Here is a 137,441-nt window from a genome sequence, read left to right as displayed (position 1 = left end):
GCAGGTAGTTTACACTATAGCTAATACACCTGGTGCATACAGCATATTCTAGCTAACACACTTGGCCAATAGCATTCGCTTCAGCTAACAAACCTGGCCAGCGCAAACTTGCGTTTAGCTAACGCACCTGCAAAGTATAATACACATTAGCTCACACAGCCGGCGCGTACCGCATGCATTAGCTAGCACAAGCGGTGTGTACCGCATGCATTAGCTAGCACGACCCGGTGCGTACCGCATGCTCCAGACCACGCACTGCAATGCAGCGCAGTGTTGTTAACGGAACTCTGGCTGGGCCTCCATAATAATTGGGAATGCTATAAGCCTGAGCCTTGGCTTTGCGCCCTATCTTGTGCTCGCGTGTTTTTTGTGTGCAATTTAGTGCAATTAGTTAACGTGTTGCCAATTGCAGACGATTGGAATATATAATATATACGAATGGCGGCGCTCTGTATGTACCGCCCTGACGATGAAATTAATGTGAACAATAGGAATGGGTTTAATTATATATAAGAAACAGATCTATATATAAGTATATTACAAGTTTTATATGTATAGAGAGAGTATATAAGTATGCGATGCATCTCAATTTTGACTGGAGCAGGTGGAGTTAGCAGAGGGCCATGTCGCGTCGTCTCCGCTCCGCTTTGTACGGCGAAGCTATGTCCGACATTTCGGTGCACGCGCCGGGAGCATTCTTCGGTAACCGAACGGAGCTGCCCCGATGTTCAGTTCATTGCGTAGAATCGTCCGTGCGGCTTGGGCCGTGTGACGTGGTCCACACACGTGGCGACCGGAGGTGGCGGGGGCAGCGTGGACGCGAGGGGGTTGGCTCGCAATCGACACTCGCCCCCAACCCCGCCGCCCTCCGGCCGTCATCGTCCAATCGCTCGCGCCGCCGCCAGAAAGCCGAACGTGCCGGCAGTTCGTCGTTCTATTCCTCATCACTCCGTCATCAAGCACGTATGGACAAGCGCACGGCCAGAGTATTTTTTTGCGGAATTTTCCAGTCCCCAGGATTTTACGCCTTGATCAGAAGTTTAATGACGTCGAATTTGTAACGCACATAGTCTCCGTTGACTCTATCTCTCTCTATCTCGAGAGAGAGAGCGATAGAGAGAGAGAGAGAGCGATAGAGAGCGATAGAGAGACTTGACTTTTAAACCACTTTTATTGTTGCCAGCAGCAATAGCACGGTAGCTGATTTCAGTACAAAAACACATGGAAATACAGCTTGAAGTGTGCACGTTACAACAAAAACACGACTCGCGGAACATGCGCTGCACTCGCCAAGCACGACACAAACAGCACATCGTCGCGCATGCCATGCTGAGGTGATGCGTAGAGTCCTCTCTCCTCCCATTACTTCGAAAAGGCCGTTGCAGGAAATGTTTGAGGTCGTAGTGCGTGTGTGCACACTCTGCTCCACTCGAAGCTCCGCCACGTGTCCAAAAGGCTCTGGTAATAACTTGGCAGCCACGTGTAGTCGACCAGGCCCAAGTCTAACAGGAAGAGCTCCTTTCCCCTACCCCAGGCACCCCCCTGCATCTCTCAGCAGGGTGAGGGCCGGCGACTTCCAGGGTAGTTCCTCCCTTTAGTACAGCAGCCGCCTCACGGCCAAAAGCCTGCAACTCATCATCCTGGCGGCGACGTCCACCAGGACCTGGCTACCCTCACCCACCGGCCTCAGCCAGTGCTTGCTGTGCCAGACTAAGTGCGTGAGTGAGCAGTTCATTCTGGTGAGTAACCAGGCCGGAGGCTGGAGGGCTTTGGCCTTGTGGCACAGCAAATATGCTGGCAAGTTATTAGCGACGAGCACTCTGCCCCTAAAGGATATCTGCGGAGTGAGGCACGCTCATGCCAGCATTTTAGCCTCGATCACGTCGGCCAGCTCGGTCCAATTGTTCTAAGCGACGTGTGGTTTCCCCAGGTAGACCCCCAGGTACTTGATTCCGTCAGCCTGCCAACTGATTCCTCCTGGGAGGAGAACAACGCACGTGGCAACGCGACCCCAAACATAGAGCCTCACGCTTGGCCCAGTTGACCCTGGCAGAGGAGGCCTTCTCGTACACTACCACCGGCAAACATAGCGCGGAGACGTCCTGTGCATCATTAACCACGATGCATATGTTGTCCCCGCGTACATCGAGAGCCCGACGACTGCATTCTCAGATCCTGGGGCCTTGAGGCCAGACACATTTAGTCTCAGGTGGCATAGGAGTGGCTCAATAGACACGGTGTACAGCAGCCCTGAAAGAGGGCATCCCTGTCTGACCCCCCTCGTCACAGGAAAAGGGGCGCCGAGCCGCTGGTTGATTTTCATGAGACTGGATGTGCCCATGTACAGGAGCCTAACGTGCGAGATGAAAGCCCGGCTGAAGCCTAATGACGTTGGCAGCTTACCCAGGTACCCATGGCTCACTCGATCGAAGGCCTTCTGATCCAAGAACAGGAGGCCTGAGTCCACGTAGTGCATTTCTGCGAGGGAGATTATATATCCAACCGTACTGATGTTATCATATATGCACCGACCAAGGATACAATATGACTACTCTGGCCAGCACCTTGGAGAACATGTTGTAATCGGCGCACAAGAGAGGCACAAGTCGCCAGGTTTCATTGAAGCGCAGGTCCCCCTTCTTGGGCAGCAGGGTGACCACCGCTCTCCTGCAGCTCAGTGGGAGTTCACCCTTCTGCAGGCTCTCTGTCATCAACTCCATTGGGCAGCGGCCGAGCCTATCCCAAAAGGCTGCATGAAGCTCAACTGGCAGGCCGTCAATCCCTGGTGCTTTACCGGCTGCGAGCCCGTGGAGCTCCTGCAGGGTGATGGGGCTGTCGAGACGCTCCCGTTCAGAGTCGCCTAAGGTCGGGCCCCTATCTAGTAGCTCCTGGACAGCCTTGTCTTGTATGGTTTTGCCGATAAAAGCTTGCGAATATAAATCCCTGGCGATCTTAGCGATTTGCCTCTCAAATGTGGCTCTTTGTCCATCTGGGGTTTGTGAGCTTAACATATTGTGAGTGTTTGCCAGGTTTTTTTGTAAGCGAAAGAAACATTTAGAGGGAGAGTCCATCTGCAATAAGTGCTGCATCTTGTTGCTCACGAATGACCGATGCGCCTGCTGGTTTGTGATGGACCTGAAAAGCCGCTGCTTCTCCAGCAGCATCTCACCCTCGTGTATGCTCTGGAGTGAGCTCAGCTCTGCCTCAAGCACCAAAAGGTCGTTCTGTAGTTGCTGTACGACCTCCTTCCTAGCGGTGGAGTTCTGGCTTGTGAACTGTCGACCGAGAGCGCTGACCTGTGCCTTGGTGTTGTCTCACCATTACTGCCGGGAACTGAAGCTGCTTAGGCAGGCAGCCATTGGCCCCAAAAGGCCTTAAAGGTTTCCTTAAAATCCTTGTCTTTAAGCCGCTGCACGTTGAGTCTCCGGTAGGCGCTGTGCTGGGAATTCGCAGGAGCACGGAGACCAAGTGGTAATCTGAAAACCCTCGAGCAAGTTAACCCCGCTGGCGTTTACATCCAGTCGATCGGACCTCGCGAAGCTTATCCTGCCTTGAGAGCAGTAGCGGCACCAGGAGTACTGCCACTGGGCTGAATTTTGTAGTCACCACACGTCGAGCAGATCCAGTTTCAGTACCGGGTCTACGAGCGGCCGTGCAGATTGCAGTGAGTCTCCGTGGTTTTGCAGTCGAGAGCCGGGTCCAAAGTGCAGTTGAAGTCTCCCCTCACGACCGTGTGCCCATCGTCCGCGTCGTCTGTCGCCAGTGCGTCCAACAGCACGCAGAAGAAGAGCTTCTTCCCGGAGGCCCTGCTTGGCATGTACACGGTAAAACACCTCAGCCTGGAGTTATTGAGGGCAAAATCAACAGAAATCAAGTGGCCTTTTACAATCTCTTTTAAGACCACGCCGTCTGGTACAAACCGCGAACCGAACACAATCGCCACTCAAGCGAGGTTGTCCTCAGCATGGCTGAAGAAGGCCCGGCCGCCTAGAAGAGGCTGGCATTGGGCCTCCAGAGTGGTGTCAAGCTGCAGATCTGACCCCACCTCTTGTCGCTGCGAGCACTGTTGCAGTTCATACTGGCTACCTTAATAGCTGTGAAGCCATGATATATGTTGTTGTGTTGTGATGGTGACAGTAGCTGCGGGGAATTACTTCTGAGCAGAAGTCATTTTCCTCCTCGCCTTGCGCATGAACGTGGAAGTTGAACTCAAACCTTTCGCGATTGCGACAAATTTGTTGAACGGCAATGAGGAAGGCCGTCAGGTCAGGGAAGAAGGCCTCAACCTTGACCTTACGCTGCCTGAAGGTGTACTTTAGGATGTCCCCAGGCGCATATTCACCCTCGCCCTTGACTTGTGAGTAGCTCCTGTCACTCACGCTGTCCTCTCCGTCAGTCTCGGACACCTCGTCGTCTGCTCGCACGTTGGCCTGTGGCTCGGTGAACTCCTCCTGCCACAGGAAACGGCAGGGCCTCATCGGAAACGCGGTGGCTCTCCTCTGGCGACTGAGGCTCTGTGGCTTCGTCTTCGGGTGAGGTGAACCGGCCATCGTCGCCCTCCAGCAGCGTGGCACTATCAGGCGGCCGAGGCAGCATCTGGTGGTAATGGTGGTGGTGGCGGTGGGAGGAGGTGATGATGACGGTGGTTTCTGTCAGTCGCCTCACGACCCCCATGTGATTGTTGCGTTTCACGAATGCCACTGCCTTCCCTGCACTGTCCTTAAACTCGCTCGGCTGCTTCGCCATCTTGGCCGTGGTTTGTTCTGGCACCAACCGCGTCCCTCGGACGTTTGACGGTCGGCGAAAAAGAGCCGTGCTCCTCGGCTGACCGTGCGTAGACCTCGGGATTTGGGAACTCCTAGAGATTGATAGAGATAGAGAGTAGATTCACAGGCAAGCGGGAGCGCACCCAGAACCGGCAGCAACTGTTGCCTAAGCTCTGCTGTCCTACAGTGGCACGTTTGTCCAACCGCATTTACGGAACATTATTAGGAAATGAACACAATTAATTCACGAAGCAACGGCACTGGGTAGTAGTAGTAGTAATAATGTGACAAACAAATAACATTTTGCATTCACGTCGTGCGCGTAACGCGATGCGATGCGCGGTCATCTTTTATTAGCCCAGGGGGACCTCCCCCCTCCTCCCCGCTATAATGGGGCAACCTGCCCCCTCCCTCCCTGGAAGTTCGATGAAGCATCCCAAGAGTTTTTGAGCAAAGTTTGGGGGGGGGCCTACCATTGTCACCCCCCCAACCCCAGCCAATGACAGTGGCGGTCCCAGAGGGCCTCAGCTGCTCCGGACAGCTGTTACCGAACCTCTCCATTGCTGCCCCTCCCCCCCCCGCCCCAGTGACTGCCGCCACCCCCCAGTGTCAACGGGCAGCAGTGGGGAGTGAGTGGAGACCGGGGGAATGCACGCCAGCCAGCCAGTCAGCCAGGCAGCCGCCAGCCATCCAGGGAGCCAGCCAGCCAGGCAGCCAGCCAGTCAGCCAGGCAACCAGCCAGGCAGCCAGCCAGCCAGGGAGCCAGCCAGGCAGCCAGGGAGCCAGCCAGCCAGACGCGCTTGGTCGTGCCAACCTCCCGGTGGTGTGGAGTGAAGATCTTCCTGCACCGTGTCCGTACTGACTAGTGGGGGCCAAGGTGCGTGCGTGCGTGCTTAAACACGTTTGGCTTATGTCCTGCTGAGCAGGAAGAGCGATCCATTAACAATTTCCCTGTTCCGATGACGTACGTGTAAGTCGCCAGTTTTTCTACCGAATCTGTTCCGATGAGGTACATGTGTACACGCACACGTGTGTGTGTGTACACGTGTACACGTCATCAGGCGCGGCGTTGACGCGGTGCCTCGAGCATGGCTTCTACACGAGGGCCGACCGCCGCCGCCAGCCAGCGCTGTTGTGGCGATGCGCAGCAAGACCCGGACGTCTCCGGCTAGTGTCGTTCCGGGCCGGCCCGTAGCTTCGGCGACGTCACCAGCGCCTTTGGCCAGGAACGCGACGTGGAACGATGAGACGTCCCCCCCACCTCCCCCCACCTCCCCCCATTCCACGGGCCGACCGTGTGAATCCCCAAGTCTAAGACCGTCAGATAAAAAGATGACGATGACCGGCGGCCAAAATAACTGTGGCACGTTTAGTTTTCTAAGCGAGGCTGATGAGGACACTGAATGTCGAAGGCTGTCCAGGGTTTCGCTCATATTTAACCGATGCTGCTGACTTTTTGACGCACTTTCCCGAAGGCCCTTGCGGCTGATGTAATGTGTAAAGTAAAAAAATGACTTTACATTTTTCTATGTGGGGAGGGCGGCCGAGGGAAGTACGGAGGCGTATTGTCCACTTGGGTCACGTTTGTTACCGTGGCCGCGTGCACGAGGGCGTGCGGTGGTTGCCGTGCGTCTGGGAGAGAGTCGCCTACCGGCGGCTGCCGCGTTTCGCACCAAAGATCAAACGTCGCCCCGCAGATTCCTCCTCTTCTCCATTCTGCACCGCGGTGGCTCCTTCTCCCCACGTCGTCCTCCGTGGCCGAGCCCCCGCATCGTCACGACGGCCAGCGCTCCCACCCCCCAGCATTGCCATGACGACAAGTGCCCCCCCCCGTGTTTCCACGACGGCGAGCGGTCCTCCCCGCTTTCGTCTCAGCCCCCACGTTGCAGGTGTCTTGTCTCGGCGAGTGTGGGAAGAGTAGGCCAAACGTCCCCCCTCCCTGGAGCTCCCTATATGGGGTTGGGATATGGTCGGGGGATGTTTCGCTCACTCGCTCCCCATCTGCCTACAACGCCCACTCGCTCGCCCACATCTACCCACCCACTCGCCCACTCGCCCGCTCGACCCCATCTGCCTACCCACTCGTCCACTCACTTGCCCCCATCTACCCACCCACTCGCTCGCTCGCCCTCATCTACCTACCTACAACGCCCACTCACTCGCCCCCATCTACCTACAACGCCCACTCACTCGCCCCCCATCTACCCGCCCACTCGCTCGCCCCCATCTGCCTACCCACTCGCCCACTCGCCCCCATTTACCCACCCACTTGCCCACTCGCTTACTCACTCGCTGGCTCGCCCCCATCTACCTACCCACTCACCCACTCGCTCGCCCCCATCTACCCACCCACTTGCCCACTCGCTCGCCCCCATCTGCCTACAAACTCGCTCGCCCATTCACTCACTGGAAACCACCACTCCTGTCACCCGCTCGCTGTGAACGGTCGCCAAACTTGGTCATTAAAGCCATCACGTCACTTCCCCATGTGTTTGCCACTGCCAGTCATGTGGTGAAGTCTAGCTTTGTTTAATAACACGTGGTGGTGGTTGGTGGTGGTGGTAGGCATTTGCGACCAATATTATCCACGATAGTTTTTTTTGGGTTAGATGACAGCATGTTCACTCTCCGTCTCTTTAAGACCGAAACAGCAAGGGAAGATTTCTCCACAAGTCTGGCTGTCGCCTGACGATGTTGGTTGTGGTTGTTGTAATCACCGGCGAGACGTCACCGGCTCCTCGAATTGTGTAACTGTCGCTGTGGGTGTCACTCTCCCCAACGCGCAACAACCGGCTAAGTGCTGGACCAGTCACGAGTTGGGCACGGGTCTGTTTACGTGACAAACCCTTCGCTGGTTGGCTGTGTCGGGTGGTGGCGGGTTTAACGACGACACAACATTTATATTCACGCAATCTAACCCAACAAAAAGTTGTACTTCTATTATGGAACTCTATCTTTGTTCAATTTTAGCCGAAACTTGGCTCTGCATTCTCGTACGGCACGTTGTCACAACCACAACAAAACTAAAGAGCTGAAATAACTGCGGTGAATGATAACGACAATGGGGAGTCGTTCCCTCTTTGGCATGGATGGTAGTGGAGCTGAGTGGACTTGCCGACGACGGGTACCAGCGGTGGAGGAGGCTCGTGAAGGACGCTGCTAGGCAGTTGGAGGCAGTCGCCCTCCAACAACGGAGGGCAGAGGAGCGACGCTCACAACAACGAATGGAGCGTTGGGTGGCTAAAACACAGCAAGTTGGCACAGTAGGGGGCACAGGTGGTGCATCGGCCACTCATCTCAGTCAGTCAACCCATGACACCTGCTGGGTCTGTCCCGTGACCTGCCAGCGGGCGTTCGACACTTCACATGGCCTTAAAGTGCACGTTGCCTGGCACAAGCGCTGTGGCGATGTCACTGCCACTTAGTGGCGAATGGCGGTTGTTGTTGGTGGTGGTAAACAGTCAAGGGAGGAAGGTGAGAGCCCTCCATAGAAAGGTAACAGCCCTGGAATCAGAATATTTATATCTACTGGAGGAATCTGATGAGCCATAAAGCGAATAATGTTGCGGTGGTGCTGAGCTTTCCGAAGTTTCCCCGAGTGGAGAGAGGGAGCGAGGGAGCGAGGAGCGAGCGTGCCACGCACTCCCCGGCGCATCGCCGGCCGGCCGGACCTCCGTTTGTGCGCCCAGGGTTTCAGGTGCAGGCGCCCGGATCCGGGGCAGGGAGGAGTGGGGGGGGGGGGTAATCGGTGACTCGATAATCGGTAACTTACCGATTACAAGCTCCGTTGCTCGACCGATCAGATAAAAGTCTCGCCTCTGATTGCCGCGCGTGCCGCTGGATGGGTGGCGGAGGGGAGGGGTTTTTTTTTCAAGATTTGGAGGCAGCTGGCTTTTGAATGAGCCCCCCCCCCGCCCAGCAGTTACCCACCGTAAAAACAAAAACATCAACGTGGTCATTATAACCGTTACATCGACCGACTTCATTGAATAAAAACTATAAAATAATTTATTTTGCCAGGTGAGGCCCCACTGAGCTGTACAGCTTTTTTCAGAAGCGACCTGGCCATCGCGAATGATAGATCAACGAAAGTGAGCTCATCATCGTCATCATCATCATCATCCTCGTCGTCATCGTCGCGTGGAAATTTATAGCAACGGCCAAACACTGTTAAACGCGCGTGACATTCATTTTAAATGTGGAGGGGAAAGAAAACGGAGGACCCGGAGAAAAATGCACTCGACCACGGGGAGAGAGACACACAAATACAGAGGGTCGGGATCGAACCCGCGAACTTGCTACATACCGGGCGAGGTAGTTAACATCTCCGAGCCACCGCGGCGGCCAGCATCGACCGATGGCTCCGGTTGACTCTTCGTGGTCGTCGCGAGCTCGGGGTTCGGAGGACGTCGTTTCAGAAATGACTTTGGGCGATCGCAAACATCTCCATCCCTTTCTCGGTCGTCGTCTGTGCCAGCCTTACGGGAAGGGGGCAGCTCGTTGTGCTTGGGTCTAAGTTGTCGTCGTCGTCATTGCTTTGAATCAGGATCTGCCGGTACTTTTCCAAGAGTTACATTTATTTTAAACACTTTTGATTGCCTCCGATTTTGCTTGAATGAATGAATGAAATAATAATAATCATCATCACGCTTTACCCGATTGTGTTTACGAGCGATCGATATTGTGCAAACGACGAAAAAAACTAATGTCACACGTTACTGTTCAGTTCTATTTAAATCTACCAATAAAAGCAATACCTGATGTACATATCCACCGTGCGTCCGCAAGTCGCCGAGGTCGTCCGCGCGTCTTTGAAACGGCGCACCGCCGGCCGCCACAAGCCACGGAACACCCCGACAGTGAGAGGGGCAGGGAAGGAAGCTGCGCGTGGCCTCGCGTGGCCTCGCGTGGCCTCGCGCGGCCTCGCGCGGCCTCGCGCGGACGACGACTCTTCTGCCAGTCCAACCGGACGGCACCGCACCGTCGGGAACGCGTCCGACCACGTCGTGTTTACGGAAGCACAGCGAGGGGTTCATTGTGGGACCTCCCTTGTCAGTATCGAAATGTAACAATAGGTTTTACGCCTTCTGGCAATAAAACAGTTGTGTTCAGATGTTAAAACACCAAACCGAAGCCTTTTGCAATGAATCATGTCTGCATTAACGACACCGGTACTGGTGGCGAACATGCACGCTTTTTGTTGGGTGTTTTAACATCTTAACACAACTGTTTTATTGCCAGAAAGGGTAAAACCGATTCCTATGACCAAGGGTTTGTTGAGCGTGAGTAACGATTTTGTTCTATTTTCATTTGACCAGGTAAGGCCCACTGAGCTACGTAGCTCTTGTTCAGAAGCCGCCTGCTTATCACAAACGATAGCTCTACGAAGTGGCTTATCATCACGTGGACATTTATAGCAGCCACATACTCTAAATACGCCTTTATAAATGTGGAGGTGAAAAAGCGGAGGGCCTGGAGAAAAATCCACACGACCACGGGGAGAGAGTGGAAACTCCAAATATACAGCAGGCATCAGGGTCGAACCCACGACCTCCTGCATACCAGACGAGGGAGTTAACATCTCGCCACTGCGGCGTAACTCGTGGATGGATGCTCACTGTGGGTGGATCATGGCGCCACGATAGTTAGATGTTAACTACCTCGCCTGTTATACAGATCATCGGTTTCATCTCGACCCCTACGCCTGCTGCTGTATATTTGGAATTTGCGGTGCATCTCTCCCTGTGGTTGCGTGGATTTTTTTCTCCGTGTCCTTTGGTTTTTCCCTCCAATTTTAGAATCAACATCACACGTTTAGAGTATTTGGGCTGCTGCTATTCTTGCCCGCGTGATGATGATATGGGCCAGGTCGCTATTCTTGCCCGCGTGATGATGATATGGGCCAGGTCGCTTCTCAAAAAGAGCTACGTAGCTCAGTGATGGGCCTTACCTGGTAAAATGAAATAAAAGTTTAGTTTAGGTGCGTTCGACCACGGAGGCTCCATTGTGTGCGGGAAAGAGAATGGTGCAGTGAAAATTAGAATATTTATTAATACTGGAGGCATCTGATGAGCGAAAAATGTATTTTTCACAGATGTCCAGCAATAGAAACCCATCGTTGTATTGCACTTCATTGCTCCCACCTACGCTGCCCGCCTTTGCCAACCGGCACTGACCAAACAAACCTCCACGACCCGCACAGCACTGTGAGGCCCTCATCCAGCAGATAGACAAATGTAGCTGCACGGTGCTACTTCTACTGCATCACCAGTTGGCAACTGAGCGGAAAAGGTGCGGCATCAAAATTTGACGGTAAACACCTTTAAATGCCAGCAAAAGCCACCAATCGAGTCGTGACGAAGCCAACACGGTGGCGTGTATCATGTCGACAGCAGCTCGGTTTTTGCAACTCCACTACTCTACGGGACGTCTGGAAAAAACATTACCAAGCTGCAGAGTGCGAACACAATTGAGCACTGCAAGATCCGACCGTGCTGCATTGGCTTCCAGTTGTCGAATGAATACTTTGCAAGGTTGCGCTCATTACACACACAAAGCGCTTGTCACAAATGAACCACAATACCATTGCCGATCTCGTCAAGGAGCGTAAACCATCATCACGCAAACTCCGGTCATCATCCTCAGAGCAGCAGCGGCTTTTGGATAATCATCGAAAAAAGATGGTGGTCACCGCATCATCGCGCGGCACTTTCAGATGCGCTCTTGTGGCCGTCTGGAACGTTCTTCCTTCCGATATTCGGAATCCACTGGAGCTATGCACTCTAATCAACTAGCTTGACAAACTCATTTCTACGAGAACTTCTTTTGTTGTGTTTAGTTTGTTGTCCTTCCCCCCCCCGCACCTCCGATGATGAGCACGGTTGGCTACGCACACGGTGCCAAAGAAGTTCAATGTAGACGCGTACAAAACAACGGCCAGCGGACAATGGGAACGCGCGGGAAGAGAAACGTGTGATTTATTTTTTTATTTGTAAATCTGCGTGCGGTACACGGCTGAGATCTCGCACAAACACACACACGGCGGTGACGGTGGCACGCGGGCACCCAGCAGCAACATAACGAGCAACACAACGCGGTGGGGGGGACGTTCCTTTGGTTTTGATAAATGGCGACAACTGTCGTAGCGAGCGAGTGAGCGGGTCACGGTTTGCGGGGTCGCAATCGCCGATCGAGCGAAACGGTGTCACGTGAAGCGTTTAAATAGCTCGATTTTAAGGCAGCCGGAGCTGCAGGTCAGGGGGAATTGTGCCAGAAGTGGCAACCACCGTCAAATCGCAAGGTCATCGCCCCACAGTCCGAGTGGATTTTACAGAGAGGGGTTTGCTGCCGGGGGCCCTCTTCCCGCCTCCTCGTCCTCTCGGTAACCTCGCCGCCCCCCCCCCCCTCTCTCTCCGCGTCACGGCTCGTGAGGCTTGGCGAGCATCTTCATTCCAAGCCGGCCGACCATCATCAAGCTTCACGGAGCACAACGGCAACAAACACCACCACGACAACAACAATGAGAACACCGCAGCAGCAACAACAACAACACAACAGTGTGTCATGTGACACACGCACAGAGGGTGCCACGCCCACCCCACCCACCACTACCCTTGCCCCCCCATGACCACCACGCTGCAGGCATTGGAGCAAGTCTGCAGCCAACCAACCGACGGTGAGCATTGCCCCATCGCCAACTTGCACAAACAAAAGATCCCCCCCGGATAGCCATAGCCCCAACAAACCGTTGGGGCAATTGCTGTCAGCGAGCACTTGTGAAGAACGACGCAGTGCGCACGGCGTGTGTGGCCAGCACACACGCCCCGCATCAGCTATTCATTTAAGCCTAATTCGACCTACGGGAGGGCCCAGGATAATCATCACCGATGTTGGCCGTGAGCGGGAATCGAAACAGGAATCGCTGGGTTCGTAGTGCAGCTTAGCGCCAAACGCTGCACCACCGCGGGCTACAATATTTCACGCACGTGTGTACGTGCGTGCGTGCGTGCGTGTGTGCGTGTGTGTAAGTGCATGTGTGAGTGTGTGAGGTGGACTCAAAGACTCGGCCTCAAACGAGTACCTGGTGCGGTGTGTAAACATCGTTCCTGGGGAGACGCAGGCGGCCGGGCGTGGTGCTGGCCACCCACCGCCTCGTGTGCCTTCACAGGTGCACTCTGACAGCACTTGCTCCCAACAAGCGACATGGGGGATCTTGGTGTGCAGGCAGTATATGGGGAGCGGTGGCACAGCGGTTATAGCGCTGTGCTACACTACGGGGTACGATTTGCACTCATGGCCACCGCCAATGACGATACAATCTGAACCGGTCCCGGGCCTCCCCTAGGTCGACTCAGCCTCAAATGACTACCTGGAGCAGTGGTATCAAACCAGGCACGCCCGCAACACGAGGGTCAACGTCGGGCGCCACCGCACAGCACGCAGCGACGTTACGCAAGACCCCACGACGCCCCCACACGCCGCACGAGATGTGCGGCAACGCGCCGCGTAACAAACCGCAACGCGTGTCGCCTACCGCAGCGCACGGCACGACACGGCACGACACAAAGATCCCCCCGTGTAGCCTGAACAGGCTGTTGGGGCGAGCGCTGTTAGCGAGCAGCAGCTATGAAGGCCGGCACGGCGCACGAGGGGGTGGGTGGCTAGCGCCACGCCCGACCGCCTTTGTCTCCCCAGTTGCGATATTTTACACACCGCACCAGGTACTCATTCGAGGCTGAGTCGACTTAAGGGAGGCCCTGGACCGGTTTAGATATTCGTCGCTGGTGTTGGCCAGAATCGAACTTGGGTCGCCGGGTTCGACGCGCAGCGTGCTAACCGCTGCACCACCGCTCCCCACGAGACCACACACACACCAACGCGGTGTGATATAACATTACACGCACCACACATGCGTGTGTGTTGGGGGGGGGAGAGCAGTGCTGCAGCGGTTAGCGCGCTGCGCGACAAACCCAGCAAACCGGATTCAATTCCCGCTTAAGGCTGACACCAGTGACGATTAATTATCTGAACCGGACCTGGGCCTCCCCTAGGTCGATTTAGCTTCAAATGAGTACCTGGTGCGGCGTGTAAATATCGCCACTGAGGAGACAAATGCGGCCGGGCGTGGTGCTTGCCACCCACCCCCTCATGTGCCGTGCCGGCCTTCGTAGGTGCTGCTACTCGCAAACAGCACTTGTCCCAACAGTCTGTTGAGGCTACCCGGGGGATCTTTGTCTTTGGGGGTGAGGGATCTCACCTCGCGCCGGCTATGATCCCTGCCGGGATGAGCTTCCCCGAGTTGTAGAATCTCATTCCCATCACCCCCGTCAGCAACCCGGAGGCCGCTGAGAAACACAGGGGGAGCATGAGGGGGAGCATGAGGGGCAGCAAAGGGGCAGCTCAGGGGCACACTCGTCACACACTCGTCACACACCCGGCACACGTGGGACACCCGGCACACAGTCGGGACTATCCTGAACTATTTTTGATGTTACCAGGTAAGTGCCCCACCACTGAGCTGCGACGGAGCTCTTTTGCAGCAGCGACCCTGACTCTCACCAACGGTAGCTCAACTAAGCGGTGGCTTATCATCACGGGGAAATTCAAAGCAGCCAAATACTCTAACCGCACGTTTCTAAACATGCGTTTAGGCATCTACAACAATTACTAAGTCAACTGTTCCCGTCTTCAAAAGTAACTCATTTTATTGGACTAAATTGCCGTTGGGATGGATAAAAGTTACTTGTAAAACTAAAATGATAGCTCAACCAAGTGGCTTATCACGTAGGAATATATAGCAGTCGCCAAATGACTTTAAACGCGTGATGTTGATTCTAAATGTGGAGGGAAAAACCAGAGGACCTGGAGCAAAATCCACACGACCACGGGGAGAGAGACACGCAAACTCCAAATATCCAGCAAGCATCGTCAGGGTCGGGATCAAAGCCAAGACCTCCTGTATACCGGGCGAAGTAGTTAACATCTCATAGCCACCGTGATGATGATGAGAGCGAGAGACACGCAAACTCCAAATATACAGCAGCAGGCGTCGGGGACGGGATCGAACCTACGACCTCCTGCATATCAGGCGAGGTAGTTAACATCTCACCACCGTGATCATGATGAGAGACACACAAACTCCAAATATACAGCAGGTGTCAGGGTCGGGATCGAACCCGCAACCTCCTGTATACCAGACGAGGTATACAAGATCCCGACCACGGCCGTTGGAAAACTTTCCGTCGCTCAACTCGCTCAGAATGTTATTCCAGCTCGCGACGGCACTTGCCTGCTCCCCACTACACATCGCCATCTCCGCTCCAGCAAAAACCCCAAAAGGCTTTGTGTGGGAGACCTCCAGGTAGAACAAGCGGGGAGAGCACACAAACCCAATGGGTGCTCGAACCCAGGCCTTCGTTGGTGCGAGGCCCCAGGTGTTACCATCGGCGCCGGCGGCCCCAGCGCTACTCACCGAGTGCGGCCCACACGTTCTTGGGGTCGTTGGAGGTCTGGTAGGCCCCGAACCCGGCCAGGCCCCCGAAGAGCAGGCCGGCCGCCAGGGAGGGGACGCTGCCTGCAAAGGCAAAAGGCAAAGATCCCACACCACCCTCCCAGCATAGCCACCAACAAACCATTAGGGCAAGTGCTGTAAGCGAGTAGCACCGATTATCAAAATGAGAATATTTATTTATTACTAGAGGAATCTGATGAGCTATGAAGCTCTTTTTTTCCACAGATGTCCAGTAGGGGAATGGGTAAGAACATTACAACAAACAGTACAAAAACACGATCGGAGTGCAAAGTACAATGAAGGTAAACGAATCACCCAAACGCATACAAATACAACACGAAACCATCCCCATCCTACCAGGCAAAGCCCACTGAGATATAAAATTACTACAAATGGTAGCTCAACAGAGTGGCTTATTGTGGACATTTATAGTAGAAAAATCATCAAAATGTTTCTAAATGTGGAGGGAAAACCCGGAGGACCTGGAAAAAAAATCTACGCGACCACGGGGAGAGAGACATGCAGACTACAAAGTTCAACATACATATGGGAGCAAGCGCTGTTGTCACAATTACACCGATATATTACACGTGGCCAATCAGCATACCAGTGAGGGGTGGTGTGGTGTGAGTGAGGTGTGGTGTGAGTGGGGGATGGTGTGAGTGGGGGGTGGTGTGGTGTGAGTGAGGGGTGGTGTTGTGTGAGTGAGGGGTGGTGTGGTGTGAGTGGGGGGTGGTGTGGTGTGAATGAGGGGTGGTGTGGTGTGAGTGGTGGATGCCCCGCGCGGACGAGGGGCCCCAGGCGGACGAGGCCCCGCGCGGACGAGGCCGAGACGGCGCCGCGGCGTACCTGCTTTGACGTAGCCGATGACGCCTCCCGAGGCGACGAGGGCGGCGTAGCCGTAACCGATCCAGTCCACGGGCATCCTGCACGCGGGCGGGCGGGCGGGGCGGTCCAGTTTGTTAACCACGACGAGGTGAAATAAACGCGGCCGGGGACACAGAGAGAGGTGGCGGCGTTGCCTCCTGCACGAGGGCGACCTGGGGGGTTACGCCGCGTGAGGTTCGTGGCTCGAATCCAGTGGGCCGCCCTGGTTATCACTGCGGTGCGTTAACGTGCTTCTCCTGTCGTTAAGGTGAGCAGGATAATCGGGTGGAGCGCTGCGCTGTGCTACGGACCCCGGCGACCCGGGTTCCATTCCCGCTCACGGCCAACACCGGTGGCTGTTATCCGAACCAGTCCTGGACCTCCCCTAGGTGCGGTGTTGTAAACATCGCCGCTGGGGAGACAGAGGCTGGCCACCCACCCCCTTATTCCAGCCTTCGTAGGTGCTACTTGCTAACAGCGCTTGCCCCAACAGTCTGTTAAGGCTACACGGGGGACCTTTGTCTTTCCAGGGACGTTAACAATCCCACGTATGAATTCGATTGGGCTGTTGTGTCCTCGGCGTCGCGGTCCCAAATTATAGCAAAGTAAAAAAAAATGAATGACCTGCACATTGAGCGATTTGGATTACGCACAGTAGCAGCAGTCCCCCTACTATGAGACCAGGCTGAGTCTGTCAAACACAGCAGCAGCAGCAGCCCCCCTACTATGAGACCAGGCTGAGTCTGTCAAACACAGCAGCAGCAGCAGCCCCCCTACTATGAGACCAGGCTGAGTCTGTCAAACACAGCAGCAGCAGCAGCCCCCCTACTATGAGACCAGGCTGTGCCTGTCAAACACAGCAGCAGCAACAGCAACATCCCTACTATGAGACCAGGCTGTGTCTGTCAAACACACAGCAGCAGCAGCAGCCCCCCTACTATGAGACCAGGCTGTGTCTGTCAAACACAGCAGCAGCAGCCCCCTACTATGAGACCAGGCTGAGTCTGTCAAACACAGCAACAGCAGCACCTGCCATCGTGCCAGCCTTGTGCTATGAGAATTGTGTAGATGCCAAATGCATTAAATTATTATCATCTCCCCTTGGAAACTTGCGGGACATGGGATCAAGTGGCGATTGCTTTGCCTGCCAGTGGGTGCCAAATGCTCTGCTGTTGTGCTTAGCGTGTGGGTCAGTGACGCACCCTCCGATTAGCACGGTTGGCCAGGTATGGTGCGAAGAAGTTCAACATACATACACGCTCACCCATCCACTCACCCACCCACTCACCTCCGATTAGGGGCCATCCATTTAGTAGACCCCACCGCCCTTCCCTGTACGCACGTGGACTTTTTACCCCCCCCCCCCCCACCTGCGTACGTACAGTTTGACGCACCCCCCCCCCCCGAATCCTATAGAACGGCCGATATTGAATCCACGCATAAACGATCAAGGATCAATAATATTAACGTGTTTAAGCAAACGGATATTCCACCGCCGGCTGCATTAAACAATTAAGTTGCGTAACTTGGCCACTGATGTTGCTGAACTGCGTGATAGCTGCAGTCAGGGGGGCACGGTGGTGGCACACGAAGTGGCACCTCTCCCACAGTCCCACCGCTCCCGGCGGGACTTGTGTGACAGCTGGAGACACTGAACTGTGGCTCATTTGAAGGCCAATGTCTACAAATTGTTATCGAGGCTCCACCTCCCCTCCCCCCGCCGTTTCCTATGCGCATATTGTCAGTAGACCCCCATACACAAGCTACGCATTTGGGTTACCCCCCCCCCTTCCATGCGTACGTACTAAATGGATGGCCCCTAAGCGCGCTTGTGGTGGGGTAAATAGTGGGTACACCCACCTCGTCCAAGACGAACAAATACCGCCTGCAGGAGGGAGGGGCTCACACGAGCCCCTAACCACCGTTGTCAGCAGCGGCGTGAGCGAGCAATTTACTACGAAGCTAAACAAATATTTATTCTTCTACTACCAGGGTAAGGCCAACCGAGCTACGTAGCTCTATTCGAGATGCGACCTGGTCCCCACAAATGATAGCCCAACGAGGTGGGCTACCATCATCATCATCGTGCGGAAATGTCGAGCAGCAGCCAAACACTCGAAACGCGGGACGTGAGGGGGAACCCCGGAGGAGCCGGGGAGAGACACGCAAACCCCAAATATACAGCAACAGGCATCGTCAGGGTCGAACCCACGCCCTCCTGTACACCAGGCGAGGTAGTCAACATCTCCTCGCCACCACGGCGCCCCTGCACGTGAATGGTGGAGCGGTGGTTGGCGCACTGGGCACGAGTCCCGGCCACGGCTAACGTCAGCGGCGGTGACGTCGCCAGGGCGCTTGTGCCAGGCTAGGTGCACCTTGACACGGTCACGTCAAGCGTGGAAGGGACGCTGCTGGCAGGTCACGGGACAGACTCAGATGCTCTCGGTTGACGCTGTGCCAGGCTAGGTGCACGACTTCACGGCACAGCAGTCAACCCATAACACCTGGGTCTGTCTCGTGACCTCCTCCTGCACCTAGCCTGGCACAGCAGTAATCACCGACGGCACCTGATGGGTCTATCCCGTGACCTCCTGCGGGCAGCGAGCCTTCAGACGACGACGCTCTCAAGTGACGGCCTCAGAAGTGCACCTAGCCTGGCACGAGCGCCGTGGCGGCGACGTCACCGCTCACTCGGTGGCGAACGTCGGTTCTTGTGTTCCAAGGGAGAGAGAGAACGAGAGGAGAGAGAGCCCGAGAGAGTGAGAGAGAGTGAGAGAAATAGTGAGAGGAGCGAGTGTGAGAGAGACATGAGATAGTATTAGAGGTGAGAGTGAGAGACGTGACTAAGCAGAGGTCACCACGTGCGTGTGAGGAAGAAGGGGCCGTGGCCACGCGCGGCCGGCGCGCTGCACGATTTGCGCGCGCCGCGTGCCCCCCCCAGGGGACGACGGCGATCACAAACTTCGTCATCAGAAACATCGCGGAGGCTGCGGCTGTGCGTGGCATCTCCGAGCTCTATCCCAAGCTGCATGCCAAGCTGTATCCCAAGCTGCATGTCAAGCTGCATGTTTCTAAGCTGTATCCCAAGCTGTATGTTTCTAAGCTGCATGCCAAGCTGCATGCCAAGCTGTATGCCAAGCTGTATCCCAAGCTGTATGTTTCTAAGCTGCATGTCAAGCTGTATGCCAAGCTGCATGTCAAGCTGTATGTTTCTAAGCTGCATGTCAAGCTGTATGCCAAGCTGCATGTCAAGCTGTATGTTTCCAAGCTGCACGGCCGTGTGACCCTGCGCCATCCAGAGCGAGGTGGCGAGGAGGCGGTTCGAGAGAGAGAGGCGCGCAAGGCCCGCTCGCCTCCACCGGGGCTCCGTCCTGCTGGGGCCCAGCCTCCTCGTGCGCCGCCACGGAGCGTCGTGGAAGCAAGACGGTGTTCAGTAGACGTCGACAGATCGAGAGAGAGGAGAAGGAGAGGAGAGAGAGGAGAGGGAGGGGAGAGCGGCGTCCCTCACCTTGCGGGCGGGCGGAGAGCGCGGCCGAGTGGCTGGGACGGTGAAGATGGAACCGGGTCCAGGGTGTCACAACGGGATCCGGATCCTCGTTGCGACATCGCGGGAATCGAATCCCCGTTGCTCCAGGAAAACCGGTTTCTATTGCGTTGCTACGCAAACTCCGTTCCTATTGCCTTGCTACGCAAACTCCGTTCCTATTGCCTTGCTACGGAAACCCCGTTCCTATTGCCTTGCTACGCAAACTCCGTTCCTATTGCCTTGCTACGGAAACCCCGTTCCTATTGCCTTGCTACGGAAACCCCGTTCCTATTGCCTTGCTACGGAAACCCCGTTCCTATTGCCTTGCTACGGAAACCCCGTTCCTATTGCCTTGCTACGGAAACTCCGTTCCTATTGCCTTGCTACGCAAACTCCGTTCCTATTGCCTTGCTACGCAAACTCCGTTCCTATTGCCTTGCTACGCAAACTCCGTTCCTATTGCCTTGCTACGGAAACCCCGTTCCTATTGCCTTGCTACGGAAACCCCGTTCCTATTGCCTTGCTACGGAAACCCCGTTCCTATTGCCTTGCTACGGAAACCCCGTTCCTATTGCCTTGCTACGGAAACTCCGTTCCTATTGCCTTGCTACGGAAACCCCGTTCCTATTGCCTTGCTACGGAAACCCCGTTCCTATTGCGTTGTTACGGAAACCCCGTTCCTATTGCGTTGCTACGGAAACCTCGTTCCTATTGCGTTGCTACAGAAACCCCGTTCCTATTGCGTTGCTACGGAAACCCCGTTCTTATTGCGTTGCTACGGAAACTCCGTTCCTATTGCGTTGCTACAGGACCCCGGTTCCTATTGCGTTGCTACGTTAATCCGTTTCTTATTGCGTTGCTATGCAAACAAAGTTCCTATTGCGTTGCTATGCAAACCCGATTCCTATTGCGTTGCTACAGGGCCCCGGTTCCTATTGCGTTGCTATGTAAACCCGGTTCCTGTTGCGTCGCTACAGGGCCCCGGTTCCTATAGCGTTGCTATGGAAACCCAGTTCCTTCTGCGTTGCTAGGGGAATCGGTTTCAAATAGCTCAGTGGAAAGTGACACTTCGATTCGACGGCGTTTTCGATTGCAGAGTCGATAATCGATTGGCCGTCTCGTTGGTCGCTTCAGTCAAAACACAGCGAGTTGGCGCAGTGGGGGGCACAGCTGCTGCATCTGCCATCTCAGTCAATCGGTCAACACATGGCACCTGGGTCTGTCCCGTGACCTCCTGCACCTAGCCTGGCACAGCAGTCAACCTATGGCACCTGGGTCTGTCCCGTGACCTCCTGCACCTAGCCTGGCACAGCAGTCAACCCATAACACCTGGGTCTGTCCCGTGACCTGCACCTAGCCTGGCACAGCAGCCAACCCATAGCACCTATAGGGTCTGTCCCGTGACCTCCTGCACCTAGCCTGGCACAGCAGTCAACCCATAACACCTGGGTCTGTCCCGTAACCTCCTGCACCTAGCCTGGCACAGCAGTCAACCCATAGCTCCTGTAGGGTCTGTCCCGTGACCTGCATCTAGCCTGGCACAGCAGTCAACCCATAGCACCTGGGTCTATCCGGTGACCTCCTGCACCGAGCCTGGCACAGCAGTCAACCCATAGCACCTGCAGGGTCTGTCCGGTGACCTCCTGAACCTAGCCTGGCACAGCAGTCAACCAATGGCACCACCTGGGTCTGTCCCGTGACCGCCTCTTTCTACACCTAGCCTGGCACAGCAGTCAACCAATAGCACCTGTAGGGTCTGTCTGACTTCCTGCACCTAGCCTGGCACAGAAATTAACCCATAACACCTGGGTCTGTCCCGTGACCTCTTTATACACCTAGCCTGGCACAGCAGTCAACCCATAGCACCTTTAGGGTCTGTCCGGTGACCTCCTGCACCTAGCCTGGCACAGAAATCAACCCATAGCACCTGGGTCTATCCCGTGACCTCGTGCCAGCGAGCGAGCCTTCGACGTGTCACGTGATAGTCTCAAAGTGCACCTGGCCTGGCACAGGCGCCGTGGTGGCGTTAACCAAAAATGTGACAGTTACTTTTGCGCAATAAGTTAAACAATCGTGATGATCGTACTTTGTTAAGCGCAGTCATCGCATACCGCACTCGATGCAGTGCTTGCAGGTTTCCGTCATGATCGATGACGAAATAAATCATTGATTTGTTCCCGTCAGGAGTCTTCGGCGGTTTTATTTTAGGACCCCCGCCTCGTCAGTCTCACGTTCCACAGTTCCAGCTCCGCGACAGATCGGCATCGATGTCACAACCCACGGGGTTTAGCCCTGATAAGGGGTTGACAGGTATGGTATAGTGTAGTGTATAGTATTGTAGTGTATTGTAGCAGATGCGTTCCGGCAAAACAACCCCCTAAGTCATGGTGCCGGATGGACAACGCTGCCATAGACAGTGCTGTGGGGGAAGGGACAATTCCGATTGGCCTTTCCCCTCATGGCATTTCTAACCACCACAGCGGCCAAATGGGGGCTCTGGACGGGTGCGAGGGGCTGGTAACCGCTCCACCTTTAATTAATTGCCACTAAACCACGACGACAAAATTTAATAAATAAGCTTGTGCTGGAGACCCCGGGGGGACAGGCATCTATGACGTCTCTTAGCCAAACCCCATTTGGCGGAGCTAGGAGACTGAATCATTACCCTCGGGGCTCCTCCAGAAACAGCAAAAAACCACTACGTGTGGTCACGTGGAATGTTCGAACGCTCACTGTGGATGAGAGGCTGCCACTCCTCTGTCAGGAGCTGGACCGGTTCCGCCTGGATCTCTGTGGTATTCAGAAGGTCCGGTGGACCGGCTTTAGCTCCTGCCACCATGAGGGGTGGACAGTCCTCTACTCGGGGCAGGAGACTGCCAAACAACAGGGTGTGGCTCTTCTTCTGAATGAAAGAATGAAGGGGGCACGGGAGCGTGGCGGTGAGGTGTGGGAAGTTGTAAGCCCCAGGCTACTTTGGGCTCGCCTTCCCATCAACCAGAGGCGAGGCCGATGAGTCGGATGCCTTCTATGACCTCCTGTCACAGGTGCGAGCTAAAGTGGCCCCTCGGGATAGAGTCATCTTGTTGGGTGACTTCAATGCCCGAGTTGGTCATGATGCTGGCACCTGGTCTGGAGTAATTGGAAGGCATGGGCCAGATCAGCTCAATAACAACAGCAGGAGGCTGCTAGATTATTGTGCAGCTCATGGGCTTGTAATTACCAACACGCTGTTCCGCAATCAGCGCATCCATCATGGATGCATGCCGGGTCTAAGCAAGAACATCTGCTGGACTACATAATGATGGAACAGCGGGTGCGGGCCCATGTCCTTGACACCAGGACCTACCGTGGAGCTGATCTGCCCACTGACCATCGACTTGTCATCTGTAAGATGCACCTGCCATTCTTCCACTCCGGTGGTGGGTGTACACCCAGGACCCCATTCAAACCCTTAGTGGCATGGTCTCAGCTAGCAGATGAAAGTTGCAAGTGAGAATTTCATCATCGCTTGCGGCTGGGGTTGGCATCGTCCCCCACCCCTCCTGATGTTGAGGGGAAATGGGCGAGGTTTAGGACTGTGGCTCATCCAAATGAAATGGCTGCTTTGGGTACACGGTCCAGACCTCCCCAGAGACCCTGGCTGACAGAGGAGGTGTTCAGGCTGGCTGAGAAAAAGCGAGAGGCCCACTCTAATCGTCTACAGCGTCCCACGTCAGAAAATGAGGAGGCTTACCGCAGCCTTCGGTCAGAGGTTCGGAGAACCGTGAGGCGCTGCAAGGATGGGTTGTGGTAGCGGGTTGCTGAGGAGATGGAGTCTGCCTCACTGGAACGCGATCACAAATCGCCCTTTAATTCCATCAAAAAAATAACCTGCAGCACCACACCTATTACCATCATTAGGAGAAAGAACGGTGATCCAATCTCCGACCCCCAGGGACAGGTTTGCAGATTTGCTGAGCATTTATGTGAGGTCCTGGGGGAGGGTAAATCCCTCAGCCACGAAAACAACGTGGGACAAAGTGGCAATGACCCTGCCGAGGCTGTGGTGCCTCAAATATTGGAAGAAAAAGTCACCCCCTGTGAGTGGCTGGCTGAGGAGCCATCTGTTGAGCAAGTACTGAAGGCGATCCAGAGTCTGAGACCAGGAAAGGCACCGGGCAGAGATGATCTCCCAAGCGAAATGCTGAGGGAGGGTGGCGTTTATGCACAGACTGCCCTACATGACATCATAACAACAGTCTGGACCACTGGATGGGTTTCGCAGGATTAGCAGGATGCCCTGGTGGTCCCCGTCTTTAAGAAGGGGGACCGCACAGACTGTAACCACTACAGGGGTATCTCACTCCTCAGTGTGCCGGGAAAGGTCCTGGCAAGGATTATTCAACATAGCCTTGCTAGGCACGCTGAGGAGAGGCTTGCAGAGCCCCAATGCGGTTTCAGGAAAGGGCGGTCCTGCACAGATGCCATATATTCTGTCCATCTGCTACAGCAGAGGTGTAGGGAATTCCAACAAGACCTACAACTCTGCTTTATTGACCTGGTCAAGGCCTATGATACCATCCGCAGGCATGGGCTCTGGGTTGTTCTTTGTGCTTTCGAAGTCCCTGACCCTCTGCTCATGATAATTAAGGATCTTAATGATGGTGAGTGGGCCCGGGTAAAACTACGTGGCCGGGAGTCAGAGCCATTCCCTGTACACCTTGGGGTGCGACAGCGATGTCCTCTTGCTCCCACATTATTTAACATCTATTTTGACCACTTAGTTTGTGAAGCCTTCAATAGCTGTACTGGAGGAACTCCATCCGGTACATATACAATGGGAGGCTGATCGATGCCCGGGTGCAGTCAAGAGATGGATCCCTATTTCTCAAACATGTTATGTATGCCGATGATCTGGTTATTGCTGTTCACTCAGAGGAGGAGTTGGAGGCGCTGCTGCTGAACCTGGAACTTGCCACTAAGAGGTGAGGCCTTACCATCAGTCCCACCAAAACTAAGCACCTGCCTGAGCATTTGTGCCTACGATCCATCCTGGGTTTAACCAGGCTGGATTGTGTGAGGAGCTCACAAATCCTTGAAAGATCTGGACAAAGTCCCATCAGTGAGCTCCTCCGGCATGCAAGGCTGTGTTGGCTGGGCCATGTAGCCCGCATGCCCAGCCACTGCATGCCTAAACAGCTTTTGTTCGGCCGGATAAAAGGGACTAAACGGGCGCGGCATGTGCTAGAGAAGAGATGGAGTTATGTGGTACAGGAGGATGTGGAGCTGAGTGGACTTGCCGATGACTGGTACCAGCGGTGTCAAGATCGGCCTCTGTGGAGGAGGCTGGTGAAGGACGCTACTGGGCAGTTGGAGGCAGTCGCCCTCCAACAATAACGGAGGGCGGAAGAACGACGTTCACAACAACGAGCGGAGCGCCGGGTGGCTAAAGCACAGCAAGTTGGCACAGTAGGGGGCATAGGTGGTGCATCAGCTGGTTGTCACAGTCAGTCATCCTGTGGCATCTGGGTCTGCCCCGTGACCTCCTGCCAGCAGGCGTTCGACACTTCACGTGGCCTCAAGGTGCACACAGCCTGGCACAAGCATCGTGGTGACGTCACCGCCACTTAGTGGCGAATGGCGGTTGTTGTTGTTGTCGTGTTTGGTGTAGTGTATAGTATTGTATAGTAGTGTAGTGTATAGTGTAGTGTATAGTATTGTATAGTAGTGTATAGTATTGGAGTGTACAGTGGAGTGTATAGTAGTGTATAGTGCACATATCCTGGTACACGTGCAGTGGTGGTGTTGACGTGCGCCGACAGTGATGGATCACGGGGCGGCACGGGGTGCGGGGTTGGGCACGCGTTGTGGGCGTGGTGTGGACGCGCGCGCCGGGAGTGAGAGATCACGGGGCGGCGCGGCGTGAGTGGTGAGGCGCGCTGACACTGTGGGAAAACAGGATCGTAGCCAGCGCCCAGTGATTGGTCAAATGGGATGAGTGCTCTCAGCGACGTCCGCAGGAGGTGTATAAAGGGTGACGCGCGAGAGCACTCGAGGTTGTTGTTAACCAGTTGGAAGATCGAAGACGGAGGGAAGAGGTAGTGCCCTGAGACCCCTAGTCCCGCTGTCCTTGTTGGGACCGGGGCCCTGTGTGGCTCGGAGGCGAGACTGTGGGACCCATGGTCCGACGCCCATGTGGGTCGGGACTGTGGGACCCAGAGTCGAGAGGAACACCCCGGCTGGGTGTGTTCCGAGAGGCTACGGGGCGTAAGAGCCCGTGTTGGTGTAGCCAGGAGAACCCTGTGGGGTAGGCTGGTGTTAGCCACCCGGGTAGCTGAGTGGGTGTTAGTCACCCGAGTAGCTCAGTGGGTGTTAGTCACCCGTGTAGCTAAGTGGGTGTTAGTCACCCGAGTAGCTCAGTGGGTGTTAGTCACCCGAGTAGCTAAGTGGGTGTTAGTCACCCGAGTAACTAAGTGGGTGTTAGTCACCCGAGTAACCAAGTGGGTGTTAGTCACCCGAGTAACCAAGTGGGTGTTAGTCACCCGAGTAACTACAGTGGTTGTTAGTCACCTGTGTAACGAAGTTGGTGAAATAAAGAGTGTGCTACCCGTGAAGTCGTCTCCCGCCGAGTTACTACATTACAACTGGCGTCAGAAGTAAACCTGTCTTCAAGAAGAATGGATACTAGGAAGACTACCCGTACCCACGAGCGAGATCGGGAAGACGACGGCGTACCGGAGACACCAACCTCGGGAGGAGAGGACGAGGAGTTGCCGCCGATGCAGCACTTCGCGGCGATGGACGACGCTCCGCTCGCCTCCGACACCAGCCTGCAGGACGCACACTCCCGCCTGGCGGAGTTGCTGCTCGCCGCCGCTGCAGTTTTGGCGGAGATCTCCGTTCCAGCGGGCGGAGGGACGGCTGCGGGGTTGGAGGAGGCGGCGCGGCTGGAGGGATCCCGCCAGAAGGCGCTTCGCGCCAAAACTTTTGAAGTTGGCGCCGTTTTTGAGGGTCCGCCATTAATTGGCGGGAAGCGCGGACACCACGTGGGCGGAGAGCTCCACTCAGAGCGGCCCGCGTCATCGGCGCGCGCCGGAGCCCTCCATTATGCGCCTGCAGACGGAGCCGACATTTTCTACAGCCACAGCGGCACGCGGGAAAATCGTTTCGACAACGACGACGACCGGGTCCTCCAGCAACGATTGCCCGCGCTGTCGGCGTTCAAGGCAGACGGGGGCGACTGGGGAGCCTTCCAACGAAGGTTCCTCGCACATCAAGAAATGTCGGGGTGGTCCGACACCACTGCCCTGCGCGCGCTGCCGGCGATGCTCGACGACGACGCGCTTGCGGCCTTCACATCGGCCCCTAGGTCGTCCCGCTCAACGCTCCAGGCCGCGCTACACCTAATGGCTAAAGTGTTCGGGCCGCCCTCGACCTGTCGCCACCAGTTCTACGATCGGCGAAAGGTGGTTGGAGAAACAACGCTCGCCTATCGCACGGCGCTGCTCGCCCTGGCGGATGCAGCTTTTCCCCGCATGGACAAGGAGGGGAAGGACGCCATGGTGACGGAGCAGCTGTTGGCGTTGGCTCACGGCTTGGGAGTCCCCATCAATGTGGCGGACGAAATGGACATCTGCTCCCTGGGGATTGCCACGAGTATTCACGCATACGAGGTCCTCAAGCGCAAGCCAACGGTCATCTGCGCATCGGCGGGGAACGGGGCAGTGGCTGCCACGGTCGCCGAGCCTCAGCCTGCTGCGGCTCGGGAGGAGGCCTTCACTGTATCGAGACCGGGGGAGTGGAGAACGGGAGGTCGTTCGCCCACACGTTCATCCCGCAAGCTGGAGCAACCGAAACCTACGACGTCCCTCGTCGTCTGCTACAACTGCGGCCTTCGGGGTCACGTCGCAGCCGGGTGCCGGGCTCCGCGTCAGCGCGCCACGGGACCACGTCCGGACGACGACCGGGGCCACAAGTCATCACAACTAAACCCGGCAAGTCGCGGCACCTCACGCGCTCGGTCCCCATACACGGCACGTTCGGGTCGCCGCTTGGCGGTGCGGGGACCGCATAAGGGTACCGGGGGTTCGGTTCGGCGAGGGGGGTTCGTACACGGCCCGGAAGCAGTCGAATGGTCCGAATTGGCCCACAGGATGGTGGCTGCGTCGGCCGGGTCGTCCGTGGTAACGGGGTTTATTGACGGGGTTGAGGTCCGGGTGCTTGTGGACACGGGTGCGTCGGCCACTATCATTTCGGACCTTATTTATAACATTCTTCCCGTCCAATGTCGACCCCTTCTGCCGGTGGACGTACCATTTTACGCGGCGAACGGGGGATCCCTGGGAATCATCGGCCAGATTCGGGCGACTATTTGTATTGGCGATATCAAATTGGCGGGTCCTATTTTTGTATCATCATCGCTGGCCGTTCCTTGTTTACTAGGTACGGACTTTCTGTCCAAAATGCCCATCAAAATTCTCATAGATCAAGCCTGCATTGAGCTTCCATCGGGACGGCGGGTTGCGTTTTTGACGAGCCCTACTAAAATACGCACGGTTTGTGCGACGGTGCAGGCGCTGGCAACTCAGACTGTACGGGTGCCCCCGGGATCGCAAATGTTGGTACCCCTTCGGTTAAGAAAACCCCTCGGGGTGGATGCGGGGGCACAGGGAGTTCTGTTGGGGCCGTCTAACAGAGCCAAAGGGGGCCTCGACTTAGCGGTAGCTCAGACCATGGTGAGGGGGGACAGTGAGCCGTTCGTTATGGTCCTGAATACGGGGTCGCGGCCGGCCGTAATTACACAGGGGACGGTGCTGGCTCACGCCGCGCCGCTACCCGTCGAGGAACAGCTCGTTGCTCACGCGGGATTGAGTGCCGATACGCATCCTCAAAGTAAGGAGGGGACAGAGTGGGTGGACTCGTTGTGTGCCGGGTCTAGTAACCTGTCCAGTGTGCAGTTGGGAGCATTGAGGGGCTTGCTACTCGAGTTTGCTGACGTGTTTAGCAGTCACAAGTACGATATTGGCTGCACAGACCTGTTGCGCCACCACATAGCTACGGGGGACGCGGCTCCTATTCGACAGAATCCCTTCCGGCTCAGCCCAGCCGAGAAGGAGCATGTGCAGTCGGCGGTTAATGACATGTTGGCGGCCGACATCATTTCGCCCTCTTCCAGTCCGTGGGGTGCTCCTATCGTCCTAGTTAAAAAACAGGATGGGTCCTTGCGGTTCTGTGTCGATTTCCGCCGCCTAAACAAAATCTCTATGGCCGATGCGTATCCACTCCCCAGGATGGATGAGTCGCTGGATGCCTTGGCGGGAGCACAGTTTTTTTCGACGCTCGATCTGCTTTCGGGATTTTGGCAATTGCCCCTCGATGACGAGTCGAAACCAAAAACCGCTTTCCGGACACCGGGAGGCCTATTTGAATTCAACCGATTGCCCATGGGCTTACATTCTGCTCCCGCCACGTTCCAGAGGCTCATGGAATTGGTTTTGTCGGGCCTCCAATGGGACACCTGTTTGATTTACCTCGATGATATCATCGTGTTCAGCCGGACTTTTGAGGAGCACCTCCAGCGACTTAGAGCGGTGTTCCTCAGGATGCGTTCCGCTAAGCTTAAATTTAAACCGGCTAAATGTTTTCTGCTTCGGGAATCGGTCAGGTACTTGGGCCATATCGTTAGTCGTTCAGGGATCTCGACAGACCCTGCTAAGACGCACTGCGTCAGCTCATGGCCAACGCCAACCTCGGTCACTGAAGTCCGCAGCTTCATAGGATTCGCCTCCTATTACTGGCGTTTTGTCAAGCAGTTTGCCACCATAGCCAGGCCCCTGCACGCTTTGACGGCTAAAGGTGTGCGGTTTCACTGGGGGCCGGAAGAGGAGGCTGCGTTCTGCTCCCTTCATGACGCCTTGGTGCAGGCTCCCCCCTTGTGTTACCCCGATTTCACGCAACTGTTTTTACTCGACACGGATGCCAGTAACACGGGTATCGGGGGAGTGCTCTCACAGGTGGTCGGGGGGGTTGAATGGGTGGTCGCCTACGGTAGCAGGGTTCTGTCCCCTGCGGAACAACGCTACTGTGTGACACGTCGTGAATTGCTGGCGATTGTGTTTTTTATACAGCAATTCAGGCCGTATCTTTACGGCCGTCATTTTACGGTTCGTACGGACCATGCGGCTCTCCAGTACGCTATGCGGGTGGCGCAGCCATCCGGCCAATTGTCCCGTTGGTTGGAGGTCCTTCAGGACTACCAATTCACGACGATTTACCGCAAGGGATTGCGCCACTCGAACGCGGATGCCTTGTCGCGGTTGCCGCCGCGCACGGAATGCGAATGTCTGCTGGGATCGGCGCGGTGTAAACCCCCTGTCGCCGTCCCCGCGGAAGTTGTGCTCACCGCCACTGATACTACGGGGGTCGACGCTCCCACGGGGAGGGACTCGCTGTTAGCGTTGCCTCTCATCGAGTGGGGCCATCTCCAAATGGCCGACAGCTCCCTACTCACGCTACGTCGGAAGGTTGACGCTCCCGAGGGGGGGAAGCGCGGGTCGGTTCCTGGGTGTGCAGACAGGGCCTCTTGATGAAGTGGGACAACATGTCCCGGCGTCACGCGCTCGTTGTGCCATTTGCTATGCGGGGTAGGCTCTTTCTGGCTGCTCATGAGCGACTCATGCATTTGGGGTTTCACAAAACGCTCGCCCTAATCCAGCGAGACTATTATTGGCCGGGGATGGGCAACGACGTGGCGAACATTCTTAAGGGATGTGTAAGGTGCGCCCAAAGGAAGCCGCCACCAGTAGCGGCTAACCCACCGCTTCAATCCATTCAGGTTTCGCGCACAAACGAATTGGTTGCGTTAGACATCTTGGGGCCCTTTCCCGCTACACCTAGGGGAAATAAGTTCCTACTGGTTGGCGTAGAGTACTTCACCCGCTGGCCCATGGCATGGCCACTCGCCAACCAGTCGGCTGCGGCAGTGGCGGACGCCTTTGTCCAAGGTTATGTTTTGGACAAGGGCGCCCCTGAACGCTTGCTGACGGACCAAGGGAAGAATTTTTCGAGCGTTTTGTTGCGCGAGGTGTGCGACCTGTTGGGTACAAAGAAAGTGCGTACCTCCCCGTACCACCCGCAGACTGACGGAATGGTTGAACGTCTGAACAGGACGATTTCGTCTATGCTGTGCCAACAGGTCTGTGACGATCAGGTTGATTGGGACTTACAGGTACCGGGGGTGCTCGCGGCCTATCGAATGGCCCCTCATGCGGCGACGGGGTTTTCCCCATTTTTTCTTATGTATGGGCGGGAGGCCGATCCAGCCATGGACGTCCAACTGGGGATTTCCCAGCCACGTGCAAAATCTAAATTGGCAGACCACATCAAGTTTAATATCGCCAAATTGGCTGAAGCGCGAGAGGCTGCGAGATTGAATTCGCAGTCTCGGCAGATCGCGAACGAGAGATTGCATGGACGGAGGGTGCATACGCACGATTGGAAACCAGGCGATAAGGCCTGGCTGCATTGTCCACATGCACCGTTGGCTACATCCCCCAAATTGTTGAGACCATGGAGGGGACCGGTGGAAATTGTGCGGGTTGCACGACCCCAGAGTATACAGATTAAATGGGAAAAACGCCGTTGGTACGTGCACCCCTCCCGACTGAAACGCTACGCGGCACCGCGTGACCCCGTTTTGTGCCGTAACGACCGAGCGTGTGATGTGACCGTCGACTCGGGGAGGGATGTGTCGCAGGCTGATCCTCACGTGTCTCCACCTGACCCACCCCCAGGTGTCTCGGGCCTGACGGCGGTTGACCGTCGGGAACCGGAACCCCGCGGCACGCGCGGATCCCCGATGCCTGGCCCGTGCCTTCCTGAACTGCCGGCACCACCGGACGGTCAACCGCGTCTGGTGCCGTACGACGGACCGGCAAGGCGGACTCGGGCTAGGACACAACACTTTTCATGAGAAGGAAAAAAAAAAAATTTTAATAAAATTTTTAAACCCGGGCTCACCGCCGTGTTCCCCCTCTGCCGGGGTAATGTCCCGTTCAAGGGACGCTCGGGAAGAATGGGACGCTGCACGAGTCAGAAGAAAGAAAAAAAAAAAATTTTTTTTTTGGCATACACATTTATTGTTGTCACTCGCCGGATTGTACATATTGTTCTGTTGTTGTGGTGGCATTGCTGATTTTTGCGGATGGCGGTGTTCGTGTTGTGTTATGTTGTTATGTTGTTGTTGTGTTACGGGGCACACATAGGGGGTGTTGTATATTTTTATAGCAGCCGGGTCGGCTGCGAGCTATGTGGTAGGGGGTGATGTAGTGGTGGTGTTGACGTGCGCCGACAGTGATGGATCACGGGGCGGCACGGGGTGCGGGGTTGGGCACGCGTTGTGGGCGTGGTGTGGACGCGCGCGCCGGGAGTGAGAGATCACGGGGCGGCGCGGCGTGAGTGGTGAGGCGCGCTGACACTGTGGGAAAACAGGATCGTAGCCAGCGCCCAGTGATTGGTCAAATGGGATGAGTGCTCTCAGCGACGTCCGCAGAAGGTGTATAAAGGGTGACGCGCGAGAGCACTCGAGGTTGTTGTTAACCAGTTGAAGATCGAAGACGGAGGGAAGAGGTAGTGCCCTGAGACCCCTAGTCCCGCTGTCCTTGTTGGGACCGGGGCCCTGTGTGGCTCGGAGGCGAGACTGTGGGACCCGTGGTCCGACGCCCATGTGGGTCGGGACTGTGGGACCCAGAGTCGAGAGGAACACCCCGGCTGGGTGTGTTCCGAGAGGCTACGGGGCGTAAGAGCCCGTGTTGGTGTAGCCAGGAGAACCCTGTGGGGTAGGCTGGTGTTAGCCACCCGGGTAGCTGAGTGGGTGTTAGTCACCCGAGTAGCTCAGTGGGTGTTAGTCACCCGAGTAGCTAAGTGGGTGTTAGTCACCCGAGTAACTAAGTGGGTGTTAGTCACCCGAGTAACCAAGTGGGTGTTAGTCACCCGAGTAACCAAGTGGGTGTTAGTCACCCGAGTAACTACAGTGGTTGTTAGTCACCTGTGTAACGAAGTTGGTGAAATAAAGAGTGTGCTACCCGTGAAGTCGTCTCCCGCCGAGTTACTACATTACACACACGCCGTGCGACGTCACCGCCACTTCGTGACGAATGGCGGTTGTTGTATAGTAGTGTATAGTAGTGTATAGTGTAGTGTATAGTAGTTGCAACCCATACAGTTTACCCCGTATTCCTGTACAGGGAAATTGAGTTTTCATATTCATACGGCGTACAGCTGTTTCAATACAGGCACAAAACATGGTTTTGTCTATTTGTTTGTCTCTCTCCTTGTGATGTGACTTTGGAGGATGAACGTGGAGATTTATAAGGGCACGGGGTGACCAATAAAGTGTTAATTGGTCTGTAATAAGGTAGGCACTGATAAGGGGTGGACAGGTATGCAGTAGTGTGGTGTATCGTAGTGTAGAGGAGCATTGTGAGCAACCATAAGGGGGTGAACAGAGGGAGGTTGTTAGTCAAAGATGACGTCATGTCACGTGTGGTGGTAGAGGGACCTTCGGGAACAAAGGCGGGCCCGAGCTAGGGGGAGGAGCTTCAGGGGGACCCCGAGACGAAGGCGTGCTCGTTGTGGGGAGCCAGGGCAAGGATCGGCTGAGAGAGAGGCTTTCTCTCTCCTCGTCGCCGGGCGGTGTTGGATGAACCCCCGTCCCGGGCAGACGAGTGAGAGAGCCCCAAAGGATAGCCGAGGGTAGGACAAGATAGTGTCCTGGGCTCCGGGGTAAGGACCAAGATAGAGAGCACCTACCTCTGGTGTGAGCTTAAAGTGTTGGATGTAATAATGTTAATAAACGGCAACAGCCCTGACAGTGTTCATCATCTCCGCGTGGTTATACTGCACAACAGTAGTGTAGTATGCTAGCCTTTTGCCTGTCCTGAGACGGAAGCTATAATATTTAATTGTATCGTGTGTAAATTTAATGGCAGTGAATCTTGCACGAAAGTACGTCATCAAACACTTCACTGCAGTTCACTGTAGCACTATTAATGGCAGTGATTCTTGCACAAAACTACGTCATAAAACACCTCAATTCATGTCACTGTAGCACTGTATATAACTGACCTTCAATTTGTTCAAATTCAATGGTCTGATACTCGATTCTCTTCTGCTTTCGGTCGCTGGGGTTGGAATTAATTGGAAATCGATACAATTATCTGGAAAATCACCGAGAATGTCTATTTTCCTATAATGTAGAAGCATAAATTGGACTTACCTTTTTGTCTCAAGTGCTGAAAAAATAAATGAAGACACCAAATCCACTTTATTGCTGCGTAGAAAAATTGATTAGATTCACTTTAAAAAATAAAAAACGTCAAACTTAAAGCGAATTTGCGAAAAAAGAAATATTTCTGCTCGACCTTCTGCGTGAGTGGAAAAATCCACCCGCTCATGAATATTAATGATGGGGGGTGGGGCATGTGGAGTGACGTCATGCGCGTTACACACAAGCAGACATTATTGGCTCATTACAGCAGTAATCGTAGCGTAGTGTACACCACCCCTCACTCACACCACACCACCCCCCACGCACACCACACCACCCCTCACTCACACCACACCACCCCTCACACCACACCACCACTCACACCACCCCTCACTCACACCACACCACCCCTCACTCACACCACCCCTCACTCACACCACACCACCCCTCACTCACACCACACCACCACTCACACCACCCCTCACTCACACCACACCACCCCTCACTCACACCACACCACCACTCACTCACACCCCCCCCCACTCACACCACACCACCCCCCACTCACACCACACCACTCCTCACTCACACCACACCACCCCCGACTCACACCACACTACCCCCCACTCACACCACACCACCCCTCACTTACACCCCCCCCACTCACACCACACCACCCCCCACTCACATCACACCACTCCTCACTCACACCACACCACCCCCGACTCACACCACACCACCCCCCACTCACACCACACCACCCCTCACTCACACCCCCCCCCCCCACTCACACCACACCAACCCCCACTCACACCACACCACCCCTCACTCACACCCCCCCCCACTCACACCACACCAACCCCCACTCACACCACACCACTCCTCACTCACACCACACCACACCACCCCCACTCACACCACCCCACCCCTCACTCACACCCCCCCTCCCCCACTCACACCACACCACTCCTCACTCACACCACGCAACCCCTCACCAGACCACACCACCCCCCACTCACACCACACCACCCCTTACTCACTCACACCACCCCCCACTCACACCACACCACCCCTCACTCACACCACACCACCCCTCACTCACACCAGACCACCCCTTACTCACTCACACCACCCCCCACTCACACCACTCCACCCCCCACTCACACCACACCACCACTCACTCACACCACACCACCCCCACTCACACCATACCACCCCCACTTACACCACACCACCCCCCACTCACACCACACCACCACTCACTCAAACCACACCATCCCTCACTCACACCACTTCATCCCCCACTCACACCACACCACCCCTCACTCACATCCCCCCCCCCCCCCACTCACACCACACCAACCCCCACTCACACCACACCACTCCTCACTCACACCACACAACCCCTCACCAGACCACACCACCCCCCACTCACACCACACCACCACTCACTCATACCACACCACCCCCACTCACACCACTCCACCCCTCACTCACACCCCCCCCCCACTCACACCACACCACTCCTCACTCACACCACACCACCCCTCACTCACACCACACCATATCTCACTCACACCACACCACCCCCACTCACACCACACCACCCCTCACTCACACCACACCACCCCTCACTCACACCACACCACCCCTTACTCACTCACACCACCCCCCACTCAGACCACACCACCACTCACTCACACCACACCACCCCAACTCACTCACACCACACCACCACTCACTCACACCACACCACCACTCACTGACACCACCACTCACTCACACCACACCACCACTCACACCACACCACCCCCCATTCACACCACACCACCCCCACTCACACCACACCACCCCTCACTCACACCACACCACCCCTCACTCACCCCACACCACCTCTCACTCACACCACACCACTCACACCACACCACCCCCCACTCACACCACAACACACCACCACTCACACCACACCACCGCTCACTCACACCACATCACCACTCACACTACACCACCCCTCACTCACACCACAACACACCACCACTCACACCACACCACCCCTCACTCACACCACACCACCACTCACTCACACCACACCATCCCTCACTCACACCACACCACCCCCACTCACACCATACCACCCCCATTTACACCACACCACCCCCCACTCACACCACACCATCACTCACTCACACCGCACCACCACTCACTCAAACCACACCATCCCTCACTCACACCACACCATCCCTCACTCACACCACACCATCCCCCACTCACACCACACCACCCCCCACTCACACCACACCAACACTCACTCACACCACACCACCCCTCACTCACACCACACCACTCACTCACACCACACCACCCCTCACTCACACCACCCCTCACTCACTCACACCACACCCATCACTGCCGGGGCTGTTTGACCTCGCGCCGTCCTTGAGTTTGGCTGCCTGTGATGTGTGTGTTTTGTGTGTGTGATGTGTGTGTGCAGTGTGTGTGATGTGTGTGTGTTGTGTCTGTAATGTGTGTGTTGTGTGTGTGATGTGTGTGTGTTGTGTCTGTAATGTGTGTGTTGTGTGTGTGATGTGATGTGTGTGCGCGCTGTGTGTGTGATGTGTGTGATGTAATGTGTGTGCTGTGTGTGTGATGTGTGTGTTGTGTGTGTGATGTGTGTGTGTTGTGTGTATGTGTTGTGTGTGTGATGTGTGTGTGATGTGTGATGTGTGTTGTGTGTGTGATGTGTGTTGTGTGTATGATGTGTGTGGTGTATGTGTGTTGTGTGTGTGATGTAAGTGTTGTATGTGTGGTGTGTGTTGTGTGTGCTGTGTGTGTGTGGTGTGTGCTGTGTGCTATGTGTGTGCTGTGTGTGTTGTGTATGTGTTGTGTGTGTGTGGTGTAAGTGTTCTGTGTGCTGTGTGTTGTGTATGTGTTGTGTGTGCTGTGTGTGTGATGTGTGTGTGCTGCGTGTGTATGTGTTGTGTGTGTATGCTGTAAGTGTGTGTGTGTGCTGTGTGTGCTGTGTGTGTGTGGTGTGTGTGCTGTGTGTGGGCTGTGTGTGTGCTGTGTATGTGTTGTGTGTGTGTGCTGTTTGTGTGCTGTGTGTGGGCTGTGTGTGTGCTGTGTGTGTGCTGTGTGTGTGTGTACTGTGTGTGTGCTGTGTGTGGGCTGTGTGTGTGCTGTGTATGGGGAGCAGTGGCGCTGCGCTACGAACCCCGTGACCCGAGTTCGCTTCCCGCTCACGGCCAACACCGGTGACGATTATCTGAACCGGTCCTGGGCCTCCTCTAAATCGACTCAGCGTCAAATGGTGCGGTGTGTCGTAAACATCGCCACTGGGGAGACAAAGGCGGTCGGGCGTGGTACTGGCCACCCACCCCCTCGGCCTTCATAGTTGCTCGCTAACAGCACTTGCCCCAACAGCTTGTTACTGGATATACGGGGGATATTTGTATTGTGTATGTTGTGATCGATGTAAGGAGGAGGCTACCGCGTGTGTGGAGGGGTGAGGGGGACGAGGAGGGAGGGGGACGAGGATTGGTCCAGATGTCCTGTGACCCCCATTTTATTCTCTAAAACGTCATCCATTGAGTAAGTCAGGTCGATTTAAAACACAAATGAATACGCGAATGGACAAAAAATTAAGATGTTTGGGGTCAATTAAGTGCAGTGTGATGTGTCGGTGTGGTGAAGTGTGGTAAAGTGTGGTGAAGTGTGGTGAAGTATGGTGAAGCATGGTGAAGTGTGGTGAAGCGTGGTGAAGTGTGGTGAAGTGTGGTAAAGCGTCAAGTGTGGTGGAGTGTGGTGAAGTGTGGTGAAGTATGGTGAAGTATGGTGAAGTGTGGTGAAGTGTGAAGTATGGTGAAGTATGGTTAAGTGTGGTGAAGTGTGGTGAAGCGTGGTGAAGTGTGGTGAAGCGTGGTGAAGTGTGGTGAGGTATGGTGAAGTGTGGTGAAGCATGGTGAAGCGTGGTGAAGTGTGGTGAAGTGTGGTGAAGTGTGGTGAGGTATGGTGAAGCATGGTGAAGTGTAGTGAAGTGTGGCGAAGCGTGGTGAAGTGTGGTGAAGTGTGGTGAAGTGTGGTAAAGCGTGAAGTGTGGTGGAGTGTGGCGAAGTGTGGTGAAGTATGGTAAAGCGTGGTGAAGTGTGGTGAAGTGTGATGAAGTGTGATGAAGTGTGGTAAAGTGTGGTGAAGTGTGGTGAAGTATGGTGAAGTGTGGTGAAGTGTGGTGAAGTGTGGTGGAGTGTGGTGAAGTATGGTAAAGCGTGGTGAAGTGTGGTGAAATATGGTAAAGTATGGTGAAGTGTGGTGAAGTGTGATGAAGTGTGGTGAAGTGTGGTGAAGTGTGGTGAAGTGTGGTGAAGCGTGGTGAAGTGTGGTGAAGTGTGGTGAAGTGTGGTAAAGCGTGAAGTGTGGTGGAGTGTGGTGAAGTGTGGTGAAGTATGGTGAAGTATGGTGAAGTGTGGTGAAGTGTGAAGTATGGTAAAGTATGATGAAGTGTGGTGAAGTGTGGTGAAGCGTGGTGAAGTGTGGTGAGGTGTGGTGAAGTGTGGTGAGGTATGGTGAAGTGTGGTGAAGCATGGTGAAGCGTGGTGAAGTGTGGTGAAGTGTGGTGAAGTGTGGTGAGATATGGTGAAGCATGGTGAAGTGTTGTGAAGTGTAGTGAAGTGTGGTGAAGCGTGGTGAAGTGTGGTGAAGTGTGGTGAAGTGTGGTGAAGCGTGAAGTGTGGTGGAGTGTGGCGAAGTGTGGTGAAGTATGGTAAAGCGTGGTGAAGTGTGGTGAAATATGGTAAAGTGTGGTGAAGTGTGATGAAGTGTGATGAAGTGTGGTAAAGTGTGGTGAAGTGTGGTGAAGTATGGTGAAGTGTGGTGAAGTGTGGTGAAGTATGGTGAAGTGTGGTGAAGTGTGGTGAAGTGTGGTGGAGTGTGGTGAAGTATGGTAAAGCGTGGTGAAGTGTGGTGAAATATGGTAAAGTGTGGTGAAGTGTGGCGAAGTGTGATGAAGTGTGATGAAGTGTGGCGAAGTGTGATGAAGTGTGGTGAAGTATGGTGAAGTGTGGTGAAGTGTGGTGAAGTGTGGTGAAGTATGGTAAAGCGTGGTGAAGTGTGGTGAAATATGGTAAAGTGTGGTGAAGTGTGGTGAAGTGTGGTGAAGTGTGGTGAAGTGTGGTAAAGCGTGAAGTGTGGTGGAGTGTGGCGAAGTGTGGTGAAGTATGGTAAAGCGTGGTGAAGTGTGGTGAAGTGTGATGAAGTGTGATGAAGTGTGGTAAAGTGTGGTGAAGTGTGGTGAAGTATGGTGAAGTGTGGTGAAGTGTGGTGAAGTGTGGTGGAGTGTGGTGAAGTATGGTAAAGCGTGGTGAAGTGTGGTGAAATATGGTAAAGTATGGTGAAGTGTGGTGAAGTGTGATGAAGTGTGGTGAAGTGTGGTGAAGTGTGGTGAAGTGTGGTGAAGCGTGGTGAAGTGTGGTGAAGTGTGGTGAAGTGTGGTAAAGCGTGAAGTGTGGTGGAGTGTGGTGAAGTGTGGTGAAGTATGGTGAAGTATGGTGAAGTGTGGTGAAGTGTGAAGTATGGTAAAGTATGATGAAGTGTGGTGAAGTGTGGTGAAGCGTGGTGAAGTGTGGTGAGGTGTGGTGAAGTGTGGTGAGGTATGGTGAAGTGTGGTGAAGCATGGTGAAGCGTGGTGAAGTGTGGTGAAGTGTGGTGAAGTGTGGTGAGATATGGTGAAGCATGGTGAAGTGTTGTGAAGTGTAGTGAAGTGTGGTGAAGCGTGGTGAAGTGTGGTGAAGTGTGGTGAAGTGTGGTGAAGCGTGAAGTGTGGTGGAGTGTGGCGAAGTGTGGTGAAGTATGGTAAAGCGTGGTGAAGTGTGGTGAAATATGGTAAAGTGTGGTGAAGTGTGATGAAGTGTGATGAAGTGTGGTAAAGTGTGGTGAAGTGTGGTGAAGTATGGTGAAGTGTGGTGAAGTGTGGTGAAGTATGGTGAAGTGTGGTGAAGTGTGGTGAAGTGTGGTGGAGTGTGGTGAAGTATGGTAAAGCGTGGTGAAGTGTGGTGAAATATGGTAAAGTGTGGTGAAGTGTGGCGAAGTGTGATGAAGTGTGATGAAGTGTGGCGAAGTGTGATGAAGTGTGGTGAAGTATGGTGAAGTGTGGTGAAGTGTGGTGAAGTGTGGTGAAGTATGGTAAAGCGTGGTGAAGTGTGGTGAAATATGGTAAAGTGTGGTGAAGTGTGGTGAAGTGTGATGAAGTGTGATGAAGTGTGGCGAAGTGTGGTGAAGTGTGGTGAAGTGTGGTGAAGTGTGGTGGAGTGTGGTGAAGTATGGTAAAGCGTGGTGAAGTGTGGTGAAATATGGTAAAGTGTGGTGAAGTGTGGTGAAGTGTGGCGAAGTGTGGCGCATCTCGTGGCGTTTGGTGAAGAGAGGGAAGGAAGCGGATGAGTTGATGGGGCAGTCAGTAAGCTGCCAATGTCGAGGCGTGACGATGTGATGGGTGAGTGCCACGTGGTGGCTGGGGGATGTTAACTCCCTCGCTTGCTGTACAGAAAGTCGTGGCACCTGGGTCTGGCAGGTGACCTCCTGCACCTAGCCTGGCACAGCAGTCAACCCATAACACCTGGGTCTATCCCGTGACCTCCTGCACCTAGCCTGGCACAGCAGTCAACCCACGGCACCTGGGTCTGGCCGGTGACCTCCTGTACCTAGCCTGGCACAGCAGTCAACCCATAACACCTGGGTCTGTCCCGTGACCTCCTGCACCTAGCCTGGCACAGCAGTCAACCCACAGCACCTGGGTCTGTCCCTTGACCTCCTGCACCTAGCCTGGCACAAGCGCCGTGCCGACGTCACCACCGCTGACGGTAGCCGTGGCCGGCTTCACGGTGCAGTGCGCCAACACCGCTCCACCATTCACGTGCGGGGGCGCCGTGGTGGCGAGGAGATGTTGACTCCCTCGCCCGATACACACGAGGTCGTGGGTTCGACACCGACCCTGACGCCTGCTGCTGCTGTATTTGGAGTGAGCGGCGTCTCTCTCTCTCCCCGTGGTCAGCGTGGATTTGTCTCCGGCTCCTCCGGTTTGTCCCTTCCACGTTGAGGTATCAACATCGCCCACGCGTGTGTCGAGTGTTTGCCTGCTGCTGCTGCTATAAACGCAACGTCGCTGATGCCGATGGCAAACCGCGCTCCTCTCGTCCAGCAATCATTCGCTGAGAGCCACGGTGGCTTCTTCTGCAGCAACAACAGCAACAACAACAACAGCAGCAACAACAACAGCAGCAGCAACAGCAACAGCAACAACAGCAGCAGCAGAAGCAGCAACAACAGCAGCAACAACAACAGCAGCAGCAACAACAACAGCAGCAGCAACAGCAGCAGCAACAACAACAGCAGCAACAACAACAGCAGCAGCAACAACATCAACAGCAGCAGCAGCAGCAACATCAGCAGCAGCAGCAACATCAACAGCAGCAGCAGCAGCAAAAGCGCTCCGTAGGAGCTGAGCAGGGCCTTGCACCTGGGACAATAAACGAAGTGAGTTGACGAGTTGACGTGCTGAGAGGCGAGGGCTGTCGCGACAGTCCGTGGTGAAGTATGGGGGGGGGGTAGCGGTGGGGGCTGGGACCCCCCAGCCCCCCTCGCTCGCCTGGCGCTGCGGAATGCGGTGGAGCCGGCACCGCTCGTCACGGCAGAGGGGGCGCGCTGCCGTAATGCCCCGAGTAGTCGCGACCCGCACGCGACTCGCGCTGCCGTAATGGCCCGAGTAGTCGCGACCCGCACACGACTCGCACTGCCGTAATGCCCCGAGTTGTCGCGACCCGTACGCGACTCGCGCTGCCGTAATGGCCCGAGTAGTCGCGACCCGCACACGACTCGCACTGCCGTAATGCCCCGAATTGTCGCGACCCGCACGCGACTCGCGCTGCCGTAATGCCCCGAGTAGTCGCGACCTGCACGCGACTCGCGCTGCCGTAATGCCCCGAGTTGTCGCGACCCGCACGCGACTCGCACTGCCGTAATGCCCCGAGTAGTCGCGCTGCCTTAATGCCCCGAGTAGTCGCGACCCGCAAGCGACTCGCACTGCCGTAATGCCCCGAGTTGTCGCGACCCGCACGCGACTCGCGCTACCGTAATGCTCAGAATAGTCGCGAGCCTTATTCAGGGCTGAGTCGACCCGGGAGAGGCCCACTGTTACTGGTCGGCATCACCATGCGCCAGCTTCTCCCACTCACGGCGATGCGCGCGCGATCGGAGCAGTTCGGTAGTCGCGGTGCCGCTCGGAGCAGAGCACGAAGCGCCGCTCGCTCCTGTCCCACGGTGTCCCACGGTGTCTCACGTGGTGTCTCTGTCTCTCGGTGTCTCTCTCTGTCTCTGTCCGTCTCTCTCCTGGTGTCTCTGTCTCTGTCCGTCTCTCTCGTGGTGTCTCTGTCTCTCGGTGTCTCTCTCTGTCTCTGTCCCACGGTGTCTCTGTCTGTCTCTGTCCCACGGTGTCTCTGTCTGTCTCTCTCGTGGTGTCTCTGTCTCTCTCGTGGTGTCTGTCCCACGGTGTCTCTGTCTCTCTGTCTCACGCGGTGTCTCTCTCTGTCTCTCGTGGTGTCTCCCTCCTGGTGTCTGTCTCTCTCTGTATCTCTCTGTCTCGTGGTGTCTGTCTCACGGTGTCTTTGTCCCCCATACGAAGTTGGCGCGGGTCTGGTGAGCGTGGAGACACGGAAAGCAGTGAGTGGCACGCAGCACTCACCCCCCACTCACCCCCCACTCACCCCCTACTCACACCCCCACCCACCCCCTACTCACCCCCATTCACCCCAAACTCACCCCCCACTCACCCCCACTTACCCCCCACTCACCCCCACTCACCCCCTACTCACCCCCTACTCACCCCCCACTCACCCCCTACTCACTCCCCACTCACTCACACCCCACTCACTCACTCACACCCCACTCACTCACACCCCACTCACTCACACCCCACTCACCCCCCACTCACACCCCCACCCACCCCCTACTCACCCCCACTCACCCCCCACTCACCCCCCACTCACCCCCCACTCACCCCCCACTCACCCCCCCCACTCACCCCCCACTCACCCCCCACTCACCCCAAACTCACCCCCCATTCACCCACAACTCACCCCCCACTCACCCCCACTTACCCCCCACTCACTTCCACTCACCCCCTACTCACCCCCTACTCACCCCCCACTCACACCCCACTCACCCCCCACTCACACCCCACTCACACCCCACTGACACCCCACTCAGACCCCACTCACTCACACCACACTCTTACATCCCCCCAGGCGTGGCAAGGCCCCGCCTCCGGCCACGCCCTCTCGTGGAACCTTCCAGCAGGTTCCCGGAGTGTCTCTGCTAGCCCCTCCTGTTACCTTTGCCCCAGATACCTCTCCTTCTCTGATTGGCTGTTACCTCTGTGGCCGTACCCGTGAATCCCTTCCCAGGCCAGCAGGTGTCACCCTGTCATTACATCTACACGATCGAACCCAAAACCTCGATTATGGATAATATTGGTCGTGAAAGCGTCGTGAGACGTGTTGAACTGTGATTGTGTTTTAAAGAGCTGTGTGCGAGGCCTTGTGTGAATGGCGCCATGTGCAAAACTGAGTTTGGAAAAATAAGAAAAGGTATATTTCTACCCTGTCTGGTAATAAAACAGAAGTTGCGTTCAGATGTTGAAACCCCTTCCCTTCTGCCTCCCACCACCTCAGAACTTCTCTCGGACGTCTCCTCGGCGTGCAGGAGGGGAGCGGTGACTCCGGCTGCCGGGCTCCCTGTGCCCTCGGTGCCGCCTGGTGCCGCCAAGTGCCGCCTGGTGCCATCCCAGTCCTGGCAGGACCTCCGCAGCCTGGCGACACAGGGCCGCACTCACTGGACCCGGGACCACGACTGGGCCAGAGCCAGGCTGGACCAGAACTGACCAGGACCAGAACCCGGGACCAGGACTGGGCCAGACGTGACCGGACCAGGAACGAGACAGAACTGGGACCAGGACTGGAGTGGGACCGGGATGGGGACCGGGACCCAGAGCAGACAGGAACAGGACCGGGTCCGGAGCGTCCCGGAGCCGCTTGGCGTCCGGGAGCTGTAAACATCCACGACTGGAAGCTGCCCCACGTGGCCACGCGGCTTCCAGTCCGGTGTTTACGGCTCCCGCCAGCCCCTCCCTGCCTGCCTGCAGCGGGGACCCAGGCCAAGTTCAACCTCACAGCGACAAGCGGTGGTGGTGGTGGTGTCGGTGGTGGTGGTGTCGGTGGTGGTGGTGGTGTTGAACGGTGGTGTCAGTGTGCGTGAGTGGGGAGTGGCGGTGCAGCGATTAGCGCTACACTGCGCTACGAACGCGGAGATTCCCGCTCACGGCCAACACCGGTGGCAATTATCTGAACCGGTCCATGGCCTCCCCTATAGGTCGACTCAAAAGAGAACCTGGTGCGGTGTGTAAACATCGCCACTGGGGAGACAAAGGCGGCCCGGCGTGGTGTTGGCCACCCACCCCCTCGTGTAAAATGCCGGGCTTCACAGGGACTCACTAACAGCACTTGCCCCAACAGTCTCTTGTAGCCGATATGGGGGATCTTTGTTTTGGTGTTCGTGATGGTGGCGTGGTGATGATGTTGTTGGTGGTGTCTATAGTAACGGTGTGCGTGGTGGCGGTGCGCGTGGTGGCGGTGGTGACGGTGTGCGTGGTGGTGGTGTGTGGTGACGGTGTGTGTGGTGGTGCGTGTGGTGGTGGTGTGTGTGGTGGCGGTGGTGACGGTGTGCGTGGTGGTGGTGTGTGGTGACGGTGTGTGTGGTGGTGCGTGTGGTGGTGGTGTGTTTGGTGACGGTGTGCGTGGTGGTGGTGTGTGGTGACGGTGTGTGTGGTGGTGGTGGTGCGTGTGGTGGTGGTGTGTGTGGTGGCCGTGGTGACGGTGTGCGTGGTGGTGGTGTGTGGTGACGGTGTGTGTGGTGGTGGTGGTTCGTGTGGTGGTGGTGTGTATGGTGGCGGTGGTGACGGTGTGTGTGGTGGTGGTGTGTGGTGACAGTGTGTGTGGTGGTGGTGGTGCGTGTGGTGGTGTGTGTGGTGGCGGTGGTGACGGTGTGTGTGGTGGCGGTGGTGATGGTGTGTGGGGTGGTGGTGTGTGTGGTGGCGGTGTGTGCAGCAGCTGGCTGTGCCGCTGTCGCTGGCAGTTCGCGAGGTTGTGTGTGTGCAATGTGTTGCTCGAGTGGAGGGGACTCGCAGGGCGCCCTGCTCGCATTCCGCGTCCAACGTCCGCGGCGAGACGTTGTGACGCGCCACGCACACACACACAGACACACACACAGACTCACACACACACAGACTTACACACACAGACTCACACACACACAGACTTACACACACAGACTCACACACACACAGACTTACACACACAGACTCACACACACAGACACACACACAGACTCACACAAATACAAACTCGCGCACACACACAGACTCACACACGCACAGGCTCATGAACACACAGATTCACACGACTCGCAGGTACACACACCCACACGCAGACTCACACAGACACATATAGACTCACACACAGATTTACACGACTCACACACACGCACACACACAGACACACACAGACTTGCACACAGACTCGCACACACAGATTGACATGACTCGCACGACTCACACGCATGCACACATACACGCAGGCTCACACAGATGTAGTGAGTTCCAGGGAGACTGACGACGGAATCGAGGCACACTCTTTTATTAAACTCAAGGGCAGTACAATACTTGAAGGGGTAACGGCCCCTACACCCGTACTAGATGGGAAAACACCCCTAGCACTATTTCCCCTGTCCTGTTCCCAGTCCTCCTCTAATAGTGCTACGGGAGGCTGTCTGATCCGGCCCTGGTAAAGCACGGATCCCGGCACCCAGCTAACCCAGCCTTGCTCTTACAAGAGCAGAGGTCCGGAAGCTCTTGGGGCCGCGCCGCTGGCTTGCCCAGCTCGGCCCTGACAAGGGCAGCGAGACAGGGGAGTCCCAGGGCCTATTCTGCCGGTCTTCAGACTTCACTGGTAAGCTTCTTCCACACTGGCCCCGAGCTCTCTGGCTCCCCGCCTTTTATAGGAATCCCCTCCGAGGGGTGGAGTTATGGGGGATCATAGAGCCCCCATGCCCCCCCAGTGGTTAACAGATGCGGACGTGGATGTAGACACCCGTGTGTGGGTGCAGACACCCTTGTGTTTTCTGTCCGCCCTTCTCCCCGTAACAACCCCTACATCACCCCCCCCTGTACAGCCCGCAGCCGTCCCGGCTGCAACAAACCCCTCAAAAGCCACAACAATAAAGACTTAACACAGTCAACATGTGTGTGCCTCGTAACAATAACAAGAGAAACAAACAACCGACGGTCCCCTATAAATACCCCAGCCCCAACATGCAAACATATGTACAGAGTGTGATTCCCCCCACCCCCCCCTCAAAAAAAAATAAAAAAAAAGGTGAGCGAGCCCCACGGCAGCGGACCACGTGCGGGAAGCAACTCACAACAACCGGCGCGTCTTGGCGCGTGTCCGTGCAGCGGGTCCGTCACAAGGGCCCGACCCGGTCGGGCCGGCGGCGGGTGTTGACAGTTCAGGCGCACGGTCCTCCGGCTTCCCGGACGAGCCTGCGCTGACCCCCTCGGGGGAGGCCGGCGGCCGAGAGGGCGTTAATCCTTGGACCCCTGAAGGCGGAACAGTTAGCAGCGGATCAGAGGCTGGGGGTGAACCCGCCCTCCAGGAGTCAGTGGACCCCCCACATGTTCGGCCATAGTTGTGAGAGGAAGCATGTGGCGCAAATAACGGCTTCAACCGTGAAGGGTGGACGAACCACCGATGCTTCCCCCATTTAATGCGAACACATTGGGGTCGCACAACCTGCACAATTTCCACGGGGCCCCTCCATGGTCGCAACAGTTTAGACGAGGTAGCCAATGGCACCTGGGGACAGTGTAGCCACGCTCTGTCGCCCGGGTGCAATTCGTGCGTGTGTGACCGGCGCAATCGCAACCTTTCATTCGCCTTCTGGCGAGAGTCAGAGTTTTGAATAGCTGCCTCCTGCGCCTCAGCCAACTTGAGGATATTAAATTTAACATGGTCAGCCAATTTGGACTTAGCATGTGGTGTGGAAATTCTCAGCTGGGTCGCGACAGGCGGGTCAACTTCGCGGCCATACATTTAAAAAAATGGCGAGAATCTGGTCGCCGCGTGAGGAGCCATCCTGTAAGCTGCCAGAATTCCCGGGATCTGAAGGTCCCAATCGATTTGGGACTCAGATACCTGGTGTGATAGCATGGACGTAATAGTCCTATGCAGGCGTTCTACCATCCCATCCGTTTGTGGGTGGTAAGGGGAAGTACGAATTTTCTTCATACCGAGAAGCTCACACACCTCATGTAAAAGGGAACTAGTGAAGTTCTTTCCCTGATCGGTCAACAACCGTTCCGGAGCGCCCTTGTCGAGGACATAGCCCTGGACAAAAGCCTCCGCAATGGCTTCTGCCGACTGGTTGGCAAGGGGCCAAGCCATAGGCCATCGCGTGAAATATTCCACGCCAACCAGTAGGTACTTATTACCCCTAGGCGTGGAAGGAAACGGCCCCAAAATATCAAGAGCGACAAGCTCATTAACCCGGGAGACCGAAATAGACTGGAGCGGTGGGCTGGCTCCCCTTGCTGGCGGCTTCCGTTGAGCACACTGGGTACAAGACTGCAAGAGATCGTCCACATCCCTTGCCATGCCCGGCCAAAAGAAATTAAGCTGGAGCATGGCAAGGGTTTTGTGGGTGCCCAGGTGCAGGAGCCGCTCATGAGCAGCCCATACAGCCCTAGCCCTCAACGTGGAAGGCACCACCAGCCTGTGGCGGCGGATCGTCCCGTCCCAATGCATGAGGAGGCCCTGGCACAACCCCCATGAGTCAACGCCCGACCTCCCCTGACCGGATCCTCCCGCGCGACGCCGTAGCGCCAGGAGGGAAGTATCCTCCATTTGGAGGCGCCCCCACTCCGCACCTGACAACCCCAGTAGGGAATCCTTCCCTCCCATTTCAATAGGGCCAACGCCCGAAGGAGCCTCAACGGCGGACGCAAGAACCCGATCTTGGCCTTCGCTCGCAGATTTGCAACGCCCCGAGCCCAAGAAACAAGTGCAATCCGAAGTGGCCGGCAGGTGCGACAGGGCATCGGCATTAGTGTGGCGAATCCCCTTGCGATGTTGTTTCAAAATCGAAATCCTGAATGATCTCCAGCCATCGGGATAATTGCCCCGATGGCTGGTGAATACGCAGGGTATACTGCAATGCCGCATGATCTGTAGGGATGGTGAAATGCCGGCCGTACAGATATGGCCGGTACTGTTGAATAAAGAAAACAATAGCCAACAGTTCATGGCGGGTGACGCAGTATCTTTGCTCGGCAGGAGACAATACTCTACTACCGTAAGCCACAACGCGCTCCACGCCACCAACAACTTGGGAAAGCACGCCCCCAATCCCTGTGTTGCTCGCGTCCGTGTCGAGCACGAAAGGTAGAGAAAAATAGGGGTAACTCAACGGCGGGGCCCCCACCAAGGCATCACGAAGAGAGTTGAAGGCGGCCTCCTCTTCTGGCCCCCAATGAAATTTCACCCCCTTTGCCGTTAAGGCATGTAACGGCTTAGCGATGGAAGCGAACTCCGCAACAAACTGCCGGTAATATGAAGCAAAACCGATGAAGCTCCTAACCTCCCCCACCGAGGTGGGAGTCGGCCAGGAGCTGACACAACGCGTTTTGGCGGGATCGGTTGAGATACCTGACCGTCCTACGATGTGACCCAAATATCTCACAGATTCGCGGAACAAATGGCATTTTTGTGGTTTAAACTTCAAATTAGCTGCGCGCATTTTGAGGAAGACGGCCCGAAGCCTATCAAGATGTTCCTCGAATGTCCTACTAAATACGATCACGTCGTCTAGGTAAATCAAACAGACCTCCCATTGCAAGCCAGCAAGAACCAATTCTATTAGGCGCTGAAACGTTGCGGGAGCTGAGTGGAGCCCCATAGGCAAATGATTAAATTGGAAGAGGCCGTGCGTTGTTCGAAAAGCCGTTTTGGGCTTCGATTCGTCATCCAAAGGAAGTTGCCAAAAGCCTGACAGCAAATCCAAGGCGGAGAAGAATCGTGATCCAGCCAGGGCATCCAGAGATTCGTCCATTCGAGGAAGCGGGTAAGCATCGGCCACCGAGATTTTATTCAACCGCCGAAAATCAACGCAGAACCTTAGGGACCCATCTTGCTTTTTAACCAACACTATGGGTGCACCCCAAGGGCTGATTGAGGGAGAAATAATGTCAGAAGCCAGCATGTCATCTGCAGCCGATTTGACATGATCCTTTTCGGCGGGACTTAACCGAAAAGGATTTTGGCAGATAGGAGCATTGTCACCGGTGTCAATATGGTGGTGCAGCAATTTTGTACATCCGATATCATATTTGTGCTTACTAAAGACGTCGGAAAATTCTTGCAAAAGGGTACGCAATTTAGCACGTTGTGAGTCAGATAGGTCAGGTGTCTCAGCACAAAGCGCCTCCAGCCAACCCTCGTCATGGTCTGACTGCAGTTGCGGCTGAGAAGCGGTGGCCACCTGGCCAATGATCGGCGTTTCCGCAGGTACCGGAATCGCGTGTGCGAACACGGTTCCTTGGGAAACCACCGCCGTCCGTGTCCCGACATTGAGGACCGCGATGAACGGGTCCTCATCCCCTTTAACAATTGTCTGGGCCGCCACCAAATCTGGCCCATTCACCCCGGCCCTAGACGGCCCCAGTAAAATGCCCTGGTCTAAGAACCCTTTAGCGAACGGTCGACACAACCGCAGGGGCACGAGCATCTGTGCCCCCGGGGGTACACGCACCGTTCGAGCAACGAGCGCCTGTACCGTTGCACAGGCTGTACGCAAGGCAGGGGTGGAGGGCAAGAACGTTATACGTCGGTCTGATGGAAGTTCGATGCATCCCTGGTCAATCAAAATTTTGACAGGCATGTTGGCCAAAAAGTCCGTCCCCAACAGGCACGGAATTGCCAGAGAGGAGGAGACCAACACCGGCCCAGATAATTTAATATCCCTAATAGAAATTTGCGCTCGAATTTGGCCGATGAAACCTAACGAGCCCCCATTTGCAGCGTAACACGGTATGTCGACGGGGAGCAACGGGCGACTCTGAACGGGCAGGATATTATAAATTAAATCGGAAACGATAGTCGCCGATGCTCCCGTGTCGATCAATACCCGTACTTCCACCCCATCAATGTGCCCCGTGACAACGGACGACCCCGCCGACGCAGCCACAACACGGTGAGCCAACTCGGACCATTGGCCCGGTTGGAGCGCCCTCCCCATCAAGTCGCGACCCGACGCACCAGCCCCCGAACCCCGAGAATCGTGTGTCGGGGCATGTGAGAAAGAAGTGGGTATGCGTGCAGGCTGAACATGTGGGGTGCCACGACTTGCCGGAGGATGTTGTGGAGGCTTTTGAAGAGGGCCGTCCTCAGCCCCAGTTCTTGCTCCACGCTGTCGAGGAGCCCGGCATCCCGAAGCCACGTGGCCCCGGAGGCCACAGTTGTAGCACACGACGAGTGCTCCAGAAGACTTGGGCTGCTCTCAGTGGCTCGGTGCGTCCCGAGCCGGTCGCCCGCCAGACCGCCATCCCGCAGAACGGCCCGCAGCAAAGACCCCCTCGGATTCGGAGGTGGTTGCCGTCACGGTGTGACCCGCAGCTGCCTTGTTGGCCTTCCTCCGTTGGGAAATCAGGTTGGCATGGATGTGCCTTGCAGCCCGCAATGAAGACATGTCCGCATCATCCTGCGCCAGGATGACGAAGTTCAAGTCGTCGGCCAACAGCAGAATTTTTTCGGCCACCATCGCGTCCACCCCTTCCTTGTCCATGCGCGGGAAGGCCGCCTTCGCCAACACCAACAGGGCCGTGCGGTACGCGAGTGGTGACTCCTTGTCGCCCCTCTGCCGCTCGTAGAAAAGCTGGCGACAATCGGAAGGCGGCCCATAAACCGTGGCCAGCACTTGCAGCGCCGACCGAAATGTGGAGCGTGCCGACCTGGGTGCAGCGGTGAGGGTACCAAGGGTGTTGCTATCCAGCATCGCCGGAAGAGCACGCAGCGCCTCATTGTCCGTCCACCCAGCCATCTTCTGGTGGGCGAGGAAACGGCGATGAAACCCACCCCAATCGCCGCCGCTTGATACGAATTCCTGCAGGGCCGGCAGGCGTTGCTGAAATGTCGGCTCCGTCTCCGACGATCGCCCAGCTCGCGTACTGTCTCCATGGACTGTATGGGGAGCAATGGCGGACCCTAATGGAGGTCGCACCGTGGGTGATGCGCTGGTTTCGGCTTGGTCGGTGCAGTTGTCCGCTGTTGATGACCTGGCGACCGCTGATAGGTAGCCACTGCGACCCGCCCCCGCCGATGACATGGTGCTTGCTGGTTGGGCCCCGTCGCCCGCGTGACGTGCTGGGGCCCCTCCCTCGGCTCCTACTGTACCCGTGGCGGGAAGTTCAAGCCTCCGGCCCATCGCAAAGGCGGGAGTTTCTGGCGGGCGCTGTCCGTCTTCACGCTGCGCCGCTCCCCCCGGCCCCAGGCGGGTTATCTGCTCCAATGTGGCGGCCGTTGCATATAGGAGCTCCGCCAATCGGGAGTGGGCCAACGCCAACTCATCAGCCGACGTCCCGGCTCTATCCGACTGCCCTGCAGGTAGTGGAGCCGGCAGCGGTTGGCCAGGTACGTCGGCGGCGATATCTTGCACCGCCTCTCCCTCGCTGTCGTCCTCTCCGGGGTCTTGGGTACGAGTTGTCCGTCTCGTATCCATTCTTTCGACCACTTCTGACGCCAGATGTAGTGAGTTCCAGGGAGAATGACGACGGAGTCGAGGCACACTCTTTTATTAAACTCAAGGGCAGTACAATACTTGAAGGGGTAACGGCCCCTTCACCCGTACTAGATGGGAAAACACCCCTAGCACTATTTCCCCTGTCCTGTTCCCAGTCCTCCTCTAATAATGCTATGGGAGGCTGTCTGATCCGGCCCTGGTAAAGCACGGATCCCGGCACCCAGCTAAGCCGGCCTTGCTCTTACAAGAGCAGAGGTCCGGAAGCTCTTGGGGCCGCGCCGCTGGCTTGCCCAGCTCGGCCCTGACAAGGGCAGCGATACAGGGGAGTTCCAGGGCCTATTCTGCCGGTCTTCAGACTTCACTGGTAAGCTTCTTCCACCGTGGCCCCGAGCTCTCTGGCTCCCCGCCTTTTATAGGAATCCCCTCCGAGGGGTGGAGTTATGGGGGATCATAGAGCCCCCATAGCCCCCCAGTGGTTAACGGATGCGGACGTGGATGTAGACACCCGTGTGTGGGTGCAAACACCCTTGTGTTTTCTGTCTGCCCTTCTCCCCGTAATAACCCCTACACAGACACACTCTCAGACTGGCAGGACACGTGCTGTGAGCAAGTAGCAGCATCTATGAAGTCTGGCACGATGGTACACGAGGGGGTGGGTGGCCAGCACCATGCCTGGCCGCCTTTGTTTCCCACAGTGACGATGTTTACTACACACCGCGCCAGGTTACTCATTTGAGACTGAGTCGACCTAGAGGGGGAGGCCCAGGACCGGTTCAAATAATCGTCACCGGTGTTGGCTGTGAGCGGGGGGGGCCCGTGGGGGGGGGGGTGAGCCCCCTGCACTCTCAGCTGCTCCTGCAGCTGCTGTTGCTGCCCCCCCACTTGCCGGCTCGCACCGCCCGCTCACGGGCAGCTCCCCGCTGGGAGCCCCCAGGGGGTACGCGCCAGGAGGGGCAGCGGTGTGAGCGGTGTGAGTGGTGTGAGCGTGTGCAGGAGGGGCAGCGGTGTGAGCGGTGTGAGCGGTGTGAGCGGTGTGAGCGTGTGAGTGGTGTGAGCGGTGTGAGCGTGTGCAGGAGGGGCAGCGGTGTGAGTGGTGAGTGGTGTGAGCGTGTGCAGGAGAGGCAGCGGTGTCAGCGGTGTGAGCGTGTACAGGAGGGGCAGCGGTGTCAGTGGTGTGAGCGTGTGCAGCAGGGGCAGCACACTCGGTGGCGTGTGCAGCAGGGGCAGCGGCGTGAGGGTGCAGGAGGGCAGTCGTGTGAGTGGGTGCAGGAGGGCAGCGACTGTAGCGGTGTAAATACAGGAGGGCAGCACATTCAGTGCTATGTGCAGGAGGGCAGCACTTGCAGGAGCGGTGCGCACGGTGTTTACTGTGTAGAGGGAGGCTAGGCGATTATAGGTCTCCGTGCGAGTCTGTGGGTCTCTGTGTGAGTCTGCGGGTCTCCGTGCGAGTTTGTGGGTCTCTATGTGAGTCTGCGGGTCTCCATGTGAGTCTGTGAGTCTCCGTGAGAATCTGTGAGTCTCCATGCAAGTCTGCGGGTCTCCATGCGAGTCTCCACAGAAAGCATTGGTTACTGGAGCAGAGAGAGTATGTGGAGGGGAGTGGAGTGCGGTGAGAATTTTGACTTGTAAACAACTTGTATTTTCTGCCAGCAGCAACAGCACTGGAGGCCACCAGCGACAAACAACACAAACACAATAAAAACACGCGCTGTGGCGCTAGATGCGCTGCGCAAAACACACAAAAAGTCACGTGGTGGTGGTCGTCGCGCACGCCACGCCGACGAGCGAGCGCTTTAGAAGGTGAAAAGCAGGGTGCCGTTCATGCTGGTACAGAGGAATTGTCCGGCGCCACAGCGTTCAAAGAAGACGCGGTGCATGTCACTGGTATGTGTGTGGTACGGGTGCTCCAGCTGGAGCCGTGCCTTGAGCAGGCCCCTGAACACTGGAAGCACAAAGCAGCCGTCAGTGTCGCCTTGCAGCAGCTTTTTCCTCGTCTTGGCCACGTGGAATGTTCGAACGCTCACTGCGGATGAGAGGCTGCAACTCCTTTGTCGGGAGCTGGACCGGTACCGTGGTATTCAGGAGATCCGGTGGACCGGCTCTGGCTCCTGCCACCATGAGGGTTGGAAAGTCCTCTACTCAGGGCAGAGTGCGTGGAGGGGAGTGAGATGAGAGGGGAGAGGTAGGAGAGTGCGTGGAGGGGAGTGAGATGAAAGGGGAGAGGCAGGAGAGTGCATGGAGGGGAGTGAGATGAGAGGGGAGAGGCAGAGGAGTGCGTGGAGGGGAGTGAGATGAGAGGGGAGAGGTAGGAGAGTGCGTGGAGGGGAGTAAGATGAGAGGGGAGAGGCAGGAGAGTGCGTGGAGGGGAGCAAGATGAGAGGGGAGAGGCAGGAGAGTGCGTGGAGGGGAGTGAGATGAGAGGGGAGAGGTCGGAGAGTGCGTGGAGGGAAGTGGAGTGAGATGAGAGGGGAGAGGCAGGAGAGTGCGTGGAGGGGAGTGAGATGAGAGGGGAGAGGTAGGGGAGTGCGTGGAAGGGAGTGGAGTGAGATGAGAGGGGAGAGGCAGGAGAGTGCGTGGAGGGGAGTGAGATGAGAGGGGAGAGGTAGGGGAGTGCGTGGAGGGGAGGGGAGTGAGATGAGAGGGGAGAGGCAGGGGGGTGCGTGGAGGGGAGTGAGATGAGAGGGGAGAGGCAGGAGAGTGCGTGGAGGGGAGTGAGATGGGTGGGGGGGAGAGGTAGTAGAGTGCGTGGAGTGGAGTGAGATGAGAGGGGAGAGGCAGGAGGGTGCGTGGAGGGGAGTGAGATGAGAGGGGAGAGGTAGGAGAGTGCGTGGAGTGGAGTGAGATGAGAGGGGAGAGGCAGTGAAAAGAGGGGAATTCTCGTGGTTGAACACTCGCTGGCGGCGTGGGTAACGTAGCACGCACGCGTGTGGGAATGTCTCGACGCGGCAGGAGATTTTCATTATTTCGCGACAATAAAACCCCACTTGGACGCTGCTTGATCGGCGTCAGAGAGTTTATCAACGGCGGCAGCCATTGCCTTCGTGCGTCGGTTGCTTGTTTCGCCTCGGAGGTGAAGAGCGCGCACCACCTCGCATCTCATCGTGGCACATTCGAAAGGGCGCCCCCATCCCCTAGTGGCAGCTGCCCCTGTGCGGCGACGGGGCCACACGCGATCGCTTCACCTGCGTGGGGACATTAGAGTCCCCAAACTCTAGTCCTAGCGACCCATCACCACCACGCGCCGTCTCTCCGCGTTCACCAATTACCTCCAGAAAACTCAAATAGAAATGTACTCGAACCACTCTGCACGTGCCCGATGGTTGTTAAACACACACCACGTGTACACACACACAACACACACACAACACGTGTACACACACACAACACGTGCACACACACACATACCACGTGTACACACACACAACACGTGTACACACACACAACACACACACAACACGTGTACACACACACAGCACGTGCACACACACGTGCACACAACACGTGTACACACACACACCACGTGTACACACACAACACGTGTACACACAACACGTGTACACACAACACGTGTACACACACACAACACGTGTACACACACAACACGTGTACACAAACACACACACAACACGTGTACACACACAACACGTGTACACACACAACACATGTACACACACACACACACAACACGTGTACACACACAACACGTGCACACACACAACACGTGTACACACACAACACGTGTACACACACACAACACGTGTACACACACAACACGTGTACACACACACACAACACGTGTACACACACACACAACACGTGTACACACACACATACAACACGTGTACGCACACGTGTACACACACACAACACGTGTACACACACACAACACGTGTACACACATACCACGTGTACACACACACAACACGTGTACACACAACACGTGTACACACACACAACACGTGTACACACACAACACGTGTACACACACACAACACGTGTACACACACAACACGTGTACACACACACACAACACGTGTACACACACAACACGTGTACACACACACAACACGTGTACACACACAACACGTGTACACACACACAACGCGTGTACACACACACACAACACGTGTACACACACAACACGTGCACACACACAACACGTGCACACACACACGTGTACACACACACACAACACGTGTACACACACACACAACACGTGTACACACACAACACGTGTACACACATACCACGTGTACACACACACACCACGTGTACACACACACACCACGTGTACACACACACACAACACGTGTACACACATACCACGTGTACACACACACAACACGTGTACACACACAACACGTGTACACACACAACACGTGTACACACACACAACACGTGTACACACACAACACGTGTACACAAACACACACACAACACGTGTACACACACAACACGTGTACACACACAACACATGTACACAGACACACACAACACGTGTACACACACACAACACGTGCACACACACAACACGTGTACACACACAACACGTGTACACACACACAACACGTGTACACACACAACACGCGTACACACACACAACGCGTGTACACACACACACAACGCGTGTACACACACACACAACACGTGTACACACACACAACACGTGCACACACACAACACGTGTACACACACAACACGTGTACACACACACACAACACGTGTACACACACACACAACACGTGTACACACATACCACGTGTACACACACACAACACGTGTACACACACACACAACACGTGTACACACACAACACGTGTACACACACACAACACGTGCACACACACAACACGTGTACACACACAACACGTGTACACACACACACAACACGTGTACACACACACAACACGTGTACACACACAACACGTGTACACACACAACACGTGTACACACACACAACACGTGTACACACACACAACACGTGTACACACATACCACGTGTACACACACACAACACGTGTACACACACAACACGTGTACACACACACAACACGTGTACACACAACACGTGTACACACAACACGTGCACACACACAACACGTGTACACACACAACACGTGTACACACACACACAACACGTGTACACACACACACAACACGTGTACACACACACACAACACGTGTACACACACACACAACACGTGTACACACACAACACGTGTACACACACAACACGTGTACACACACACAACGCGTGTACACACACACAACGCGTGTACACACACACACAACACGTGTACACACACACACAGCACGTGCACACACACAACACGTGCACACACACAACACGTGTACACACACAACACGTGTACACACAACACGTGTACACACACACACCACGTGTACACACACACACAACACGTGTACACACACACACCACGTGTACACACACACACAACACGTGCACACACACACCACGTGTACACACACACACAACACGTGTACACACACACACCACGTGTACACACACACACCACGTGTACACACACACACACAACACGTGTACACACATACCACGTGTACACACACACAACACGTTTACACACACAACACGTGTACACACACACACAACACGTGTACACACACAACACGTGTACACACACACAACACGTGTACACACATACCACGTGTACACACACACAACACGTGTACACACACAACACGTGTACACACACACAACACGTGTACACACACAACACGTGTACACACACACACACAACACGTGTACACACACGACACGTGTACACACACACAACACGTGTACACACACAACACGTGCACACACACAACACGTGTACACACACACAACACGTGTACACACACACACAACACGTGTACACACACACACACGTGTACACACACACAGCACGTGCACACACACAACACGTGTACACACACACAACACGTGTACACACACACAACACGTGCACACACAACACGTGTACACACACAGCACGTGCACACACACAACACGTGTACACACACAACACGTGTACACACATACAACACGTGTACACACACCACGTGTACACACACAACACTTGCGCACGTGGATTCGTCATCGAACCCACGACCTCCTGTATACCAGGCGAGGTAGTCAACATCTCCTAGCCACCGTGATGATGATGAGAAAGAGACACTGCAAACTCCAAATATACAGCAGCAGGCGTCAGGGTTGGCTTGGAATCCACGACCTCCTGTAGACCAAGCGGGGTCGTTAACATCTCTCCACGTGGAGACAGTCACTGGATTCGATCCATGAATCGATCTTCAATTAAACGATAAATCGCATCCCCAGCTGGGAATGAAATCGTCGAATGGGAGATTCCAAGTTGCTCGCCCCCCCCCATCGAGTAACGCGATGGATCGTTCCAATGACGTCACGAAAAACGGACCAACCGGATTGAGAGTTTCACGGCACGTGACGCCGGCGGTCTGCAGCGTCAACTTTCGGCGGGAAGCGAGCGACATCCTTCCCGCACAGCGCTGCGAACTGTAACAACATTAACAACATAACGCTCGCAACACAACAGCAGTAACAACAACCAGACGTCAATACCTTGACATTACCTCAGCATACACACACACACAACACAGCAGTAACAACAACTAGACGTAAATAAAATCGACATTACCTCAGCACACACAATACAGCAGTATCAACAACTAGACGTCAATATAATCGACATCACCTCAGCATATATACACAACATTCACTCAAAACCAACAATAGCCTGCACAAGCGTGAACGCAGTACGGTATGAATGTTAATCACAGGCACAGTAACGTCGGCGCATCATTACAATAACAACACAACATTAACAAAATTACCTCAATAACAACCACATCAATAACATTACCTCAAGATAAACAACATTACCTCTAACCACAACACTAACATCGCCTCAACAACAATATCCACAACATTAACGTCACCTCAACAACTACAACACTAACATCACAACCACAACACTCACAACATCACCTCAACAACAATACCCACCCACATCATTAACAACATCGCCTCAACCACCACCATATACCACACACTACCCCCACACACTATCACCACACACTACCCCCACACACCACACTACCCCCACACACCACCACCACTACCCCCACACACCACCACCACACTCCCCTACACACTAACCCCACACACCACTACCCCCACACACCACTACCCCCACACACCACTACCCCCACACACCACTACCCCCACACACCACTACCCCCACACACCACTACCCCCACACACCACTACCCCCACACACCACTACCCCCACACACCACCACCCCACGCGATGTGCGCGCCCCCGCGCTCGCTGAGCGAGGTGCTCGCCACGCTCGAGGTCGCCCGTCTGGACGAGGCGGAGCTCCTCCCGGTCTTCCAGAGCCTCAGCTTCGCCCCGCGGGGCGATGGGCGACAGCGACGACGACGAGGTGGTGGTGGAGGAGGAGATGGACGAGGAGGTGAGGACGACAAGGAGGGGGAGGAGGAGGAGGAAGACGCCATCGTCATCCTGGAGACGGACGAGACGCTCAGTGGTGAACTTCGTGCGGGCCACAGGTGCGGTGGACAGGGAGATACACCACAGCACTCACCACAGCACTCACCACAGCACTCACCACAGCACTCACCACAGCACTCACCACAGCACTCACCACAGCACTCACCACAGCACTCACCACAGCACTCACCACAGCACTCACCACAGCACTCACCACAGCACTCACCACAGCACTCTCCAGAGCACTCTCCACAGCACCGACTTATTAACCGACTCAACTGTTGGTTTAATTTGCCAGGTGTAAGGCCCCACTGAGCTGTACAGTGTGGCTGTGTGTTTTAAGGGACCTGGCTATCGACGAAGCTGTCACAACCTGTCACAACGGCTTTGACCCCGAATTCTTCTTGTACAGGGACATTGAGTTTGCGGGTCTATACCGGGTACAGCCGTTTCAATACGGGCACAAACATGTTTTGCTCTATTTGTTTGTGTTTCTCTCCTTGTGATGGGACTTTATAGGGTGAACATTGAGATTTATAAGGGGCACAGGGTGACCAATAAGATCTGAATTGGTCTGTAATAAGGTAGGCACTGATAAGGGGTTGATAGGTAAACTATCACAAACGATGGGTCCAACCAAAAGTGGCTTATCATCATCATCTTTGCGTGTAAATGTAGAGCAGCAGCCAAATAATCTTTAACGCGTGCTGTGGATTCCTAAATTAGAGGGGGAAAAGAACCCACGTGACCACGGAGAGAGAGAAACACGCAAACTCTAACTATACAGCGGGCGTCAGTGGCCAGGGATTGAACCCACGTCTTGCTGTGTAGAAGGCGAGGGAGTTAACATCTCCTAGCCAACGTGCAGCCAACGTGGCGTACCGTGCAGTACGACATTAGCAGCAATACTCGCGTAGCCAAGCATAGCAACATTCCTATGTCTTCAAGACCCCATCTCATATAGGCCACCTCTTTCTTGAAGACCCCACCTCTCATTTCGGCCACAATTTTTTTTTTTAAAGGCCCCACTTTCGCCTGACTTTCGAGTTACACAGGACCTGCATCTGTGCCTCAGAGCCACGCCCGTGGGTTCGATCCCAACCCTGATGCCTGCTGTATATTTGGAGTTTTCGTGTCTCTCTCCCCGTGGACGCGTGGATTTTTCTCCGGGTCCTCTGGGTTTTCCCCTCCACATTTATAATTGTGCGTTCAGGGAATTTTGCTGCTATAAATTTCCACGTGAGAAGCCACTTCGTTGGGCTATCATTTGTGAAAACCAGGTCGCTTCTGAAAAAGAGCTACACTGCTCAGTGGGCCTTACCCAGTAAAATAAATAAAATAGTTTTCATGTTTCTTCTTCTTTTCCTACCCTACCGATGGGTGCGTGCACAGCCTGGTGATCCGGGGCGACGGGGAGGACCACGCGGTGCTGTGCACCGGCGACGCTACCTACGAGCTGCGCGCCGCCGACACCTCCAACCTGCTGCTGCTGCTGCCCGACGGCCGCACGGCCGACTCGCTCCGGGCGGAGGGGCATGCCGAGGCCCCCCGGCTGCTCACCGCTCACGTGAGCCCCCCACACACCCCCCACAACCTCCACCGCACCGTGACGGCAGCCCGCATCGCGAATGTGCAGTAGACTCTCGATTATTCGCGTGCGGTTTATCCGATTTTCAGATTAACCGCACACACAGAGATTTTGACAAAAGTTAATAACTCGTGGGTTTGCCCTTAAGCCCAAATGAAGAAGCTAAAAACAATTATATATTGTTAATCTTTGAAATATTGATTACAAGTCACGTGCTTGAACCGAACAAATATGTTGCTCTGCCAATCTGAAATACACGTGATCGCCCCTGGAGTACAGTAGTTGCCATATCGTTACAGCAGTGGGTGGAGATTGATGGATGTTGGTTGGCGTGGCTCTACTGTCATCCACTTCGTGGGCCGAGTCTTCTGCGCGTGAGCAGGAAAGTCTTATCACTGAGCAGGCGCTTCGACGGTCGATCCTTAGTATTCGTTCTAAATTTATACCCCTATATTCATGGTTTTTGGCATAGAGATCCATGGAAAATTATTATATTTTTGGATTACCCGAGATTTTTTTATTATCCGCGGCCGTCCTCCCCGTACGGAGTGAACTTCTTTTGCACCGTACGTAGCCAACCATGCTCAATGGAGGTGCGGGGGGGTGGACAACAAACTAAACAGACAAAGCAGTTCTACAGAAATGAGTTTTCAGTCTAGATTATTTTAAAGCCCATAGCTCCAGTGGCTTTGTAATATCGGAAGGAAGAGCGTACCAGACGGCCGCATCATCAACATCACCACCATCAACATCCCCCACTTCCTCATCATGCAAATACCTCCTCAACGTCACCACCACCAACATCATCACCACCATTGTGTATGTATGTACATTGAACTGCTTGTGGACCGTACGTAGCCATTGCGCTAATCGGAGGTGCGAGGGGAAGGAGAACAAACTAAACACAAAAAGCAGATATAAAGAAATGAGTTTTCAATCTAGTTGATTGAAGAGTGCATAGCTCCAGTGACTTCCTAATGTCGGAAAGAAGAGCATTCCAGATGTCCGCATCATCAACATCACCACCATCAACGTCAACATCCCCCACTTCCTCATGCAGCTACCTCCTCAACATCACCACCATCAACATCATCACCACCATTATCACCACCATCGTATATCTATGTATGTTGAACTTCTTTCACACCGTACATAGCCAACTGTGCTAATCGGAGGTGCTGGAATAGCCTGGGGGAGGGGGGGAGCTACGGGTGGGTGAACCAGTGGATGCAATGCGTGACAGCTTTAATCATCCAGACTTAGACGGTGACCAAATTAAATCCACATTAACTAAGGTGTGACTCAATGTCCGTGGGTTGGTCGAGAGTTGACCGGACTAAGACTGTGACTAAGTCAGACTTGCCGGCTGCACTAATACTTACTTGGTGGCGTGTTGCGGGGGTGGGGGGGGTGGCGGTAGGTGTTCGGGTTTGCCAACAGCTACCTGGAGGTGAGGCGCTGCCGGCCTCGACTCAAGAAGCTGCGGAGTCTCCTGGGGGAGTGCCCCTTCAGCGGGCCCGAGAATGAAGCGCTGTGTGCGGGGCAGCAGAAGGCACGTGGCAGCATCGCACGCTGCGGATTCACACATCGCTGTGCCGGGGGACCTGTACAGTCGCCCAACCACCAACATTCTTTACAATCGCCCAACTGCTCAGTTTAACATGTAGTAGGCTTTCGCGTCCAACATTATCCACAATCGAGGTGTTTGATCGCGTGAATATAAATGTGTCATTAGGCCCGCCACCACCACCCGACACGGCCAATTAATCAGGGTTTGTCACGTAACAAAATGTGCCAATTAGTTACTATTTCAGTACACCGGTTGTTTGTTGGAGAGTAAACCCACAGCATTTACAATTAGAGAACGACCTTTTTGCTGATAATTACAACCAGCTTCATCAGGCGATAAGCCCGGCTGCTACCATCCACACCCCACGCCACCACCACACTAAACGTTTCCTAAGAGTGTCCCAAATGCATGTGCCTGCGTTTTCATCCGGTGTTTGTGATGTCCGTGCATGACTAAATGTATTTGACACAGAGGGATTACTGCATCTGAATTGGAACCAAACGGTGACCAGCGTAGAAGTTAGAAAAAGGTGGCACATAGAAGAAGACGACCTTGTGATGCGGGCAGTAATATGAGAAGGAAACTGGCACGATTTTGACACACATATGGGATGGAAACAACAGGAAAATTAAAAGTGTGCTGTTCAGGAAAATGTAAGAAACCAGAAAGAGAGGAATACCTCACGGAGATTGGCTTGACAATGGCATTATAAGAGATTGGTGCCAGAAAGGTGTGGTGCACTACTTAGGCATATTGGCACAGGAGACAGGAAAGTGGAAACAAATGACGACTTGGGCAGTGGACACCTACGAGCTATCTGCACCATGGATTGTGATGATGTGATGATGACGATGTCTGTGTGTACACGCGTGTGTGTGTGCAGTACACGACGGCCGATCTGCTGGACAGGGTGCAGGCGAGCGAGGTGGAGCTGCAGGCCGGCCTCAAGGCCCTCAATGCCTGTCAGATCGACGGTGAGAGTGTCGGCGGTGTGTGATGAATAATCTGGACCGGTCCTGGGCCTCCCCTATGTTTGAGTTGGCATTAAATAAGTACCTGGTACGGTGTGTAAACAATCGGTAGTCGGGGAAATAAAGCGCGGCTGGACGTGGAGTTGGCATCACACCATCCCTGCTTTTGCAGTCCCGGTCGCTAACAGCCCTTGGCCAAACAATCTGATAAGGCTATAGGGGATGTCTTTGCTGCACCACCTTCCCTTGGACAGTATAACAGGGAGGAAATGGAACGTGAGGGTGTTTTTGCGTGGTCTTTGGCAACCGGGCTGAGACCATCGTCTCACTGCCTCTGAAGGCCGCAATTAGAACCCGTTTGAATCAAGCGAGGTTATGGTTGAGAGAGTGGAGCGGTACGAGGTAAGAAACGGAAAGAAAAGTGTTGTGTCTTGTGCCGCCATGTCACGAGTTCACATTTTTTTTGTGTTACCAGGTGGTGAGGATTCCGTATCTTGAATGAGTTTAAATTTCTTTAGAACTGCTTGTTGTTGTGTTTAGTTTGTCCTTCCCCCCCCCCCACACCTCCGATCAGCGTGGTCAGCTACATGCGGTGCAAAATAAGTTTAACATACATGATGGCGGTGATGTTGAGGAGGTACCTGCATGATGATGAAGTGAAGGATGTTGACGTTGATAGTGGTGATGTTGATGATGCGCCCGTCTGGAACGCTCTTCCTTCCGATATTAGGAAGCAATTGGGATCTGTGCACTTTAAATTAATCTATTTTAACAAATTTATTTATTTATTTATAACAGCTGTTTGTGTTTAGCTTATTGTTCTTCCCCCGCACCTCCGATTAGCACGGTTGGCAACGTACGGCGTGAAAGAAATTGGACACACAACATGCATATCAGGATAGTCTCATTTGCAAGAGTGATGTGGGTGACCACAGTGACAACAGCATAAATAATATAATAAATTAAGTCTGTTCTACGCAGTGGTAGTTGGGTTCCTGAAGAATACAGAGGGTAAAGCACGGTCCACGATAACCCCGTGAGAGGCGTAACGCAGGCCGAGCAAAGACCAAGGCGCGTGGGTAACATCTAGAAGCAGCATCCAGAAGCAGCATCCAGCAGCAGCATCCCAATGCCTTGTGTGATGATGATGATCATGATAATGCTACACCGAGGCAGCAGCCTTTACAATTGCGGGCAACGTAGTTCCGGTCGCTCGATCGCGATCTATCCGATTCGCCGTGATGAAAACAATGTGTGGTGTTTATAGGCAGAGTTCGACTTCTATATTTTCAACTTCTACATCGCTTAGTACCTCACATTAGGAATTGCGGGTGGATATAATCAATGTACAGGGACTCGTCTACTTACGAACGAATTAGGTTTCAGAGTTCCAAATTTACTCCTGTCGATTCCAAACATGTTGTACAGTGTGTACACTGAACATGGGGAATGGCTTTAAAAGTTGTACAATCTCATGTAGATGTAGATGCCACTGGTTCTTCATGTTCTGCAGATGTAGATGCCACCACCGCCATCTATTGCGCGGCGGTTAAACTTACAAACTCTCGGTCCGAACAGGAAACTGGACATACGGACAGGTTTGTTCGTATCTCTTGAAGTGCGTAAGTCAAATGTAAGTAGAGGAGTGCCTGTATTTTTCAATCTTAAAAGTGAACTACTGAATTTGATTTATAAAGGTGCCCAGTTTGGGTGGGGCTGTCGCCCCCTCCACCCCCCGTGCCCCCAAAAAACTCCGCCCATGCGCCGCGGCGTTTCTAGGAGAACGGGCTACACCGCACGGCGATGACGCGGATAGAAAATGGGGGGGGAAAAAAACAACAACAACGCAAACTGTGCCGCCGCCAGGGCGCTGGCGGATGCTCGACTTCGACTACGAGATGCGGCTGCTGAGCCTCCTCACGCAGCTGGTGGACTCGGAGTCGTGGAGCTTCCGCCACGTGCCACTCCGCGTCTGCCTGGACGAGCTCGGCTTGCTGGAGCCCAGGTGAGAGGAGGAGGCAGCTCTCCTGCGCTCGGTGGCTCTGATTGGTGGCTCACGCTCGGTGGCTCTGATTGGTGGCTCACGCTCGGTGGCTCTGATTGGTGGCTCTGATTGGCGGCTCCTCCGCTTGGTGGCTCTGCTCGGTCGCTCCGCTTGGGGGATTAATTTGGGTCGCGGCTGTGCCCCCGTCAGTGATACGAAAAGTTCAGAATCTGAATATTTATTTACACTGGAGGAATCCGTTGAGCTACAAATAATTTCCACACTCGGCAGATCACCTCCAGTATACTTAAACAATTTTTATTTTACCAGCTAAGGCCCATTGAGCTGTATAGCTCTTATTTTCGAAGCGACCTGGCCACAAATGATAGCTAAATGAAGTGGCTTATCACGTGGAAATTCACAGCAGCCAATCACTCTAAACACGTGATGGCGATTCTAAATGTGGAGGAAAAAACCGGAGGACCCGGAGAAAAATCCACACGACCACAGAGAGAGAGAGACATGCAAACCCCAAATATACAGCAGCAGGCGTCAGGGTCGGGATCAAACCCACGACCTCCTGTATACCAGGCAATGTGGTTAACATCTCGACACCGTGGCACCCCCCATCTCGCTATGGCTGTGGCTGCTGCTGCTAGTCACATGCCATCGACTCCAGACTACCAGTGACCCGTACAATATTTAGTGATAAATTCACCCCGAAAAATCAAAATGCATACATGGAAGCCGATTCCATTCGTAAATACTGTTGGTTTTGGTTGTTGGGGCAGTCTTCAGCATAAAACCCGATTATTTTTCTTCTTTGGGTCTTTCGATAAAGTCACGTAGATAGGTTCAAAGAAAATAACAAAAAACAAAAAGTACGACGTTTCGATCGCAACACAAGCGGTCGTCTTCAGGAAAAGGGGGGTTAGTTTCCAAGGCAAACTGTTTATAAGGGTTTGAAATGGGCATAGCCCAAATGTCAGCAGCCAATGATAATGCAAGTGGTGGGCAGCCAACCCGACGGTGGTTGGTTTTCCACCAGGTGAAAATTAGCATGTTAATGTGAGATAATTAATCAATTCTTGCAGTCACGAAAGCTTTAAGTCCGATTAAGTTTGTGTATGGGTGTGAACATATACACATCCCAACGGTGGCGAGATGTTAACTACGTTGCCTGTTAAACAGGAGGACGTGGGTTAGATTCCGATCCTGATGCCTGTTGTATATTTGGAGTTTGCCTGTTCTCCCCGTGGTCATGTGGATTTTTATAAGGGTTCTCCAGTTTTTCCCTCCACATTTAGATACGATGTGTGTACCCTCTGTAATTTGTGTTAAATTGTACTGCTACACACAAGTGTCGGGTGCAGAATCTTTAACGTAACGTCGTGGGTGCATCTAGGGTGAAGGCACGCGCGTTAACGCAGCGGCGTCACCGTACCACCTCCATTGTCTCCGTTCGCGCGGGGAAAAAAAATGTCATTGACGTCGCTCCGACGTCCGTGGTCGTCGGCACCATTTCAGTGAACGTATCTCTGCTCGACGCAAGCCCGGGGGCATTGCTGCTCTATTAATAGATCACGTGCGAGGAGTTGGAGTTGGGTAAAAGCGACGCGTCTCTGGTGTTGTTGCCTTTTTCCAGGGACATGATTGAGCACTGCCTCAACTGCTACGGTGAAAGGACAGACGGAGAGGAAGGTGAGGTGTTTTTTTCTTCTTTGAGAGTTGTGCAATTATAACCACACTTTGTTTCAGGCCCTTACACAGATACGTTTGGCCATTCAAACGTAAAGGAAAGTTGAATATCAATCGCAATGGTACGATGCTTCGTGGACATTCTATAAACAATTTTTTATGTTACCAGGTAAAGCCCCACTGAGCTACGTAGCTCTTTTTCAGAAGTGAACTGGCCATCACAAATGATAGCCCACAAAGTGGCTCCTCACGTGGAAATGTATAGCAGCCAAATACTCTAAACGCTTGATTATAAATGTGGAGGGAAAAACCGGAAGACCCGGAGAAAATTCCACGTGACCACGCGGAGGACATGCAAACTCCAAATATACAGCAGCAGGCGTCAGGGTCAAAATCAAACCCACGACCTCCTGCAGACCAGGCCAGGTAGTTAACATATCACCACCATGGCGAGAATCTTCCCCCCAAGCATCCGTGCTGTCGACTCCCTCGCTCTGTTCAAGTCCAGGCTCGCGACCTCCCTCTTCTGCTCTGCCTATGACCAACCGACTGCTTCTCCGTCTAGAATGAACATACCCACTGCTGCTTCTGTAGTGTCCTTTGAGAGGCTTTGTAAAGCCACATTATATTATTAACTCTTTCCCGTTCATGCGAGTCGTCAGTTTTTCTTCTGATTCCATTCCGATGACGTAAGTGCGTGCACATCATCGGAATGGAATCGGAAGTAAAAGGGCATTTAGGAAGGCGTGTGGCAGAGTTTGGCGCCAGCTATCGTAGAGTGCGGTTGTGACGCTACAGTTATCTGTGGTGAGCAACAATGTCTTTAAAAACAGCGATGCTATGCCTCTCTAAATAAAATTAACGCCAACCGCTCGCACGTTCCGAGAATCAGCGGTGAACGGGAAACCCACCCTGCAACTTGCAGATGTCTCGGAGCGGGAAAAGGGTTAATTGTACGTAAATGTTCACATTGTGTTCTGTAGACGCACGCAGAGTCTATGCGAGTCTATACTCGCATGTCCACAGAGACCCATTGACTTTGCACAGAGATGCGGTTGCATTCCAAAGTTATAGAAATCCACATTGTGTTGTGCCGTATGCCGGCTGGTGTGGCACCCCATTCTCCCTTAGGCGGGGTGGCCGGCGCGGTGTACTGGCTACACAAGGACAGGGTGTGCCTCCCCCCCCTTGCCGTGTAGGCGTTGCGGCCGGGGCGGTGTATTCGCTATACTCGACAGGGTGTGCCTCCCCCCCTTACCGTGTAGGCGGTCCGGCCGGGGCGGTGTATTCGCTATACTCAACAGGGTGTGCCTCCCCACCCTTGCCGTGTAGGCGGTGCGACCGGGGCGGTGTACTCGCTACACGAGGACCGGGTGTGCCGCGCCCTCGCCGTGATGCTGCTGAAGGGCTGCGTCAAGTTCAACCTGGCCGAGTTCTGCGACGTGTGGAGGCAGAGCGTGCCCGAGGGCATGGACGCTCAGCTGGGACAGCTGCAGGTGAGGGGTTCCCTCCAATCCAAGACCCGAGCTGTCTGGTCGTTGATAGTACAGGCAGTCATCGACTTACGAACAGCCGCACTCACGAACGCCACCCCCACTCACGAACACCACCCCCACTCACGAACGCCACCCCCACTCACGAACGCCACCCCCACTCACGAACGCCACCCCCACTCACGAACGCCACCCCCACTCACGAACGCCACCCCCACTCACGAACGCCACCCCCACTCACGAACACCACCGACACTCACGAACACCACCCCCACTCACGAACACCACCCTCACTCACGAACACCACCCCCACTCACGAACACCACCCCCACTCACGAACACCACCCTCACTCACGAACACCACCCTCACTCACGAACACCACCCCCACTCACGAACACCACTCTCACTCACGAACACCACCCCCACTCACGAACACCACCCCCACTCACGAACACCACCCTCACTCACGAACACCACCCTCACTCACGAACACCACCCTCACTCACGAACACCACCCCCACTCACGAACACCACCCCCACTCACGAACACCACCCCCACTCACGAACGCCACCCCCACTCACGAACGCCACCCCCACTCACGAACGCCACCCCCACTCACAAACGCCACCCTCACTCACGAACGCCACCCCCACTCACGAACCCCACCCTCACTCACGAACTCCACCCCACTCACGAACGCCACCCCCACTCACGAACGCCACCCTCACTCACGAACGCCACCCACACTTACGAACGCCACCCTCACTCACGAACTCCACCCTCACTCACGAACGCCACCCTCACTCACGAACGCCACCTCCACTCACGAACTCCACCCTCACTCACGAACGCCACCCACACTCACGAACGCCACCCACACTCACGAACGCCACCCTCACTCACGAACTACACCCTCACTCACGAACGCCACCTCCACTCACGAACGCCACCCCCACTCACGAACGCCACCCCACACTCACGAACGCCACCCCCACTCACGAACGCCACCCTCACTCACGAACGCCACCCCACACTCACGAACGCCACCCCCACTCACGAACGCCACCCCCACTCACGAACGCCACCCCCACTCACGAACGCCACCCCCACTCACGAACGCCACCCTGACTCACGAACACCACCCCCACTCACGAACGCCACCCCACACTCATGAACGCCACCCCTCACTCAGGAACGCCACCCCTCACTCAGGAACGCCACCCCCCACTCACGAACGCCACCCCTCACTCACGAACACCACCCTCACGAACGCCACCCACACTTACGAACGCCCGCGCTTACGAACTCTCGCAGTCTCTCTCTCCCCGAGTCGTCCTCTCTCTCTGAGTCGTCCTCACATCTCTTCTGGCGGTGCTCAGGGCGTGGCGCTGGTGGAGCGTGCCGCTCGACCGGAGGTGATTTCCCTGCTGCGGGTGGAGGACCTCCCCGACGATCCCCAGGAGCGCTTCTCCAAGCTCTTCAGCCTCCGCGACAAGTGGACGGAGGAGGATATCGCCCCCTACGTCCGGTGAGTGACTCCTCTGGGCGACTCTTCCCCTCCCCGCCAATGCTCCCACGCGCCCGGTTTAACGCATAGTAGTAGTAGTTCAGAGGCTTTTGTGACCAATATCCACACTAGAGTTGTTGTTTTTTGGGGGGTTAGATCGGGTGAATATAAATGTGTCGTGCAACCCGCCACCACCACCCGACGACACATGGCCAATTTAGTAAGGGGTTTGTCACGTAAACAAAACCGTGCCAATTCATTACTAGTTCAGCACTTCACCCGGTTGTGTGTCGGAGAGAGCGTGGCTCACGACATTATTGTGTTTAATAATCGTAGTCGCTGAACACAACACAGACCTCCGGGATGGCCTATGTAATACAATCACATTCTGTAAACTTTGCTGTGTGGGAAATGTTTTGTGTACAGCAACCTGGCATTGGGAGAAGTGAACTCTCTTTCATGTGAATTTCCCAGCTCCTGTGGAGGCTGCTTTGACCGAGACTGCCTCCCCCACCCACCACCCCCCTCCCCCACCCCCCTCCCCCACCCCATTGTGCCCCTCGCCCCCAGCGATCTGTGTGCAGAGAAGCAGAGCGTTTCAGCGCTGCTCACCAAGCACGCTCGCTCCTCCATGCACAGCGGGGTCAAGGTGTTCAACTCTCGCCGCTCCGTGTCGTGAGGACCGCCGCAGCCGGGACCGGGACTACGGGGGGGGCCCGGACTATGGGGGGCCCCCAGTACGCCCAGGAGGAACGGGACCGAAAAACGGAGGCAGGGTGGGCAGATGGCCGCTGTACCCCAACGAGTTCTTTTTTTTTGTTGCGCCGGTGCGTTTTGTTGGAAGAGCGCCGCTGAAAGTCAAAGGGGGTCGGTGACGCAGGCAAATACATTTCGCAGGAGAAACCGAATAACTGTGTGCGTCAGTACGGCGAGTCTTCCTTCTTCTTAAAGTGAATGTGTGAGTCGTCTAGTTTCACCTGTATGTATTATTTGCACGAGGCTCTTCTAGGATACCCAACAAGGCAGTGATCTTCGCTAATTTTCAGAGGGGGGGGGGGACACATTGGCCGATAAGGCATCACAATCGGTGTGAGCGAGGGCCACCATATTTGAAACCATTGGGGGTTTGAGAGCAGCACGATGATGATGTGGGGGTAGGAGGTTGTTTTCACATTTTGTTGTGTATTGTCGGGGGAGGGCCGCACGTCAGGGAGCCGCACTGAAGGCCACCCAGGGGCCGCCAGTGGGCCCGCGGTGGCCTTGCATTGAAGAACACAGGAACAAGGCCTACCAAATCACCCGAGATGTGGCCCGATCTCGGCAGATCTCGGCAGCTAAGTTGGGGGTTGGGCCTGGATAGCACTCGGATGGGTGGCCACCTTACACAAACATATCTTCTCAAACACATCATCTTCTTCGTATGGCTGATGTTGATGGAGACTGTTTCTGAAATTGTTTGGGCTTACCGTCAACTTCCCCTTCTTGAATTTAGTTTCAACCTAGTTAGACCAACATGGTTCTGAGAAATAAATGTCCGAATAATGAACATCAATATTTTAATCAATTGTCCATTTTGCCAGGTATATCCTAACTAGCTACTAACTGCAAGCGAATAAAAAAAAATCAACTTATGCCTCTGCGTGCGTAACGTCATTTGTTCGCGCTCGCTGGGTTGAGCTTGAAAACCAAAATTGCTTCCTATCAACGCGTTTAGAAAGGTCTTTGATATCGTTCTCGGTTACCATATCAATTAAAATGTTATCACATTTATTTTTTATATTGGAAGATTCATCCATGATTATCCACCAATGACTCATGCGCGATATAATTTCACATTTATAAATCGGCTCGCGTTACCCCCCCCCACCCCCCCACTAATGTAACAGAGCAACAACCGTCATGTTACATTGCGGTGGCCGAGCCGGATAATTGCGTCAGGAGTAGCGGAGCGGTGAACTTACCGTTCAGTGTCTGTGAATCAGCCATTCAGTCTTCGTCATGGTTCTGTTGTGTGGGGAGCTGTGGTGCAGCGGTTAGCGCTGCGCTACAAACCTGGCGACCCGAGTTCGATTTCTGCTCACGGCCAGCACCAGTGACGATTATCTGAACTGGTCCTGGGCCTCAAATGAGTACCTGGTGCGGTGTGTAAAAAACATCACTGGGGAGACAAAGGCGGCTGAGCATGGTGCTGGCCACACTCCCTCGTGTGCTGTTCTGGCCTTCATAGGTGCTCGCTAACAGCACTTGCCCCAACAGTCTGTTAAGGCTATACGGGAGATCTTTGTCTTCATGTTTTGGGCAATCGCAGCCGATGAGTGCCGATGTCACGTGTACCGACGTCACTGGGAGGAAGGGGGGGGCTGTTACGTCGCAAGCTGTCAAAGACAAAACCTTTCAGCATCCGGAGTTTAGGGCAGACCCTACGGTAAATGTTCGTGCGGTTTTCTCAAACAGCGACGCTTCAACGCTCATGGTTCGTCCACAGAAAATCATCTCAACGAGAGTTTATTGTTGCCGGAGGCAATGCGTTAACGCTTTTGATCTCGGCATTCGAGAGAGAGCGAAAACTGCACAACGCTGAGAAAAAAAGACTCGATAGTTTAATGAGATTGCATTCCACTTAAAACCGTTTCGCTCAAAGCTCGTCACGAAGTTGAATTTACAGCAAACTGCAACGCCCGATTTGGTAAACGTTATTAAGGCGTTGCGCTGCCATGCAATACGATCACCCGCGGTGGGGGGGGGGAACACACGGGAGAACATTGATCGCTTTCCCGCTCCAAGACGTCCGCAAGTTGCAGGGTGGTGGGCGTCCCATTCACCGCCGAATCTCGGAACGCGCGAACGGCTCCGCGTTAATTATATTTAGAGAGGCGTAGTAGCGCCGTAGTTGTAAGTTCACATTGTTACCGCAGAGAACTGTTAGCGACACCACCGCTGCCACTCGACGACAGCCGGCGGCCAAACTGTACCACACACGGCCCTCCAGCATGGCCTTGTGGGAGCCTGGGTAACGATAACGTGATTTTATTTCAGCTTTTTCTTAAATTAACACGGCAATAGAATTGGAAGAACAACTCATGACGTGTACGTACGTATGCACGTCATCGGAACGGGACAGGGTCAATGAATACGGTACAGTTACAGAAGACGGCACAACATCACACTTAAATTAACACTCGGCAATACGGTTCGCAACCCAAATGGGTTCGTAATGGTCGACACGCTTCCCCAGAGCACGCGACCGTTCGCCACTATTGTCCACACAGCGATGATACACTACTACTACTCGGCTGCGCCTGACGCGGTTGTCTGGCTTGACCACCGGAATGTGAAATTGTCGTTGTTGCTCTGCATCTACGTCAGCCGTACGACAAGAAAAAAGATCCACACGCCTGCCCCGTAACGCACCACGATCGGCAGCTGCTATTTAACAATGAACGAAGGCCCCCTTGAAATCCATCGCTTGCAAGGCAGTTCAGTCAATCCCTAATTTGTAGTAGTAAGTCAGCGGGCCAGTTAGCCTGGTCAGCAACGACAGCACAAATAAAACACGCATCACATTCTGGTTGTGCACTTAAGTTGGCGAAATTACAGCTCTAGAGAATTAAAACTACCAGTTTGTCCGTGGCACGGCGAACATTTACTCTGGTGTAGCAGAGCGAGTGGCATGTGGCTGCCCCCATAGCATGCATGCACCAGAGGTCACTCGAAGGAATCTCAGAGGTAGCTCTTTGATATCCGCTTCCGCATGCCGTTCACCAACGTGGGAAGTGAGATGCCCTCTGTGTGTGGGTCTTGGAGGTAGCTCTGCAACGGAATTCGCTTCCGCGAGGTCGTTCAGGAGATGTCTATCTCATGCCGCCAACAGCACAATCGGGATAAACTTTATGAAAAATTTACTAAATTAGTTTACAAACAATATTCTCTCTCAAGTCTTTATTTCCAGGTGATAACTAAATTTGGGATTTGTTAGATGACGTGAAAACCATGTCCTCCTGCTGATAATGTGACGAAGTCTTTAACATCTTTTTTTTTGGCATCACGCCACGCTTTGGAAATCCCCAGAATAAATGGGTTGGATCGCGTAAATATAAATGTGTCGTTAAACCCACCACCACCACCACCCGACACAGCCAATTATTAAGGTTTGTCCCAAAAACAAAACGTGCAAATGTGTTACCAGTACAGCACACCGCTTGTGTGTTGGAGAGTAAACCTACAACATTTGCAATTCGAGTGACGTTTCACCACTAATTACAACCAGCAGCACAACTGGCTGTCGCCTGATGATGCAGGTTGTTGTAATCATTGGTGACGTCACTACTCGAATTGCTTCAGTGGCATGTCTGTCGGCGAGCCCCAAACTTGTACTCGGTAATTGACAAGCAAATCGGGTGGTGTGGAATTATGCGTTAAAGGAAACTACTTTAAAACGCCAGAACGTCTGGCAAAATGACATGGTTACTACAGCAACACAGACAAATATAAAAAAACATTTTTTTTTAGCCAAACTTGAGTATACGGGCTAAAATCGCCATTGAACAACAGCAACGTGTAGAGAATGTGAAGCGCCACCCCTGCACCACTCTCCGTATTAACTTTAACGACTCGCAGAATGGAGCGGTTGCGACGATACCCAGAGGCATGAGTTTTATTCCCAGTCCCTGTTAATATTGGCTGCAATTGATATATGAACGGGTCCCTGGCCACCCTCCCCACCCATCACAAAATCCTGGTGAAGTATGGTCAAACAACCCCCCTGACCGATAGAGCGTGGCGGGGCATTAATCAGGCAGTGGATTGGCAAATGGTTTCCCACCTACCCACGCATTGGTAACCAAAATCATTTCGGATCGATTTAAATTTTAACAAGAAAAATAACCTAAACGCATCCCGCTGCTGATATTGCGTTGCAGTCGACGACGCAAGACGGAGTGTAAACGACGCAAGACGGAGTGTAAACGTTATGCACAAAAGGTTATTCGTAGGCGGCAAAGGTGCGTTATTCACGAATTGGGCTGTCCACGGATAAAGAAAGTAATGAGAGAGAATGTGATGCGAGATAAAGTGATGCGATAAAGTGACGAGAGATAAAGCGATGAGAGGTAAAGCGATGAGAAAAAGTTATGAGAGAGAATATGATGAAATAAGGTAAGTTCATTTATAAACTATTATTTAATCTAGATTTGAAGCTTTCGTGACTGCAATGATTCATATTCTCAGGTTTTTTTGGTAAAGTCACGTAGGTAAAAAACATTAAAATTAATGAAAGTAAATAAAACAAAACAAAATAAAATTCACGACGTTTCGGAGGCAACACAAGTCCCACCTGATGACGGAGACTTGTGTTGCCTCCGAAACGTCGTGAATTTTATTTTGTTTTATTTTACTTTCATTAATTTTAATGTTTTTTACCTACGTGACTTTACCGAAAAAACCTGAGAATATTATTTAATCCTTTTATATGTATTTAGTATTTACTTTGTTTATTATGACCAATTCAAATTGTGTTACGATAATCGTCACATATTTAATAGCTCAAGTATTTATTTACGGTAAATCATTTAAAAGGTTTTCCTCGGCCAATATCATTATCCGCGAAATCTGCTTCCCTCGCCGCGAATAACGAGGGAGGCGCTGGGCATGCAGTACCGTGGCGTCACGTGACGCGCGCATCGCAGGAGGACCGATCTTGTGGTCACAATCGCATCTCTCTCACGTCGAGTAATCACATTTTGCGTGCTATTACCACCACTTGCCGCTCACGATTCATCATTCTCCAGCCCCTGCATGAACGTGTTCTGTTTGATAAGTTTTCCCCGTCGTAAACGGAGAGCGTTAGAATTGGTTTCAATATTAGTGGAGTAGAACCCCTGTTAACGACTAATCGCTTAATGACGGGCCTCCAGGAGCCCAATGTGTTCGCTTACCGACCATTCCCCTGTTAACGGCGTGCTGTTCTAGGTACAGGAAATATGAATTCATTAAGCCTTTTTTTTTACTATGTGTTTATCATTTTGTTAGTATCTTCATGTATTACTATCAATTGTTTAAGTATATTGAAGTACGTATTTTTTGGTGAGGTAACTTTCGATGCTATCGGAACGAATTAAGTCTTTAACGTGCATTTCCTATACTCGCTTAACGATCAAGTCACTTAACGGCCGGTTTTGTGGCACCAATCACCGTCGTTAAGAGGGGTTCTATCGTATTGTGCAATAGATTCGGCGGGGGCGGTGACCCGTGCGGTAGCACGTTGGCCGCCCCGTTGCAGATGTTTGTGGTGCGAACCCAAGCGGCCGCCCTGGCTAATACTGCCGCGAGATGTTAACTACTTCGCCTGGTATACAGGAGGGCGTGGGTTCCATTATTTGGAGTTTGTGGTGTGTGTCTCTCTCTCTCCCCATGGTCGTGTGGATTTTTCTCCGGGTCCTCCGGTATTTTCCCCTCCGCATTTCGAATCGACGTCACGTTTAGAGTATTTGGCTGCTGCTCGACATTTCCACACGATGGTGAGCTGGATGAGGGCATCCTCCCCCCATACTGTGCAGGCCGTTGGGGGAGGGGGGGGCTACTTGACCATACTTCGCCACGCCGGTCACTGGGTTAGTGAAACTCGGGAGCAAAGGACGTGGGAGCGTATAACTGCAACACAACATTGCATTTGACCAAATGTCCCGAATGGATTCCGGCAGCTACCTGGACGACAACCCCATTCTGCGTCGTGGTCAACCATCCGCAAGCGCACGCCTGCTGAGCGTCCGAGATCCGAGACGAGATCGGGGCACGATCCTGGTGACGTGGTCACGACGATGGTGTGTCAGCTGGAGTATCGTTTGTAAAATACAGTCATGCACAGCTGTGTATCCATGCACGTGCAGAAACACGGTAGGAAGCGGGGTTGAAACAAACATCGGTGATTCCACGTTTTTTCATGCAGGTTCCGGCCAACTACTTTAATTACGAATGCGCGACAGGGCAAGGGAATCTTCCTACCGAGGAGCTACATTTAATTCCCGATAACGCTCACCACGAGCGTTCGTCTCGATTGCAGGAGCTGGGCCGTTTTTGACTTTTTACTGGGCCCTCATCAGGGAGAATGTGGCCTCGAAAAGCCAAAGCCCACCTCTGGGCTCGCCGTGACTAGTTGGGGGGGCGGGGGGGGTCTCAGGAAACCTGCCCATCTCTGTGCCGCATTTGAGACCTCAATTCTCAAAACGCAGCAGGAGCCTCGTGCCGAAAACGAACAGCGTGGGCGGTGTATGCAGCAGCAACAACGGCGACAACGACGAATCACGTGGGCGCACAGAGCGCAGCAGTAGTTCTACTTGTTGGGCCGAACGCGACCAATATTAACCCAACAGGCCCACAGCGATGACATCGACTGCTCCATTTAAGACCAAAACGGGAGGAATTCTCCACAATTGTGGCCGTTGCCTAGTGAGGCTGGCTGGTTGTTGTGGTAATCACCGGCGAAACGTCGTGGTTACTCGTATTGTGAACGTCTTGGGTTGTTTTTTACTCTCCGACACACACACACAATCGGTGTGACAAACTATCAAATCTACAATCGGCACGTCTTGTTGACGCGGCGAACCTCGCCAAATTGTCCGTGACGGGCGGCGGAGGGTTTAACGGCGCACTTATAATAATAATTCTTTGTTTTTTTATATTCACTTTCACCGGTGGCGTTTTGGTGAGTCGTCCCCCCCCCCCCCCGCTCTCTCTGCCGTACGCGAATGCACGAATCCCACTCACCCCACCCCCCGCGTACGCAACGCGCGCCGGCTGGACTGCAGCAAGCGGCCTAAACAGCGCCGCCCCGGTTTCTTAAATGCCGGCACTATTGCACATTGCCGTTTGCCCTTGAGGTTGTCCTGAACGCGTTTCAGCTCCCGCTCCCTCGAGCAGCGCGTTTCACTTCGTTTCTCTTGGTCCATTCATACCGACAACAGAGGGGGAGCGGGGAGCGAACAGTTTTAGTTCTTTTTAGTTAAGTTGCAGAGGGCAACCGCGCGATTAAAACGCGCCTCCCTCCCCCTCTTCACGTTATCCAATTATGGTGCGAGAGACAATCGCGCGAGCGTGCGAGCACCTCCTTTGCCGCCCGACAGCGACACGTGCACACGCACGTGCACACGCACGCGCACGTGCACACGCACACGTTAAAAAACCCCCTCCGGTGCCCGATCAGTGCCGCTACAAGGATGCGACCACGGCACGCATCGCCGATTAGATGGAAAAGTTTTGGCTTTTTTTTTGCGTTCGTTAAACATTTGGTGTCAAATCGACGGAAAAAAACCATACATTTTGCAGCAGCGGTGGCGTGTAGGTGGAATTAGCCTCAACAGCTACTGAGCACGCACGCGGGACACGGTGGGGTCCGGGCTGGCGCTAGGGTAGGCCCTGCACCACCAAATGTCACCAAAGATCACTCATCTCCTAAGCGGTGTATCATGATTCCGGTGCCCCCCCTAATCCTCACTCGGCAGCCCTACTGGCCCCCCCAAACCACTCCTGCGTCCAATAGCAAGTCGTCGCGAACGCAGTGGTCGGGAGTCGCCGCGGCGAGCACGGCCGCTGCATGTTAAAACACAGAACACCCTCGCGGTGGGAGCGGAGGGCGCCGGGCACCGTCGTCCCATACTGGCCGCGTCCTGGAGCTGCTCGCTCCCGAGTGGCGGCGAGCACTCGGACGGCTTTGGGAAGAGGAGCGGTGGGGTTAGGGCTGAGAGGCCCGTGACCCAGAGGTCGATTCCTGGCCATGGTGAACACGTGACGAGCGACGCATGAACCGTGGTGAACACGTGACGAGCGACGCATGAACCGTGGTGAACACGTGACGAGCGACACATGAACCGTGGTGAACACGTGACGAGTGACACATGAACCGTGAACACGTGACGAGCGACACATGAACCGTGGTGAACACGTGACGAGCGACGCATAAACCGTGGTGAACACGTGACGAGCGACTCATGAACCGCTTCCTGGCTTCCTCCGACAACTTCACCAGCCCGCATTGACCGGCGTGGTGGTAAAGTATCGTCAAACCAGCGTGGGAAAGGTCCTCATCCAGCAGTGGATTAACAAGGCTGTAAGTAAAGTAAAAAAATAATCAAGCAATAAGCAACAGACGCAAAGAGCCATGGGAAAGATTGGAGCTTGAAACGAAGAGAATTTGTCATCATAAATGTACAAGCACCCAAAGGTTTTAGGTTCAAGCGACGTGATGTTGGACTGCAGTCCCAGTTGGGGCTAAGCCTAAAAAAACACCTCCAAGTTATTCAAGAGACGTTTTTTGTTTTCCTCCCACCAGCCAAGATCCCACAGCCTTTCATTGAGCCGGAGTTCACCAACTCCTCTTGGGCACCAACGAAGACCCGATGTGAATCTACGACCGTGACGTTACCGTCATTATTGTTTCCCTTCGAGTGTTTTTATCACGGCGACCGGAACACTGAAATGAGAGAGCGGTCGGTGTGACCCGACGCGAGAAAGACGTTTCGCGCTCGCTCAACGGAACCCTCGGCAGACGGCTCCAGGCAGACTCGCAAGTGTGAGTGTGTCTGTGTGCAAGTGTGAGTGTGTCTGTGTCTGTGTGCGAGTGTGTCTGTGTGCGAGTGTGTCTGTGTGCGAGTGTGTCTGTGTGCGAGTGTGTCTGTGTGCGAGTGTGTCTGTGTGCGAGTGTGTCTGTGTGCGAGTGTGTCTGTGTGCGAGTGTGTCTGTGTGCGAGTGTGTCTGTGTGTCTGTGTGCGAGTGTGTCTGTGTGCGAGTGTGTCTGTGTGCGAGTGTGTCTGTGTCTGTGTGTGTCTGTGTGCGAGTGTGTCTGTGTCTGTGTGCGAGTGTGTCTGTGTGTGTGTGTCTGTGTGTGTGTGTCTGTGTGCGAGTGTGTCTGTGTCTGTGTGCGAGTGTGTCTGTGTGCGAGTGTGTCTGTGTGCGAGTGTGTCTGTGTGCGAGTGTGTCTGTGTGCGAGTGTGTCTGTGTGCGAGTGTGTCTGTGTGCGAGTGTGTCTGTGTGCGAGTGTGTCTGTGTCTGTGTGCGAGTGTGGGGAGCGGTAGCGTGGCGGTTAGCGCTGCGCTGCGCTACCAACCCGGCGACCCGAGTTCGATTCCCGCTCATGGCCAACGCCGGTCACGATTATCTGAACCGGTCCTGGGCCTCCCCTAGGTCGACTCGGCCTCAAATGAGTACCTGGTGCGGCGTGTAAAACATCACGACTGGGGAGACAAAGACGGTCGAGCCACCCACCCCCTGGTGTGCCAGTGCCGGCCTTCAAAGGTGCTCGCTAACAGCACTTGCCCCAACAGTCTGTTGAGGCTATACGGGGATCTTTGTCTTTGCTCAGTGGGCACATCACGCGTCAAGGGATCCCCTCCATCAGTTTTAATTTAAATTCCTGAACATCCCTCGGAGCGCCAATGTCTGCGCAGTCATTTCCCCCCCCCCCAACACTTAAAATACATCAACAGCAGTGACGGCGGCAGTGGCGAGATGTTAACTACCTCGCCAGGTATACAGGAGATCGTAGGTTCGATCCCTGACCCCTGACGCCTGCTGTGCATTTGGAGTTTGCGGTGTCTCTCTCTCTCTCTCTCTGCCTGTGGTCACGTGGATTTATCTCCGGCTCCCGTGCTTTTTCCCTCCTCCGCATTTATAATCGACATCGCCGCGCGTTTTTAGAGTATTCGGCTGCGATTCATTTCGACACGGGGCTGGGCTCGTGTAAGACCCACGGCAGCTAGTCGTGAAGAAAATCCTGACGGCTTGATTTCAATTAATTACTATGAAAAGGTTTTACTTACTCGCTATCAAAAGGTTTTACTTACTCGCTATCAAAAGGTTTTAATTACTCGCTATCAAAAGCCGGCGGCGGCACTGCAGCGAGTACAATGTTGTCGCAGGCCGCGTTATTCATGTTGCTGATCGTCAGTTTCCACTCTGCAGGTGTAACGAACGAAACCGCTTCGCCGTCGTCTGCAATTTGGAGGGACGAATGCACTGGGGCCTCTAAGACTGAGCCGACGTGTTCCGGCGTCGATGTTGTAATTACCTGCGCACGGAGAAGAAGAAAACCAAAAATCGATAAGGGGGCCTTGGGGCCGAAACACCCCCCCCCCAGCCAAACCACACAGAGGAGAATCGCTGTCACGGGCATCACAACTAATGACGAACGAATATCTCACGTCGTCGTTTATAAGGCCGCAGGCCCGGTCTCGGATCGACGTTTCGTAAACCATATCACGACCAGCGTACGGACCGATGCTCCGCCTATTTGTTTCAGACTGCCTCGAGGTTGAAAACGATTTCCCACTTTCCGGAACGTGGCCCCAATGCTGACGGTTTTTTGTTCACCTGCAACTACTCAATTGGGAGCCACGCGAGTAGAGTAGCAGCAACGTCACCCGGCACCGCGGACACCTGAAACTCGGTCGCATCTTCCACACCCCACCCCGCACCTCCCCTTACCACGGCTGGCGACGCGCGGTGATGCGAAGCAAGTCCAATGTACGTACGCACGCACACGTGCCGACCAATCCTCTCACCCCCCCCTCGCTAAAAAATCCTGACTTTGAGGTGACTTTGGCCGAGTTTGGGTCACAGCGGCGGGGAGGAGGGGGGGGGGGACGAGACGCTGGAGGGCGCAAAGCACGGACAGAAGAGAGTGCGGCAGGAGCACCGAGAGAGAGAGACGTGGACTGCTCCCCTCCCTGTCAAGAATCCACCACACTGACGAAGACCGACCGAGATGACATTTAACGCGCCACCGACCCGGACATCGGACGCCGCCGCCCCCCCCCACCGACGCTGGATACGACGAACCCCCCAGTCCAGTACCACATCCGCCTCGTCGTCGCAACTCGGAGGAGGGGCCACCGCCGGGGGGGGGGGCGTGGCCACCGCCGGGGGGGCGTGGCCTCGCTCGCGGACCCAGCGAGCGTCTCTCCCATGCCGGCTACCACCCCACGGCGTCCCAGGCGTCTTGCTCCTCAGCCTTGGCTGCCCGCTTGCTGCTGCTGCTGTCGACGGCTTCCCCACCTCCTCCTGCGTCGCCGCCGGCGCCGTCGTTCGCTTTGCTCTTCTCCTTCTTCCCGACGTCCCAGCCGGAATCCCAGGAGGCGTCCCAGCTGTCCTGCCGGCGTGGATCGCCGGCACCGCCGCCGCCCCTGCCGCCACCGCCACCGCCCCTGCCGCCCTTCTTGTCGTCTTGCTCCTGGAGAAAGAGAGCCGCGCGGAACACCGGGGGGCCGTGAACTTCCGTCGAAAGGAAAAACAAAGTTGTTGCCGCTTGAAGTCAAAGGAAATCCCGCCCGAGCGGACGTCCACCGCGGAGGTGGAGCAACAGAGTGGGACTCGTGTGCTGGAGGTGGATGGACGGATCGTCTCATCGCGATGACGTGATGGAAGGCAATGGCCTTCAGCGGTGGGTTCATCGTGGCTGGCGAAGATTTACGCCGCGATGGCTAGAACATGTTGACTGCCTCGCCTGGTATAGAGGAGGTCGTGGGTTCGATCCCGACCCTGACGCCTGCTGCTGTATAACTGGAGCTTGCGTGTCGCTCTCTCTCTCTCCGTGGTCGCGTGGATATTTCTCCAAGTCCTCCGGTTTTTCCTTCCACGTTGAGAATCAACGTCAAGGGATCTCGAGTATGTGGCTGCTCTAAATGTCCACGTGACGATGAGCCACTTCCGTGTGGGCTACCATTTGTGCTCGCCAGGTCGCTTCTGACAAAAGAGCTACATAGCTCAGTGGGGGCCTTACCCGGTTAAACTAAAATAGTTTCTAGTTTTTCCAGGGACTCATCGACTTGCGAACTTTCACATTTAGAATCGACGTCACGCGTTTAGAGTATTTGTCTGCTGCTAGATATGTCCACGTGATGACGATGATGTTAATCTCACTTTCGTAGAACTATAATTTGTGATAGCCAGCTTTACCTGGTGAAATAAAATAGTTTAAATAGTTTTAGTTTATCCACGGGCCAGGCGGTGAGGCCCTCTTGTGACCAGTCGCGATATTCCACGTGAGCAGCCGCTCGTTGGGTTTTTGTGGAAAGCAACCAGAAGAAAAACATAATAATAATCGGTATTTACCCTTTCTGGCAATGAAACAGGAGTTGTGTTCAGATGTTTAAACACCAAACGGAAACCTCTCGCAAGGCATCAAGTACCGCGTTAACCACACGCGGCGCTTGTGGTGAACATGCAAACAAAACACGCTCTGATAATTACAGATGGCGTTGTCTTTGAAACTGATTGGCCTTGTCTCACTACCAGTGTCAGACCAGAGAACACCAAAACAATACAAAGCCAATGCAAGTATCGGCATTTGTAGGTTGGGGTGAGCGGGGATTGTGTCTGCTGCCATCGCGTGCCAACACCCGGAAAAAGGAAATAAACGTGCGCAATTGCTAGGATCCATGCCCCCACAATATTCCACGAAGGAAAATGATTGGGCGAGCGAGTGGGTTAGTGAGTGGGTGAGCGAGATGGTGAGCGGGTGAGCGAGCGAGTGAGCAGGTGAGTGAGCTGGCGGGCGAGCGGGTGAACAGGCGGGCGAGCGAGCTGGTGAGCGAGCTGGTGAGCGAGCTGGTGAGCGGGCTGGTGAGTGAGCTGGCGGGCGAGCGGTGCGAACGGGCTGGTGAGCTGGCGGGCGAGCAGGCGAGCTGGTGAACGAGCTGGTGAGCGAGCTGGTGAGTGAGCTGGCGGGCGAGCGGGCGAGCTGGTGAGCGAGCTGGTGAGCGAGCTGGCGGACGGGCGTGCTGGTGAGCGAGCTGGTGAGTGAGCTGGCGGGCGAGCGGGCGAGCTGGTGAGCGAGCTGGTGAGTGAGCTGGCGGGCGGGCGAGCTGGTGAGCGAGCTGGTGAACGATGGTGGGTCAGCGAGCTGATGAGCGAGCTGGTGAGTGAGCGAGCTGGTGAACGAGCTGGTGAGTGAGCGAGCTGGTGAGCGAGCTGGTGAGTGAGCGAGCTGGTGAGCGAGCTGGTGAGCGAGCGAGCTGGCGAGCGAGCTGGTGAGCGAGCGGGCGAGTGAGCTGGTGAGCGAGCTGGTGAGCCGTGTGCACTTGGCTCATGACTGTGGCTTGGTGGTGCAGAGGTGAGCGCATAGCGATACGAACCCGTCGATCCGAGTTTAAGTCTCACTCACGGGCACAAAAAAACAGTGGCAGCGAATATAAAACGTCTCCTAATGGCCAGTGTTTAAATCGGCACGTGAATGGTTACACTGTGACAACCCCCCTACTCCACCTTCGATAATCACGAAGCATTCCTCCTTATTTAACTCGTATTCAAAGCGAAAATGATCAAATGTTGCTGGCACGGTGCACTGCGGGGAAATGGTGGCGTGAGTGCTGCGCCACCCGGCCGATCCGAGTTCGAGTCCCGCTCGCGGCCGATACCGCCGACTATTATCTGTAACCTGGGCTTCCTCCCCTAGGTCGACTCAGCCTCAAATAAGTACCTGGTGCGGTGTGTAGTAAACATCAACACCAGGGAGACAAAGGTGGCCCGGGTGTGGTGCTGGCCACCCACCACCTCGTGTGCCGTGCCGGCCTTCACAGGGACTCGCTAACAGCACTTGCACCAAGTCTGTTACAGGCTATAAGGGGGATCTTTGTCATTGGGGAGCCGTGGCGCAGCAGTTAGCGCTGCGCTGCGCTACGAACCCGGCCGACCCGAGTTTGATTCCTGCTCACGGTCAACACCGGTGATGATTATCTGCAACCGGTCCTGGGCTTCCCCTAGGTCAACTCGGCCTTAAATGAGTACCTGTGCAGTGCCAGCCTTCACGGGTGCTACTCGCTAACAGCACTTGCCCCAGCAGTCTGTTGCAGGCTCCAGAGTGGGGGATTATCTCGGTGGTTGAGGCCTGGCACTTACCGCGCCCCAGCCGTCCCAGCCGTCCTGCGTCCGCGCTGCGCTGTGCTCGCTCACAAAGTCCCAGTTGTCGATGTCAGCCGCTGGCGCCCCGGCCTGCGACTCGTGCCCAAAGTCATCCCAGAAAGTCCCGTCAGCGCACTTCCTGCTGTTCTGTGCCGCTGTGTCGCTGTTGGTGGGGGGGGGGGGTGGTGGGGTGAAAGAGGGGGGGGGGGCGGTGATTGAAAAGTTGCACAGCTGCTCCAGTGGCTTCCTAATGTCGGAAGGAAGAGCATTCCAGACGGCCGCATCATCATCACCAACACCATCATGTATGTGAACCGCACGCAGCCAACCGTGCTGATCGGAGGTGCGGGGAGAAGGACCACAAACTAAACACACAAATCAGTTGTAAAGAAATGAGTTCTTCAATGGAGGCCGCTGTGGGTTACCCCTCTCGGTGTGGCGAGTCGACTCCGGGCAGCGTCTCGTGGCCCTGTCTCCCCGACCACAGGTTCGACACCTCCCTCCAGCCCTTGGCTCCCACGTCCTGCATCTGGGGGATTGGCACCGATGGGGATTGCAGAGAGGGGTCAAGTTAACAATTTGTAGAGGGTGAGCGTGCGCGCGCGTGTGTGTATATTAACCCTTGTTAGCCCGCTCCAATGACGTGCGTTGTGCGTCACCCCGGTTTTTCTTCGGATTCTATTCTGATTTACGTTCGTTTACCGTCATCGGAACGGCATTGGAAGTAAAGAGGTCTCGTGTGTGTGCGTCCGTATGTGTGCGCGTGTGTGTGTGCGTGTGTATGCGTGTGTGTGCGGCACAGTTTTGACGCCGGCTATCGTAGAGTGGCGGCGGCCGTTTGGCTACTTGTCATCCCTGTAGTCCGCGTACATTTAGAGCAGCAGCCAAATAGGCGTCACGTCCATTCTAAATGTGTGGAGGGAAAAACCCGGAGGACCCAGAGAACAATCCACACGACCGCGGCGAGAGACGCAAACTTCCAAATATACAGCAGCAGCAGGCGTCAGGGCTCGGGATGGAACCCCACAACCTCCCGTATACCAGGCGAGATCGTTAACATCTTCTAGCCACCGTGGCGCACCGGGATAAAACTCACTCACCACCAGCAGCAGCAGCGGCGTCACGACGGACAGTGCCGTGTTTGCGAGCAGAACGGGCGAGACAAAGCAGAAGACATGGGGGGGGGTAGGGTTAGTGGTGGGGGGCTGGAGGGCAATGCCGGGAGGAGGAGTCTCTGCACGAAAGGCCTCCTGAGAGCCGGAGGATGCGCTCGGAGTCTCGTTCCTCGTTACGTTGTGATTGGCTGTTGTGGTTGGCTGTTGTGGTTGGCTGTTGTGGTTGGCTGTTGTGGTTGGCTGTTGTGGTTGGCTGTTGTGGTTGGCTGTTGTGGTTGGCTGTTGTGGTTGGCTGTTGTGGTTGGCTGTTTTTCTGCAAAAAAAAGGTCGTGGCTACCCGGGAATTTCACGCCCCCGCCCCCCCCCGCCCCCCCGCTGATGCCTTCGCCGATGTCAAAAGCCACCCCCTCCCCCCCACCACCTACCAGACTGTTTCCTCTCATCGCTGCTTTGCGTTCACCCGCCGTGCTTGCAGGACACAGCGGGCTCCTCACAACTCACTCCCCCTCTCTCTCACTACCTGCCTCTCTCACTCCCCGCCTCTCTCACTCCCCGCCTCTCTCACTCCCCGCCTCTCTCACTCCCCGCCTCTCTCACTCCCCGCCTCTCTCACTCCCCGCCTCTCTCACTCCCCGCCTCTCTCACTCCCCACCTCTCCCAATCCCCACATCTCTCACTCCCTGCCTCTCCTCTCACTCCCTGCCTCTCCTCCCACTCCCTGCCTCTCTCACTCCCTGCCTCTCCTCTCACTTCCTGCCTCTCCCACTCCCTGCCTCTCTCACTCCCTGCCTCTCTCACTCCCGGCCTCTCCTCTCACTCCCTGCCTCTCTCACTCCCTGCCTCTCCTCTCACTCCCTGCCTCTCTCACTCCCCGCCTCTCCTCTCACTCCCCGCCTCTCACTCCCTGCCTCTCTCACTCCCTGCCTCTCTCACTCCCTGCCTCTCTCACTCCCTGCCTCTCCTCTCACTCCCTGCCTCTCTCCCTGCCTCTCTCACTCCCCGCCTCTCCTCTCACTCCCCGCCACTCCCACTCCCTGCCTCTCTCACTCCCCGCCTCACTCCCTCCCCATGTGGACCCCCTGCCAGGACCTCCACCTCCCTCCCACCTCCCCACTTAGGGCGCAGCCACGGTGGCTAGGAGATGTCAACTACCTCGCCTGGTATGCAGGAGGTCGTGGGTACGATCCAGACCTTGACACCTGCTCTGTATAGCTGTAGTTTTCGTGTCTCTCTCTTCGTGGTCGCGTGGATTTTTCTCCTGGCGCTCCGGTTTTTCCCACCCACATTTAGAATCAACGTCACGCGTTTAGAGTATATGGCTGCGATACATTTCCACGTGATGATGATGCTGATGATGAGCCACCTTCGTTGCGCTATAACCTGTGATGGTCAGCGTCACAAAGAGCTGCATAGCTCAGTTGTGGGGCCTTAGCTGGTCAAATGAAAAATTGTAGATCGCCTCAATGAGCGGGTGAAGCTGTTCACCACCTGCTATTGTCACCCATGTCGACACGTTCGTCAAGGAAATACAACTAATGGTCGGAGTCTCGGGTCAAGGTCCATCATCATGACTCATCGGAGTGCTCAGAATGCCTGGCTGCTTCGCGCTCTTGCGTAGACCACCCCGGGGATGCGCGTCGCGTCCGGCGACTGTGATCACTCAACACAACGAGGGGCGAGCCTCGCTGCGAGGCCTTTCTCGAGGTGACGGGGACTGGATTGGGAGCAGCACTGAGCATGGAGGCGAGAGCCCCCTTCCCCGTTTCACGAGCTCCTGGTTCGGGAGGCAAGAGCGCACCGCTCCTGGTTCGGGAGGCTAACCTCGCACTGCTTCGTTCAAGTGCAAAGTCGGCACGTGTGTGTGTGTGTGTGCGTACGTATGTTAGAGGGAGCGGTGGTGTAGCGGTTAGCACTGTGTGCTGTGTTCCGAACCCAGCGAGCCGAGTTCGATTCCCGCTCACGGCTACCAACACCGGTGACGATTATCTGAATCGGTCCTAGGCCTCCCCTAGGTCGACTCAGCCTCAATTGAGTACCTGGTGCGGTGTGTAAACCATCGTCACTAGGAAGGCAAAGGCAGCCGGGCGTGGTGCTGGCCACCCACCACCCACTCGTGTGCCGTGCCGGCCTTCGTAGGTGCTGCTCGCTAACAGCACTTGCCCCAACAGTCTGTTAAGACTACACGGGGGTGGGGGCTTTGTCTTTGTATGTCGAACTTCTTTGGCACCACGTAGCCAACCGTGCTACATCGGAGGTGCGTGGCGGGGGATAATTAAAATTACCCAAGACGGGAACTGAGCGAGGGAACCATACTAACGAGTCGGTAAACAATTAAATTACAAAATATAATCGCAACGCCGAACCGTGACGATTAACCAAATTGCTTGGAGAGGCGTGGGTGATAGTTTTCGCAAGGCAACGTGTTTAACGTGTTCACGGTGGGGTTACGGGGTTGCGGTTAATGGTTCAGGAGTTTTCGGTTAGTAATTTTTAGGGTATCGGTCAGTATTTGAGAAATTATCGGTCGGTCACGCAGGATAAAGTAGTCCCTCGGTTGACGGTAACATCATCGGTTAACGTTTCTCCTCCCCGTCATGACCCCGCCCGCCCACCAACCATGGTTTTCGACCGCCGTTAACATTCCGACCGCTGGCGACACGTTCACGCAACGCCAGCGGTGGCGCCAATTCCAGCCAATCAGAGCCGCTCGTTAAGTGTGGGCTGCTAAGCCCTCACAGCCAATCGGCGGCTCCCCCGTTCACGGGCGTTTAGACCTCGGGCTTGGCTTCAGTTGACATTACGTTTCCTGTTCTTTGTTTATCCCATAATGGACCATGGCTACTCTTGCAGACTCGTGGTGAATTTCTCCGCACATTTCGAGCGACAGGTTACAGCGGGCCTCGTCGGACGGATTAAGAAATAAAAACCGTTGACCGAGGGACTGCCGTAACCGTACCGGTTGTACGGACGCAAGACTCGGGCGCGGAGACGGCGCTGGTTAGTTTTAGTGGGTCTCGGGGGGTTTAAGCGTCCACGGCTTTCGTTCGGGGGGGGGGGGAGGGGGGGGTGGGGGAGCCGACGTGGGTGCTCGTGACCGACCGCGCGCCGCCCTCCCGGATACCTTGGTGGCCAGGTGTGAGACCGACGACGACACGTCGTCCAGAATCTTGCCGTCCTTAACCTACAGTATACATGCACGTGGCCGTCATGCAACAGCACACACGACACACAAAGACAAACACACAAAAAGACACGCGCACACAAAACATGCAAAAACACAAGCACACAAAGACGCTCCCCCGCCGTGTAGCCTTTGACAAGGCTATCGCGGCAAGTGCTGTTGGTGAGCATCGAAACTGTAAACTATTTCTTTTTTTACCCGGTAAGGCCCCACCACTGAGCAGCTGTGTGGTTCGTTTTCAGAAGCGACCCTGGACCATTGCTCAACGAAATTGGCTTAACCCCAACCATCATCATCATCATCATCATTGTCGTCGTCGCATGTAAATTTAGTGGCCAAATACTCTCTAAACGCGCCTGACGTTGATTCTAAATGTGAAAGAGAAAAACCGGAGGGCCCGGAGAACAATCCACGTGACCACGGGGAGAGAGAGAGCGACATGCAAGCTCCAATCATACAGCAGGCGTCAGGGTCGGGATCAAACCCACGACCTCCTGTAGACCAGGCGAGGTAGTTAACATCTCCTAGCCACGGTGATGATGATGAGAGACACACAAACTCCAAATATACAGCAGGCGTCAGGGTCGAGGTTAAACCCACGATATCCTGTATACCAGGCGAGATAGTTAACATCTCCTAGCCACCTATTGCCAGTGCGCTACGAACCAGGCATCTGGAGGTCAATTCTCAGGCACGGCTTGCATCAGTGGCGAGAGGCAATTATATATATATATATATAATCAACCCGTCCTGGGCCTCCCATTTAGGTCAATTCAGCTTTAACCCAGATGCTGGAGCGGTGTTTAAATCATCAGCGCTGGGGAGAGATGGAGGCAGCCAGACACGCTATAAGCCACACCACCACCCTTCTCGTGGATTGTGTGCGGCCTTAATAGGTGCTCACTAACACGTGCGGGCCCGCACATGCATGCATGCACGCACGCCGACTTGCGCATGTCGAACGGTACGGGACACATGCCAAGGTGACGGGTGTTTTGGCCGCAAGGCATCATGGGAAGCCCCCATGATGCCTTGCACCGCCGAAGTGAACGAACGCACGCACACACCCCGCCGTGTTTTAAAATGAAACCACGGAGCCTCCAAACAGCAAATCGCTTTTACAGGCGGCCGTTTTGAGCGTTGCCCTCGGCAAAAGCGATGTGACAGTCGCGTGAGCAAGCTTCGCCCCCCGTTGGGGATGGTCGGCGCGGGCGAGGCCTGCAGCGCGACCGCCACGCTCTGCGGCCGTGCGCCGTCGCCCCCCTGGGTCTACGCGACGACGCTGCTGCTCGCGACCGCCGAGTGGGTCGCCACCCCTCGGCCGAGTTCACCTTTTTCTTATTTTAATTACTTTTACCGGGCGACACCTGGCCACCATCACAAACAATAGCTCGGCGAAGTGGCTTATCATCATCGTGTGGAAATATTTAGCGGCCAAATAATCTTAAACGCGTGAAGGTGGTTCTCAATGTGAAAGGGAAAAACCGGAGGTCCCGGGCAAAAATCCACGCGACTACGGGGAGAGAAAGAAAACACACAAACTCCAAATACACAGCAGCAGGTGACAGGGTTGGGATCGAACCCCACGGCCTCCTGTAGACGTGGCGAGGGAGTTAACATCCCACCACACAGTCACCTTGTCTGTCGCAGGCTTGATGATGTTATCACTCATCGTCTGGCTTAGCTCAGATGCCTGTGGGATGGGGGGGAGGCGAGGAGAGGGAGGAGAGGAAGGGTGGGAAGGAGGGAGGAGAGGGAGGATTTATTGGTCAACCACCTGCCTTCTGGACGTACTTGCGGTAACGCGTCAGCCGCCGATGATACCGGAGCGAGAGGCCAAAGGTCATGGGGCTTCGACGAGAACCATCGGCGTGCGATGAATCGCGTGGACCCAGTTAAGCGCGGAAGCGTAGAGCGAGGGAAGGGTCGGGGGGGGGTGTCACGTTCAGATGGAGCGGCTCGGGTAGATACACACGGCGGTGACAGGTAGGGGAATACAGCGACTCCTCTACTTACGCACATTTGACTTAACATATTCCTCTACTTACGACCATTTTAAATAACATACTCCGCTACTAACGAATACTCGACTTAACACACTCTACTTACGAATGGTCGACTTAACAGACTCCTTTGTTTACGAACATTCGACTTTCAGAGAAACGAACAAGCCTGTCCCGTATGTCTGTTCACTGTTTGGACCGAGAGTCGTAAGTTCAACCACTGCGCATTAGATGGCGGTGGTGGCATCTACATCTGCAGAACGTGAAGAACCAGTGGCATCTACAGCTACAGAGCGTGAAGAACCAGTGGCATCTACATCTGCGGACCATGAAGAACCAGTGGCATCTACACCTACAGAACGTAAAGAACCAGTGGCATCTACATCTGCAGAACATGAAGAACCAGTGGCATCTACATCTGCAGAACATGAAGAACCAGTGGCATCTACATCTGGAGAACATGAAGAACCAGTGGCATCTACATCTGCAGAACATGAAGAACCAGTGGCATCGACAGCTACAGAACATGAACCAGTGACATCTACATCTGCAGAACATGAAGAACCAGTGGCATCTACATCTACAGAATGGGAAGAACCAGTGGCATCTACAGAACGTGAAGAACCAGTGGCATTTACATCCACAAAACATGAAGAATCAGTGGCATCTACATCTACAGAAGGTGAATACCCAGTGGAATATACATCTGCAGAACATGAAAAACCAGTGGCATCTCATATACAGAACTTGAAGAACCAGTGGCATATACATCTACAGAATATGAAGAACCAGTGGCATCTACAGAACGTGAAGAACCAGTGGCATCTACAGAAGGTGAAGAACAAATGGCATGTATATCTGCAGAACGTGAAGAATCAGTGGCATCTACAGAACGTGAAGAACCAGTGGCATCTACATCTACAGAACATGAAGAACCAGTGGCATCTACATCTACAGGAGATTATGCAACTTTTAAAGCCATTCCCCGTGTTTAGTGTACACGCCGTACAACACGTTTGGATTCGACAGGAGTAAAGTTGGACTTACAAACAAATCGACTTACGAACAGACCTCTGGAACCCACCTCGTTCGTAAGTAGAGGAGTCCCTGTATTTATCTGGCTGGGATCATGATTTCGGCCCGACGTTATTCAGCTCTCGTAGAGGGGTGAAGGTCGTGTCGCTACGGTTCCCCGCGGTGAGTAATTACGCCTGTTAAAAACAACAGCGCTGCTGCTGCTGCTGCGCCTCTCTAAATGAAACACCACGCTGTGAACCGCACCCGCGAGGTCCGAGAGTCAGAGACGGCACGTGACGGGCGACCCCCTGCGACCCCCCCCCCGCCTCACTGCGGCTTCGACGGGGGCCCACAATGTGTGTCGTTAAGAGTGGAATTTCACACAACCCTCTCTCTCCTATCTCTCCGTCTCTGTCTCTTTCTCTACCATCTCTCCGTCTCTCTCTCCTCTCTCTGTCTCTTTCCCCTCCACTCCCTCGCTCTCTACCTGCCCGCCTACCCTTGTGACCAAAGAAAATAAGCGTTTTATTTATATTTACCAAAGACAGTATATTGAATGGATTTGTATTATTCTTACGATTAATGTAAAGGCCCTATTTACACGAGAGATGGGGAGCGGTAGTGTAGCGGTTAGCACGCTGCGCTATGAACCCGGCAATCCGGGTTCAATTCTCACTCACGGCCAACACCAGTGACGATTATCTGCACCGGTCCTGGGCCTCCCCTAGGTCGACTCAGCCTCAAATTAGTACATGGTGTGGTGTGTTAATATCGTACTGGGGAGACAAAGGCGATCGGGCGTGATGCTGGCCACCCACCCCCTCGTGTGCCGTGCAGGCCTTCACAGGTGCTTGCTAACAGCACTTGCCCCAACAGTCTGTTCAGGCTACACGCTCACAGCGAGCACCTATGATCTTTGTCTTTTTGTGTGTGTGTGTGTATGTGTGTGTATGTGTGTGTGTGTATATGTGTATGTATGTGTGTATGTGTGTGTGTGTGTATGTGTGTGTGTGTGACGGGAAAGGTCCTGGCAAGGATTATTCAACATTGTCTTGCTATGCACGCTGAGGAGAGGCTTGCGGAGCCCCAATGCGGTTTCACGAAAGGGCGGTCCTGCTCAGATGCCATATGTTCTGTCCGTCTGCTACAGCAGAGGTATAGGGAATTCCAACAGGACCTACATCTCTGCTTTATTGACCTGGTCAAGGCCTATTACACCATCAGTAGGCCTGGGCTCTGGGTTGTTCTTCGTGCTTTCAGAGTCCCTGACCCTCTGCTCACAATCATTAAGGACCTTCATGATGGTGAGCGGGCCCGGGTAAAACTACGTGGCCGGGAGTCAGAGCCTTTCCCTGTACACCTTGGGGTGCGACAGGGATGTCCTCTGTATCCCACATTATTTAACATCTATTTTGACCACGTAGTTCGTGAAGCCTTCAATAGCTGTACCGGGGGAATTTCCATTTGGTAGAGATATAATGGGAGGCTGATCGATGCCCGGGTGCGATTGGTCAACCACATTATGTATGCAGATGATTTGGTTATAGCTGCTCATTCAGAGGAGGAGTTGGAGACGCTGCTGCTGAGACTGGAGCATGCCACTAAGAGGTGGGGCCTTACCATCAGCCCCACCAAAACTAAGCACCTGCCTGGGTATTTTGTACCATTGGACACTCCACCCCCACAACTCACAATCGGTGATGGGGCAGTAGTGGAGTGGAGAGTTTCCCATACCTGGGCAGTGTGCTTATGACCGGCTCCAGTTTAACAGCAGAGGTCTCACTCCGAATCAGTCGAGCGGCAATATCTTTTCATCGGTTGTGTAATGTCGTGTGGAAGCTACCTGGTCTGTCACTCCGCACGAAGCTTCAGGTCTTCTCGGCCAGTCATTCCCTCCCTTCTCTATGCTTGCGAAACGTGGACCCCCCTAATGGAGCATCTTCGCCGGTTGGAAACATTTAGGCTGGCCTGCCTACGATCCATCCTGGATTTAACCAGGCTGGATTGTGAGGAGTTCACAAATCCTTGAAAGATCTGGGCAAAGTCCCATCGGTGAGCTCCTCCGGCAGGCAAGGCTGCGTTGGCTGGGTCATGTAGCCCGCATGCCCAGCCACCAAGAGTGGACTTGCCGATGACTGGTACCAGCGGTGTCAAGATCGGCCTCTGTGGAGGAGGCTCGTGAAGGACGCTACTGGGCAGTTGGAGGCAGTCGCCCTCCAACAACAACGGAGGGCGGAGGAGCGACGCTCACAACAACGAGCGGAGCGCCGGGTGGCTAAAGCACAGCAAGTTGGTACAGTAGGGGGCACAGGTGGTGGATCAGCAAATCATCTCGGTCATCTCGGTCAGTCGACCCGTGGCACCTGGGTCTGCCCCGTGACCTCCTGCCAGCGGGCGTTCGACACTTCACGTGGCCTCAAGGTGCACTTGGCCTGGCACAAGCACAAGCATCGTGGTGACGTCACCGCCACTTAGTGGCGAATGGCGGTTGTTGTTGTGTGTGTGTATGTGTGTGTGTATGTGTGTGTATGTGTGTGTGTATGTGTGTGTATGTATGTGTGTGTATGTGTGTATGTGTGCGTGTCGTGTTACCGGATCCTTGTTGCCCCACAGCTGCCGTCCGGTGAGAGCGTGCGGGGGGCGGGTTGCACACGGTCACCGTTAAACAACGCCGGCAAGCGCCGGTGACACAAACAACAACAACAACAACTGCTGCAGTTGTTGTTGCGTTGTATCTCCGGCAAGCGCGGCGACACAACAACATGGGTGCTAGTCACTAACAGCACTTGCCCCAACAGTCTGTTTAGGCTACACAGTGGAGCTTTATCTTTGTTTGTCTTTGTATGTGTTGTTTAACTTTCGCACTGCACGTAGCCAACCGCGCTAATCGAAGGTGCAGTGTTGAGTCTATGGGCAGTGTTGAGTCTATGGGCAGTGTTGAGTCTATGGGCAGTGTTAGTCTATGGGCAGTGTTGAGTCTATGGGTAGTGTTAGTCTATGGGTAGTGTTGAGTCTATGGGCAGTGTTGAGTCTATGGGCAGTGTTGAGTCTATGGGCAGTGTTGAGTCTATGGGCAGTGTTCGTCTATGGGCAGTGTTGAGTCTATGGGCAGTGTTGAGTCTATGGGTAGTGTTAGTCTATGGGTAGTGTTGAGTCTATGGGCAGTGTTGAGTCTATGGGCAGTGTTGAGTCTATGGGTAGTGTTGAGTCGTTGGGCAGTGTTGAGTCTATGGGCAGTGTTGAGTCTATGGGCAGTGTTAGTCTATGGGCAGTGTTGAGTCTATGGGCAGTGTTGAGTCTATGGGCAGTGTTAGTCTATGTGTAGTGTGTACTCTTTTGAACTTCTTTCGCACTGTACATATCCAACTGTGCTCATGGGAGCTACGGGGGGAGGGGGGGGATCACAAACTAGACACAAACATCAGTTTTAGAGAAATGAGTTTGTCAATGTCGATGGCAATGTAAATCTCCGCAGAGCTCCGAGTGGCTTCCAAATATCGGCAGGCAGAGGCGTTCCAGACGGCCGCAGAAGCGCGCGCGATGCAGTCGTGACGTCTTTGTTCGACCGCCCCCCCCGCCGTAACAGACTGTTGGGGTGGGTGCTGTTAGTAGCGAGTAGCGGCAGCAGCGGCGGCGCCGCCTACGGATGCCGCCACTGTGGCACACGAGGGGGTGGGTGGCCAGCGGCCACGCCCGTACGGCCGCCGTTGTCTCCCACAGTGGCGATGTCTACCACACACCGCACCAGGTACCCATTTGAGGCCGAGTCGACCCAGAGGAGGCACACACACGCGCGCTTGCGCGGAGTGCTCGGGGCGGAGTACCTTTTGAGATGCCTGGGATCCCAGCTTAGCGGCCTGTGTGGAGCGTGCGGACGAAGAGGAGGAGGGGGGGTGAGGAGAGACAACAAAATAAAGTCACAACCCGGAGCGTCGCAAACGCGTCGTCACGCACAGCGCCAGCGCCAGCGCCAGCGTCAGCGCCAGCGCCAGCGTTAGCGTCAGCGCCAGCGCCAGCGTCAGCGCCAGCGCCAGCGTCAGCGCCAGCGTCAGCGCCAGCGCCAGCGTCAGCGCCAGCGTCAGCGCCAGCGTCAGCGCCAGCGCCAGCGTCAGCGCCAGCGCCAGCGTCAGCGCCAGCGCCAGCGTCAGCCCTCTTGTCCATTCACTGCTAGATGACAGCATCCATCACCCACCACCGACTTCGATCAATGTGTCGGGGGGCGGGGGGGGTTGTTTGACCATACTTCACCATGCCAGTCAAGTGCGGCGTGGATGGCGAAGGACGGTGTGCAGCGGTCCGGGCGCTGAACTTCACCCTCCGGACTGACGTTAGCCACCCCCGTGTCTCAGCGGGGTGGCTGGCCGCTTCAACAGCGCCGGTGGTCAACTTTACACGCCAGCCAGCCAAGCCAGCCAAGCCAGCCAAGCCAGCCAAGCCAGCCAAGCCAGCCAAGCCAGCCAAGCCAGCCAAGCCAGCTTCCTCATTCTGACTTTTTTCTTACCCAGGGGGCACAAACAGCCAAGTGGCGGGACCTCTTCGTCTCGGAGGAGGGGGTCACCCCCCCCCACCCCCCGGCCTCTTATCTCTTCGCTGGCTACCGGTCAAACTCCGAGTAGATTTTAAGGCACTGATATTCACCTATAAGTCTTTAAAATGGCTCACCACCCACGTTACTTGCAGCAACTAATACATTGATATATATACAATCAAGGTCCTTAAGTTCTTCTGATCTTCAACAACTCAGCACTCCCACAGGTCTCCAGGCTGCGCTCTTTTGGCGATCAGCGCTGTTGTCAGCGTGGCACCACAAACTACGGGACGCCTTGCCACTTGAAATCAGGGCGATCGGAATTGGTAGATAGATTTAAGTCTGCTTTGAAAACCCAACTCCTATAAACTGGTCTTCACTCTTCAGTGTGGGCGTTTGGCCCACTGGGTTCTGTTTTTGAATTATTCTTATCATTATTATAAAACTTGAGAAGTTTTCAGTCGCCTATTGCGCGTTCATACGTGGCGGGAGGAGGAGGAAGCCCCGAGAGCCCGGAAGACAACCGGATGCCTTTGCGAGCGAGGGGGCAACGCTCGATCCCCCCCTCCCCGCACACATGGAGACAGGCGGCCGATTAGTCCACTCGCTGACAGAGCCAGGAGGTTACATGGCCCATAACTGATGTCTGCGATTAAGAGCTTTATAGATTCCGACTCGGATTCTGATCTCGACGCCTGCGGGGTTAAGTGAGTCTAACAGCCGAGGCCAATCCGTGTCGAAGGAAATGCTCACATGGAGTGGAATAATTATCTGCGTGCGGTTATATATCCGATTTGCGGATTAACCGCGCGCACTGACATTTTGCCCCAAGTTAATAGCTCGTGCCCAAATTGATAATCATAAAACAGCGATACGTTGTTATTCTTGGAAATGTTTATTTACAAGTTGCTTAACCAGACAAATATCTTCCTCCGGTTAATCCCAAATCCACGTGAGATCACCTCTACAGATTATCTGAACCGGCCTTCATAGGTGCTGCTACTCGCTAACAGCACTTGCCCCGACAGTCTGTTAAAGGCTACACGGTGGGGGGGGATCTTTGTCTTTGTGTCGCGGGCGCGCATGGGTATTAAGTTTTTAAGGGCTACGTGATTCCGTGTTAAACTTTAATCTCGCGGCGTCGGATTTCGCTGTCGGCAGAGGGAGAAAATAAAACCGCCGACTTGCCATCTCGGCAGCAGTGCGGCGCAATGCCTCTCACGTTGCCCACGCGCGACGATTCAAACGGTGTGGTGACGATGGCTAAACCCGTCGCATTCTTCCGGATGTGGTCAAAATCGCACTCGCAGTCTTCAAGATCCATCCCTCCATCTACTTACTACCCCTGCCTACCCTCTCCCCTCTCATCTCACTCCACTCCACGCACTCTCCTACCTCTCCCCTCTCATCTCACTCTACTCCCCTCCACGCACTCTCCTACCTCTCCCCTCTCATCTCACTCCAGTCCCCTCCACGCACTCTCCTACCTCTCCCCTCTCATCTCACTCTACTCCCCTCCAAAATAGTTTCGTTAGTTAGCTCAGAGACGGTGATTGGTTCCAGGAGACCGATTATAACGTACTTTATAATATTTAAACGGTGGATATTAATAACAACATAAACACATGATGTTAAAATAAACACGGTTAATAAATGCATTAATAAAATATTTTACTCGACCTACAACAGCCCGTCGTTAACAGGGGAATGGTCGGTAAGCGAACACGTTGGGCCGCACCGCCGGCCGGCAATGACGCCGCACCGCCGGCCGACGGCGACACCGCACCGCCGGCCGACGGCGACGCCGCACCGCCGGCCGACGGCGACGCCGCACCGCCGGCCGACAGCGATGCCATACCGCCGGCTGAGCAGCTGTCTGCTCCGCCAACCGTCCCCTCTCCAGCGTCGGGAGCAGGGATGGAGGAGGCGCTGCTTCGCCTCACAGAGCTGCTCTGCGCGACCGCCTCCCTCCTGGGCGAGATGCGGCGCTCACATGCGATGGCGGGAGGGAGAGAAGAGGCGCAGCGCTCGCCCGAGCCCGCCACCGCCGTTCCCGCCACCGGCATTCCCGCCACAAATGTGGGGGATACTTCCGGGTGTGTCGTCACTTCCGCCGGGGGAGCAATGACCGCTGGGAGCAACGTCACTTCTGGGCCCAGCGTGGTCCAACCAAACAACGCCGCATCATCAGCGCTGCGACCTTCACCGCCGGACGACAGCTGGCTTCAACCTAGCATACCGCGTCATCAGCGCTGCGACCGGACAGTGAGGGCGCCATTCTTACTGTAACCGGCGCCGGGGCCGGCACATCGATCGACACGCTGGTCGTCGCCTTTGCTCTGGCCAAAGGTTGGAGGTCGGTAGACCAGGCCCCTGACACTTCGTCCATTTACGCGCTCCGGGTTAATGATTTTTGTTGACATTTTCTTCGTTGTCGTTGGGGAGTCGTGATTGTTGTTGGGTAAACTGTGTGGAGCTTCGCTCGTTAGTGTTGTCAATGTGTGTGCGAAACTTTGCTTATGATTGTTAACAATGTATAGTTTGTATGGAGCTTTGTTCGTGATTGTAAATGTATAGCTTGTGCTGTCATTGTTAACGATGTATAGACTGTATGGGGCATTTATCTTGAGATGGTGACATGCTGCCAGGGATTTGGAATTGTCGTGCTGGCTCTCAAATATCTTGGGGTGCAGATCCTGACCAGGATGGCCCAGCGGGTGTTGCGTGTCTAACATGAGAGTTGTGGTCCCGTCATGCTATGGCTGACGGCTTGACCTGACAGCCCGGAGATAGAGACACTCCGTGGCATGTCTAGCCTAGTGGGCTGTGCGCTCCCATGGCTCGGAGAGTGTGGTCCCGTCATGCAATGGCCGACGGCTTGACCTGACAGCCTGGAGATTGAAACACTCCGTGGCATGTCTAGCCTAGTGGGCCGTGCGCTCACATGGCTCGGAGAGTGTGGTCCCGTCATGCTATGGCTGACGGCTTGACCTGACAGCCTGGAGATTGAAACACTCCGTGGCATGTCTAGCCTAGTGGTTCGTGCGCTCACATGGCTCGGAGAGTGTGGTCCCGTCATGCAATGGCCGACAGCTTGACCTGACGGCCCAGAGGTTGAGACCCTCCGTGGTGCGTCTGGAGCTGTAGGCTCGCCCTGACGGCCCGGAGATTGAGACACTCGGAGGCGCGTTGAAACAGTGGGCTGGAGATGCGTAGTGTTCAGGTGTAGTTGTCCCGTTACGTTGGGACTGTATCCCTCAGTTGTTAGGGTGCATGTTGTGCAGTGAGTTAACGATGGGTCATCTCAGCTCGGTCGGTACAGCTATATGCTGCGACGCGAGTCTTGGAGAGAGACTGGGTTGAAGTTCCCCCGATACGGCCGACGCGTGAGCGTCGGAAAGGCGGGGTGTGATGCCGAGTGGCATGAGATGTCCGGGTTGGCCTTCAAGAGAGGGCTGCTGGGTTGTGCGAGCGCGGGAGACCACGGGGATGCGGTTCGCGCAGTTCAGACCGTGGAGGTGCCATCTCTTGCAGGGATCTGTACGATGTCTCAGCCATATCATTGGCAAGTCGGGCATTGCTGCGGATCCCGAGGAGGGCTAGGTGTGCCGAGGGTCGTTTGTTCACGTGTCATTGCTTCACCTTTTTGTTGATTGACGCTTGTATATAGTGTAAAGTTGTACAGGTTGGTTAGGGTATTTATGGTTGCTTTCTTGTTTTATTTTCTTTTCCTGTTGAGGCTCGCGTATTTTTTTTTCTTCCCTTTCGTTAATTTAAACATTCTAATTATTGACAGCCGGGATGGCTGGAGGCTACATAGAGGAGGGTAATGTAGTGACATAAGAGGGGAGGGGCTGCTGGGGGCTCTGGGACCCTAGGCAACCCAGACGCTTAAGCCCCATGGTGCCAGGCGCGGGGATCCCAGACAACCCAGCCAGTTAAGCCCCTTGGCGCCACCACCGGGGGGGGCTGTGTGTGCTCTGTGGGATATCTGGGGGCGCACACAACCCCACCCCTCGTTGGGGACGAGGCATAAAAGGGCAGCTCCCTGGCCGATCAGGGCCAGTTGTAGCTCAAGACCCAAGACCAGCCATCTCAGGACCCTGGGACGCTGTGAGGGCCAGTGGTGGGACTCTGGAACTCCCGGCTCTACGTCCTTGTGAGGGCGAGTTCCAGAGCATAGCCAGAGTAGTGTATCTAGGCTGTGTACCTAGGCTGTGTACCTAGGCTGTAACAGAGTATCAGGACTGTTGGATTGTAATAAAGAAGTTACCTCTACAAGTGTCTCCGGAACCCATTACAGAGGCACTACACTACACTATACACTACTATACACTACACTACTATATACTACACTATACACTACTATATACTACACTATTATACACTACTATATACTACACTACTATACACTACACCACTATACACTACACTACTATACAATACGCTAAACCACTATACACTACACTACTATACACTAAACTACTATACACTACACTATACACTAGGCCTCGGCAAGGTAAGGTAAAAGTTAAAAGGTAAAAACAACGAGCCTACCTTTACCCTACCACAATACAATCACTCTACCCTACCTTTAACCCTTTAGCAGGGAATTACCCGATTACAAGGTAATCACATGGAAAAGGTTTATAACGGTAAATGCTACAGGTAGAGCGCTTTATTCATATAGAATACTCGCGATGATTCCAATTTTACACGCTTGTTGTCGTTGTTGTCATTGTTGTTGTCGTTGTTGTATCCTCCAATCGTGTAACTCAATTTTAACCCACTTCCTAATGTGGTATCGACTGCAAACTTGGTATACTTTTGTCATACTGATAACAATACTATATTCTATCATAAAATATATATATTTATAAACATAATTTGTTATATGTTATGTTTTGGCTTGGGTCTAATTGTCCACACTCAACTGACGTTGGCTGTAATTCGACACGGTCCCTTACGTTATGGCAAGCTTCGGGGCCACTTCCTGGAGTCGTGGAGTTCTGCCATTACTAGTACATTTAATAAAAGCGTGTTTAAAAAAAAGGTTTTTTAAATATTACTTGTTAAATGGAGGCCACGGACTACGCCACAGAGCTTTTAGCGGTAAACAAGGTACCGTGTTTACCGGGTAATACTTCGCGCTACCTTTACCCTACCGGGTAATTCTTCCGAGCTACCTTTACCCTACCCTTTACCTTATCCCTTGGCATGTCGACACCTTTATCCTTTTACCCGGTAAAAAGGGTAAATTACCTTACCGAGGCCTACTATACACTACACCACTATACACTACACCACTATACACTACACCATACACTACACCACTATACACGACACTACACTGCACTACACATTGGCCTCTCTGGAGGCCCGTCATTAAGTGATAAGTCCTTAAGGGGGCTGCTCGTCAAGAGGGGTTCTACCGTAACAAGGTCGCGATCCTCACGCAGCGGACCGCTTCAACCACGCCGGGTTGGCGGCGGAAGGTGTGGGGGGGGGTGGCGGGGTGTCGCACAGACGCGGCGACGTAGAAATAGAGGACAACAGCGGACGCTGCGTCGCGATTCAGCACGCACGGGGGGTGCGGCACTAGGAGGCGGTCCGTCGATTGTTTTTGTTGCAAAGCCTGGGAGGGAGTGAGGGAGCGAACGAGGGAGCGAGGGAGGGAGGGAGGGAGGAAGGGAGCGAGGGAGCGAGGGAGCGAGGGAGGGAGGAAGGGAGCGAGGGAGCGAGGGAGGGAGGGAGGGAGGGAGCGAGGGAGGGAGGGAGCGAGCGAGGGAGCGAGGGAGCGAGGGAGGGAGCGAGGGAGCGAGGGAGCGAGGGAGCGAGGGAGGGAGGGAGCGAGGGAGGGAGCGAGCGAGGGAGCGAGGGAGCGAGGAAGGGAGGGAGCGAGGGAGGGAGGGAGCGAGGTAGGGAGGGAGCGAGGTAGGGAGGGAACGAGCGAGCGAGGGAGGGAGCGAGGGAGGGAGCGAGGGAGGGAGGAAGGGAGCGAGGGAGCGAGGGAGGGAGGGAGGGAGCGAGGGAGCGAGCGAGGGATCGAGCGAGGGAGCGAGGGAGCGAGCGAGGGATCGAGGGAGGGAGCGAGGGAGCGAGCGAGGGATCGAGGGAGGGAGCGAGGGAGCGAGGGAGGGAGCGAGGGAGCGAGCGAGGGAGCGAGGGAGCGAGCGAGGGATCGAGGGAGGGAGCGAGGGAGCGAGGGAGCGAGGGAGCGAGGGAGCGAGGGAGCGAGGGAGCGAGGGAGGGAGGAGATCGCAGGGCTGCAGCGCGACTGCATTTTTGACCGCTCACGGAGCCTCACTGAAGGGACACGCGCAGGCTTGGACCATTACCGAGGCTCAACCGATTCATGAGACTCTTTGAAGATTAAGGAGACTCTAGACGATGAACGAGTCTCAGAGGAAACAAACGAATAACGAGACTCGGTGATTCACGAGAATCGGGACGATTCACAATTCAAGGCGCCCCAGCTCAAGTTTCTCTTGACCGCGATGGATGGCCTCGGAGCATCGCCATCAAGACGACCGAGGGGTCGGTGATTAACAACGAAGACGCTCACGGCAGGGACGGCACAGTCCGAGCCGAAGGCGGTGGGGGGGGAGGAGGAGGGGAGGGGGTTTCTTTTGATAAAACGAGGAACTCAACAGACCGGGATGAGTCTCATTTACAAACAAAATCACAATTACGGTCGATCGTCCATCAGCCGGCACCGAGCGATCATCCGGCTGCTGCTTCCAACGTTATCCAGCGGTCCGGAAAAACCGCTCCACAGGCTGTAATCCACTCCGGCGATCGGCACCGTGTCGCGTGACAAGGTAGCCACGCTCGATTTCGGCGTGAAATATTAAACACGCTACATTATGCAATACATTCAACTTACACAATGAAAATACTGCACGTCACCCCATGCCGAGTCGTCGAGATTGATGTTGTCGGCACAGTACGGTAAATACAGCAACGCTTTACAGTCCGGATACTCGTGTGTTTGTCTGTTCATTTGTGCCAATTCCATGAAATAAACGCAGCAGTGGCAGCAGCTGTAGCTACTGCTCCTGGGTAAAGTACGAAATGGTGAAGGGCAAAGTCAGCTGACCGATTCCCGCTGAGCCCGGCCACAGTCCCACTCGATGGATCCTCAAATTGCGTTCTTAAAACGTCTCCGGGCGCCAGGCGCGTGGCTCCTGCATGCGCCTGGCACCGTACCTACGTTGGGCGTAGAGGGGTTGGCTACGTACGGTGGGGAGGGGGAGGGGGGTGGGGGGGTGGGGGGGCACAGCGGCACTCACCCCTTCCTTGGCCACGGTGGCGATCTTGCTCGCCCCCACCGCGAAGCTGCTCCAGCCCTGGCGGGGAGAGAGCAAGCAAGCAAGAAGGAGGAGAAGGAGGTGTGAGGGGGAGGAGGAGGTGGGGGGAGGAGGAGTGGGAGGAGGTGTGAGGAGGAGGGGGGGAGGAGGAAGGGGGGAGGAGGAGGAAGGGGGGAGGAGGAAGGGGGGAGGAGGTGGAGGAGGAGGTGTAGGAGGTGGAAGAGGTGATGCAAGGAGAAGGGGGGAGGTATTTAAAATCGCATTTTTTTTATAGTATACAGTACATGTTGTGTTTCTCTGAATGGTGCTTCTTGAATGTGTTATCGTTAGTGTCGACGTTAGCTAAGGCACACTCATCCTGAGCTGCTGTGCAGTTGCCTGGGTGAAAAGTGGGAGGGGGGGGGGCGGGTGGGGGCTCATGGCGGTGTTGAGGGGGGGGGGGGTTCATGGTGGTGTTGAGGGGGGGGTCTCACGGAGTAGAAGGAGGACATGGCGTTGTTGAGGGGGGGGGGGTGATGGTGGTGTTGAGGGGGGGGGGGTGATGGTGGTGTTGAGGGGGGGGGGGTGATGGTGGTGTTGAGGGGGGGGGTTGATGGTGGTGTATGAGGGGGGGGGTCTCACAGAGTAGAAGGAGGACATGGCGTTGTTGAGGAGGTCGTCGTCCTTCTTCTGTGGCTCCACGGTGTTGCCGAAGCCGACGTAGCGACTGTCATGGCCGCTGTGGCCACCGCCGCTGAGGCACGGAAACCACGGTGGTGGTGGTGGTGGCGGCAGCAATGACAACAACGATGACGATGACAACGAAAACAACAAACGACGATGACAACACCGAAAACAACAACAACGACAACAATGACACCGAAAACAATTACAATAACAACAAATGACATAGTAAACAACAACAAAGACAACGACGACAACAACATCAATGACAATACCGAAAACAACGATAATAAAAAACGATAACAACAATGACAACAGCAACAGACAACAGAATCAGAATGGTTATTCGTTCCCCAGGATAAATCCGATTATCTACAAACGTCAGAAAGTTACAGAACGATACGAAAATAACAAAACCCGATGGTAGCGACGGTGTTTGCCAGGAGGCGCACCTCTGGTAGCTATCGTCACCGAGCCAGTCCTCGTAGTCGCTGGTCGTGGTGAAGGAGGAGGGCGTCTGCTGCTTGGAGCTGCTGCTGCTGTTCCTGTGGCGCCGGACAGACCGTAGAGACGGCGGAGAGACGGTGGGGAGACGGTGGAGAGACGGTGAACAAAACCCGGCAGCGAGGGGCGGAGTGGGGGAACGATGCCCATCACATTTGAAGAGCTGGGTCCGAGTTGGGTCAGAGTTGGGTCAGAGCTAGAGGCCGACCAAAATTCGGTTTCGATTTCGGCGCCGAAAGTTGGCAAATGGCCTCTTTCGGCATAGTTTCTATTTCGGCCGAAGCCACAAAGTGAACTTTCGGCGGTTTACTTTCGGGTTTCGGTCGAAAGTAAATATTGAACTTTCGGTCTGGTTTCGTTTTTGGCCGAAACCAGAAAGTCAGTTTCGGTCGGCCTCTAGTCAGAGCTGGGTCAGAGTTGGGCCACCACACCGGTGTTAGTGAGGGTCACCACGCCGGTGTTAGTGAGGCCCACCACACCGGTGTTAGTGAGGGTCACCACGCCGGTGTTAGTGAGGCCCACCACACCGGTGTTAGTGAGGGTCACCACGCCGGTGTGAGTGAGGGTCACCACGCCGGTGTTAGTGAGGGTCACCACGCCGGTGTTAGTGAGGGTCACCACGCCGGTGTCAGTGAGGGTCACCACGCCGGTGTGAGTGAGGGTCACCACGCCGGTGTTAGTGAGGGTCACCACGCCGGTGTCAGTGAGGGTCACCACGCCGGTGTGAGTGAGGGTCACCACGCCGGTGTTAGTGAGGGTCACCACGCCGGTGTTAGTGAGGGTCACCACGCCGGTGTGAGTGAGGGTCACCACGCCGGTGTGAGTGAGGGTGACCACGCCGGTGTTAGTGAGGGTCACCACGCCGGTGTTAGTGAGGGTCACCACACCGGTGTTAGTAAGGGTCACCACGCCGGTGTGAGTGAGGGTCACCACGCCGGTGTGAGTGAGGGTCACCACGCCGGTGTGAGTGAGGGTCACCACGCCGGTGTGAGTGAGGGTCACCACGCCGGTGTGAGTGAGGGTCACCACGCCGGTGTGATTGAGGCTCACCACACATCTGGGGGAGAAGTCCTAATAAAAGGCCACTAGGGGCCGCCAGTGGGCCCGCGGTGGCCGGAGAGGCCGCGTGGTTGCGTGTCTGTTGTTGGCACAGGAGGGCGGACACGTGGTGCATCGGCCAGTCATCTCGGTCATCTCAGTCAGTCGACCCACGGCACCTGGGTCTGCCCCGTGACCTTCTACCGACGGGCGTTCGACACTTCACGTGGGCTCAACGTGTACATGGCCTGGCACAAGCGCCGTGGTGATATCACCGCCACTTAGTGGCGAATGGCGGTTGTTGTTGTTATTGTGTGCGTGTGCGTGCGCGCGTGCACACGCACACAATAGTGTAGTGGTTAGCGCACGATGCGACGAACCCGTCGACTCGAGTTCGATTCTCGCTGACGGCAAACACTGGTGACGATTATCTGAACCGGTCCTGGGCTTCCCCTAGGTGGACTCAGCCTCAAATAAGTACCTGGTGCATTAAGTATTGCCACTGGGGAGACAAAGGTGGCCGGGCGCGTGTCGCTGTCCACCCACCCCACTCGTGTGCAGTGTCGGCCTTCACAGGTGCTACTCGCTAACAGCACTTGCCCCGGCAGTCTGTTGAGGCTACACGGGGGATCTTTGTCTTGTGTGTGTGAAGGCCGCACCTGTGGGAGGCGTTGAGGCGGCCGCCGGCCTGCGGAGGCGCCCAGTTCCGGGCCTCCGACGTCTCCTCGGACCACTCGCGCCCCTCGGCCTGCGCCGAGATCTGGGGGGGGGCGGGGGGGGGGGGGGGGGTGGCACGGGGAGAGTGGCGACGGTGACGACGTGCGGGTAACTGCCGTCGTCACAGGTAACCGCCGTCGTCGCGGGTAACCGCCGTCGTCACGGCCACACGAGGGGTGGGGGGGGATGGGTGGGGGGGGTGGGGGGGGTGGGGGGTGACCTTGTCACGGTAGAGGGCGGCGGGGCGGCTGTTGTACTTCTCCTGCAGCGTCCAGCCCTCCTCCACGTCGTCGCGCTCCCCCAGGAAGGCGCGGAACCTCGTGTTGCCCCCCGCCTTCATCTTCGCCAGCTCCAGGTCCTTCCACTTGTCCATGGAGACCGAGCGCACAAAGCTGCACCGCACAGACGGTGGGGGGGGGGAGCATGCGAGGGAGGAGAGAGAGGAGAGGCGACGGTGACTGAGAGCACGCATGTGGCAGTGACAGAGTGACTGGGAGGATGATGAGTGAGTGACTGGGAGGGTGATGAGAGTGAGGGAGTGATGAGGCAACAACAGCAGTGGGCGGAGGAGTGATGCACGCAAACGTTGGTCACCGGCCGTTTTAAAACAAAGACACTAAAACTATTTCTTATTTTACCGGAGCGGGAGAGCAAGCGGGGGCGGGAGAGTGAGCGGGAGAGAGAGTGGGAGAGCCAGCGGGAGAGTGAGCGGTGGAGTGAGAGCGAGCGGAAGAGCGAGCGGGAGAGAGAGCGGTGGAGTGAGAGCGAGCGGGAGAGCGAGCGGGAGAGAGAGCGGGAGAGCGAGCGGGAGAGCGAGCGGGAGAGTGAGCGGGAGAGCGAACGGGAGAGTGAGCGGGAGAGCGAGCGGGAGAGCGAGCGGGAGAGCGAGCGGGAGAGTGAGAGTGAGCGGGAGAGAGAGCGGGAGAGTGAGCGGGAGAGTGAGCGGGAGAGGTGAGTGGGAGAGTGAGTGGGAGAGTGAGAGTGAGTGGGAGAGCGAGCGGGAGAGTGAGCGGGAGAGCGAGCGGGAGAGCGAGCGGGAGAGCGAGCGGGAGAGCGAGCGGGAGAGAGCGAGCGGGAGAGCGAGCGGGAGAGAGAGCGGGAGAGTGAGAGTGAGCGGGAGAGCGAGCAGGAGAGAGAGCGGGAGAGTGAGAGTGAGAGTGAGCGGGAGAGCGAGCGGGAGAGCGAGCGGGAGAGCGAGCAGGAGAGCGAGCGGGAGAGAGAGCGGGAGAGTGAGAGTGAGCGGGAGAGTGAGAGTGAGAGTGAGCGGGAAACAGAGCGGGAGACTGAGCGGGAGAGCGAGCGGGAGAGCGAGCGGGAGAGCGAGCGTGAGCGGGAGAGTGAGCGGGAGAGAGAGCGGGAGAGTGAGCGGGAGAGTGAGCGGGAGAGTGAGCGGGAGAGAGAGCGGGAGAGAGAGCGGGAGAGAGAGCGGGAGAGTGAGCGGGAGAGTGAGCGGGAGAGTGAGCGGGAGAGTGAGCGGGAGAGAGAGCGGGAGAGTGAGAACGGGAGAGGGAGCGGGAGAGAGAGCGGGAGAGTGAGAACGGGAGAGTGAGCGGGAGAGTGAGCGGGAGAGTGAGCGGGAGAGAGGAGGAGCGGAGAGAGAGCGGGAGAGTGAGAACGGGAGAGTGGAGCGGGAGAGAGAGCGGGAGAGTGAGCGGGAGAGTGAGCGGGAGAGTGAGCGTGAGCGGGAGAGCGGGCGGGGAGAGCGGGCGGGAGAGAGAGCGGGAGAGTGAGCGGGAGAGTGAGCGGGAGAGTGAGCGGGAGAGTGAGCGGGAGAGTGAGCGGGAGAGCGGGCGGGAGAGAGAGCGGGAGAGTGAGAACGGGAGAGGGAGCGAGAGAGAGAGAATGAGAGCGGGAGAGAGAGAATGAGAGCGGGGGCGGGAGAGCGAGCGAGCGAGTGGCTGAGCAGCGGGGCGTTGAGGGGTGCGTCGTGGCGACTACCTGAGGTGCACCCCGAGCCCCCGGTGCCTCCCCGAGCACTCGAGGCAGATCCAGATGCCGTAGGTGACGCTCACCCACTGCGGGTTGAACGCTCCGCACTCGAAGCACGTCTGTGGCACGCAGCACGGCACGGGACACGCAGCATGAGACACAGCGCACGGCACGGGACGCGAAGCACGGGACACGCAGCATGAGACACAGCGAACGGCACGGGATGCGCAGCATGAGACACAGCGAACAGCACGGGACGCGAAGCACGGGACGCGCAGCATGAGACACAGCGAACAACACGGGACACGCAGCACGGGACACGCAGCATGAGACACAGCGAACAGCACGGGACGCGCAGCATGAGACACAGCGAACAGCACGGGACGCGAAGCACGGGACACGCAGCATGAGACACAGCGAACAGCACGGGACGCGAAGCACGGGACACGCAGCATGAGACACAGCGAACGGCACGGGACGCGCAGCATGAGACACAGCGAACAGCACGGGACGCGAAGCATGAGACACAGCGAACAGCACGGGACGCACAGCATGAGACACAGCGAACAGCACGGGACGCGAAGCATGAGACACAGCGCACGGCACGGGACACGCAGCATGAGACACAGCGCACGGCACGGGACGCGCAGCATGAGACACAGCGCACGGCACGGGACACGCAGCATGAGACACAGCGAACAGCACGGGACGCGCAGCATGAGACACAGCGAACAGCACGGGACGCGCAGCATGAGACACAGCGAACAGCACGGGACGCGCAGCATGAGACACAGCGAACAGCACGGGACGCGCAGCATGAGACACAGCGAACAGCACGGGACACGCAGCATGAGACACAGCGCACGGCACGGGACGCGCAGCATGAGACACAGCGCACGGCACGGGACACAACAAACAAAGATCAGAGCGGACGGGAGCTTCCATTCCTTGAGTTATCATTTGCGATAACCAGGCTCACTGCTGAAAAGTAACTATTAGTGAAGCCCCACCCACAATGGATTGGAGATGTTGACTACCTCGCCTGGTGTGCAGGAGGTCGTGGGTTCGATCCCGACCCTGACGCCTGCCACTGCTGTATATGTGGAGTCTGCGTGTCTCTCTCTACCCGTGGTCGCGTGGATTTTGTTCCGGGTCTTCCGGTTTTCCCCTCCACATTGACAATCACCGTCACGCTTGGAGTCGTTTCCACACGACGACGATGATGATGAGCCACCAGCCACCACGGGTGGCCAGGGTCGCTTCTGAGACAGGAGCTACACAGCTCTGTGTTGCACGTGGAGAGTGGCGGGTCGAGAGGCGGAGGGCGACTCACCGCGTTGTCGTCCTGGCCGCGAACCTCCTTGAGCACTCGCCGGGTCCTGGGGCTCGCCATGGCTCCTCCTCCTCCTGCTGCAACCCACGGGGAGCGTAGAGTCCACCACAAGAGTCCACCACCACTAGAGTCCACCACTAGTCTACCACTAGAGTCCACCACCGCTAAACTCCACCACCGCCGCACTCCACCGCCACAGTCCACCACCACACTCCACCGCCACAGTCCACCGCTAGACTCCACCGCCACAGTCCACCGCCACAGTCCACCACCACAGTTCACCACCACAGTCCACCGCTAGACTCCACCGCCACACTCCACCACTAGACTCCACCGCCACAGTCCACCACCACAGTCCACCGCTAGACTCCTCCACCACAGTCCACCACCACAGTCCACCGCCACAGTCCACCGCCACAGTCCACCGCCACAGTCCACCACCAGACTCCACCGCCACACTCCACCACCAGACTCCACCACCACAGTCCACCACCAGACTCCACCACCAGACTCCACCACCACAGTCCACCACCAGACTCCACCGCCACAGTCCACCGCTAGAGTCCACCGCTAGACTCCACCGCCACAGTCCACCACCAGACTCCACCGCCACAGTCCACCACCAGACTCCACCGCCACACTCCACCACCAGACTCCACCGCCACAGTCCACCACCAGACTCCACCGCCACACTCCACCACCAGACTCCACCACCACAGTCCACCACCAGACTCCACCACCACAGTCCACCACCAGACTCCACCACCACAGTCCACCGCTAGACTCCACCGCCACAGTCCACCACCACAGTCCACCGCTAGACTCCACCACCACAGTCCACCGCTAGACTCCACCACCAGACTCCACCGCCACAGTCCACCACCAGACTCCACCACCACAGTCCACCACCAGACTCCACCGCCACAGTCCACCACTAGACTCCACCACCACAGTCCACCGCTAGACTCCACCGCCACAGTCCACCACCACAGTCCACCGCTAGACTCCACCGCCACAGTCCACCACCAGACTCCACCGCCACAGTCCACCACTAGACTCCACCACCACAGTCCACCGCTAGACTCCACCGCCACAGTCCACCACCACAGTCCACCGCTAGACTCCACCGCCACAGTCCACCACCAGACTCCACCACCACAGTCCACCATTAGACTCCACCACCACAGTCCACCACCAGACACCACCACCACCACTAGACTCCTCCGCGGTAGATCCACCGCCGGGCGAGCGCCACTCACCGCCGGCTCGAGTCTGACCGCGGGGGGCAGGAGGCGGCTCGGGGCTTGCGGCCTCCTCGGCTGCTCGCCGCCTCGGCTCCTGCCGGGACGGGAAGCCGCCAGTCGCCGAGACGGACAAGCGATAAGAATCACCGATCGACGATGGTCGGTGGGTTGATGATCGATGGGTTGATGATCGATGGGTTGATGATCTATGGCTTGATGATCGATGGGTTGATGATCGATGATTACGAATCGGCTCGAGTAGTGATCGGGGCCGCTGCTACCGCCGCCGCTGATGACGATGACGATGCCACGACGCAGTGACGTCACAGCCCCCCCCCCCCCCCGAGTTGCCCCCCTCCTCCCCCTTGCCAGGTCCGAGGGTTAAAAAACCTCTAGGGCACCCCCCTCCCTCGGCTGAGTGAGAGCAGAGAATCGATTTCGCCTATTGGAGAGGTGGAATCGAGGTGTGGGCGATCCGGGGTTGGGGGGTCCCCCCACCCCTTCCCCACCCCATCTCGGTCCGCCTGGGGAGTTGGGAGAGAGAGCGAAGCTCACAACAACGAGCGGAGCGCCGGGCGGCTAAAGCGCAGTGGATTGTTGGCGTCTCAGTCGGTCAAACCCACGGCACCTGCTGGGTCTGTCCCGTGACCACCTCCTGCCCCTAGCCTGCACAGCAGTCATCACATAGCACATGGGTTTGTTTCGTGACCTCCTGCACCTAGCCTGGCACAGCAGTCATTCCATAGCACCTGAGTCTGTCCCGTGACCACCTCCTGCACCTAGCCTGGCACAGCAGTCATTTCATAGCACATGGGATTGTTTTGTGACCTCCTGCACCTAGCCTGGCACAGCAGTCATTTCATAACACATGGGTTTGTCCCGTGACCACCTCCTCCTCCTGCACCTAGCCTGGCACAGCAGTAAAACCCCCGGCGCTAGGGTCTATCCCGTGACAGACCCAGGTATAGTTTTATTTAAGGTACAAATACAAATAAGCTAAACTTAGATTTTATAGCTCAACGAAAGTGGCTTATCACGTGGACATTTATCGCAGCTAAATACTTCAAACGAACTTTTTATTTGTCTATTTCTTTTAGAGTGATGTGTTTACCTTGCCTATACTTTGCACTCCGTTATTGTTTGTAAAATGTGTTTGTTGTTGTTGTGACGTTCGAGCCTCGTGCTCCTAATGGTCATCTGTGAAGAAGAGCTTTATAGCTCATCGGATTCCTCCAGGATAAATAAATACAGGGACTCCTCGACTTACGAACTAGGTGGGTTCCATAGGTCTGTTCGTAAGTCGATTTGTTCGTAAGTCCAACTTTACTCCTGTCGATTCCAAACGTGTTGTACGGCGTGTACACTAAACACGAGGAGTGGCTTTATAAGTTGTAAATCCCCTGTAGATGTAGATGCCACTGGTTCTTCACGTTCTGTAGATGTAGATGCCACTGGTTCTTCACGTTCTATAGATGTATATACCACTGGTTCTTCACGTTCTGCAGATGTAGATGCCACTGGTTCTTCATGTTCTGCAGATGTAGATGCCACCACCGCTATCTATTGTTCGGCGGTTGAACTTACGACTCTCCGTCCGAACAGACAACTTGGACATAGGAGAGGTTTGTTCGTATCTCTTAAAGTTCCTAAATCGAATGTCCGTAAGTAGAGGAGTATGTTCAGCAGAGTGCTCGTAAGTAGAAGAGTTTGTTGCATCGTTTGATCTTAAACAAAGGAGTTTGTCCGGTCAAATGTTCGCACATAGAGGAGTCTGAAATTGACCAATCGGAGTTCGTGCTGTAAGGAGGCGGGGTCGCGAGACATGGGGGGGCCGGGGTTCGGGTCACGTCACCAGTAGGGGGGGAGGGATCGAGTCACCCCACCCCTCGCCCCCATTCATTCCCAGTGATGTCACTCACATCAGAGGCGTCTGGGCTGCAGGTTGTCAGATGAGAGGGATGTTATTTCTACTAAGTTATTTACATTGAGTTTAAACATCTGAATCATTATTCAGACTGCAGCAGGGAATCCCAAGAGCTATGAAGGAAATGTTTATTTATTTATTTTTACCGACGTCCAGTGTGGGGTCAGCAAGTTACAAACCAAGCAACCCACACGTGATGCAGCAAACACCCACGTGGTAAGCGAGTCACTCAACATAAATACAACGGAAACACACATCGATAAATACCCCCCACCAATAATCGATATACATTATAATTTATATAAATACATTATACATTAACGACATCACGTTCAACCCTCGTCTCTTTAAGGGGCCGTCCATTAATGACGTCACGCGATTTTTGACGATTTTGACCCCCCCCCCCCCTTCGTCACACGGCGTCATAAAAAGAAAGACCCCCCTCAAATATGACGTCACAAAGCTCTGCCCCCCCCCCCCCCCAAAAAATAAAACATGCTTCAAATCGCTTTAAACTATTGTCATTGTAGTGCGTATTTAATGTGGCGCTGCACTCTGATGTTGTAGGAGAAAACATTTATTAAAAAGTTAATTAAGTAGAACGTGTTGTCTATATTTATTTAAAGTTGCGCATTTTGATGTGACGTCACATTTCTCACCCCCTTCCCCCTCGTCACACATCGTCACAAATATCTGACCCCCCCCCCTCCTAGGTTCGTGACGTCATTTATGGACGGCCCCTAAGACCGAAACAGCAGGAGGAGGATTTCTCCACAAGTCTGGCTGTCGCCTGACGATGCTGGTTGTGGTTGTTGTTGTAATCACCGGCGAGACGTCACCGGCTCCTCGAATTGTGTAAATGTCGCTGTGGGTGTCACTCTCCCCAACGCGCAACAACCGGCCAAGTGCTGGACCAGTCACGAGTTGGGCACGGGTCTGTTTACGTGACAACTGGTTGGCTGTGTCGGGTGGTGGCGGGTTTAACGACACATTTATATTCACGCGGTCTAACCCAAAAGACAACCTCTATTATGCGTGAATTCTGATTCACCGTCAGCCACGATCGATCCACTGCTGGATGAAGGCCTCCCCAAACCGCCACTTCCCCCTTACTAAAACTACATTCTCAACTAATTTGTATTTTATTTTTTTTACCAGGTGTAAGGCCCCACCACTGAGCTGCTACGTAGCTCCATCACAAATGATCGCCCGACGAAGAGTGGCTCATCATCGTCATCGCGTGGAAATTCATCGCAGCCAAATACTCGAAATGCATGACGCTGATTCTCAATGTGGAGGGGAAACCCCAGAAGAGACGGAGAAAACTCCACGCGACCACGAGGAGAGAGAGAGATACCGCAAACTACAAATACACAGCAGCGGCGGCGGCAGGCGTCCGAGTCGAGATCGAACCCACGACCTCCTCCATACAGAGCGAGGTCGGGAACATCTCCTAGCCACCGCACTTACAATGATGGATCCTGCGATGCAGCGACCCACCCAGCACCTCCCTACGTGCGTTCTCTACCCGATTTCGTCACCGTTCCATCTCCTCCTCGGTGGTGCCCCACCCTTCCGGACGCGTTCCACGCCTTGGCTGCTGCTCCGTTGCTGCCCTTCTCCGATGTCTGTGCCGTGATAGGGTCTTAGTGCAGGCCCCGCCCACCCGCCCGCCACGGCGGCTATGAGATGAAGATGTTAACCACCCGAGTCCCCAGTCGCTTGCATCCGTCTCAATCACCATTCAGTCACCAACTCGCTCACCCCTCCACTCGCTCGTGTACTCTCGCCCACTCGTTGACTCACTCAATAACTCACCCGCCCCCCCACTCACCCACACACTCAACCCTTTCGCTCATTCATTCACTCACTCGCCCACTCACTCATTCGCTCAATATCTCACCCACTCACTGTAATGCATCAGATAAATAAATGCGTGACTATGCATCTATAAATATACGATCACACCAGCTCAGGTTGGCCGCTACAGTGGCGAGATGTTAACTTCCTCGCCTGACATACAGGAGGTCATGGGCTTAATACCAACCTCGACGATGCCTGTTGTATTTTGGAGTTTGCGCCATCTCTCTCTTTTTCATCATCATCACGGTGGCTATGAGATGTTATTCAGGAGGTCGTGGGTTCGATCTGAGCGCGGGGTACGAGAGGCGCTGGTGGAGGGGGGGGGGGTCTGGTTGCGTGGCGCTGTCTCGAGGGGGCGCCATCGCACTGGACTTGGGAGCCGCGTGGAGTCGAGCTCACGAACACGGCGGCGCCGCCTCCGTCATGGGCGAGCCGGCGATCGGCGATCCGCTGGGGGGCTTCGTGAGCCTCCGCCAAGCTGCTCGTGGTCACACACCACGAACCCGCATCCGCTGAACAGAAACCGTGGCGGCAGTAGCAGCAACAACAGATGCGGATGCCTGATGGTGATGATGATGCACACGTGGAAATAATAAATGAATAAACTATACACAGCAGTAGCCTGTGACTGTGGTCATCCATAACAAGACCGTACAACATATTCACTAAACTATTACACAAGTATTATTGTTTTTGCCAGGTAAGGCCCCACTGAGCTACGGAGCGATTTTTTTCAGGAGCGACCTGGCCTGGCTATCAACAAATGATAGCTCGACCAAGTGGGCTCATCACCATCATCATCACGCGGAAATGTATAGAAGCAGCCAAAGACTCGAAACGCGTGACGTTGATTTTAAACGTGGAGGGAGAAACCGGAAGACCCGGAGAAAAATCCACACGACCATGGGGAGAGAGACACGCGAACTCTAAATATAAAATATACAGGCGCCGGGGTCGAACCCACGGCCTCCTGCATCCCAGGCGAGGCAGTTCACTTCTCGCTTCTGTGACAGCCAATCAGAGCTGGTCTGATCGTACATTTACAGACTCGCCTTTTGCTCCATACAAAACCTGTAAACCCATTATAATGACAACTCGCCTTTAGCCCGTCCAAGGATGGGTGTATTGCAGTAAATGTGAAACTTGCAAGCGAAGAGCAGACTGCGACGTGATATTCATTGCATCCATTCGTGTGCAATTTGTAAGGGCGCGGTGACACAGACCTATTTCACTGAAAGGTTATAATCCCTTGTTCATCACGACGTCCTTTTTACTTCGATGTCTCAACAACAGCGTTACGGAGATCACGTGACGTGAGGGTTCTGCCTTTGTAGTGAGGGTTGTGAGTTGACGCTGAGGAGGGGGGAGGAGGCGCCTCCCCCCCCCCCCACCATATGGAGTGACGTCCCTAGCTCATGATTATTAATGAGGGGGGTGAGTGTGGATGTGTGTGGGTGAGTGGGTGAGTGTGTGGGGGAGTGTGTGGGTGGGTGAGTGTGTGGGAGAGTGGGAAATTGGGTAGGTGGGTGGGTGAGTGTGGATGTGTGTGGATGTGTGTGGGTGAGTGGGTGAGTGGGTGAGTGTGTGGGTGAGTGGGAAAGTGGGTGAGAAATTGCGGAAAGTGGGTGAGTCAACGAGTGAGTACGTGAGTGAGTGGAGGGGTGAGCGATTTGGTGAATGAATGGTGATTGAGACAAATGCAAGCGACTGGTGGCTCAGGTGAGAGGGAACTGGACCTTGGAGCGCGTTGATGCAAAGTGTGGGGGTTGTAACACGGCCAGAGATTACGTGTGTGTGTCTATGTGCAAGTGAGTGTATGTGAGTGTGCGTGCATGTGTGTATGTGCGAGTTAGTGTGTGTGAGTGTGTGTGTCTGGCACCACCTCCTCGTGGTGCAGGACGGCAACGTTGTGGTGGGCAGTGCCGTGGGGGCAGGGCCAATTTAGATTGGCATTTCCCTTCATGGTGTTTGTAACCACCACAGCGGCCAAATGAGGGCTCTAGATGGGTGCGAGGGGCTGGTAACCAATCCACCTTCAATTAACTACCACTAAATTACGATGTAAAAAATGTATTAAGCTTGTGCCGGAGGCCCCGGGGGGACAGGCATCTATGATGTCTCCTGGACAAACCCCATTTGGCGGGGCCAGGAGACTGAATCCTTACCCTCGGAGCTTCTCCAGAAACAACAAAAAGCCACAACAGATGGCCACATGGAGTGTTCAAACGCTCACTGCGGAGGAGAGGCTTCCACTCCTCTGTCGGGAGCTGGACCAGTACCGCCTGGATCTCTGTGGTATTCAGGAGGTCCGGTGGACCGGCTCTGGCTCCTGCCACCATGAGGGGTGGACAGTCCTCCACTCTGAACAAAAGAATGAAGGGGGCGTGGGAGTGTGGCGGTGAGCTGTGGGAATCTGTAAGCCCCAGGCTACTTTGGGCTCGCCTTCCCATCAACCAGAGGCGAGGAGTGGTGGTCGTGGTTACCTAACCCCCTACAGGCAAGGCCGATGAGTCAGATGCCTTCTATGAACTCCTGTCACAGGTGCTGGCTAAAGTGGCCCCTCGGAATAGATTACTCTTGCCTGAGTTGGTCATGATGCTCGCACCTGGTCTGGAGTGATTTGAAGGCATGGGCCAAAACAGCTCAATTACAACGGTAGGAGGCTGCTAGATTTTTGTGCAGCCCATGGGCTTGTAATTGCCTACACACAGTTCTGGCAATCGGCTCATCCACACAACATCATGGATATATGCCAGGTCCAAGCAAAAACATCTGCTGGACTACATAGTGATGGAACAGCAGGTGTGGGCCCATGTCCTTGACACCAGGACCTACCGTGGAGCTGATCTGCGCCTGCCATCCTTCGACTCCGGTGGTGGGTGTACACCCAGGACCCCATTCAAACCCATAGTGCCATGGTCTCAGCTAGCTGATGAAATTTGCAAGTGAGAATTTCATCATCGCTTGCGGCTGGGGTTGACATCGTCCCCCACTCTTCCTGATGTCGAGGGAAAATGGGTGAAGTTTTGGACTGTTATTTTCGATGTAGTTTCTTTGTTCACCAAAATTTCCTGCGCCCGATACCATTGCAATCATTGAAGATTTGGTCCAACAAGGATTTAATGCTGATGTACCGGCCCTCGTGAGACACTGCCTCACCAATGCATACTTCACCTGGAATGGACCATTCTACAAACAAACGGAAGGCACCCCAATGGGTTCTCCTTTATCTCCGGTTGTAGCCAATGTTTTCATGGAAAAATTTGAGATGGACGACATGCAGGCATCCACTCTACGCCCGTCCTTGTGGAAGAGGTACGTGGATGACATGTTCATCATCTGGCCACATGGCCGACCGGCACAAAACCAATTCCTCAACCACATAAATTACATACACCCAGCAATCACATTCACCATGGAGGTAGAAAATGATGGCAAGCTAGCTTTCTTGGATGTCCTCATCCAAAAGAGACCAGATGGCTCAATGAGCCATTCTGTCTACAGGAAAGTACCCCATACTGATGCCAACCTAAAACCTGACTCCCACCACCATCCATCCCAGGAGAATTTCTTCATCAAAACTCTACACCATAGAGTTCAATGTATCTCCGACCATGAACACCTAACTCGTGAACTCAAACACGTATACCAAGCTCTCAAGGCGAATGGATACTTTGACAACACAATCCGCAAAACCATCACCCCAACCGTGAGGAAGAAGCCATCTGAGGATCCAATCAAAACCATCACCTTGCCATACATATGTAATGCGATGAAGAATAGGGTGCTTGCTGGCCTCCGCGCCGCTCACACGCGCCGGGGCATTGGGAGGCGGAGCGTGTGGGAGGAGCCACTGCTCACCTCGCTCCAATGGGAGCGGGGTGAACGAGGGGGGGGCGGAGGCGGAGGCAGGATAGAAGGTGGAGTTTGGGTCACGTGAGAGAGGGGGATATAGGGAGAGAGCCGGAAGGGGAGAGGGGGAGAGAAGAGAGTGAACCACGGAGGGAGCCACGCTGGCGGTGGAAGGAGAAGTGGCGCCATTGCCACGTGGTCGGGGGTCATAGGCGCACTGCGGTCCAGCGGGCGCGGGGTGCGGCCAGGCCAGCGGAGCGTGCGGGATCGCACGGAGATAGAGAGAGTCAGCGGAGTGTGCGGGGTACCCGAAGGGCGGTGTGGCCAGGGGCGGGTGAGGAGAGAGCCCACGGAGGGGCCGACGGAGATGGCATGACGAGAGCCACACAAAGCGTGCGCGGGGCGCACGGCGACGGAGACGGCGAGGGTCAGAGCGAGAACCAGCGGGTGCGAGGAAAGAACCCAATAAAGGACCAACGGAGAGCGACATCTTGTGAAGGAGTCCTTTATTACACTGATGTCAGAAGTGAACCAAGATGTCTAAGCATCTTAAAAAGAAGAACGTACCTGCACCATCCTCGGACGACGAAGACGAGCTTCCAACAGCGGCGGCGTTCCCGACGATGGAAGGAGGGGTCGAAGTGTGGACGGGCGACACGCCGGGGGTGCAAGAAATTGTCGGTGCGGCGGGGCCGTCTGCTTCGACGGGCGCTGAGGAAGGCTGGCGGCACGTGACGGCTCAACTCGAGTTGCTGCGGGCCACGCTGACACAACTGTGCACCCTGGTGACGACGACGGCGAGGCCGGATCGCCCGAGCGGGGAGCCGTCCGCCATTGGGGCCCGCGCGACGCTTCCCGCCCTCTCCGCCACGCGGCAAGACGCCGCCATCTTGGGCGGGGCCGGGGACGAAGCGCGGGAAGCCGCCATATTGTCACCGCGGGAAGCCGCCATCTTGTCACCGCGGGAAGCCGCCATCTTGTCTCCGCGGGAAGCCACCATCTTGTCACCGTGAGAAGCCGCCGTCTTGTCAATGCGGGAAGACGCTATCGTGTCGCCACCGCGTGGAACACCGTCAGCGGATTACGGCGACTCGGGGACCCGCAGCCATCGTGTGACGACGCTCAAGGAATTCTCCATTGGCAGCGACTGGAGTGCGTTCGCCTGCCGCTTTGAGGCGGCAGTCCGCTCTGCAAAATGGATGGATGCGGAGGCTCTAGAAGTCCTGCCGACGCTCCTGGATGACGAATCGGTCAGGTTTTTCCGCTCCATTAAAGCCGCGAGGAAGACTACGCTGAAGGCTGTATTTGAAGAAATGGCTTATGAGCCCCCGGACGATGCACATCGCAGGTTTATTCAATGGCAACGGGCTCCGGAGGAAGCTCCTGTGGCTTACCGGGGTGCCGTCTTGGAATTGGTTATGGCCGCATACCCGGATTTTAGGAAAAATGTTGGAGTTGTCCAGGGATTTGGGCATCCCCATGCCTGTGTGCGGCCACGAACAACTGACCTCTCGGATAGCGGCTAAGTGCCTGGACGCGCAATTCAACCTGCGCCGGTGGAAGCAGGTGACAGCCTGGACGGGGAGCCCCAAGATCGAGGGCGGTGCCACGGGATGGGATCCGTCTAAGGCCGTGTACGTGCGGGATGAGAGGGGGCCTGCGGAGTTGACGGCAGCAGCGACTCAGCCGCCTACTCGCGGGGGTGTGGAGTTGCGGCCGGGGCCACCGTTACGAGATCGCCAGGACAGGGGGGACGCCGGACGACGCCCGACCTGTTGTGCTTCCGCTGCGGCCGTCGGGGGCACTTCGCCAGGGAGTGTTGGGCTCGCCCTCGCCCACCGCTCCAGCAGGAGGCCCCTGCCAAGGAGGCAACACGTCAAGAACAACCACGACAGGCAAGTCGGTACGCATCAGACACCCGGCAAGGCCTGTCACCTCATGCATCACTTTCGCCGCGGGGTCCGGATAATGTTACTAACGGGGGAGCGCTGGAAGGGCCGTGTTGCTCGCTGACGCAGTGGCGTAAATTGGCACGGAGGGTGGTTGCGGCCGCTACTGGGTCGTCCACTGTGCCGGGTTCCATCCAAGGGGTGGACGTGCGTATTTTGGTGGACTCGGGTGCATCCGCGACCATTATCTCAGACGTTATATTTCACCTCCTGTCCATTCATCCGGAGCGGGTGCGACCGGTTTACAACTCGTGCATAGCGGTGAATGGGGGAAGTATGGGCATTGTGGGTCAGGTGGACACCAGCATAGCGGTTGGGGGTGTTTCGGTTTCTGGGACGGTGTTGATTTATAGGTCCCTCGCTGTGCCCTGCTTGTTGGGAACGGATTTCCTGGCGAAAATGCCCATTCAGATTAGGGTGGATCAGAATTGTATCCAATTACTGGGGGGCCGCCAAATTGCCTTCTTGCCATCACCCTGGGGCCAGTCCGTTCCTGACCGCCAGGTGCAGGCGCTCTCCGAGGTATCGGTTGATGTTCCACCTGGGTCGCAAACGCTTATTCTGCTGCGTTATCGGAAACCAGTGCCGGGAATCGAGGGGGCGGCAGGTGTGTTGTTGTCGCCGTCTAATGCTATAACGGGGGGCTTGACACTGGTCGGGGCGCAGACGATTGTTCGGCCGGGTCAACCCCCGTTTTTACAAGTGTTGAATGGGACCGCAGATAATGTTAGTGTGCCGGCCGAAACGGTTTTAGCTCATGCTACGACTGCTTTCACGGCCCATGACGATGGGGGCCTCCGGGGCCTCGTAGGGGGGGTCTTGACCTCCACGGCACAGGACGATCGCTGGATTGCAGAATGGGTGCCAGGAGAATGTGTCCTTAACTGGGGACCAATGATCCGCGCTTCGCACACTGTTGGGAAAGTATTCCGACGTTTTTAGTTCGGACGATTTCGATTTGGGACGCACTTCTCTGCTCCCCCACCATATTGATACGGGGGATGCCACTCCGATTCGGATGAACCCGCATCGGTTGAGTCCGTCGGAGTGGGATCATATACAGGGCGCGGTGGAGGATATGCTAGCCGCCGACATTATTTCCTCGTCCAACAGTCCGTGGGGTGCTCCAGTGGTCCTTGTGAAGAAAAAGGATGGGAAATTGCGGTTTTGTGTCGATTTTCGCAGGTTGAATAAAGTGTCGGTTGCGGACGCGTACCCCCTGCCGCGTATGGATGATTCCCTCGATGCCTTGTCTGGGGCCAAAAACATTTCTACTCTCGATCTTTCATCGGGATTTTGGCAACTTCCCCTAGACGAGTCCTCGAGGGAAAAGACGGCTTTCGGTACGCCGCAGGGCTTGTTTCAATTTAATTGTCTCCCCATGGGCTTGAACGCCACCCCGGTGACGTTCCAGCGATTGATGGAACTCGTGTTGACCGGTCTGCAGTGGAACACGTGTCTGATATATTTTGACGATGTTATTGTCTTCAGCCGCACGTTTGAGGAGATTGGACATGGTGTTTGCGAGGATGCGTTCCGCTAAATTGAAGTTTAAGCCTAAAAAGTGTCACCTGTTGCAGTGATCCGTGCGCTATTTGGGCCACATAGTCAGCTCGGACGGGATGGCCACGGAGCCGGAGAAGACGGCGTGCGTCCGAAACTGGCCGACTCCGGCCTCAGTGGGGGACGTGCGTCGGTTCGTCGGGTTCGCTTCGTACCTGACTTTGCCACGATCGCGAGGCCATTACACCTCCTTACGGCAAAGGGCCGGAGGTTCAGTTGGGGACCGGCGGAGGAGGCGGCATTTCAGAGCCTACGCGATCATTTGGCTTCGGCACCGACGCTGGACTATCCAGATTTTTCTCGGCCATTTATCCTGGATACTGACGCGAGTGACAAGGGGACTGGGGCCGTCCTGTCCCAATCTAGGGACAGCATCGAACGTGTAGTGGCTTACGGAAGCCGAGTGCTGTCTCCGGCGGAGACCCGCTACTGCGTTACTCGTCGGGAACTCTTGGCCATAGTACATTTTCTTCGCCAATACCGGCCGTATGTTTATTGTGCGCATGGATCATGCTGCTCTGCAATATGCCCTGAGGGTTGATCAACCGTCTGGCCAATTGGCACGATGGTTGGAAACCCTGCAGGAGTTTTCATTTGAAATTCAGTACTGGAAGGGATCGCATCACGCGAACGCACTTTCTAGATTGCCGCAGGGGTCCCCTTGCGCTTGCACTTCGGGCACAAATAGGTGCACGCGGGTTCCGCTGCCACCTCGGCCGGTTATGTCCGCTGTGGAGGTGCCTGAGGCTCCCGCGTGTCCAGAGCCGCCTGATGGGGTTTTGAATTTGCCACGTTCGGTATGGGTTCGCGAGCAATTGCTTGATAACTCACTGGCGGCCTTGCGGGGTCAGGCTGCGAAGGTAAGGGGTGGCCCACTGTCCGATGGGACGCCGGGAGCTGCTCTCCGGGATGGCTTGTTGATGTGGAGGGAAGGCTTGCACGATCGCTGGCGTCTTGCTGTGCCGGTGTCACTGCGATATGAATTGATTCGGATTCTGCATTCGGAGAAGTTGTTACATCTCGGAGTGCAGAAAACCTTGTGGACGTTACAGCGGGATTATTTTTGGCATGGCATGATGACTGATGTCGTCGGGCACATTCGGGCGTGCTCCGACTGTGCCCGACGGAAACCGACTAAACACCCATATGTTCCGCCAGTGCAGTCCATACAGGTGTCACGGATTAATGAATTAGTGGCGTTGGATATTTTGGGACCCTTTCCGCCGTCCGCACGGGGTAACAATTTTTTATTGGTTGGAGTGGAATATCTTTCCCGCTGGCCGATGGCCTGGCCCTTAGCCGATCAGTCAGCGGCGTCTATCACGGAGGTGTTCCTGTTCGGATATGTAATGGACAAAGGGGCACCGGAAAGGTTGCTTACGGACCAAGGGCGAAATTTTTCTTCTAAACTATTGGCTGAGGTATGCGCTGCACTGGAGACCAAGAAGGTACGGACGTCTCCGTACCATCCGCAGATGGATGGGATGGTTGAACGTCTTAATCGGACCCTATCGACAATGCTCTGTCATACGGTTAGCAAAAAGCAGGCTGATTGGGATTTGCATATCCCTGGGGTGCTCTCCGCGTACCGGATGATGCCACATGCGTCGACGGGGAACTCGCCTTTCTTTTTGATGTACGGCCGCGAGAACGTGCCGCCGGTGGACGTGCAGCTGGGCACAGGGGTGAAGGGTTCCTGTTAAGCCTCTCCCCGATTATATTCGGGACACCGTTCGTCATGTGGCTGAGGCGCGGGAGGGTGCCCGATTGGCTACTGCCAAGACCCAGGCCCGGAACGAACGTTGTGCACGACGCTCGCATGGTGAGTCCCCCTGGCGGGTGGGGGACATGGCCTGGCTGCACTGCCCACAGGTACCGGTGCGGACCTCCCCTAAGTTGCATAGGCCGTGGCAGGGCCGGTGGTGCTTATTGAGGTTCCTAGTCCGCAGTCCGCGCGTGTTCGGTTCGGATCGCGGCTTTGGTACGTTCATACGTCCCGATTGAAACCCTATGTGGCCCCACAGACGGATGCGTCATCTCCTAATGTTGCCTTGCCGGTGTCTGTCGCGACCGACGCGCCACTAACTTTGCCTGTTCTTTGGAATCAACCTGCAAGCGCGCCTGTCGTGCCTCCTGTAGACGGACCGGCTGTGATCCTGCCGGACATGGTGATTCCTGCTCCGGGTGGGCCTACCACGGCGACGGGGGCACTTAACCCCGCTGCCCCTACAACCCCACCTCGGGCGCAGTTGCGGGAGGGCTCGATGACGGGCCTCTTTGGGGAACGGGACGCTGGGAGTGACGGGCCTCCAACAGCGGCGGGCGGTTCCAGTCCCGCCGCTCCTAAAACGCCGTCAAGGCCACGGTCCGCGCGGGGGGGCACCCCCGCGCGGGACGGCCCGGCGACTCGCATGCGTTCTAAATCCCTTCCCTTTCGTTAATTGTTATTGTTCTAATCTCCGTTGTCTTCTTATGCCTGAGTGTCATGTGTTGCTCGCATTATTGTTGTTCTGTTGCAGCCGAGGACGGCTGGCTTTTTCATCAGGGGGGGGGGGTCGTGTAATGCGAGCAAGAACGGAGAGCGACATCTTGTGAAGGAGTCCTTTATTACACACAGCAGGGGTAACCAAAATGATTGAACAACCTCTACCGTAAGCAGTCATGAACAAACACAAGATTCAAGTCCGATATAACACAGTACATCAAATTTGTGATCTGATCCCATCTGTGAAGGACAAGATACCTGACATGCAATATCCCGGCATCTACAAACTAAGCTGTATCTGCGGCAGCAGTTACATTTGGGAAACTAAGCTACATGTCTCGAATCGTGTTCGTGAACATAAGGCAGATTTGAAACACTTCTGCCATTGCTGATCATTATTTTAGTGCGGCTGGCTCACACGAAATTTATTTCTCTAAGACGAAGGTACTTTGCAAACACACTGGCTATCAACAAATATTAGTTCATGAAGCCATCCATATGTATAGACGTAGACACAATTTCAACCGAGAAGATGGGTACAAACTCAGCAATCACTGGAAGGACGTTATCAACCAGTTCAAGTCATAACTGGCTGTGATGTTTCCATTTTAGACCTGGCAGCCCTTTAATTGGTGGAGGCCCACCACCAGGACCATCGCTGCCCACTACTACCATCACCTCTAACAGCAACCTCCACCGTCAACAGTGTGAGTGTGTAAAGCGAGATGCAATGATTACCTGACAGCCCTTTCATTGGTGGAAGCCCACCATCAGCGTCGTCGTTGCCCACTACAACCTCCACTTACATTAACATCAGCTGGCCCGCCCATGCTGCTGACACTTGGGCTACGTCCATTTTAAACCTTTATTAATAGTTTGCCTTTAGAGGCTAAACCCCCTTTTCCTGATGCGATCGAAACGTCGTGGTTTTTATTTTAATTGTATTCTTATATTTTTTTATTCACTTTATTATTATTTTGGTAGAGGAGGACGTGGAGCTGAATGTTCTTGCCGATGACTGGTACCAGCGGTGTCAAGATCGGCATCTGTGGAGGAGGCTCGTGAAGGACGCTGCTACTGGGTAGTTGGAGGCAGTCACCCTCCAACAACAACGGAGGGGGGAGGAGCGACGCTCACAACAACGAGCGGAGTGCCGGGTGGCTAAAGCACAGCAAGTTGGCACAGTAGGGGGGCACAGGTGGTGCATCAGCCAGTCATCTCAGTCAGTCGACCCGTGGCACCTGGGTCTGCCCAGTGACCTCCTGCCAGCGGGCGTTCAACACTTCACGTGGCCTCAACGTGCAGATAGCCTGGCACAAGCGTCGTGGTGATGTCACCGCCACATTGTGGCGAATGGCAATTGTTGTAATTGTGAATGTGTGTGTGTATGTGCGAGTGAGTGAGTGTGTGCATGTGTCTGTGAGTGTGTGCGTGTGCGTGTGTGCGTATGTGTAAGTGTGTGCGAGTATGTGTGTGAGTGTGTGTGATTGTAAATGTGTGTGTGCGTGTAAGTTTGTGTGTGTCAGTGTGTATGAGTGTGCGTGCGTGTGTGAGTGTGCGTGTGTGTAGGGTGGAGCGGTTGCGTCGTGGTTAGCGCTACGCTGCGCTACGAACACGGCCACCCGAGTTCGATTCCCGCTCACGGTCAACACCAGTGACAATTATCTGTACCGGTCCTGGGCTTCCCCTAGGTCGACTCAGCCTAAAATGAGTACCTGGTGTGATGTGTAGTAAACATCGGCACTGGGGAGACAAAGGCGGCCGGGCGTGGTTCTGACCACCCACCACCTCGTGTGCCGTGCCAGCATTCATAGGTGCTCGCGAACAGCACTTGCTTCAACAGTCTGTTAAGGCTACACGGGGGATCTTTGTCTGTGTACGTGCGTACCACAGGTAGGGTGGAGTACGCCAGGCTGTACACCTCTGCTGTTCTGCCAGAATTTACGCGTGTTGAACTTCTTTCACACCGTATGTAGTCAGCTGTGCTAAACGGAGGTGAATGTGTGGTGAGTGTGTGGGTGGGTCAGTGTGTGGGTGAGTTTCTTGGGTAAGTGTGTGGGTGAGTGTGTGGGTGGGTGAGTGTGTGGGTGAGTGTGTGGGTGAGTGTGTGGGTGAGTGTGCGGGTGAGTGTGCGGGTGAGTGTGTGGGTGAGTGTGTGGATGAGTGTGTGGATGGGTGTGTGGGTGAGTGGGTGAGCGTGTGGATGAGCGTGTGGGTGGGTGTGTGGGTGCGTGTGTGGGTGAGTGTGTGGGTGCGTGTGTGGGTGAGTGTGTGGGTGAGTGTGGGTGGGTAAGTGTGTGGGTAAGTGTGTGGGTAAGTGTGTGGGTGAGTGTGTGGGTGAGTGTGTGGGTGAGTGTGTGGGTACGTGCTAATTGGAGGAGGGATAGAGTGTTTCACCCTCGCACGCTGAGTGGGGTTTTCCGGGTGCTCCAGCTTCCTCCCACGTGTAGTATAAAAACACCTGTCATCACTTGGTCCATCCCACCTTCACGTGTGATGAGTCTGTGGGCCTCTGAGTCGTCCTCTCTCTCTCTCTCTTCTACTGCTGCTGCTGTTACTGCTGCTACTACTAATGCTGCTATTGCAACTATTACTGCTGCTACTACTACTACTGCTACGACTGCTACTGCTGCTACTGCTGCGACTGCTGCTGCAACTGCTACTGCTGCTCATACTGCTACTACTACTGCTGCTGCTACTACTACTGTTGCTACTGCTGCTGCTGCGACTGCTGCTGCTGTACACGCGATTGGCTCCGCGGGGCGGGTCTCACTGAGATGAGTGTTGATGTCACAGGAGCGGGCCACTCGGGGGATCAACAATCAATTAACCCATCGATCAATAAAATCACTTCATTAATGAATAGCACCAATACAGAGTACACGAGAGGGTAGTCACCCTACAGAGTACACGAGAGGGTAGTCACCCTACAGAGTACACGAGAGGGTAGCCACCCCTACAGAGTACATGAGAGGGTAGTCACCCCTACAGAGTACACGAGAGGGTAGTCACCCTACAGAGTACACGAGAGGGTAGTCACCCTACAGGGTACACGAGAGGGTAGTTACCCCTACAGAGTACACGAGAGGGTAGTCACCCCTACAGAGTACACGTGAAGGTAGCCACCCCTACAGAGTACACGAGAGGGTAGCCACCCCTACAGAGTACACGTGAAGGTAGCCACCCCTACAGGGTACACGTGAAGGTAGTCACCCCTACAGAGTACACGTGAGGGTAGTCACCCCTACAGAGTACACGAGAGGGTAGCCACCCCTACAGGGTACACGTGAAGGTAGTCACCCCTACAGAGTACACGAGAGGGTAGCCACCCCTACAGAGTACACGTGAAGGTAGCCACCCCTACAGAGTACACGTGAGGGTAGTCACCCCTACAGAGTACACGTGAGGGTAGTCACCCCTACAGGGTACACGAGAGGGTAGTCACCCCTACAGGGTACACGAGAGGGTAGTCACCCCTACAGAGTACACGTGAAGGTAGTCACCCATACAGGGTACACGTGAAGGTAGTCACCCCTACAGAGTACACGAGAGGGTAGTCACTCCTACAGAGTACACGTGAGGGTAGCCACCCCTACAGAGTACACGTGAGGGTAGTCACCCCTACAGAGTACACGAGAGGGTAGTCACCCCTACAGGGTACACGAGAGGGTAGTCACCCCTACAGAGTACACGTGAGGGTAGCCACCCCTACAGAGTACACGTGAAGGTAGTCACCCCTACAGAGTACACGAGAGGGTAGTCACCCCTACAGAGTACACGTGAGGGTAGCCACCCCTACAGAGTACACGAGAGGGTAGTCACCCCTACAGAATACACGTGAGGGTAGTCACCCCTACATGGTACACGTGAAGGTAGTCACCCCTACAGAGTACACGAGAGGGTAGTCACCCCTACAGAGTACACGAGAGGGTAGTCACCCCTACAGAGTACACGTGAGAGTAGTCACCCCTACAGAGTACACGAGAGGGTAGTCACCCCTACAGAGTACACGTGAGAGTAGTCACCCCTACATGGTACACGTGAAGGTAGTCACCCCTACAGAGTACACGAGAGGGTAGTCACCCCTACAGAGTACACGTGAGGGTAGCCACCCGTACAGAGTACACGTGAGGGTAGTCACCCATACAGGGTACACGTGAAGGTAGTCACCCCTACAGAGTACACGAGAGGGTAGTCACTCTTACAGAGTACACGTGAGGGTAGCCAACCCTACAGAGTACACGTGAGGGTAGTCACCCCTACAGAGTACACGAGAGGGTAGTCACCCCTACAGGGTACACGTGAAGGTAGTCACCCCTACAGAGTACACGAGAGGGTAGTCACCCCTACAGAGTACACGTGAGGGTAGCCACCCCTACAGAGTACACGAGAGGGTAGTCACCCCTACAGAATACACGTGAGGGTAGTCACCCCTACATGGTACACGTGAAGGTAGTCACCCCTACAGAGTACACGAGAGGGTAGTCACCCCTACAGAGTACACGTGAGGGTAGCCACCCCTACAGAGTACACGTGAGGGTAGTCACCCATACAGGGTACACGTGAAGGTAGTCACCCCTACAGAGTACACGAGAGGGTAGTCACTCTTACAGAGTACACGTGAGGGTAGCCACCCCTACAGAGTACACGTGAGGGTAGTCACCCCTACAGAGTACACGAGAGGGTAGTCACCCCTACAGGGTACACGTGAAGGTAGTCACCCCTACAGAGTACACGAGAGGGTAGTCACCCCTACAGAGTACACGTGAGGGTAGCCACCCCTACAGAGTACACGAGAGGGTAGTCACCCCTACAGAGTACACGTGAGGGTAGTCACCCCTACATGGTACACGTGAAGGTAGTCACCCCTACAGAGTACACGTGAGGGTAGTCACCCCTACAGAGTACACGAGAGGGTAGCCACCCCTACAGAGTACACGAGAGGGTAGTCAGCCCTACAGAGTACACGAGAGGGTAGTCACCCCTACAGGGTACACGTGAAGGTAGTCACCCCTACAGAGTACACGAGAGGGTAGTCACCCCTACAGAGTACACGAGAGGGTAGTCAGCCCTACAGAGTACACGTGAGGGTTCGAAATCGAGTGCATGTTTTTTGAGGAGGAGGTGGTGGTGATGATGATGAGGTGGTGATGATGAGGAGGTGATGATGGAGTTGCTGGTGATGAGGTGGTGGTGATCAGGTGGTGATGGAGGTGGTGATGTAGGTGGTGGTGAGGAGGTGGTGATGAGGTAGAGGAGAAGGAGGAGAGTGCGTGACATCAATTTATTTTATTTTTTATTTTCACCGCGATTACCGCGCGATTAAAACCAACCTGAAACGTACAGAGCGAAGACGGCAACCCCGCCCCCTAGCCCCCCCCTAGCCCCCCCCATAGCCCCCCCCCCCCACGGTCCCCTCGCCCCCCTCGCCCCCACCCACGGCCGCGTGTCCAATCACAAACGGCGCACGCGCGAAGACTGCAACAACCCCGACATGCTGGCCCACCTCCTCCACCTTGCTCCACCACCTCCTCCACCTTGCTCCACCATCTCCTCGTCGTCACCCCCTCCTCACCACCCCCTCCTCACCACCCCCCCCCCTCCTCCTCCTTCTCATCACCTCCTCCTCCTCACCCCCCTCCTCCTTCTCATCACCTCCACCACCTCCTCATCATCACCTCCTCCACCTTGCTCCACCACCTCCTCATCGTCACCCCCTCCTCCTTCTCCTCCTCACCATCCCCTCCTCCTCACCATCCCCTCCTCCTCCTCCTCCTCACCATCCCCTCCTCACCACCACCCCCTCCTCACCACCACCCCCTCCTCCTCCTCACCGCCACCAACCCCTCCTCCTCCTCACCACCCCCTCCTCACCAAACCCTCCTTCTCCTCACCTCCTCCTCACCACCCCCTCCTCCTCACCACCCCTTCCTCCTCACCACCTCCTCCTCCTCACCACCCCCCTCCTCCTCCTCCTCCTCACCACCCCTTCCTCCTCACTACTCCCTCCTCCTCCTCCTCCTCCTCCTCACCACCCCCCCTCCTCCTCCTCCTCCTCATCACCACCTCCTCTTCACCACCCCCACCACCACCCCCACCACCACCCCCCCCCCTTCTCCTCCTCCTCACCACCCCCCCCCCTCCTCCTCCTCACCACCCCTTCCTCCTCACCACTCCCTCCTCCTCACCACCCCCCCCCCTCCTCCTCATCACCACCCTTCCCCCTCCACCTCCTCCTCACCACCCCCCCTCCTCCTCCTCATCACCCCCCTCCTCCTCCTCCTCACCACCCCCCCATCCTCCTCCTCATCACCACCTCGTCCTCACCACCCCCACCACCACCCCCCCCTCCTCCTCCTCACCACCCCCACCACCACCTCCTCCTCACCACCACCCCCTCCTCCTCACCACCCCCACCACCACCACCTCCTCCTCACCACCCCCACCACCACCCCCTCCTCCTGCTCCACGACGAGGCGGCGTGGATCCGCTAGGCGAGGCGTGGCGAGCGGATTGCGAGGCCGAAGAAGCGGTGGATGAATCCGCCGTAGCGCTTCTTCTTGGCGCGCTTGGGCCAGCGGCCCTTGGGGCGGCCGACCCTTCGCATGAAGCCGCCGTAGCGCTTGCTCACTTCTCTGCCACCACCACCGCCGCCACCATCGCCGCCGTCGCCACCGCCGCCATCACCGCCGCCGCCGTCACCGCCGCTCAAGCGCACGTCTCGCGCCGCCAGTCTTGCTCCGCCCGGCCCCCCCAGCTCGAATGCGGGCGGCAGGAGCGGGGTGGTGGCCCACGCCCGCACCCCCCCCGCCGTCTACTCCGCTCCCGGGGCCCTCGGCTGTGGCGTCGGGAAACCGCGGCGACCCCCGCGGGCGAACTCGTGACTCGGCGGCGTCGGCTGCGTCCCTCCTGAAGGCCACGCGGGCCTCCGCCTCCTCCGCCTCCTCCTCCGCCTCCACGAGCCGCAGCGCCACCGCGGGGGTGCGGGGCCCCGCGCGGGCGGCGAGACCCCCATAGAGGGGGTCCGGAGGGGGGCTCAGAGGGGCGCCCAGGGGCACGAAGAGGCCACGGCCCGTGCAGCAGAACGGGCAGTCGGTGACCTTCACGCACACCTGGGGAGGGGTGGGGGAGGGGGGGAAAGGAGAGCAGAAGGGGGGGGGGAGAAAGGGGGGGAGAAGGGTGGGGGGTGAGAAGGGGGGGGTGGGAAGGGTGGGGGGAGAAGGGTGGGGGGTGAGTAGGAGGGGAAGGGGGGGAGAAGGGTGGGGGGTGAGAATGGGGGGGGGTGAGAAGGGGGGGGTGAGAAGGAGGGGGAAGAAGGGGGGTGAGAAGGGGGGGGTATCGGGTTTCACGCGGCCCAGCACCGCTGCTTGTTCCAGGTTCCCAGTTCGATATCTACGCAAGGCCGCGATGGCATGGAGGAGGCCACGATGGTGTGGAGGAGGCCGTGATGGTGTGGAGGAGGCCGCGATGGCGTGGAGGAGGCCGCGATGGCATGGAGGAGGCCACGATGGTGTGGAGGAGGCCGTGATGGTGTGGAGGAGGCCACGATGGTGTGGAGGAGGCCGCGATGGCATGGAGGAGGCCACGATGGTGTGGAGGAGGCCGTGATGGTGTGGAGGAGGCCGCGATGGCCTGGAGGAGGCCGTGATGGGTTGGAGGAGGCCGCGATGGCGTGGAGGAGGCCGCGATGGCATGGAGGAGGCCACGATGGCGTGGAGGAGGCCGTGATGGGTTGGAGGAGGCCGTGATGGTGTGGAGGAGGCCGCGATGGCGTGGAGGAGGCCGCGATGGCGTGGAGGAGGCCGCGATGGCGTGGAGGAGGCCGCGATGGCGTGGAGGAGGCCGCGATGGCATGGAGGAGGCCGCGATGGCGTGGAGGAGGCCGCGATGGCGTGGAGGAGGCCGCGATGGCGTGGAGGAGGCCGCGATGGCGTGGAGGAGGCCGCGATGGCGTGGAGGAGGCCGCGATGGCGTGGAGGAGGCCACGATGGTGTGGAGGAGGCCGTGATGGTGTGGAGGAGGCCGTGATGGGTTGGAGGAGGCCGTGATGGTGTGGAGGAGGCTGCGATGGCGTGGAGGAGGCCGCGATGGCGTGGAGGAGGCCGCGATGGCGTGGAGGAGGCCGCGATGGCGTGGAGGAGGCCGCGATGGCGTGGAGGAGGCCACGATGGTGTGGAGGAGGCCGTGATGGTGTGGAGGAGGCCGTGATGGTGTGGAGGAGGCCGTGATGGGTTGGAGGAGGCCGCGATGGTGTGGAGGAGGCCGCGATGGCGTGGAGGAGGCCGCGATGGCGTGGAGGAGGCCGCGATGGTGTGGAGGAGGCCGTGATGGGTTGGAGGAGGCCGCGATGGTGTGGAGGAGGCCGCGATGGCGTGGAGGAGGCCGTGATGGTGTGGAGGAGGCCGCGATGGTGTGGAGGAGGCCGCGATGGCGGGGAGGAGGCCGCGATGGTGTGGAGGAGGCCGTGATGGCATGGAGGAGGCCGTGATGGTGTGGAGGAGGTCGCGATGGTGTGGAGGAGGCCGTGATGGTGTGGAGGAGGCCGTGATGGTGTGGAGGAGGCCGTGATGGTGTGGAGGAGGCCGTGATGGAGTGGAGGAGGCCGCGATGGTGTGGAGGAGGCCGTGATGGAGTGGAGGAGGCCGTGATGACGTGGAGGAGGCCGCGATGGCGTGGAGGAGGCCGCGATGGCGTGGAGGAGGCCGCGATGGTGTGGAGGAGGCCGTGATGGTGTGGAGGAGGCCGTGATGGAGTGGAGGAGGCCGCGATGGTGTGGAGGAGGCCGTGATGGAGTGGAGGAGGCCGTGATGACGTGGAGGAGGCCGCGATGGCGTGGAGGAGGCCGTGATGGCGTGGAGGAGGCCGCGATGGTGTGGAGGAGGCCGTGATGGCGTGGAGGAGGCCGTGATGGCGTGGAGGAGGCCGCGATGGTGTGGAGGAGGCCGTGATGGCGTGGAGGAGGCCGCGATGGTGTGGAGGAGGCCGTGATGGTGTGGAGGAGGCCGTGATGGCATGGAGGAGGCCGTGATGGTGTGGAGGAGGCCGCGATGGTGTGGAGGAGGCCGTGATGGCGTGGAGGAGGCCGCGATGGTGTGGAGGAGGCCGTGATGGTGTGGAGGAGGCCGTGATGGCATGGAGGAGGCCGTGATGGTGTGGAGGAGGCCGCGATTGGTGCCTTACCTGGTAAACGATAAAGAGGTTATCGTTTAATAGTGAGTTTGGGTGAGTAGTCATGGCGAGTGTTGGTGAGGGGTGTGGTGAGTGTCGGTGAGTGTTGGTGAGTGGTGTGGTGAGTGTTGGTGAGTGGGGTGGTGAGTGGTGTGGTGAGTGTTGGTGAGTGTTGGTGAGTGGTGTGGTGAGTAGTGTTGGTGAGTGTTGGTGAGTGGTGTTGGTGAGTGGTGTGGTGAGTGTTGGTGAGTGAGGGTTGACTCACGCTGAGGTAGAGCGGCACCTCACGCGTGCACGCGCACGTGATCAGCAGGAGACGCAGCAGTGAGGCGCTCATCCCGACCGCCACCTGCTCATTCACAAAAAGGGAAAAACCCGCACGAGCCCATTCACAAAAAACCCGCACGAGCCCATTCACAAAAAACCCGCACGAGCTCATTCACAAAAAACCCGCACGAGCCCATTCACAAAAAATCCACACGAGCCTATTCACAAAAAACCCGCACGAGCCCATTCATAAAAAAACCTGCACGAGCCCATTTGTTCTGCCTCACGGCAGGGGTTTTGCCTCACGGCAGATGGGGGGGGGGGGGGCATATGTACACAGGAATTTCCTGTTTTTGATGCTAATTTTGGTCACGTGACCAGGAAGTTGCGATTTAAGATTCCCGCTCAACCACGCGGGCGTCGGCCATTACACACATAATTCAAGATGGCGGCACACATCGCGTCCCAGTGAAGCCAGCCGCAATTGTCCATTGTGGGACTTTAAGAAGCATTGTCTGTAAGTTCGTTTATGTTCTTATAATATTGGCAATGCTGTTATAATGTTAGAATGACTGTTATAATGATGTAAATGCCTATATAATGCTGTTAAATTGTTATGATAAATACGAGGCCTAGTTAACAACGAATCCTGCAACTTTCCTTATTGTGAATGTAATTTAAATAAGTCGAGTCAAACTTGTACCCAAGTAACTATATTGCGATCCTGAGAGCAAGGATGACGAAATATCTCATCCACAATTTTGTGTTATGTGTAATACTGTACATTTGGGGTGCAGTGTGATGAATACACGATGAGCCTTTATGTAACAGCAGCTTATGCTCTTGTATAGTTATTCAGTGGTAATGTAGGGGCCTGGTCCATCCAGGGTCTATTGTTGAGAAACATGTTATATAAGACAATGTTCTGATGCTGTGGTGTTCATTCATTGTGTTGGTGTTTCTGGGTTATAACAGATGCTGTATCTATGCTGTTTTCTGACCAGTTTTACCTCTTTAAACTCAATACATGACGTTTGGAGTCGGACGTTCATCCTGGCTCCGAGGGTTTATTGGACGCGAGGTTAACTACACAGCTAGCGGTGCAACACAGCGCACGGCGAGGCCGAGACACCATTCACAAAAAAACACGCACACTTCCATTTCATTTGACGGCAAGGGCCCATTCCCAAAACGCACGCGCCCATTCACAAAACGTAAAAGGAGCATTCACAAAATGGCAAGGATTCAATCACACAGCCGCATGCGTCCATGAACAGAACGCAAAGGCGCATTAAAAGAAAGCACGCGCCCATTCACAAAATCGCAAAGGCTCCATCACAAAGACGCCTGCTACCATTCACAAAAACGCACGCGCCCATTCACAAACACACAAGGACCCATTCCTACAAACACACACACGCCCATTCATAAAAACACCCCATGGGCCCCGTTCCCCAGAACGCACGCGCCCATTCACAAACACACGAGGGACTAATCCCAAAAACTCACACGGGCCCATTCACACAAAAACCGCGCCCCCCCCCTCTTCCAAAAATTAGCGTACGCCCATTCATAAATATCCAGGGTGATCCATTATCAAACAACTCACTCACTCAGGGACACACACCGCGGAGAAGTTAGAGAGCAAAGGGCGACCAATTCCCAAAGCCTTTCCTTGGTCAGTGGTCATTCTGATGATGCTTAAATAGGGGGGGGGGGGGGATAGAGGGGGGAGGGATGTGGGGGGTGGAGGGGGGGGGGTAGAGGGGGGAGGAATGTGGGGGGTGGAGGAGGGATTGAGGGGGGGGGGGATTGAGGGGGGGAGGGATTGAGGGGGGGGTGATCGTAATCACCCCTCCCCCACCCCCTGGATGAGTCAGCGAGAGAGTCAATGTTGTTGTTGTTGTTGATGGAAGGGAACAAGGCTGCAGTCGCCTTTGCGTGGGGAACTGCATCAACGTCGTGCCCGCGATTGTCGCCACGCGGCGCGGGGGAGCAATTGCGTCGCAGTTCTGCCGCAGCTGTTGTTGCGTGTGTGTGTCTGTGTGTCTGTGTTTGTGTGAGTGTGTCTGTGTGAGTGTCTGTGAGTGTGTGCGAGTGTGTCTGTGAGTGTGTGTGTGTGTGTCTGTGAGTGTGTGTGTCTGTGAGTGTGTGTGGCTGTGAGTGTGTGTGTCTGTGAGTGTGTGTGTCTGTGAGTGTGTGTCTGTGAGTGTGTCTCCACTCGGGGCATGAGACTGCCAAACAACAGGGTGTGGCTCTCCTTCTAAACAAAAGAATGAAAGGGGCGTTGGAGGAGTGGTGGTCGTGGTTACTTATGCCCCCACCGAAGACGAACATCCGTGGAGGGATGCAGGCAAAGCCGATGAGTGAGATGCCTTCTATGACCTCCTGTCACAGGTGCTGGCTAAAGTGGCCACTCGGGACAGAGTCATCTTGTTGGGTGACTTCAATGCCCGAGTTGGTCATGATGCTGGCACCTGGTCTGGAGTGATTGGAAGGTATGGGCTAAATCAGCTCAATAACAACAGTAGGAGGCTGCTAGATTTTTGTGCAGGCTTGTAATTACCGACACGCTCTTCCGGCATCGGCGCATCCACACAACATCATGGATGCATGCCGGGTCCAAGCAAGAACATCTGCTGCACTACATAATGATGGACCAGCGGATGCGAGCCCATGTCCTTGACACCAGGACCTACCGTGGAGCTGATCTGC

General features: G+C 55.4%; 3 protein-coding genes across 8 annotated transcripts; 1 reads left to right on the top strand and 2 right to left on the bottom strand.

Moving 5' to 3' along the window:
- Nucleotides 1–11,737: 11,737 nt before the first annotated feature.
- TMEM14C (transmembrane protein 14C) lies at nt 11,738–19,764 on the bottom strand. The gene is made up of 5 exons (XM_078866815.1): nt 19,652–19,764; nt 16,126–16,202; nt 15,238–15,339; nt 14,023–14,110; nt 11,738–12,241 (listed from the first exon to the last, which is right to left on the bottom strand). Exons 1-5 carry the CDS (start codon nt 19,747–19,749, stop codon nt 12,184–12,186), a joined length of 423 nt encoding a protein of 140 aa, XP_078722941.1. The 5' UTR covers nt 19,750–19,764; the 3' UTR covers nt 11,738–12,183.
- A 38,437-nt stretch (nt 19,765–58,201) lies between these two features.
- Nucleotides 58,202–71,767, top strand: DSCC1 (DNA replication and sister chromatid cohesion 1). Its single transcript, XM_078867375.1, has 9 exons — nt 58,202–59,433; nt 60,767–60,941; nt 62,383–62,514; nt 63,416–63,506; nt 65,370–65,508; nt 67,133–67,188; nt 68,518–68,681; nt 70,060–70,208; nt 70,758–71,767. The coding sequence occupies exons 1-9, from the start codon at nt 59,168–59,170 to the stop codon at nt 70,864–70,866; spliced, it is 1,281 nt and encodes a 426-aa protein (XP_078723501.1). The 5' UTR covers nt 58,202–59,167; the 3' UTR covers nt 70,867–71,767.
- A 3,816-nt stretch (nt 71,768–75,583) lies between these two features.
- On the bottom strand, nt 75,584–111,967 carry ARFGAP1 (ARF GTPase activating protein 1). Of its 6 annotated transcripts, none has more exons than XM_078866809.1 (15): nt 111,671–111,967; nt 110,412–110,488; nt 109,088–109,197; nt 107,370–107,541; nt 107,092–107,192; nt 105,343–105,435; nt 104,849–104,960; nt 104,210–104,266; nt 96,214–96,246; nt 94,982–95,002; nt 91,006–91,062; nt 89,310–89,369; nt 85,499–85,602; nt 85,071–85,236; nt 75,584–82,404 (listed from the first exon to the last, which is right to left on the bottom strand). In XM_078866809.1, exons 2-15 carry the CDS (start codon nt 110,469–110,471, stop codon nt 82,147–82,149), a joined length of 1,404 nt encoding a protein of 467 aa, XP_078722935.1. In that variant the 5' UTR covers nt 110,472–110,488; nt 111,671–111,967; the 3' UTR covers nt 75,584–82,146. The 6 variants fall into 6 exon arrangements, with proteins under 6 accessions (XP_078722935.1, XP_078722938.1, XP_078722936.1 ...); XM_078866812.1 differs by having other exon boundaries at nt 85,499–85,596; XM_078866810.1 differs by having other exon boundaries at nt 110,412–110,485.
- Nucleotides 111,968–137,441: the final 25,474 nt, after the last annotated feature.

The sequence above is a fragment of the Lampetra fluviatilis genome, chromosome 23 (assembly GCF_964198595.1).
Source record: "Lampetra fluviatilis chromosome 23, kcLamFluv1.1, whole genome shotgun sequence".
Classification (NCBI taxonomy): Eukaryota; Metazoa; Chordata; class Hyperoartia; order Petromyzontiformes; family Petromyzontidae; genus Lampetra; species Lampetra fluviatilis.
This window is presented reverse-complemented; position numbering and strand designations above follow the sequence as displayed.

Coding starts and splice junctions, on each gene's coding strand:
- TMEM14C (XM_078866815.1), bottom strand. CDS start 19,749: ATGTCGCAACGAGGATCCGGATCCCGTTGTGACACCCTGGACCCGGTT. Junction 15,340..16,125: donor CATCGGCTACGTCAAAGCAG/GTACGCCGCGGC, acceptor TTGCCTTTGCAG/GCAGCGTCCCCTCCCTGGCG. Junction 12,242..14,022: donor GGGATCATAGCCGGCGCGAG/GTGAGATCCCTC, acceptor TGCTCCGTGAAG/CTTGATGATGGTCGGCCGGC.
- DSCC1 (XM_078867375.1), top strand. CDS start 59,168: ATGTGCGCGCCCCCGCGCTCGCTGAGCGAGGTGCTCGCCACGCTCGAG. Junction 63,507..65,369: donor CAATGCCTGTCAGATCGACG/GTGAGAGTGTCG, acceptor TGCCGCCGCCAG/GGCGCTGGCGGATGCTCGAC. Junction 70,209..70,757: donor GATATCGCCCCCTACGTCCG/GTGAGTGACTCC, acceptor CCTCGCCCCCAG/CGATCTGTGTGCAGAGAAGC.
- ARFGAP1 (XM_078866809.1), bottom strand. CDS start 110,471: ATGGCGAGCCCCAGGACCCGGCGAGTGCTCAAGGAGGTTCGCGGCCAG. Junction 91,063..94,981: donor TGTGGGGCAACAAGGATCCG/GTAACACGACAC, acceptor CCCATCCCACAG/GCATCTGAGCTAAGCCAGAC. Junction 85,603..89,309: donor TCTCACACCTGGCCACCAAG/GTATCCGGGAGG, acceptor CCAATCCCCCAG/ATGCAGGACGTGGGAGCCAA.